The 135216-nt window shown below is 33.4% G+C and overlaps 9 protein-coding genes and 1 long non-coding RNA gene across 18 annotated transcripts; 6 read left to right on the plus strand and 4 right to left on the minus strand.

The window, feature by feature from the left end:
- Positions 1-19696: 19696 nt before the first annotated feature.
- LOC126707675 (bZIP transcription factor 44-like) lies at positions 19697-21215 on the plus strand. Its single transcript, XM_050407501.1, has one exon. It carries the CDS (start codon positions 20420-20422, stop codon positions 20903-20905), a length of 486 nt encoding a protein of 161 aa, XP_050263458.1. The 5' UTR covers positions 19697-20419; the 3' UTR covers positions 20906-21215.
- A 19147-nt stretch (positions 21216-40362) lies between these two features.
- LOC126704579 (chaperone protein dnaJ 10) lies at positions 40363-46649 on the plus strand. Of its 3 annotated transcripts, none has more exons than XM_050403586.1 (10): positions 40363-40515; positions 40618-40737; positions 42140-42199; positions 42839-42921; positions 43420-43585; positions 43658-43787; positions 45145-45303; positions 45417-45589; positions 46099-46183; positions 46288-46649. In XM_050403586.1, exons 2-10 carry the CDS (start codon positions 40651-40653, stop codon positions 46308-46310), a joined length of 966 nt encoding a protein of 321 aa, XP_050259543.1. In that variant the 5' UTR covers positions 40363-40515; positions 40618-40650; the 3' UTR covers positions 46311-46649. The 3 variants fall into 3 exon arrangements, with proteins under 3 accessions (XP_050259543.1, XP_050259541.1, XP_050259542.1); XM_050403584.1 differs by having other exon boundaries at positions 40364-40515; positions 46099-46179; XM_050403585.1 differs by having other exon boundaries at positions 40417-40520; positions 46099-46179.
- Positions 46650-51597: 4948 nt separating this feature from the next.
- LOC126704580 (protein CASPARIAN STRIP INTEGRITY FACTOR 2-like) lies at positions 51598-53069 on the plus strand. Of its 2 annotated transcripts, none has more exons than XM_050403588.1 (3): positions 51598-51817; positions 52201-52256; positions 52674-53069. In XM_050403588.1, the coding sequence occupies exons 1-3, from the start codon at positions 51736-51738 to the stop codon at positions 52800-52802; spliced, it is 267 nt and encodes an 88-aa protein (XP_050259545.1). In that variant the 5' UTR covers positions 51598-51735; the 3' UTR covers positions 52803-53069. The 2 variants fall into 2 exon arrangements, with proteins under 2 accessions (XP_050259545.1, XP_050259544.1); XM_050403587.1 differs by having other exon boundaries at positions 51608-51817; positions 52662-53069.
- A 3492-nt stretch (positions 53070-56561) lies between these two features.
- On the minus strand, positions 56562-61672 carry LOC126706313 (bifunctional phosphatase IMPL2, chloroplastic). Its single transcript, XM_050405729.1, has 9 exons — positions 61223-61672; positions 60094-60172; positions 58967-59061; positions 58825-58874; positions 58255-58379; positions 58012-58078; positions 57491-57580; positions 56943-57054; positions 56562-56789 (listed from the first exon to the last, which is right to left on the minus strand). Exons 1-9 carry the CDS (start codon positions 61572-61574, stop codon positions 56719-56721), a joined length of 1041 nt encoding a protein of 346 aa, XP_050261686.1. The 5' UTR covers positions 61575-61672; the 3' UTR covers positions 56562-56718.
- A 3338-nt stretch (positions 61673-65010) lies between these two features.
- On the minus strand, positions 65011-66218 carry LOC126705109 (late embryogenesis abundant protein). The gene is made up of 2 exons (XM_050404058.1): positions 65940-66218; positions 65011-65274 (listed from the first exon to the last, which is right to left on the minus strand). Exons 1-2 carry the CDS (start codon positions 66216-66218, stop codon positions 65011-65013), a joined length of 543 nt encoding a protein of 180 aa, XP_050260015.1.
- On the minus strand, positions 65126-72232 carry LOC126707614 (uncharacterized). Of its 4 annotated transcripts, none has more exons than XM_050407369.1 (5): positions 72070-72232; positions 70901-71318; positions 69147-69193; positions 68071-69034; positions 65126-65274 (listed from the first exon to the last, which is right to left on the minus strand). In XM_050407369.1, the coding sequence occupies exons 2-4, from the start codon at positions 71211-71213 to the stop codon at positions 68093-68095; spliced, it is 1302 nt and encodes a 433-aa protein (XP_050263326.1). In that variant the 5' UTR covers positions 71214-71318; positions 72070-72232; the 3' UTR covers positions 65126-65274; positions 68071-68092. The 4 variants fall into 4 exon arrangements, with proteins under 4 accessions (XP_050263326.1, XP_050263328.1, XP_050263327.1 ...); XM_050407371.1 differs by lacking the exon at positions 65126-65274 and adding an exon at positions 66073-66248; XM_050407370.1 differs by lacking the exon at positions 65126-65274 and adding an exon at positions 67426-67961.
- A 22498-nt stretch (positions 72233-94730) lies between these two features.
- Positions 94731-97828, plus strand: LOC126707213 (probable receptor-like protein kinase At2g21480). Its single transcript, XM_050406802.1, has one exon. It carries the CDS (start codon positions 94808-94810, stop codon positions 97451-97453), a length of 2646 nt encoding a protein of 881 aa, XP_050262759.1. The 5' UTR covers positions 94731-94807; the 3' UTR covers positions 97454-97828.
- Positions 97829-101975: 4147 nt separating this feature from the next.
- Positions 101976-103085, plus strand: LOC126707177 (uncharacterized). Of its 2 annotated transcripts, none has more exons than XR_007648853.1 (2): positions 101976-102351; positions 102673-103085. It is a non-coding gene; the product is annotated as an uncharacterized LOC126707177 (long non-coding RNA). The 2 variants fall into 2 exon arrangements; XR_007648852.1 differs by having other exon boundaries at positions 102676-103085.
- A 1436-nt stretch (positions 103086-104521) lies between these two features.
- On the minus strand, positions 104522-113032 carry LOC126707176 (SUMO-activating enzyme subunit 2). Its single transcript, XM_050406773.1, has 11 exons — positions 112703-113032; positions 112523-112612; positions 110220-110303; positions 109931-110149; positions 109372-109473; positions 108182-108640; positions 107810-108039; positions 107032-107125; positions 106736-106918; positions 106562-106659; positions 104522-105160 (listed from the first exon to the last, which is right to left on the minus strand). Exons 1-11 carry the CDS (start codon positions 112733-112735, stop codon positions 104827-104829), a joined length of 1926 nt encoding a protein of 641 aa, XP_050262730.1. The 5' UTR covers positions 112736-113032; the 3' UTR covers positions 104522-104826.
- Positions 113033-126164: 13132 nt separating this feature from the next.
- Positions 126165-133609, plus strand: LOC126707441 (protein CHROMATIN REMODELING 35-like). Of its 2 annotated transcripts, none has more exons than XM_050407076.1 (7): positions 126165-126509; positions 126604-126679; positions 127805-128382; positions 129490-129747; positions 130679-130837; positions 131219-132972; positions 133069-133609. In XM_050407076.1, exons 2-7 carry the CDS (start codon positions 126631-126633, stop codon positions 133070-133072), a joined length of 2802 nt encoding a protein of 933 aa, XP_050263033.1. In that variant the 5' UTR covers positions 126165-126509; positions 126604-126630; the 3' UTR covers positions 133073-133609. The 2 variants fall into 2 exon arrangements, with proteins under 2 accessions (XP_050263033.1, XP_050263034.1); XM_050407077.1 differs by having other exon boundaries at positions 126165-126485.
- The last annotated feature ends 1607 nt before the right edge of the window (positions 133610-135216 follow it).

The following is a 135216-nucleotide window of genomic DNA, read 5'->3' on the forward strand; positions in this document are numbered from 1 at the left end:
CTTGTCTTGTCAAATGAGATGCGGAAAAACAGTATTAGAGTATGTGTGTTAATCTCTAATAGCCCTTGCTCTCCTGTTTTATCCACTCTCATTTTGGATCGTAGAAACTACTAAACAATAAACATGCGTAAAAGTGAATCATTTTGTGAACTTTTTGGCAATCAATAGAAGAACCCAAATAATCTAGATTATAAATATTCACAATATTCGTCTTTTTTGTTTAAAATATTCGGAACATGTGCTTAAACAAACTATGTATCTTATAAGATCGTAAATATAAATAACTTTGAACTGTTTTCAATTTAAATACTTCACTTTTAACTCTGTACCTTAAAGAGCATGAGGAGCAGAAGACTCAACTTTAGTGATTTCTATGTTAATCTCTAACAGTCAGGACCCAATTGAACGATACAATGTATCTTTGCTTACCTTGGTCAAACCTGTTCTAATTGAAGATGAGAAGATGTTTGTGGCAATCTTAAACAAAATCAAGAGGTATTTATCTTGTGTGTTTAATTTTTCTTGACGTCATGTTGTAGATGTAGTCAAAAATTCAAAATGTATAAATCCAAAACCTTTAGTTTCGTAATATTTTGAGCCTCAATGATCAACCAATATAAATTTTTCAAGCTTTTGTTGAACATTATCTATTTTTTAATTGATGATACTAAGCATCTTGACTTTTATGTATTAAACCTGTTCAACATATATAAATTATAACAAAACAAACATGTAAATGTAAAACTCAGAATGATTAGCATCCACCATCATATTTAAGCTTAAAAAAAATACCCTAAACATGTGCACATATGCCATTGAATTCAAAGCCATCTTTCAATTTTCTAAATGACAACCCCCACTATCTCTTGTATAGCAAAGAGGGTTTCAAAACTTTAGAAAAAGAAATACATAATATATAACACGTGCTTCTACTTTGCTAAAACCATAGTGTAAAGTTTCAAAAATTTTATAACCACATAAAACGCCGTAACTTGTGCCACAATGGTTAATCATGACAAAAATTATGACGTTATGGTAAAATTTAATTGGTTAAGGGATATTGGACCCTACACCTGTGGGGCACCACTTGTTTTTACGGGATCTAGACAGGTAATCCTGCTCTGAAAGGAATCTTAATGTCCACAAGTTAAAAGACAAAGAAACCCTTTACAATAATTTAAGGGTATATACAAAAGAGATGGTTAATTTGGAGAATGTATAGCCCAAATGATATATAAATAGGGCACACCTACATCCCAGAGAGTTTTCAATGTACAAAAATAAATAGGGCGCACATAGATCCCAAGGCACACCCTTTTTCCAAAGTGACTCGTGTCAGAACATCAACAGTAGAAGTAATGTAAGCAAAAGTATCAAAGTGCAAAAAGATCCATCTGGTACTGGGGGACGGTGAAAATTATGCAAACATTTTTTTTTTGGGGGGGGGGGGGGGGGTGGGGGGTGAGTGTATTTTTTCGTTACACATTTCAAAAAGCCAATCTATAAAAGCAGATATTTCTTTATGCTTACCCTTTTCTTTTTTGAATCTGAAACTGAATTTTCAATAAACTGAAATTGGATAACAACAGAGCACAGCAACAGGAAAGAAAGAGCTAAAAACAAAATAAAGTTAACACTTAGCTCGATCTAACAGTAACACATGCTGAATGACAGGCGGCTCATCAATATGTGTGTATATATATATATATATATATATATAAAAAGGAATTGCATATTTTACTGCGTATTTTTAATTTCTTTTAAATAGATCTTCAATGACACACATTTTGTTACCTACTTTGACATGACTTTTGTATTTTTTTAATGCATTTTTTTTAAAATATGTGATTGGATTGCATATCACACACATCAATGTGTCTTTTGTTTTTGTTTTTTAAGTGATTAAAATAGACTTTTATAATTTAATAGGTTATACTCTATTGAAAATCAACAAAGGCAACTAAACAAATACATCATCAACTAATTTATGTTTGACTTTAAAAAAGTTGACGATAAAAATAAAAAGTTAATTAATGCTTTAAAGTATAAATTAACCAAACCTAATAAAATAGTTTCTGTAGTACCAAAAAGGTTCACTTAACATCCTTCTCAAAAAGAAAAGGTTCACTTAAAATCAAAAATTTTATATTACATAATCAAAATAGAAAATTATATTGAGATATTATAGTAAAGAAAAAACTATAGTGAGATATTGAAAAAAAGAAAAGAAAATCAACAACATGAGATTTAAAAATATTTCTTCATAGGAAAGCTAAATATTATGATTATATTAATACAATATAAAGAGATTTTATCATTCAAATTTGTGAAGTTGCACTGAATTTTTTATGGAATTAAGCAAAAAGTGTTTTTTTAAAAGTGTTTATATATAAATATATTGATAAATTTCAAAACATAAAAATAGATATTTCCACATTTTGCTATTTAAAAGTTTTTTAAAACTTAAATATGGGGTTTCAACCTAAAACTTAGAGATCTTATAATAAATTGTAAAGGTTAATCAATATCTGTAATTTTTTTTTTTAGAGGGTTTCAACCTATAGCGTTCGCTCCTGATAATAACTCTTTATTATCAGACCAAGACACCAATTAGTTTTTGGTGTAGGTGGGGATTGAACTCCAGATCTCTTATACAACTATCAGAGACTTTACCAGTTAAGCTAACTGGAACCCACAATCAATATCTGTAATTTAAAAACAAGTCATTCTCATTACTTTCAAATTTTTAATATAAATAATCATATTTTTTAACGGTTTGGATTTTACCCCATTTAAACCCTCACATTCTCACAAATTTTTTTATTTTATTTAATGAAGACATATCACACATACAAAATCTCGGAGTTAAAAAAGTACCAAGTCAAATAGAGTAATATTTAGGTATTCTTAGAGCACGAAGAATGGTGCTTCCTCCTCTCACATTTATGGTGGAGTTCACTCATTAAATTCATGGTGAGATCCACCAAGAAAGACTTTTTTTTTTCTAACAGAAACCAAGGAGCATTATTTATCTATACTCCAAAAATACCTAAGAATTTTCCGGTTAAATACACAAGTATAGTTGCACTTAGAAAATATAAAACTAAAGAAAATAATTACATAAATCAAACAAGCTCAATAAATTTAATATAAACTATCGCCAACTGGCATTAAAATCACATGTTTATAAGAAAGCTAGATATTTTATTAAAATATTTTTAAGAGAATAGTAGAATACAATATAATATATATATTGTAAGGATTCAATTTGTAACGATCCCCAAACTCGTATTGGGTTCGAATGCTAAAAGCCCAAACAATAAATTTGTAGAGCATAGATATAAAAGAACTAGATTAACCTCAAAAGAAAAACGATTAAACTTAACGTTTCTTAGATGAATTAACACAAATATTACAATCAATTTCTCCTTTAATCAAGCTAAGTTCTTATTTCATAAGGTCTTCCATGTTGTATACTGCCATCTTGGTGTCATCTTCACCACACACGTGTAGGTTGGGTTCAGGGGATCCCTTCCTGTCTCATCCAACACCTTCTAGAACCTCTAACCAGCAGCTGTAAGGCTGCTTCAACACTGTTCAGGCATCACCTCCACATTAATACGGCCAAAGAGTTGGTTGAGAGGCAATTAATGCGAAGGCAGCAGTTGTTCAAGATATTTGTTTACCTTTTCTTTCTTACACTTGGTCCATGTCCCACCTTTAGTGGTAATGTAGCTCTGAAGTGTGTTTATAATAATATGGCGTCCAGGTCGTCCTTGGACACATATTGCCGAGAAGGATTTTGTCTTCGGACGAATACTGAACTCACCTCACGTGATATCTACTCTTCTTTTCATTTGGTTACCCTTATAACCTGATATGGGCCTCCTCGGACAGTTTTACGTCCTCGGATGGGCCACTGGCCCAGTTAACACGGTTTTAATAATTATTGATTAACCGGCCCCCACAAATAGCCCCTCAAAATCTTGCTTTTTGACTCCTTGGGAGAAAAGACCGATTTTGATGTCATAAGCCCATATCCTTTTATGTTTTGGGCATGCTCCTGACGCTTCAGCATCCCGAGCGTGGCAGCATTAAATTTTGGCGACGCCCCTGTCTCCCACGTTCAACGGTAAGATGTAAATCGAACGGTGGGGGTCTATCTCGTTTCGCGAGCGGGAACTTTCCTGCTCATAACTTCTACACGACTATAAAGGAATTCTCAAATCAATTCTCTCTCTTACCTTCAGCAATCACACAATTCTAGAGCTCATACACTGAACCTGTCTTTCTTCTTTTTCGTCATTTTCCTGGGCATCTACAAATACTAAAATCTTGTCTGAGGACCCTCTTTCAAACCTGTAAGTTTTCTTAAAACCTTTACCACTTTCATCTTAAACTCGTTAATTTCTCTACTAAATCCTTTAGGAAAATGGGGAAAAAGAAGGGTAAGTTTCGATGTTTAGTTGAGTCCGAGGAAAGTATGAGAAATTTCCGCGCTAAGTATAGGATTCCCTCAACAGTGGGTATGAGGTACGTAGCCTAAGGGGAATGGGCTGATGCTAGAAAAACAGGGGAAGTGGTTATTCCCATGATTGCCTTCATAGAAGGCTGGATGACCATCCCCATGGGTAAGATTACTAGGAGCTACCTTAGGTTCTTTAAGTTATCCCCAACTCAGTGTGCCCCAAACATGTTTAGGGTCCTCGGAAGTATAGAAGCTTTGAACGAGAGAATGGACCTAAACTTGACCCATCATGACGTGAATTGGGTGTACAACCTCCACCGTTTGAAGGGGCAGGGGTATTATCTCAAGTCGAGATATCCCGAGGTGAGGCTAATTCAGTGCCTTCCCACTTCAAACAAGAACTTAAAGGAGGATTTCTTTATCTTTTCTGGGGAATGGCATGATAGTCTGTCATGCCCCACGGAGGAAGGAGCACCAGGTGGGAATGTAGTCATAGATTCATAATGTTCAGTTCATACATATTTTTCCTTTCCTTTTTTGTTTTTGTTTTTGTTTTGAGTCTTAGTATTCTTATCCCTAATGACGCTTCATTTCAATTCAATGATTTTGTAGATAGATGTTTCACCAAGCCCAAACTTAATTTAGTCAACAAAGTAAGTTTGGATAGGGTATTGAAAGCCGAGATATACATGAACGAAGCCGACGGCCAACTCCGGGCAGCCCATTTAATCCTCGGCTATACCCCCCTCTCGTTTGCTTTCCAAGCGCCGAAGTGCGTGATCAGAGCCCGCGATCCTCGGCTTCATCGTATTAGTGTTGCCTACAAGGGGTTTATCATTCCAGAAGGTATTCCACTTCCCAAGGATACATCCCGCACTGAGCCCCTTTTTGTGGCCGCCATCTCAACAGGAGCCTCTTCATCCCAACCTGTCCTCAGAGAAGAGGAAGTAGAAGAAAAAGAGGAAGACGAAGAAGAAGAGGAAGAAGAGGAAGAAGTTGTAAAACTCTCAGACTCCTTGGAAGATTTTGGGATTTTTGATCAACCTATACGCTCCAAGGAAGATCTTGACGAGATGGGAATACAAAGGAAGCCCCAAAGAAGTTTAATGGAGTTGATTGAGAATCTGCCTGGGAAGAATGCGCCGGGGAAATCAACGCAATCCCAAATGCCTTCTCTTCCCACCAAGTCTCCTCCTCCTGCTCCTCATCCACCTTCTCATCAACCTCCCCAGTCAGTCAGAGCTGATGCGGCCGAATTGAAAAGGCGTAGGGAACAGAAAGGGAAGGACGTGGTGAATGCCGGAAAGTCCCGTCCGACCCGTGAGGAAGATGACCAAAGAGCTGCAAAGTAGCAGAAGACTAGCCATCTTCCTCAGCGAGGCTAGGAGAGGTTTGACACTAAACCTCCTGAGCCTTAAGCTTGGTTGCCAACACCCATGCATGCTGGGGAGCCCCTACGAGATGATGCATCTATTAGGGATTTCAACGGTGGCATTGGGTGTCACAAAGCCTCGGCTATAGAGGAGGCTTTGTTACTCCCCAAGGACATGGCCGAAATAAAGAACGCAAGGAAAAATGAACTCATCCTTAATAATAAAAGATATTTGGGAATGGTATAGTGCTAACTCTCTTCTTTTTCCTTTTGTGATCATTACTCACTAATGTGTACTTTTTACTGACTATAGTGCTAATTTCTTCCTTTTAGGTCATCCAAAACACTTTTAAGCTGGATGAGATGCTTAATAACTACTACAGTCAGCTAGATGATGAAAGGAAGAAACGAGCGTCGGCTGTATAGACTTTGACAATTTCCGAGCAAGACTTGGTGGCTGTGAAGAAGAAAATACTTGCTGAGGAGCAAGCTCGCAAGAGCGCTGACTCGGCCTTGGAAGGCTTTTAAAAGCAAGCTGAGGACCAGGGAAAGCGCTTGCGTGAAGCAAATGCATAAGTAAAAGCTACCCGGGAGCAAGTTGCAGTCCTTAAGAAGCACTTGGAGGAAACCCAAAAGTTGAAGGAGCAAGCTGAAAAGTCCAGGGAGGAAGCTGAGAGGGCAAAAGCCGAGGCCAAATAGGCAACGAATGAGGCTGAACAGAAAGGCTATGAAATCGGTGTGGCTGAGACGGAGGAGACGCTAAGGGCAGAGGTGCCAATGGTGTGCCGCATCTACTGCGCCCAAACTTGGGATGAAGCCCTTAACCGAGCTGGGGTTGAGGCTTCATCCGAGTTAAGGAGGCTAGAGAACGTGTTCTACTCTGAAGCAATCCGCACCTCAGCTCCTCCATCCAGTCAAACTGAAGACACTCCCTCAACCATTAATCCTAATGAGGAGGTTTTGCCTTCAAGTCTTCCTCCTCTTGGCTAACCAGAACTAGCTAAAGAGAATAATGCCCCTCCAGAAGCCTCCTTGGACAAGACTGCAGCTGCTTCTGAGGCAGAGGTGGCCTCTCAGGGCTTTCAACAGGATTTGGCTTCCACAGTCATGCCAGTTAGGGGAGCTACTAAGGATAAAGAGGGAGTCACCACCTCGGAGGCAGATAAATCAGCCAACGAAGCTCCAAAGCTCCAAATTAAGTTGAAAAAATAGGACTTATTTTGTAATTTGATTAGGACTTTTGTAAGGATATTTATGTTTATTTGCTTATTGTTGTTGCCATTTTATCTTATTTTTGTACTTTTTCACTGTGTTATCTTAATTTGAATGGATTCATTTTGACTATCTTTCGTTTGCAAGAGAAAAAATAACTTATAAACATTAACAATTGGCGATTAAAAATGGATGATAAACATTAATACTATGAGGTCTCAGGGAGACGTTTTGGATACATACGTATTCTTTCTAATCAATCGAAACTTTAGGGAATGTTCAAAAGTTGGATAAAGTTAGGTCTACAGTACTTCAATTGTACATTAGATGATGTTCATAGGCTTCTGTTTAATACTTCAGTAGATGTTATAGGGCATTAACTTCCACTAAGTTTGTGGTCCGAGGACCTGACGTAACTTAGTTTCTGTTTAATACTTCAGTAAATATCAAAGGGTATTAATTTCCACTAAGTTTGTGGTCCGAGGACCTGACATAACTTAGTTTCTGTTTAATACTTCACAAGATGCCATAGGGTATTAATTTCCACTAAGTTTGTGATCCAAGGACCTGACATAACTTAGTTTCTGTTTAATACTTCAGTAAATATCATAGGGTATTAATTTCCACTAAGCTTGTGATCCGAGAACCTGACATAACTTAGTTTCTGTTTAATACTTCAGTAAATATCATAGGGTATTAATTTCCACTAAATTTGTGGTCCGAGGAACTGACATAACTTAGTTTCTGTTTAATACTTCAGTAAATATCATAGGGTATTAATTTCCACTAAATTTGTGGTCCAAGGAAATAACATAACTTAATTTCTGTTTAATACTTCACAAGATGCCATAGGGTATTAATTTCCACTAAATTTGTGGTCCAAGGACCTGACATAACTTAGTTTCTGTTTAATACTTCACAAGATGCCATAGGGTATTAATTTCCACTAAGTTTGTGGTCCGAGGACCTGACATAACTTAGTTTCTGTTTAATACTTCAATAGATGTCATTAGATGTGGAAACACAAGATGCATGATCAACATAAATTAAAAGAAAACCCAAACTCGATTACTTTCATTAATAATAATACCTCTTGAGATTATTTACATTTCAAGGATGGAGTACAGCTTTTTCATCTAGGTCTTCCAGATAATAGGCTCCTATTCCCGCTACTGAAGTAATCCGATAAGGCCCTTCCTAATTAGGCCCCAATTTTCCCTAAGCTGGATTCTTGGTGGTTCCCAGAACTTTCCTCAGCACCAAATCTCCTACGGCTAACAGTCTCAGCTTCATATTAATATCATAGCCTTGCTTGAGTTTATGCTGGTAGTAAGCCAATTGGACCATTGCATTCTCCCTTCGCTCTTCGATCAAGTCTAAACTTTTTTCCAACATCCCATCGTTACTGTCCGAGGAAAATGTACTAGTCCTTAACGTTGGGAATCCAGTTTCCAGAGGGATGACGACCTCGGCTCCATAGGTCATGGAAAAAGGAGTCTCTCCTATTGATCGTCGAGGCGTTGTTCGATAGATCCAAAGAAAATGTGGCAATTCCTTCACCCATTTTCCTTTTGCATCATCCAACCTCTTTTTAAGTCCATTGACTATTACTTTATTGACAGCTTCAGCTTGCCCATTCCCTTGAGGATAGGCCGGAGTGGAATATCTATTCTTTATACCTAAGTTTGAACAGTATTGCCTGAAGGCCTTACTATCAAATTGAAGGCCGTTATCCGAGACAAGAGTGCACGGAGTTCCAAATCGCGTGATAATATTCTTCCAAATAAACCTCTTAACATCTACGTCTTTGATGTTAGCCAAAGGTTCAGCTTCAACCCATTTAGTGAAATAATCTGTGCCGACTAGCAGATACTTTTTGTTTCCCAAGGCTTTAGGAAAATGGCCGACAATATCCAGTCCCCATTGAGCAAAAGGCCAAGGGCTGGACAGAAGGTTAAGAATTCCTCTAGGCTGGTGGATGTTTGGAGCGAACCTTTGACACTGGTCACATTTTCTAACATACTCCTACGCTTCCTTCTGCATATTTGGCCACCAATATCCTTGAGTAATGGCCCGATGTGATAGGGACCTTCCCCCTGTATGACTTCCACAAATGCCTTCATGTAGCTCCTCTAGAAGTGACTCTGACATCTCAGGATGTACACAAAGTAGGTACGGCCCAGAGAAGGACCGTTTGTATAACTTTTTGTCCTCAGATAACCAAAACCGAGGAGCTTTCCTCCGTATTTTCTTAGCTTCTATTTTCTCTTCGGGCAAGATGTCACTTTCGAAGAATTTCAATATGGGATCCATCCAGCTCGACGCTAGATTGACTTGATGAACCTGGCAAACGTCATTTTTTGGTGGGGTGGGGGTATACAAATCTTTGACGATTATCACTCGAGGAAAACTCCGTGTTGAAGAGGTGGCAAGGGTTGCCAGGGAGTCGACATGAGTATTTTCACCTCGGGAGATATGCGACAAGTCGAAAGATTCAAATTTCGTTTGCATACGCCTAACTTGAGTCAAATACCCCTGCATTCTTGGATCTCGGGCTTCCAGTTCTCCCTTCACTTGGCCGACTACCAATCTTGAATCCGAGAATAATTCTGCTACCTTTCCACCCATTTTCTGGACCATACTCATTCCCATCAATAAAGTTTCGTATTCTACTTCGTTGTTAGTAGCTGAGAATCCCAACCTCAAGGACTTCTCAATGATGATATCTTCAGGGGATATCAAAACTAGCCCCAATCTTGCCCCCCGTTGGTTTGTTGCTCCGTCCACATATACTCTCCAGGAAAGACCGCCATGTGTGGAGATCAGACCAACCAATTTTTCATCCATGTCATTTTGCTTCATGTTGGTTTCTTCTAGGCACTCGACGAACTCAGCTACCAGATCGGCAAGGACTTGGCCTTTCACAGAGGTGCGAGGCATATACTTGATGTCGAAAGCACCTAAGATTGTACCCCACTTAGCAATTCTCCTAGTGTAATCTGCACTTCTAAGTATGGACTTGAGAGGTAACTGAGTCAAGACAACCACAGTATGGGCTTGAAAGTAATGTGGAAGTTTGCGTGTTGCATGGACCACCGCCAAGATAGCCTTTTCCAATGATAAGTATCTCACCTCGGCTTCATGAAGGGACTTACTTACGTAATAAATTGGTCTTTGGACGCCGCTGTCCTCTCATATTAAGACAAAACTAACTACATAAGAGGAAACTGCTAGATAAGCAAACAGCACCTCATCCACCTCAGGACTAGACATGATAGGCGACTTGGACAGGTACTCCTTCAACTGCTGAAATGCCACAGCACACTCCTCGGTCCATTCAAATCCTTTCCACTTATGCAGTAGAAGGAAAAAAGGACAACACCTCTCGGCCGATTTGGAGATAAATTGGTTCAAAGCAGCAGTCATTCCAGTCAGTTTCTGCACCTCTTTTGGATTCCGAGGAGCTTGTAAATCGTTGATGGCCTTAATCTGATCTGGGTTCACTTCAATTCCTCTATGAGTCACCATGTATCCCAAGAACCTTCTGGAGTCTACACTAAAGGAACACTTTAAAGCATTCAGACGTAGTTTATGCTTTCTCAGTATTCCAAAGATGTTCATAAGATCTTCCACATGTTCGGACACCACTTTACTCTTCACTACCATATCATCGATATAGACTTCAATGCTTCTACCCAGTTGTGATTCGAACATTTTAGTCATCATCCATTGGTAGGTAGATCCTGCATTTTTCAAACCAAATGGCATCACTTTGTAATGATAGTTTCCAATAGGGGTGACAAAAACAGTCTTCTCTTGATCGTCCAATGCTAGCGGTATTTGGTGATATCCTTGGAAGGCATCCAAGAAACTCATCCTAGGATGACCAACGGTTGCATCCACCAACTGGTCTATCTTCGACATGGGAAATGGATCCTTAGGACAGGTCTTATTGAGGTCCGTGAAGTCCACGCACACACGCCACTTTCCTGTCTTATTCTTTACCACCACCATATTGGCCAACCATTGAGGATAAAAAATTTCTTTGATAGCCTCAGCTTGCTTGAGCTTGGCCACCTCACTTCTGACAGCTTTAGCATGCTTTTTTGATGGTCGCCGAGGTGGCTGTCTTTTGGGAATAACGGAAGGATTCACATTGAGTCGATGACAAATGAAATTCGAATCTACACCTGGGGCTTCATATGGGCTCCATGCGAACACATCTACATTTGCTCTGAGGAATTCCAGCAATCTCTCCCTCTCTTACAAAGGCAGTTTAGCCCTAACCTGGAAGAATCTTTCCGGATCATCAGCAACAATTACCCTCTCCAAATCTTCACACTTTACCTCGTCGGCTGGTCCATCTAAGGGTAATGCTGGGTGTTTTAATTGCTATAATCCATTATTGGTGGTAGCCGAGGTCATTGCCTCTGGCCGATGTTGTATAGCCGCTACCAGGCATTGCCGAGTTGCAACCTGGCTTCCTACTATCTCCAATACTTGGCCCCCAGATGGGTACTTCACTTTCTGATGTAGAGTAGATGAGACTGCTCCCAGGGTATGAAGCCAAGGTCTGCCCATAATAGCCGTGTATGGAGAGAAAACATCTACAACAATGAAGTTCACATCCACCACATCCATATTGGTTTGCACAGGTAGTCTGACCTGTCCTTTTGGAACGACCATTCTTCCCTCAAAGCTCACCAGAGGGGAACTGTAGGCTGCTAAGTCCTCAGGTTTCAAATCTAACCTCTTATACAAATCTGGGTACATTATATCGACAGCGCTACCTTGATCAATTATAACCCTTTTTACATCGTACCCACCAATTTTTAGTGTGACTACTAGAGCATCATCATGGGGCTGTATGGTTCCAACCTTATCCTCATCCGAAAAGCCCAAAATCAGGGTGACGTCCACCCTGGCTCTCTTTGATGCTTGGCAATGATCATCGGTCGGAGGTCGGAACACCGACAGTACCCTGGAAGGACAAGATCTAGTCCTCCCTGGGGCGGCAAAGATAACGTTTATTGTGCCAAGGGGGAGTTTTGAAGAAGCGTCCCCACACATCTCTGAGCCTGCCTGGCCTCCCCTACCACTGGAATGATGCAAGAGTTGCTTCAATTTCCCCTCTCGGACCAGCTGCTCCAAATGGTCCCATAAATTCCTGCAATCTTCCGTCGTGTGTCCATGATCCTGATGATAGTGGCAATATAGGTTCGGGTTGCGTCTCTTAGGCTCTCCTGCCATCTTGTTTGGCCATTTAAAAAGGGGCTCATTCTTTATCTTCTCCAATACCTGTTGTACTGGCTCCTGAAACACTGCATTAACCACCTGGGTGTCAGCAGAACCTGATTGCCCAACGAAGTCTTTCCGAGGTCGGTTACTATTATAACGGTCCGACCTGATATCCCTCCTTTCCTGAGGGATTACCTTAGCCTTTCCTTTTCCCTGAAGTTGGTCTTCTTCTACTCTTCTGTACTTATCAATCCTATCCATCAATTGGTGTACACTGGTAACAGGTTTACCAGTTAAAGATTTCCTTAAATCATGCTCGGCTGGAAGGCCAGCCTTGAAAGTACTTATGGCCACATCATCATGCTCTCCCTTTATTTCATTAAACATTTCCCAGTATCTATCTGAATAAGTTTTGAGAGTCTTGCCCTCTCGCATGGACATAGACAGCAAGGATCCCAAAGGCCGAGGAGCCCTACTACAAGTGATAAATCGAGTGCCAAAAGCCCAGGTAAGCTTTTTGAAGGACTCAATAGAGTTGGCCCTTAAACCGTTAAACCATCTCATCGTCACTGGACCCAAACTTGATGGAAAGATCTTGCACATCAGGGCCTCATCCCTGGAGTAGATAGCCATCTTTTGGCTAAATTGGCTAACGTGTTCTACTGGATCTAACCGACCATCATACAGGGTGAATGTAGGCTGGTGGAATCACCGAGGAAGAATCGCATCTCCTATATTCCTTGTGAAGGGTGATTTAGAGACTTGGCTTAACGCTTTGTTCATGGTGTTGTTCCCCAAGCCCTTGCTAGGCGGGTTTTTGTACCTATGTCGATGGCTGTGCTCCTCTTCATAGGAGAAAGTCTCACTAGGCGGAGTTCTGGATCTCCGTCTATAACTAGCTCCATCCGTCTCCTCGGATGATGGTTCGGAGTAAGGTGGGGAACATTCCCGCCGGGCATGGCGCAACTCTCTTTTCAACTCGTCAATCTCACGTTGCAGGTTCCTGTCATTTTTTGCATGGGAAACATGACTCTTCCCACGAGAGCGACTTTTGGTGGTATGAGTTGTGCGCACACTCCCCTCACGGCCTTCTCTCCGTCCGGGACTCCGGTGCGAATTACTATGCTGGGAGCCTCTTGACTCTGCTTGGTGTAAGTTGGCATCTACCTGATGTGGTCCTGTTGCGTAGTGATGTGGACCTGCTTCCTCCATCATGAACGTTGAACCAGATTCCTTTTAATCTAAATCAAGCTCTTCCCACAGACGGCGCCAATTGTAAGGACTCGATTTGTAACGATCCCCAAACTCGTATTGGGTTCGAACACTAAAGGCCCAAACAATAAATTTGTAGAGCGTGGATATAAAAGAACTAGATTAACCTCAAAAGAAAAACGATTAAACTTAACGTTTCTTAGATGGATTAACACAAATATTACAATCAATTTCTCCTTTAATCAAGCTAAGTTCTTATTTCATAAGGTTTTCCTCTAAGCGTCACTTGTTTAGAAGTTCCGATATTTTTTTCTCAATGCATTCTTCCATGTTATATACTGCCCTCTTGGTGTTATCTTCACCACACATGTGTAGGTTGGGTTCGGGGAATCCCTTCCTGTCCCATCCAACACCTTTTGGAACCTCTAACCAGCAGCTGTAAGGCTGCTTCATCACTGTTCAAGCATCACCTCCACATTAATGCGGTCAGAGAGTTGGTTGAGAGACAATTAATGCGGAGGCAGTAGTTGTTCAAGATATTTGTTTACCTTTTCTTTCTTACCCTTGGTCCCATGTCCCACCTTTAGTGGTAATGTAGCTCTGAAGTGTATTTGTAACAATATGGCGTTCAGGTCGTCCTCGGACACATATTGCCGAGAAGGATTTTGTCCTCGGACGAATACTGAACTCACCTCACGTGATATCTACTCTTCTTTTTATTTGGTTACCCTTATAACCTGATATGGGCTTCCTCGGACAGTTTTATGTCCTCGGATGGGCCACAGGCCCAGTTAACACAGTTTTAATAATTATTGATTAACCGGCCCCCACATATATATATCAAGACATGGGAATAGATCTAAATTTCCATTAGAAGTTTTTTAAAACTTCAATTTGGGTTTTGAAACTGAAATTTAGAGATCTTATAATAAAATGTAAAGGTTAATCATTATCTATCATTTAAAAAAAAAAAAAAATCATTCTCATATCCTTGAAAAATGTCAACTTTTAATATAAAATAATAATATTTTTAAGGAATTTGGCTTAGCTCTTGTTTAACTCCTTACATTACTATATAATAAAAGTTGGGTCTTAAAAGCCATGATAACGCTAAGCGATTATTTTCTTTATGCAATCAATAAGTGACTGCACTTTAATTAATTATTTGCCTAGCTTATCTTAAATGAATCTCTATAATAAAATATCAAGTTATTTATTAATTGTTTAGATAGTTTATTTAAGTAAAACTCTATTATCTAACTTTCAAGAAATTTAAAATTATACTCCAACTAAAATTTTATTACCAAAAATCTCAAGAAATTTGAGATAAACTGTAATACTTATTTTTAATTATTTTGATAATTTATTATAATTTCATGTTCCAAACATAATGAAACTTGCATATTACATATTGTGTTTGTACCAAATGACTCTATACATGTATATATTACATATAAAAATTTAATGTATTATTAATTATTAAAATAATATATTAAGATAATTTGATAATATTAATAAAATAGTTTCCTTCTTTTAAATGCAATTTTTAATTAATTACTAGTTTACTACTAGTTATCTTCTATTTTGAGATATAAGACAAATAACATGTAATGAATCTAGAGGTTAATTGAGTTCTCAAATGTTGACTAAGAGTGTTGTAACTCAATGTTATAGTTCATTCATTCTTATTAGGAAAATAATGATTCAAATCGTTCGTTTTTTATTACACGAACTATCAAATTATTAAAGCATATATATGTGAAAAAATTACACTAACCTCTTCTAAGGTTTTCTGAGATAAATGAAAAAAGCAATGACAAACAAGAATTGTCAAGCTGAAAAACTATATGTGGTAAAGAAATCATCGGGCAGTTCATGCATTCTGCTACAAATTCTTGGCACGTTAGCTACCTTACATCATTTCCATCACCTAATTAATAGAGATGTGGTTGGTATTTTTGGAGCCATGTTTTCAATACCAGAATATATAGTGCCTATAATTAGAAGAAGAAGGAATCTTATTCAAACTATTGCCACAATTTTAGTTCTGCTACACAAAGATACAGGATGATTATTATGTTGAAATCAAACACAACACTTTTGTGATTTTAAAATCTGGTTAGTTTCTTTGGTCTTTGATTCTCATATTTTCTGAATTTTTTTTTTTTATATTTGGGTTTTGAAACTGAAATTTTGAGATTTTATAATAAAATGTAAAGGTTAATCATTATCTATCATTTTTTTTAATAAATCATTCTCATAGCTTTGAAAAATGTCAACTTTTAATATATAATAATAATGTTTTTAAGGAATTTGGCTTAACTCTTATTTAACTCCTTACATCATATCATATACTATGTAATAAAAGTTGGGTCTTAAAAGCCGTAATAACGCTAAGTGATTATTTTCTTTATGTGATCGATAAGTGACTACACTTTAATTAATTATTTGCCTAGCTTATCTTAAATGAATCTCTATAATAAAATATCAAGTTATTTATTAATTACTTAGATATTTTATTTAAGCAAAACTCTATTATCTAACTTTCAAGAAATTTAAAATTATAATCCAACTAAAATTCTATTACCAAATATCTCAAGAAATTTGAGATAAATTGTAATACTTATTTTTAATTATTTTGATAATTTATTATAATTTAATGTTCCAACATAGTGAAACTTGCACACTACATGTTATGTTTGTACCAAATGACTATACATGTATATATTACATATAAAAATTTAATGTATTATTAATTGTAGGGATAAAGGCCCAGGATAATATGTTGGGCCTTGGGCTTTTGTCTGAGGACGCTGAATGGTCCGAGGAGGGGCAAATAGTCATTTAGGGTTCCAATTTAAAGTCTCATGAGTAAGGAACGAATGAAAGGTAATCCGATGAGAAATTACTTCTTGGATGTGGCATGCGCAACTCAAATATGTATTCCAGCAAGTAGAATAACCCTCTAAGAAGCTGAAATGATAGAAACATGCTTCATGAACATAGAAGAAGGCAGGATGCCCAAAAATATCTAGGGGAAAGCTGTTGTCACTGCATTAAATGCATGACAACTACTTTTCTGATTGCATTTATGTGGAGAAGACCTCTGAACAATGTTACCTTAGCTACCACAGCTCACAGAAAACCAAAGAGGGTGTTTGATGGGACAGGTACTTAAGTGGAGGCTCAGATGATCAACAAGTGTAGAATCAAGATGTTCCAGAGGGAGCTATATAATGTGAGAGACCCTCTCTGAGAAAGGGAGGGAAAAAAGGAGAAAGAAGACTGTAGCAACCTAAATTGTCTTTGTATTCAATTGTGATCAATATATATACAAGTGTGATCTCCTCGAATTGAAAGTCTATTAATATCAGAATCTCTTATTTAGTGTTTGATTATCATTTAATTTAGTACTAGCCATTATTCAACTCATTAGAGCCTAGTTTTTCGACCCACTCTCTATAAATTTATTGTATTGGGCTCATTAGGCCAATATGCCATATGTTTTGGGCTTGGACTGTAAATCAAGACCCTACATTAATTATTAAAATAATATATTATGATAATTTGATAATATTAATAAAATAGTTTCCTTCTTTTACATGCAATTTTTAATTAATTACTAGTTTACTACTAGTTATCTTCTATTTTGAGATCTAAGACAAATGACATGTAATAAATCTAGAGGTTAATTGAGTTCTCAAACGTTGACTAAGAGCATTGTAACTCAATGGGACAAAATTGGTTTTTGCCATTTTCGGGCAAAATAAATAGCATTCTACCCCCTTTCCCAAACTAATTAGGGAAATGCCCATCTTTTGAAAATCGACTTTCTCAAAATCAAATTAAGTCCTGTAGTGACCTTTTTAAGGACTTATAGTGGTGTTTTTTAACTCAAGTTCCATGAAATCGAGTTATAGGTAAAAAAATTGCATGTAATTCAACTTCACGGAAATCGAGTTACAAAACGTCACTATAGGTCATTAAAACGTCACTATAGGCTCCTTAAAACATCGCTATAGGGTTCCATAATTTTTTTTTTTTTTAAACTCGATTTTAAGAAAGTCAAGTTTCAAAAAAGGGGCATTTCCCTAATTAGTTTAGGAAAAAGGGTAGAATGCTATTTATTTTGCCCGAAAAGGGCAGAGGTCAATTTTGTCCTAACTCAATGTCATAGATCATTTATTCTTATTAGGAAAATAATGATTCAAATTGTTCGTCTTTTATTATACGAACTATCAAATTATTAAAGCATATATATATATATATGTGAAAAAATTACACTAACCTCTTCTAAGGTTTTCCGTGATAAATGAAGAAATGACAAAAAAGAATTGCCAAGCCGAAAAACTATATGTGGTAAAGAAATCATAGGACTAAAGTTCATGCATTCTGCAACAAATTCTTGGCACGTTAGCTACACTACATTTCTATCACCTAATTAATAGAGATGTGGTTGGCATTTTTTGGAGCCATGTTTTCAATACCAGAATATACAGTACCTATAATTAGAAGAAGAAGGAATCTTATTCAAACTATTGCCACAATTTTAGTTCTGCTACACAAAGATACAGGATGAATATTATGTTGAAATCAAACACAACACTTTTGTGATTTCAAAATCTGGTTAGTTTCTTTGGTCTTTGATTCTCATATTTTCTGAAAATTTTATTTATTTGTTTTTCCATTGAGAGAGAGAGAGAGAGAGAGAGAGAGAGAGAGAGAGTTAGGTGAACTCTAATTGTCATTTTATTTGAAGTGGACGGTGTGAATTTTGTGTCAAATATGCCTGAAAGGTGGCACAATCTTAACCTACAGATCTCTTATCTTGCAAAGTGTCCTTTTTTCTAGTTAAAAATAGGCAAAATTTTAGAGGATTCGAAACCAAAATAGAATTTAATAATACAGTGCCATTTTATAGAGGGATTCAGAGACACTTTCAACATAAAGACAATTTTTTTTATTATTAAATTTTCTATATTTTTCAATGTAGGTGAAATCCCTTCAAAGCCTATTCAATGAGTTATTAAGAGTTAAGACACCTGTTAAAAAAAGTTTTTTTCTTAAATAAATTTTTATTATGTGTATAATCAACCATGTTAATTATCAAAAAAAAAAAATGTTAGGGACATTTTTTTTAATTTATTAAGGTAGTAAGTTCTTTTTATTTTTTTATTTTTTTGATAAATTATTAAGATAGTAAATTGTGATTGTAGCAACATCATTTTAACATGGACACACAATTAACACTATGGTTGCGTTAGACATTGGCTTAAAAAGCTAGATTTTTTTACTATTTAACTTATTTTTGCTACTATTTATGGGTCATATTACAATTTTTGATACTATTTATAAGTCTCACTATACTATTTTAGTTATCTTTTAGTTTTATTTATAGTATTTCTAATAAAAAAAATTTAGTTTCAACTAAATAAACTCCTATTTCCAAACAGACTCTATACTTATTATATACTAATCATAAAAGTTGCATTAATATGTCGAGGTATGAGGTATCCATTCTTTCATTGTCTACTTATCAATAATTATGAAATATATATCTCTCAATATATTGTTCGTGTAATATTCCTTTCGTGTGTGTTAGCTCATCACAGTCACTTCTATTATACACTAACAATTAGTAAAAAATTACAAAAAAAAAAAAATTGTATTTCTTACCACTTTGACAAAATAGAATTGTCAATGAACTTTGCCTCGATTAATTTAATATCTTCTTTCCTTGCAAGCGCTAAATGGATGATGATGTATTGGATTTAAAACTCATTAGATACGCGTGTAACTTGCTAATTATTAGTTATACAAAAATACTTCTACTTACCACAGAAAGTCAAAAACAAAAGCAATACACTTCTTCCTGTGGGTTTCCTCTGTTTTTTCTCTTTCTCCTCTAATCTTTATCTTATTGGTTTTACTTTCACAGGTTGCCTAGGCAGTATCAATAATGAAATTTAACCACCAATGAAGTAATCTTATATCGTTGGTTCACAGCTGGATATCTGGACAGTTGTGGAGTCTTCTCTTCCCAACCTCACATGTCCCATCAACTTTTTCAACTACTTTTTTTCAGAGGAGATTCCAGTGTCCTTTTTCTCCTTTATTTCTCATTTTCTCATTTTTACACTTCCTCTTTTTTTTTAATTGAAAATTAATTTATTTCATCAACTTGTTAGTCCATTTTGTTCTATAAATTCCACCCCCAATACTCTTACAGACCTCTTCCTCTTTGCTTTCTTCTCCTTGTCTTTCTTTAGCATCGCTCTTGCGCATATCCTGGTCTATTTCTCAAATCTCTGAAGAAGCTCTGTCTATCTTCCACTTTTTGAGATTGTGATTTTCTTAGTCCAAGATCAAGTACTTATTCTCAAGTTGGTTTTTTTTTGGGTTCAAAATCCACAACTCATCTTTGATCAAAAACCTGTTGATTTCTTTTACTGATCCTTTTGTTCCTCAAAAATCTCAGAAAAAATTTCAACTTTTTCATGCTGGGTAGGAGTTTTTGAGTCTATTGCAAAAACCCAAGTTCCAATTTTTATCAAATATTATTGGTTCTTAAACAAGATTATCTTCATGCTCAACTTGTTGTTCTTGATGTTTGAGATTCATGTCTCCAATTCTCAGTGAGATTCTCCTTTCTGGGTGTATGATAAATTCCACATTCAGGCGCAGGACACACTTAGTTCAATCCTTCTCAGTCGTGTTCCTTTACTGGTTGTACTACGTTTCATGATCTTTGCCAATCTCTGATAAATTAGGGTATATTATTATTATTATTATTATATTAGCTATATTACTATTATCTGCTATCTTAGTGTAATTTAGTATCTGGGTCCTGGTAAGTAATCTCTCTCTTAGACTACTCTTATTGTGAAAAAAGCTACAAACTTTGCTGTGGTTTCAACATGGCTTCCTCCAGTGGAACATCTTCAGGGTCATCTCAGCTTCAAAACTCAGGTTCTGAGGAAGACTTGCAAGCTTTGATGGATCAGAGGAAGAGGAAGAGAATGATATCAAATAGAGAATCAGCAAGGCGATCTCGAATGAGGAAGCAAAAGCATTTGGATGATCTGGTGGCTCAGGTGGCTCAGCTCAGGAAAGAGAACCAGCAGATCATTCAAAGTGTGACTAACACCACGCAGCATTACATGAATATTGAGACTGAAAACTCAATACTGAGAGCTCAAGCCAGTGAGCTTAGCCACAGACTACAGGCTCTGAATGATATTATCAATTTCCTGAATGCAAACACTGGTGTTTTTGGAGCTGCTGGTGTTGGGGACTCGAGCACCTTCAGTACTGAGCCTATTGATAGCTTTATGAACCCAATGAGTTTGTCATACTTGAACCAGCCTATTATGGCTACTTCAGACATTTTCAATCCGTACTAGTCTCAATGGGCTTCTTGGTTGTAAAATAGAGCAAAAGAGAGGGATTTTATGTTAGTTTTATTTAGTGCTTAAGCCTATTTGGTAAGAAATATCACTATGTGGGGGTGTGGTTAAGGAATAAACACTAGATTAATGTGTTAGTGCAGCTTGAAGCTATTATGGCCTTTTAGTACTTGGTCTGTAAATGGTGGCTGTTATTGTTGTGTTATTGTACTTGGGTTGTTCTTTTCTCTTTTTTTAAGTTGAGATTGTAGTAGTTGGTTGCTGTAAGCTTTATTTTATAATAATAGTGTGCAAGTTTTTGTCATAATCTGCTCAACTTTTGTGAATGCGTAAATACTCTTATCAATTTTTATTTTTCTTTTCCTTTTGTTTGACTAACTCCGTACAAATTAATAGGGGAAATTAAAAATTGTCTTTTTGTATATGTTGACAATTTGTACACAACAATGTGTGGTTCTCAAAAATATGAAAGTCTTCTTGCCAGCTAATTATGTATTATTCATTTTGCCTTGTTTTATCTTGTGGTTTGACAAAGTTAATGGAGAACTAAATACTACAATTTAAGCAGTGATCATGTTCTTAATGGAATCCTGGGCTGTCTTTAATTTAGTCCACTTCTCCTTAATTAACATCAATTAATTATCAGATTGACTCCTTAATCAGCATCAATGTCATCATGTGCAACATTCACAACCTCATGGAGTTATTAAGTATGTGTTAGTAAAGTGTTAATGTCATCTCTTTGTGGTGCAATATGGTTATTGTTCGAATTACAGCTTATTCTTGCCCACTATCTGACCCTCTATTTATCATTACAATAGATAAATAATAAATCACAATGTGAGATGGTCAATTCCACCTTATTTTCACTCATCATCTATCCATCTATCTATCATTAAAATAGATAAATAATAAATCACAATGATACGCAAAGGATTGGAAATTAGAGATATTCTAGAGCTTTTAGAGTTAGAGCATTTGCATAGAGAGTCATGTGCACAAGATTACACAAAAATAGCCACACATCTGGTTGTACATCACTATTCAAAAAATTCTAAAAGTCACAGTTCTCTTCTAAATACACATGAGAGTTGCAACTTTTGTAAATCTTTTGTCTTCTTTTTTATTTACCCGCTCTGCTCTCTAGCACCCTCTCTTCTCTAGCCCTCTCTTTTTATCATTTTATCTAGGAGTCAATTTTCTCTCAAAATAAAGTTGAACAAATACCATCATCTGCACCATTTACTAACATTGATTTGGAATTTATTTTATATTATTGATGATTGGTAAAATCAAATTCATTCATTTTACTATAAATTGATAGGATTTTAAGAATTCCGTGTTGTAGTTACTTAGAAATTCTAAATGATCTTAATCCATAGATGGATAATTGATTTTTTTTTTCTCTCTCTCTATGTTTTTTTTGGAGAAAAAAGTTAAGTAAACTTTATTAATTTAAATCTTTTTGAAATACAGTCTCCAAATTAGGTGGTAGCTCTTTTACTCAAACATCTAAACCTATAGATAACCGCTCTTCTAGCAAGGGCATGTGCTAAACAATTGCCCTCCCTTTAAATATGTCCAAATTTACTTGCCAGTTCTTTTCTCTCTCTACGTCACAAACTCGCATAACACATTTGCAAAATTACAAGTGAAGTTCTAAAAGCCATTGTATGACCTAGGTTCACATTATACTTTGAAGTTTGAATAGTTATTATTAATATTAACACTTCATAACTTTGTAATTAGTAATTCTTAAACAAATAAATCACCACTAGGTTGCATTGTATTGTTTTTTTTATATTTTTTCACAATATAGTTATTGATTAACAACTAACTTATCTCTAAACAATTTTTTTTTTTTTTTTTACTTTTAAATTTAAACCTAGAAAATAAATTTATAGACATTAAATTAAAATATTCGATTGACATAATATTTTTGGTATAATAGAACGTGTGAATTAGTTATGATATTGTAAAATACTTTTTTAGTAAAAAAATATTGAAATAATATGATATTTCAAAAAAGATGCGTGTAACTTGTATATATGGGATGGTTTTGTAACTTTAGTTTTACAGATCGAGTCTCATGGAAAGAAGGATAATTTTATTGAGTCGTTCATTTTTTTTTTTCCTTTAAATCAAATCTGAAAAGAAAAATCAATAATGAGATCAGTCAAAGTCAAAATGACTCTCTTAAATGCAAAAAAAAAAAAAAAAATAATAATAATAATAATAATAATAATAAATTATTTTTGGCACAAGGTAAGATGCAAAGAATTGGAGTAAATAAATCTAGAAGGCTGCGCTATTAATCATGGTGCTCACAAATAAAATTCTATTTAAAATAGGGAGAAGTCAAGTTAATCCAGGCTTTGTTTGGCATGTGGTTTGCAATTCTACTTGGGAACTGCCCATAGTTTTCTTTGTGGTTAAAGTTATCTATTTTATAGATAGAAATGAAAGCTTGATTAGAAATCTATAATTTAATTTAGCTTTTAGCTTTTTTTATTTTTATTTTATTTTTATTTTTTTTATTCTTCTTCGATCTTTCTTAATTAATAAATAGTTTCACAATTTTATTAAGAATGTTGTTAATTATGTAACTTGAATAGAAAAAAAATCTTAATATAATTGAGTCAACTCTGGCTCAAGATGTATTATTTTAATCTTCGTCTTAATAAAGTTACGCATTTTTTATAATAAAATAAATAATTTCACAATTTTTGGCTTTCCTGTCCTTCTCCATTTGTCTCTTTCTCTCTACATCAAACCAGTTCAATTGCCTCATGCAATTAATTATTTCCTTATTTACTTCCTCTTTCATTATTTTTTTTTCCCAACTATTAAACTTTTGGTTTTTCCGATTAATGGTAATTAATTGATGCTTTTTTTTTTTGGCTCCCCCCCCCCCCCCCCCCATCTTCATTCTCCTCCATTCTAATCTCCTTCCCTCCATCAAATCAAATCAATTCTTCTTGTATTTCTTCCCTTTTTGTTTCAACTCTTTCTCATTCCTTGCCCAAAAACACATATTTTTAGATTTGCATATGTTATCTCTTTATTCCTTTATAACCTCAGTATTTACCTGCTCTTTCATTATTTCATTTCAACTCTTTCTCATTTTTTTCTCATGTTCCATTTTTTTTTCTCATGTTCCATTTGAAACAAGTGAATTGGATTATTGTTACGTCATCATTTGTTAAATATAAATTGAGTGTTTTCTTTGCATATGTTATCCCTCTATTCCTTTATAACCTCATTGCTTACGTGCTCTTTCATTATTACATTTCAACTCTTTCTGGTTTCTTCTCGTGTTCCATTTGAAATAAGTGAACTGGATTTTGTTACGTCGTCATTAGTTAAATATAAATTGAGTGTTGTCATTTTGGTAATTATTGATGACATAGCAAAATTTAATCCATTTATTTCAAAGTAGATATAAATTATTTTAGAAACTAATGTTGGAATAATCCAAATAACTTTAGAGAATCTCAATCCTGTAATTAAACATTAAGACAACTAAAAATGAATAGAGAAGGGGAGATAGAGATGAAGAGCAAGAAATTAAAATAAAATAAAATAATTTCTAGTTAATGTGTGCTCTTATGACATTTGTTAATGAATCATTTTAAGAATGTTTTAATGTCACTTTCATGATAAATATAAAAAATTGTCGAAAAATCAATTACATTTTTACATTTGAATAAATTTAAAAAAAAAAAGGACAAAATTAGTTACAAAATTAGTTATAATTTTAAGTTACAACCTTATTCAATAAAATAAATATTACTACATATTTTGAAAATTTAACCGTTAAACTGCATGTTCTTTAAACTCTTAATAAACATGTCAAATTTTGTGTCGATCAGGTGTTATTTACTATATGATTTATAAGGTTATATTTTATACATAATTTTAAACTACAAAAACTTGCAATTTAAACAATTTATTGAAGAGATAACTATTGATCTTTAATTTCTAGAAATTTTACAAATATAGAGAATATAAGAAGAATATGCAATCTAATGATAGATTTATTAAAATTCATTTTCAATCAATAAAAAAATATTGAATAAAGTTATAACCTAAAACTACAATCAATTTTGCAATTTCACTTTATCCTAAAAATATTTGATGAACTGACAAATCTTTTTAAGCTATCAAAGATTACACAGTTAAAAAGTATTAGTAGTAACTAAAATGTCAGATCTAGGCCTCGTTGGTTTCTACAAAAAGAGTTGAAATGGGAGAGAGATCATGTTGTTAAGGAACAAGTCACACGTGCAGGGAACAATAGTTTCAGTGCGAGTACTCAAATTCACATGATTCGGTTCAAAAAAAAAATTAAAAAAAATTACTGATTGTTTATTTGAGTTTGTCAGATCTACCTGTACTATTATCAGACATAAATACTTTACTATAATTGGAGAGTGCGGCTGTGTCCAAATACTTTGGATGTCTAATTTTAGAACAAGCAAAAAAATTATTATAAAAAAAAAGTTCAAAAAATAATCACAATAATATGTTTACGTTTATTAAGTTGTAGTGATTTTTACTGTGTTAAGAAAAAAAATACAAAAATAATAACGGTACAATCTTTTCATTTTACCTTAATTCTGAAATATATATATAGAGAAGTGTTCATAATATTTTTATAACAAATCATAAGTAGTTAGTTGTTAATGATTCAAATTTGAACTTACCATTAAGATTACTTTTTTGTCACAACTGGTAACAACATGTCACTTAAGATTTGTTGTGAAAATATTGTGAACATAATATTTTTCTTATATATATATATATATCTTTTAAATATCTCATAAAATATCACATTTAAAACTGTCACTCTTCCAAATCGGGTCAGGTATTACAAACTGAATCAAACACAAAACAAGACTTTGTATAGCCCAAGATCAAGTATCTTTGATTTACTTTTTGTTACATGACATTTAGAGAAGTGGTTTAGTTAATTGGTGTCTTAGGAAATTCGTAAAATGCTAAATTTTATGATATAGTCGATTGGTTTTATTTTTTTATAAGAAGTTGACCCACTTTTAGTAAAAGGACATATGATTATTAATTTTGCTACTTTTCAAAAAAGATGGGATTCATTTGAAGCGTTCTTAACTAATGCACATAGACACTTGTTAACAAAAGCCTCACACAAAGGCTAAAATGTTCCACTAACACAAATTTACAAGAAAATTATTTGATGGAAGTTAAAAAAAAGAAGTAAAGAAACAGACTTGACTCAACCAGTCCATTTATGTTTCGATTAGTACATATTTACATAGTGAGTTGAGTTGTTTGGATGTGTTTGCCACTATTGCCGATCTTTACTACAGATGGATTACTTGCTAAATAGCATAAATTTGACAACCAGCCAAGTCCCTCCACTAAAAAAATCAATACTGACTCATACCAACGATTGGTAGAGATTGAGTTGGAGGATATTGGTAGATTTTTCTTTCTTCCTTAAAAACTTTTTGCGGTTGGTTTGAATTTAATTGTTGAAATTCAGAATAGTAGCTACTATTCTACAAGTGCCAAAGTTATCTTACACATCAATTACATGTAAAAGTAATCACATTTTCTGTGTGTGTGTTTTAACTTTTAATGGCTTTAATAGTTTCATCAGTTGAGCAAGAAAGTTTCATTGTAATTGTTCTTTCAAGAACACAAGTAGACAGGTGCTATTTGGCATGCGGTTAGAAAGTAGAAAACACATTGGATATCCAACAGGCCAACAAGCATATGCCATCATATTTACAGAAAAAAAAAATAAGCGTAGGGATATCATATGCCCTATTTCAAATCCATTCCAACTAATGTCTAAAGTTGTGATTGGTGTATAATCGAAATAGCATCTATAGTGGGTCAATATGTGACGTTTCTCCTATTATTTGTTGATAACTTAACAGGATGTGAACTAAAGTATGTCGTAAGAAAGTTTAGAGAATTGAATTTATGTGTAAGTGATAGTCCAACGCTTAAAATCATTATTGCTTTAATAAATTATAACAAATGACGTGATCCTAAGAGAACGGCTGTAGATTTTTTGTTATAAAAATGAAGTGGTAGGTGTAAAGGCTATAAGTTAAATCTTCTAGGTCATGATTGCCTAAGAAGATATAGACAAATAAGCAAATAATTGATGCAAGTAAACAGAAAATAACAGTAAATCAAATAGCAAAGCAACGAAGAATAAACATTTCCGAGTAGTTAGTGGGTAAAGGAGAAACAAGGAATTCGACAGTTAAATTTAATCACCACTATTTTGTATTATTTTGTTTTGTTTTTTTTGTTTTGCTTTTTTTGTTGAATAAAAAAAAGGGATCTCCGGTATTTATTTATTTTTCTTGGTAATATCACTTGAATTCAACATTAAAATTGTCAAATTCACATTTTGTTTTGTTTATTGTATTTTTTTAAAATCTCAATCATGCGTAAGGGAAGGTGACTTTGGCACTTTTAGGGCGTCTTCTCGAAGACAGGATTAAGAGTAAGAAATAGGAATCTCATGTAAATCTCATGGAAGAATTGTATAAATAGTGAAAGAATTCTTTGTACTTTTGAATAAAGACATAATTAAAAATTCATATAAAATGGCTTCAATTCAAATCAGTTTATTTTTTATTGTGATAAATTACCTACCAATTGTCCCAAAAATTTAAAAAGTAAGGAGAATATGAAATTAATTATTTTTAACTAATTAACCAGTTTTAATTAACTAGTATTTTAATAGCACCCCTCACTGGCATGCCTAAACTCCCTCATAATGAGGGCCTAACATATGGAAGTCTTTAATATTTTAAAGGGAGATACTATGTTCATAATATTTTAACGATATTTTTACAATAAATTACAGTTTTTTTTTTTTTTTTTTTTTTTGAGAATCCATCTTCAACATATTAAAAAAGAAATCAGCCAAAGTCGGCTAAAAGTACATCAGAAACTAGTGGTGGAACATCCTCCATTCACACTAAAAAACCATCAATAGTTTTTGCAAATTTGGCTAAAGAATGAGCAACTGAGTTCCCCGACCTCCGGATATGAGAAAAGGAAATGCAATTACAGTAAAATAAAAATTGCTTAACGGAAGAAATCAAATGGCCAAAAGAAGAGAAAGAGTCCTCTTTTTTCCTTAAGGCTGAAATAACCACCTCGGAGTCTCCCTCGACAATAAAAGAGGGTAGATTGAGGTCCATAGCAAGGGTGATAGCTCGAATAGCTGCAAGTGCTTCAACTTCGTCAGATGATGATGGCAGCTTGACCTTTTCTGCCAAGGAAGCGAGTACCTTTCCATGAGAATCATGTACAACAACTCCCAACCCAGCTTCCTCTGTATCTTTGAAGAGCGCATTGTCAAAGTTGATTTTGATGAGCAATGGAGGAGGAGGTTCCCATTTAGGTTGAGACCGTTGAGGAGGGAGAGACTGCAACGTTGCTGCTGGTTGTGCCTCTTTAAACTCGTGGAGCATCTGAAGGGACGACCTGGGCTAACAGAAAGGATTTGTTGCTGGTGCGAAGCTGGTTACAGCGAGACCAAATTGTCCATGTGATCGACGCAAACAGCTCAGGATTTCTGTCTTGTTCCAACACGAACCTGGCAAGCTCGAAAAGGTTTGAAAATTTTTTAGACCTGCAAAACAACCAAATCAAGTCAGTCTCCCAGATTGCCGAGAGTGCAGAACAGTTGATTAGTTGTTATTAGTTCTAATTTGAACCTACTGCTGAAATTATTTTTCAACTCCACTAATAACAACTTGTAACAACTTGCCATATAAAATTTGTTGTGAAAATATTGTGAACATATTATTTCTCTATTTTTAAATAGAATGTAGATTAGAAATAGGATACTAAGATGTATTACAAAGTACCCAAAAAAAAAAAAAAAACTTAAACGGTTAGTCTTAGAGAAATGATGTAATTTATCAACAGACCATTATTTTAATACATTGTATTATACTCTTAACATGATTATATACAGAGGGTAAAAGTGGCAAAACGTGAATGAACATATACAGCACCCAACTAGTGAACAAGAAAAAATATATATGGAGGAGGATGAAACTGTTTCCATTTCTAATTAGAAATCCATAAAAGCACCCAACAGGTGAAAAAAGATCAATGAACATGTAGCACTTTATGTGTGAAGAGAAAGCAAATTGAAACGGCAAGTGGGCTCCAAACTTGATTTTTTGTTGAGAGAGAGAGAGAGAGAGAGAGAGAGGGTGTAGCTTTCTTTAGATTCCAATACCAATTGCACTTCTCTTCTCAAATAAAGAAAATAAAAAGAAAGATAAAGATAAAGAAAAAAGCTTTTCTTTTAAAAAGAGAAATTAAAACCATTAAAATAAAGGGTCGTATTGTCACGCACACTGTTATGTGCCCATTTTTTGAGCTGAAATCGTAAGTATTTTTTTATTTTTTTTTATAATATATTGCTAACATCGCAGTTCGAATTATTTCCCTCCCTTCTAAAAAAATTCTTCAAGCACTATGTGTATGAAGAAGTGTTAATTAGACTACAAAAGTTCTTTGCGATTTCAAAAGTTAAACTGAAATGTGAATTGAACACAATTTTAAAATTAAAATTATGTTTTCATGCTTATGATTTCAGCCTAGAAAATGTGTGTAATAAGGTGTGTGTAACCGTATTTATCTTAAGCATTTTTTTTCTTTCAATGACCCATTTTTCTTCCATAAAAATACAAAACATTGCAAGGAGACGAGGGCTGTCATGAATATGATATGGTCAAAATCTAAATCATGGTTCCGTAAGCACTTTTGCAACTAATATACTTTCCTTAAATCTCTTTTTCTAAGTGAACCATGTTAATGTAAGGTAGTCAATAATCACAAAGGACAAAGCAAATTAGCACGCCTATTGAAATGGCCAAATTATTCTTGTACTCGTCAGCTGTGTCCAATATATAAATAATAATAGTTTGGGCTTTGCTGGGAAACATGTGGTGGGCACTAAGTATTATAATAAAATAAAATCAGATCAAAATTATATGATCAATTAACTTATATGAGATTAAACCAAAAAATAATAATAACTATACCTTGTGACTTGTGTGCCAACTGCCAAGGTACATATACAAATTCCAGCTATATGACCACAGCACACAGTCAAACAAAGAAGTGATTTGAATACACATATTGATTAATTAAGTTACAAATACTATAGATTTAACTATATTAGTTTTGCACATCGAGGTGTCATCTTATAAATACAAAATAAAAAACTATTTATTATATCATTGACATGACACTAATAATATACGTTGTCATATTGTTCACAAATTTATTTATTTATTGTAAAATTGCTAATAAATTTAATATATAAGTAACTTAATTTTGAGTGCGTATTTGATTATCACTTTTTATTTTTTTGCTTAAACCATCATGACAGTGATGCATGATGTAAAAAAAAAAAAAAAAAAAGGCAAACAGTCTGACTATATATATTATATCTAAAGTAGTTAGAAAGTACACTGTCATTATTCTCTTGGTGTTGTTTAGGGCTAGGAGATTTTTGAGTGGGAATAGATCCTTGTCATAATTGTATTTTTCATTACAAAAAATTGTAAAAAAATCAAAACTTTTTTTTTTGGGGTTCGAAAAGGTTAAAGAAAGCTTGCAATTATGAATAATGGACCCATGATAGGAATTGGTGGGTTGGCAACTTGGCATGTATGTTTTGAAGTTAACAGGAGATCGTATAAAGATTATTTAGAGACCAATTAATATTAAATTATTGGAAAAGAGCCAGAAATCATAATCAATTGCTTGGATTTACTTAGAAATGTCCCTTGGCAGATCTACAATTTATTTATTTTACTACTTATAGAATACATTATATTAGTGGCTACATTTGAAGTAGCTTCAATTTTTTATTTATTTATTTTTTGTGGTTTTGTGCTAAATATTCCTTCTTTCTAGATTAACTAAAAGTTTAAATGAAGAAACATTGGACAAACATTTTTTTTATTTTAAAAAAAGGGTCAAGTGTCTTTTATGATGATATAGATTATTTGATGAGAGCAAGTACAATGCAATGCATGAGTGTTATATATATAAGGAGATGGTTCCAGAAAAGCTCAGTGAGACTGTGACAAACAAAGCTCTTTTTTATTTTATTTTATTTTATTTTATTTTCTGATGAGAATAAAAATAGTGAAGTGACAAACAAAACTGACCATCACCATTATTACATTTTTATGTTTTGATGAAAAGGTTTTAGATTTTAAAATAAAAATGGAGGCACGCTTGCAAGTGGCAAGTAGCTCATCCATCTCATATCATGCAATTATCTTGGATGAAGACAAAATTCAAAACATAAAAAGTGTTTCTTTTCAACTACCCCATGATGAAATGCTTCTCTTTAATTTTTTTTTTCTTCTAAATTGTTAGGTTGAGTGGATAAATACTCGGTTAAGTACACCTTTTATTTATTTATTTATTTTTTATACAATATAGAATTTTTAGTCTAGTTTAATTTGAATGTATATGTATGAAACTTCATTTTGAAGACTTGAACTCCAATCCTTACTCCATAAACCCCACAAGCACTTATACCTATGGAGTGATTACCGCATCAAGGATGTGCGGTAGTTGCTGTTAAGTACACCTTAAAAAGAGTATTTTTGATCCTTCAACATTACTTGCCTTATATGCACACAAAAATTCAATAAAATCTACTTAAAAAAAAATTGAAATTTGATAAGAGAATGGAATTTTTAATAGGCCTTTATTATGATTGTGTTTGTTTATGGATTTATCTATTTAGTATTTATCATTTAAATAAAATATGGTGTGCAAAATTTTAATGGAAGGTTTGAATATATTTAAAAAATTAAATTAAAACAATGATTTATAAAATTGTGAGGCCCCAAAAACTTATATGGTATAATATGATGGGATCAACCAAAGTCAAATATTTTTAGTTTTAAATAATGTTTTAAATTCTGATTCGGAAATCATTTTGATTTAGCTACTAAAATAGAATATTTTGTAATCAACCTACACTAATATATCATTTTAGGATTATCACTTAACAATAACTTTAACAGGACTTCATAGTCATGTAATTCCGTTAACCAAAATAAATTCATAAAAATAAGTTCATAAATTCCAACACATAAAAGTATAACTCAGAAAAGAATTTCATTAGAATGGTTGAAATTTAGTTGGAATGGCCAGTACAATCCACCAAATCAGTTTGGAGAATTTTTTTTTAACTAATTACGTAACAGTTTATAACATTATCCATGTGTATTATTTAAACAACTCACATAGTTTATTAAAAATATTATATGATTAAAAATACATGTTTATGGTATTTTTAACTGACACGTAGCTTGTTAGAGGAAATTTCCTTCAAACAGATTTGGAGGTAAGATTTTCCTATGAATTGGATATGGTACACAATTCACAAGTTTGTCCTAAACTCCCAATTTTTTTCTTTATGGTTTATAGCCAATTGAAACATTAAAATAAAATGAGATTGTTGAGGTTGACTCTCTTATGATGACTTTTCAAAAAAAAAAAAAAAATTAAAGAAATCTACATTTTCTTTTAATACTTAGCTTGGGATGTTAAGACTTGAGAATTCCTCTTTTTTTTTTTTTTTTTTTTTTTTTTTTTTTTTTTTTTTTTTTTTTTTTTCCTTCTTCTTCTACGCTTTACTTTCAATTGTGCAAAGTGGCCTAGACCCTTCCACCTCCCATAGCTTTAAAAATAGAGGAGAAGAAAAGGGGTTCACTAGTAAAACCTAAAACGATACTAAACAAATAGATAGAGTGAAGAAAAGGAAGGTGAATTTAGGTTAGGTTAGTTCATTAAAATCTTAATATTAGGTCCTAAAGAAAAAAATCAATTATGACAGTGGCGGCTTCAGGAATTTTTCTTAGGGTGTTCCTTAGAAGCATAAATTATACAATCTAATAAAAAGAGAAATTCATATATAGACAACAACAACAATAAAAAAAAAAAAAAAAGCAAATACATAAAATTTACAATTATCTTATACGAGTTTTCATATTTTGAAATCCATGCATGATAATCTCATTATCAATGCTACAAGCCACATCTCTTTTCATGTACACAACCAAGTAATCATTTATCCATTGAATGTAGAAAAATTATGGAACAAAATTTAATTTTATTGGCATAAAAAAACTAAGGGTGTTCCCAATTTTTTTTTGAAGGGTAGACAAATAAAAAATTTTAAATTATTATATATAAAAAAAAAATTTAGGTCAGGGTAATCCTGGGACCACCCTGGCCTTAAGGTGGTGTTGCCCCTAAACTATGAGATCAACAATATAGTAGAGTGTAGTGTACACAATCAAGTAATCATTCATCCACTGAATGAGAACAAATTATGGAACAAAATTTAATTTTATTGGCATAAAAAAAACAAAGGGTGTTCCCAATTTTTTTTGAAGGGTAGAGAAATAAAATTTTTTAAATTATTATATAAAAAAAAAATTAGGTTAGGGTGATCCTGAGACCACCTTGACCTTAAGGTGGCGCTGCCCTAAATTATGAGATCAACAATATAGTAGAGTGTAGTGTAGACTCATCTCAATTTTTTATAAAAAGAAGGAACAACGTGTGATGAAAATCTCTTGTCATGTCTTTTTCTTTTTGGATTTGATTGCATGTTGGAAAGTCGTGTTAGGGACACATAATTATTTGAGACCAAAAGGAAGTTTAGTTTGTGAGTTGTGACTTGTAAGGGCATGCATGTGGTCGGCAGCCTTGCACTTGAAAGGCTCACGGGAATTCTGGAGTACCCTTTGTCATGAAATTCTAGATCTTGGTTTTGTGGGATATTATTATAGGTTCGGTTAACGAGTGTTTTAGGTTAATTGGTAATAAATTATTTTAAGAAAATTTTGACATAATTTTTATGAGAAATATAAAAAGAATTTCAAAAAAATTAATGACTTTTTTTAAAAAAATTTTCTAGATATATTTCTAAAACCAATGCACTTAAGTTATCAGTTAACTTTTTCCTATTTATATTACTAATATATTGTATAATTGAAATTTATCATAATAAAATTTTCACACTCATAATAGATTATGTAAATGTGATATTATACCAATCATAATAATTATCATATTACTAAATTATTTTTTGGTTTGCTAAAGGGTGCCACTCCAGGCTTTCGAGCAAAATATAGGCTCATTGGAGAAAAGTGTAATTTGCCATTCATCAAAATAGCTATGTTATCCATTCAATGACATTTCTTATTCAATTTATTTACACTATTTTTTTATTAAAAAAAAAAAAAATCTCAAATGTGTGGTGTTTGAGAAAGAATCTCTTACGTCCAATCTATGGAGTGGGGGTTATAAGATGTTTACTGGTGATGTGCATGTTTCCGACTGGTACCAATATTAAAAAATTGTGGTTCTTGTTTAATTTGTTCACTTCCTCAAATTTTATTTATTTATTTTATTTATTATTATTATTTTTAATCTTCAAATGCGTAACAGGTGTACTTAGGGAAAAGCATATCTGATATTAGTTTATTGCTAAGGAGTATCAATCAAATGCAATTTAAAATTAAAAAGGCATGGGAGAAAGAGAGTGATTTTTTTTTTCTTTTTTTTTTCTTTTTCTCTGAAGGGTAAGAGATAATTGCTGAACTATATAATATATATAGTTTCAGTCCCAAATTGAGACTTGGTATTTGGATCAATTTATGCCATGAAATTGAAATCTTGCCCAAATGGTGCTAAAAAAAAGCAATTAGCATTGACATATACAACCCAACAATAATATGAATGTAATCATTAGATTGTTTGGTAAAATTTTTTTAGTAATGTTGTTTAAGTATTGTGGAAATACGTGTGAGTAAAAAAAGTTACAAAAATACATATACTGTTATTTAAACAACGAAAACTATTATTTAAATATCAGTTGAAAACGTCACAAGAAAAAAGAGAAAGTGATAATATTGTTTTCTTCTTCCTTGGCTTGATGCTTGCTTACCCACCTACCCATTGATGTAAGCTTCACACTTTTCTCAGTACTTGGCAAAATGGCAATGGTAGTAGTAAAATTATATGCACATTACTTTACTTCTTTGCTGCTTTTTCTTGCTTTTTAACTTCATCCAATGGACAAGAAGATTAAAAATAAACAAAAGCCCTACTTTGTTTGATCATCATGACCTTTGGTGATGTAAGACAGTAAGAGGATCATTTCTTAATTAGTGTTGTTTATCATGAACTCATTAAACTAATACTTTAGACTTAAGAGTTTAGACTACACGTAATAAGAGAAAAATGAAATTATGAAGTACGTAATGTTAATGTTAACTTAGACGGATGTAAATGTAATGAAATAAAAGAATCAATTATTCTACAAACTCTTTCTCAAAAAAAAAAAAAAAAATAGTCTACAAATTTGATTAAAAGCAACTTTCTGATAATGATTGCTTTTTGGTGACGTTACGTTACCTGATCTTAAGAATATGGCCCCCATTGTTTAGTTTTAGGGTAGGTCCCCTCTCCACAAAACCTGATAAAGGGATAAGAACAGGTGGGACGGGTTCGATTCAATTGTGTTCCCATCTTCATTCGGCCTACTTTCTGTGACAATAAAATCTCCATGTATTGTAGCAAAGAGGGATCACGTCATTTTGTCATCTCTAATGAGATGATATTGATGAGATAGAGATGGAAAGAAAAAATGATGGATGACGGCAAGAACAGTGAGAGAGACCAATTTACAAGTATTATAAGATAATAATAATATATGTATAAAACATGGTTTTATAAATATGATATGTATAAAAATAATTAATACACTTTAAAAAAGAAAAAAAAATGGTGTCTTAATTTTATTTATTTATTTTTAAAAATATGTTAGAATTTCAATCTATGATGTCCACTTTATAATAATTACTTTTTATTATCAGTTTAAGACACCAATTAATTTTTGATATATACTGAATTAGAACTCCGAATCTCTTATTTGACAACAAAAGATTTTATCATTTTAGCTAATAAGAACTTATCTAACATTTGGTTAAACCATTCTACTTCTTATCCATAAAACACCCCCACAAATTTCTTGAATTGAAAGTGGGGTGGATATATGTCCTTCCAAGTTCATTGAATCCATCGTTCGGATGTACTTGAAGGGGCAAAAATTAATACACATACACAAATATATATATATATATATATATATATATATATTACACACACTGGAAAGAGTAGGGCATGGCAAACCTAGGACCTGACCCAATCAAATACGGCAGGACTCTATACAAAGCTTGAGCGAAACCCACTTATGAAATGATTGGACAAAATGAGCATGTCTATGTCCTACCCATATAGTTATGTGGGCTCATATAGAAATTCTTTAATACAAGTTGGATGAAGCCACTAAAACATTGTGCATATGGACTAGCTCGACCAATTGGCCTTTTACAGCCCTGAAAACGGCGAGGATCATGAATTTCATCTACTCTTGCCCAGCCCAATATTAAAAAGGCCTACTCTCATTGCATTGTCATCCAAGTACTAAGGTCATCTCCAATTGTTTCTTTAAATTTTTGTATTGTTTAAAGAATGAACAGTAACATTTAGCTTTTACTTATTCACTTTTTCAAATACATTTTCCAACAGATTCTCTATCTCGTTTAAATATTATTTCTTCATTCATTGTTTATTCTTTTTTTAACAACTATATTTTTCAATGAGAATTGTTATATTCACAACATTTTACGCAATACTTTCACAACAAAATTTATGTGAAAAGTTGTTACTAGTTCTAATTTGAACCCACCATTGAAATTATTTTTTTACTCGCCAATATTAACTAATAATAATTTGTTACTTAAAATTTATTGTGAAAATATTGTTGTAGTATTTTTCAATTATGATTTTTTATTTTTTATATTATTTTTCTTCTTTTCATTTCATTTTCATCCATTCACATTTCTTTTCTTTTTTTCTTTTTTCTTTTTCTCGTTTTTCTCCTCCACATAAGTGTCTAGTCCCCCTTCTTTTATTTTCTTTTTCACCTCAAGAACATTCCAGCAACTCATTTGCTTTACATCAGAGAGAGAGAGAGAGCTGCTCGTCCGCCGCCCCACCGCTGGTGGAGATCGGCGTTCACCACGCGATACTACCACGTCCGCCGCCCCATCGCCGCTCGTCCTCCTCCCCACCACTAGGTTGGGTTAGATTGGCGTTCTTTTTCTTCTTCTTCTTCTTCTTCTTCTTCTTCTTCTTCTTCTTCTTCTTCTTCTTCTTTTTTCATATTTGCTTGTTCTGATTCAACTTTATTTTAAGAATTGGATTTTGTTTTGTGTTTTGTGTTTGGATTATGTGAGAAACGGGGTTAGGTCGGCTTGTTCTTTTTTATTTTTTTAATTCAACTTTATTTTAAGAATTAGATTTTGTTTTGTGTTTTGTGTTTGGATTTAGATTATGTGAGAAACGGAGAGAATGAGAGAAAAAAAGAAATCCAGAGGAGAGAGAAATAATTGATATAATAGTAGCTGGGATAATTTTTTAAGTAAAAAAATTGATTTGAAGTTGCTACAGTATTCTCTAAATTTAGAGAAGTACTGTAGCAACTTCAAAATTTTTTTTGGAGAATTTGTGCATTTAGAGAATCCGCTAGAGCATAAACAGTAGCATTTGGTGTTCCAAAAATAGATATACAATGACTATTGGAGATGCTCTAACAATCTAGTTGGTTTAGTATTTTGTTTAGGTGGGCTCTATGACTCTATCTTTCTTTTTCTTTTTTAATTCCATGATAACAGTTTTGGAAACTTGAGTCCAACCAAAAGATGAGCCCTTTGGGGGCTCATAGTTTGGCCCATGAAATTAGTGGTATGGCCCAAACAAAACAAAGGGTGAATTAGTACCCAACTAATGCCGTGGTAGTGGTCATTTTGTAGGTCATGCCCATTGGACTGGCCCAAGCTACATCGAGATCTAAGCTACCATTTGTTGATTTTAATTCTTTGGAACCTACTCTAAAAAAAAAGGAATTATTATTATTTTAAAAATTTCCTATCTTTGTACTTTGAAGTGCTCTCGATGACTAAAAAGGAAAACGAATAAAGGCTTCTTTGGTTCTTAATAATAGAATGAAAAGCTTGTATCATTTGGTTAACAAAATGGGTTATGGGATAGCTTCTTCCTTTTAAAAGTTGAAGCTTCAAGCATTTATGAGGAAGTAGCAACAAGACCAACAAAAGAATAACAGAATGAAAAGATAAAGAATCATTTGGTTTACAAAATGGGTTTTGGGATAGCTTCAGCCTTTTAAAAGTTGAAGCATCAAGCATTTATCAAGAAGTAGCAACAAGCCCTACAAATGGCAGTAGGGCATTTGGTGGCATTAAGCCCTTGTGACTTCTGAGGCAAAAGGAGTTTCGTTAAAATCCATGCTAAGGGTCAAGTAGTTACTAGTTTGGTGAGAAAAGTGCTACATGTCGTTTAATTAAAAGAAATATCAACCCATTTGGTAGGAGAGATTTTCAGGATGGATAGAAAATGAATAAAAGGAAAGGAAAAAGAGAGTGAGGGTTTCTATTGTTTGATATGGGGCTTGTTTGTCACAGTTTATTCAAGTTATTTGGCATGTACAACTTCTTTTAAAATTTTACTTCTGCCTAGATAGAATTGCATTTTTGTTCCACTTATTTTTAAGTCAAATAAATTAATAAAAAGAAACTATCCAAACAAGCAAAATAATTGGTAAAAGGAAGTTTGAGGGTAAACTATCTTCCGCATGACCTATTAAACAATATCATTATTTGGACATTGGCAATGTTGGATACATTTGACGTACGTAAAATTATAATAGATGAGTATGTGGCATTTAGTGAAATGTGGGGAGTCTGACACCATAAAAAGCAAGTCTAATTACTCCACTAATAACCTTAGAATGATTATGAATTCCCCTTTCTTGCATGTCGGAAGGCAGAACCTAGATCATCTAGACATACTTAGCAAAGACGTGCATACAAGCTTGACTTTGGATAGGGATCATGACACATTTTCCTTATGGTTTGGTGTGACTTGTAAAGGGAATCACATGATAATAGTGGCTTGGAGAAATTTTAGAAACCATTATTGGGTGTAATGGGAGTTCCTTGGCACCATATGACAACTAGCCTTTTTAAGAACGATATGGTGACACTTGGCACCAAATCCTTGGAAGTGAATTCATGTAGCTAGACATCCATGCCTATTAATAGAAGTGTAAGTATTTCGTTTAAAGTAGAGGGGGAGGAAAGAAAGGTGGCAAGGGCACAAGGCATTATAGAGGAAATAGATAGTAGAAAGGAGAAGGAACAGAAGAAAAGAGAGTGATAAGAAGTCATTATGACCTTACGATAGATTGAGTTTCTCTCATGTAGCTAGGTAATGTTCTGTACGTTGTGGGGAAGACTGGTTAAGTTTGTTTGGGTCTTACCAAGTGAAACCGTTGTCATTGTCTAGTCCTCTTTCTCACCTTTGTAAAGAGAAGGGAATGAGTGAAAATGTATAATTTTTGTAACACAAACTAACCCAACCGATACGATAGCAATGAACACAACAACACTACGTGTTGCCATAAAAAAAAAAAGAAAAAAAAAAAGGAAACTTCGCAGAGAACTTACTTGGCAAAGGAGGTGAGCCTGTGCGCCCCCACATAAACAACCAACTCGGTGAACACATTTAAATCATCAAAAACAAAAAAAACAAAAAAACAAAAACAAAAACAAAGACACTAAGCAGCCAAATACTCCTTCGTACCACGTCATATTCTGATCTGATAAAAGAAGCAGCCAAGCACACTACTACAAATTTCATAATCGGTGACACTTGATGCTAGATTCTTGAGGGCATTTGATTTGCAGTGACGTTACATCATAATGTAATATTATATTATTGTAATCTTACATTAATATAATTTACATTGTTTACAAATGTGATATGATTAAGGTAATGTAATATATTTTGTTATTTTAGATTATAGTAATGCTAGAAAAAATAAAATAAATAAAAAATCTTAATATCACTTTATCGTAATATACATCGTATCAATAACACGTCACACCAAACTAAGTGGCCTAAAAGTAAATTCATGTATCTAGCTTAATTTATTATTTTTATTTTTTGAGAAGAGTGATGAATGAAGATAGAAATCCACAGATTTATCAAAATTTCAGTCCTTTCATGACGTTTTTTATAAATTTATTTTAAAAAGGGTAATTGGGTAAATTGGCACTAATATACAAATATATCAACTTTCCCATCTTTAAACGAAGGGACTGAGAAATGAGCACGTACACATTTTTTTTATTTTTTATTTTTGAAAACAAACCCAACCGACAGCAACACGAAGCAAGGTGGCGAAGCGTGTGCGCCCCACGTAATTATAAACAACCAACTCGGCCAAATACGCCGTCGTATCACGTGATTTTCTGATCTTGATAAAAGAAGAAGAAGAAGAAGCAAGTACACTATTATTTATACAGTTATATATATATATATATATATATGAGATTCTAAAAATTAGGTAGCTCTCTCTCAGCTAAGATTTGAAAATTGAATCTCAGGTCAGGTGATCGTTTCTTTCCAAATTCGCGTTTCGTTTCGTATTTTTCATCACATACTCTCTCTCTCACCATTAATTCTCACATCTTTCAAATCTAATGCAGTAGTGTTAAGTGTTAAAGTTTAAAGAAAGAGGCATGGTGAAGGAGACAGCGTATTATGATATATTGGGCGTTCACGTCGACGCATCTGCCGCCGAAATTAAAAAGGCCTACTATCTCAAGGTAATATTATTATTATTAATAATAATAATGCTACAATTTCTTTCCATATTTCTAATAAGAGCCCGTAAAGTATACTAGGTTTCCAATTCTGGATTTGGTAGTTTGTGAATGCACATATTTTTCATTTCAATTCCGGCTTCTCCTGTTGTGTATTGTGTATGTTTAGAGTAGCGGAAACCCGAGGGATTGGTTTAGTGGTTCCTAATGCCTCGTAATATCCACGAGGTCCCGAGTTCAAAATTACTACCTAGGCGTCCCTTCCTGTAAGTGTGGGGCCAAGTACGGAACCAGAGCTTCGAGTTAGGGGCGGCTTTGCTGCTAGCTGTGTGGGCAGTAAAATCACTAAGATCACTAAGGATTTTTGTTTAAAACTTTTTAAATGGCGAATTTGTTTGTTTCGGGTAAAATAGATTGATTTGGCGTAATTTTTTTTAGCTTTATTATTGGTAATTTTTGTTGTTGGGCTAATTTTTTTGGACTTGTATATTTTGTTTTAGATTTAATCTATTAATTTTTGTGGCCTTTAAAAGGTGGAAAATGCTTAAACTACAAAAGTTTTACAAATTGCTAATGTGGTGAGTGGTTATTGATAAGTAAAAAGTGATGCAAGTGTGTGAACCAATAAGAATTTGCTACCTCAATAGTTTGTAAAAATGTAGTAAAAAAGTGTGTGACTATAACATTACTCTTAAAAGAATTGATGACATTGTTAAGGGATTGAACAAAATTGCTAAAATTAATACCTATTAATATACTAATATTTTTTTTTTTTAAAAGTCAATATATAGATCCGTCCCTGTGTGGGATGGGGGGTGTGGATTGTCAGGTGCTCGAAGAGCTTTGGATATGGATAAAGAAAAAAGAAAAAAAGAAGAGTGTATCATAGATTTGGTGTGCATTTGGATCGCAAAAAGGCGTTATGCAGGCTTGTGCTAAGTCTTGTATTGTGTATGCGGACTAGAATTGTTTACAATATATAAACAATTACATACAGGAAGCCTAATTGTGATTTAGTCTATAGCAATTTAGCTTTTACATTGTGTTTGGATTGGAGTTGGGAAGGGAAAGGAACTAAGGAAAGGAAAGGAATTTTCATTTTTCTTGTTCACGCGTAGCGGTTTGGGTTTAGGAGCCTTATTAACATTTCAATGTGCCTTGAGCTGTGAATAAAAGCGATTTTGCTAAGTGAAGCCTTAAATTTTACTATTTACCCTAAGCATTTAGTGTGCGTTTGGGTTAGCTTTTTGCTGATTTGCTAAAAGTGGGTAACGGTATAATTCTACCTAGAAAAAGTGAGGCTTTAAAATATTTTAAGTTATTTCAGTTGTTTTATAGCTGTCCCATCTTGAATCTAGAAGAAAGAGACTAGTTGTAATGGTAATATTTTGTATTTTTCAACCAGGCAAGGGTAGTTCACCCTGACAAAAATCAGGGAGATCCAAAAGCTGCTGAAAATTTCCAGGTATGCTTCTAAATTTAAACATTCTAATGAATAGTAAATTGCTTCTGAGTTATTTAACTTCATAATTGTTCACTTTGTTATTAGTAGGTTCATCTTGATAAATAGAGAATAATGTGAAGACCAAATGCTCTTGTTTCTTCGTTGTGTTCTACTTAATTAATATGAAATCCCAAGTCTGCATTATCAAAAATAAAGATTAAAGAATGCAATTTTCCAAGTCTATTTAGAATCATTTGGATTTGGTAAATAGGTTATTATATGGAACAAGATCATCTCCATTTTAAGCTTGAAATGGAGAGAGTCTATTTCATGGTTAATATTTTATTTATTGGATCTAACAGTTTACAGAGTGCTACTTGATTTGAAATTTCAAATGAAGTGGCACTAGGTACTCTTTTAGATTTATAATATTTAGGTTGAACCATGAAATGGATCTATTTCAAATGGAGAGGATCCTAATACTTCTTATATAGTCTAGCTTCTCTTGTCATAAATGCACATAGCTTTTTCTTAAATCACCTTGATTCTTTATATCACTCTAGAAGCATTGTAACTGAAAAAAAAAACCTTCTATTTTCATTTTTTGGTGTTTTCTTTCTTTCTGCTGTACTTAATTTTCTGGTTATGGTTTATGTTAAGGCACTTGGTGAGGCTTATCAGGTCTTAAGTGATCCTGAGAAGCGTGAAGCATATGACAAGCATGGAAAGGAAGGACTATCATCGTAAGTTTATGCCAACTTTTTTTAATAAAGAATTGGGGTTGGAAGGGAGAGGTGGGGGGAGAGGGGGGGGGGGGGGGGTGGGAAGGGGGTTGGAGTTGTTTTGAGCATAGGTTTAGATTATTCACACTTCTACAAAAATGGCATGTGCTTTAGTTAGTTGCTAAGCAATGAAGTGATTATGAAAGAAAGCAACATGATCTATTGGTCGAAAGATCTTTTGATGCTTGCAAGAGAGCTGTTAATATCAAAATAAAAAATGACAACTTGACCATAATATTTAACACAAAAAAGGAACCTGAACTAGGCTATTGGCCTATTGATTATCAGTTGTGCTGATTAGGTATCAACAGAACTAGTTTAATGGCTGCAATAGTCATCCCATTTTGAACATTTTTTCAAATGCATACTCAGATATGCTTGGACATCAAGCTTTGCCTTCTCCTTGTCATGAGTATAGAGGAAACATGTGGAACCTAATGACTGGTTTTTCTTTGCCAGGGACTCCATGGTGGACCCTTCAGCTGTGTTTGGGATGGTTTTTGGTAGTGAGTTCTTTGATGAGTATGTTGGGCAACTTGCATTAGCTTCTTTGGCGTCGGTGGACATGGATGAATTCTCACAAGATCCTGAGGCCAATAAGCAAAGAATTCGGGAGAAATTTAAGGTATACCTCTTTAATTAGTGCTCTTAACTTGATTCAATTAACTAAAACTTATGTCCGTTTCTTTATGTGCAGGCATTGCAGAATGAAAGGGAAGTAAAGCTCATAACAATACTGAAAGATCGCCTTCAACCATTTGTACAAGGTAGCAGAGATGAGTTCATAAATTGGGCAAATTCAGAAGCACGACGTCTCTCAAAAGCTGGTAATTCTATGTTCTATTACTAAGGCAAGATCATCTTAGAAGGGCTTGATGAGAGTGAACTTGGAATTTTTGGCCTCTTTGTACATTGTCAAGCCATTTACAGATCATCCACATGTCTTTTGATTCTTCATTAATTAGCAGAATGGTATCAAGTTATATCAGAATGATATCAATAGTGTTCTTCTATTCTCTATAGTTATAGATTTTTGCACACAATAACATGGCATATAGCCTGAATTTTCTTCCTTGTCATTTCGTCCTCGATATTCTCCAATGCATTTTCAAATCTTTCTGAATCTCAGATTTTTTGCATGGACCTTTAATTTAATTCTCAGCATGACATTACAAGTAGATACCCTGGGGCTTATCCTGAAAAGAGATCATTTGGTATTTAAACATTTTCAATTTCCCCTCCTCTTCTTTCTCTACTCTTCTATTATTCTGGATGTTTCAGTCATGGTAAGCTGAAGCTCAAGGAATATTGACATTGTTCGGTTCCATTCTAGATTGCAATTTTATTGAACATTGAAAGCTCAAATGGTTTATTTGCGTAGTTTGTTAAAACAAGGTCAATGGATTTGGCAATAAGGCAATTGATGAGTACAAAATACGGATAAATTTTGCTGTGTGATCTCAGAAGTAGCTACCTTATTTTAGGAGTACCCATTGATACCCTAATTTAAGATTGTTTTGCTAAATAATAAAAAAATCAAATGAAACCAGAATGTTTCAAGACCAAGTGAAACATTAGAGGTTTATCAAATAACAAGGTCTAGTGTTATTTATTTCCCTCTCTTCACCAAGCACAAAATCCACAATGTTCACCAGGCCACCTGGATGACCATATTAGCAGACTGAATTACCACCTCTGTAACTTGAAAGACTTATGCTGGGGGCCTAGTGGTTTTTAAAACATTCATTTTTCAGTTTCTAGTCACTTTCCATGTGACTACAAGGGAGAAGTGTCCTTCAAAAATGCATGCAATTGTTACATGCATGGTTGATATTATCATCTGTTCTGTACTTACTGGGGAAAAAAAAAAAAAAAAACCTGTTCTGGCCTTGTTTGGTTAAATTTTAAAATTATTTTTCTTGCCTTTTAAAGCAAAAATTTCGCGATATTTGCATGTAGAAGCAACAAAGATATTCTCTAGATGTTAAGAAAACAGTACATTAAATTTCCCCATCATCAGCAAATGAGCTCTAGCTCATACCACTTCCTCCTCCCTTAATAATGGAACGAAGTGTAAGGTCTTGGTTCAAGACCCACAGGGTGCATGTGTAACTTACCAATAAAAACTTTTCCTGACTCCCCATCACATATTGCTATTTTCTTCTCATCTTTGCCACTCTTCAGCTTTCGGTGAGGCTATGCTACATACAATTGGCTATATCTACACAAGGAAAGCTGCAAAAGAAATTGGAAAAGACAAAAGGTACATGAAGGTACCCTTTTTAGCAGAATGGGTTCGAGATAAAGGACACCAGATAAAATCACAAGTGATGGCGGCTTCAGGTACTGTATATCTGCAATCAGGGTTTTCTATTTTGTAATAATATGCTCTATGTCCTGTTATTGGTGAAATTTTCTAATGAACACAACCAGCTTATGCTTTTCTGAATGTGTAGGTGCCGTGTCTTTAATTCAGATACAGGAGGACTTGAAGAAGATGAACCAATCAGAGAGCAATGAAGAGGACCTACTGAAAACCCTTGAACAAAAGAAGGATGCCATGCTTAATTCCCTTTGGCAGATTAATGTGGTTGATATTGAGTCAACTCTATCTCGTGTCTGCCATGCAGTGAGTTTAAAATTTTCCTTTCTTTAGCTTAAAATAGTAAATAAGTAATTATGGAAATAATTGACCTCATCCTCCCTTTGCCGTTCCCTTCTTTATTTACCACACAAAATTGCAATGTCACAAATCAATGTAGATAAGTTTTCCTAGCACCCCTTGGTACTAGGAAAACATCAGTTGTCTAGTCCTAAGGGGACTATTTAGGAACTATCTCAAATATTTTTGACCTGCTAGCTGTTAGAGACTCAAGTTCAACACTTAAAGCCTAAACTGATTTGTACTTGGGTGTTCTATTGTTAATGCCTGTGGGACTATAAGTCGTACATCTGGTCCCATGCTAAAGTTATTAATACCAGTAGATCAACAGGATGTAATAAACTGAAATTTAAGTGCTTACTGAACTAAAGGTCAAAGAAAACAGGGATGAGGGAACCAAAACAAAAAAAAAAAAAAAAAAAAACTCTAGTTGCAATTTTGAAGAAATGATTTGTTGACTTTGCATTATGGTTCAGGTTCTCAAAGACCCTACTGAATCCAAGGATGTTCTGAGGCTACGGGCCAAAGCATTGAAAAAGTTGGGAACAATCTTCCAAGTAGGTAGTCGTTTGGATAATATTGAAGTATCTTAGAATCAAATATTTCATTCCTTATTATTTGAAATCTAGTTCATTTATAATTAGTAAATTCTCCATTATTCTCAGGGAGCCAAGGCTCCTTACGGTAGAGAAAACAGCCTGCGACGTGAAAGTGACCCAGCAATAGCCGGTGCTTCATCATCATAGTAATCTTGTCACTTATCTGGGCACCTGTTTCATTTTATTGATGTGTTTGGCATATTGGATGTGGTGGGTTTCGTTTGTGCGTCTTCTTATTCATTTAGTGGATGTTGAGCAGTATTTTTTGCTGGTGATTCTATTATATTTGACCTCCCCACCCCCCCACCCAATGGATTACATCTTGTCCATTTGTAAGATAATGGATTCTTTAGCTAGCATTCTATAAATTCTCAAGGAGTACAGTAGTAGACAATTTAATGACTGAGGGTTCTTATTTTCATTACCAATATTATTTGTGTGCGCTGTGTATAGGTGAGGGGGATGTATCTCAATGTTAAATAATTTTTATTTATTTATAACTGGAGTAATGTTATTAACAAGGCTAGCAAAGTAAAAAATCATGCCAACCCTACTTTTTAATCCTATAAATTATTATATTGCTGTTATGGCACTGAATAATTTCATTTTCAGCAAATATTCTCTTTGTAACTGTGAAACATGGGACTCTAATATGTAAGATGGTAAGACCAAGAATTTTCCAATTTCAGAAACTATTGTTAATGGCAAGGCTGAGGAAAATGTGGTCGAAAACTGATAGCAATTTCTCATATGTTTGAGGTTCTCTAGATTTTTAGGATCATTGAAGTTCTTAAAATGGTTATTGTTAAATGAACTGTTCAATTTTTGTCACCTTTTCAACATTTAAACAAATATTGATTAGCAATATTTTAATTTTCATTCAAGATATTGATAATGTGATAAAATCTAATCGGACTACTGTTTTAAAGGATGTTAATCTAAGATCATGTTATTAGTCGGTTTTGATTTGACATTAAAGGAATGCAAACTCATCAAATCACACTTTAAAGCGATTTAAATTAGTTTTGACTTTATGGTTTTCTTCTTGGGTGGTTATATCATCATGAGCATCATTATACCTTCTGGAGCAAATTTATGATCTTAATCCATTCTAAAAACAATGAGTAAACCTTATCTTCTGCAACATGGGATTATCATCTTGAGAAAACGTGGAAGACTCATAATGCAAGCTGACTTAAATAAGACAAAGCAACAAGGCCATTTGTAATTGCATGATAAACTAGAAAATTACAATAGAGATTCACAGCAGCAATTTGCTTCTATATATTCTCTTGTCCTGTGGCTGTGGGTGAAAAATCTATGGCAACTAGCATCGACCGCCAGGGGATGTATAGAATTGACATTGACAATGACATAATTTTATCAACATGGAACTAAGGGATCTATGATTGACAATGAGATTAAGTTTGGTAACATGGAGGATGGAGCCCCACTGAGAGTTTCAACACAGAAAAAGCCCGGTCCCAACCCTTATCATTTTTTTCAAAGAAAGAGGGAAAAAGAATGGATCGCTTGCTTTGTTCGTTTGGGAGGATAAAAAAGTGAGAGAATAGAAAATATAGTGTTTTCTATAACGTGTGTTTGGTAGAAGATGGACAAGTGGAAGTATAAAGAATAAAATCACTATTATGCTTTTATTATTATTTTTTAATACAAGATAGAATTTCTACTCTAGCCTAATCTAAATATATATGTATGTGAAGCTTCTACCTAGAGACTTGAAACTGGTCCTTGCCCTTTGTGGAGTGTTCACCGCACCAAGGGTGCACGGTGGTTATTATGCTCTTATTATTGAAAGTAGATGGATGAAAAAGTTGGGTAATTTTGTACTTTTCTTTCTATTATCATTTTCTCTTATCTTTTCTCCCCAATTTGGAGAGAAATAAAAAGGGCTTGGGTGGAAAACTCTATCCAACTTATTTTCTTTACTCTCTTTTCACTCTAACCAAACAATGAAAAATCACATTTCTCTCTCTTTTTCTTCTCATTTTTCATCCTCTTCTGTTTCACCCCGACCAAACATAATGTAAAGGTCAAAGCCATGAGATAAACTTAGGATACATAAAAGATAAATTAAAATGAGACTAATTGTTTGCAAACTAACCGCAAACTTTTTAGGGTAAGTACACTAACCTTGACTTATTGGACCAATTTTGTTTTTTTGTTTTTTTAATTTTTAAAAGAAGCAAAAAAGCAGAGAAAAAGAAAGAAGATATCAGGTAACTAGGGCACCTCCCATTTCACACTGACTAATGATTGTTGGAGGGCACCTCCCATTTCATACACTGACTAATGATTGTTGGACATTTCTCATTCAGTAATTTTTTAACATTTAAATATTTTTGTTAAGCAATTGCATTCTATTTTTTCTTCTTCCATTCCCCAATGGATCTTCATATTATTTCTTAATATCAATCATTGTTGCCCTAAGAGCTCTCTAAGTTTCGCTTTGCAGGTTCTTTGTTCAAAGGAGTAAGATTTTTTTTTTTTTTTTCAAATTAATATATTTCTACTAATACGCACTTTTATTCTAGTAAATGGTTCTTTGTCTAAAATAAACGCCCATAGCAACTCATAAACTCTAAAACCCTTGTAATTTTTTTTTAAAGACAGTTTCAACTTATAGTGTCTGCTCCTGATGATAGCTCTTTATCATTAGAACAAGACATTGATCAGTTATTTAGTGTAGGCGGGAATTGAACCCCAGATCTCTTATTCAACTATCAAATACTTTTACCAATTGAGTTAACTGGAACACACAAACCCTTATAAATTCATTCATAATTTTTTTAATACAACACATTTGTACATTGTGTAACTCTTTGACAATGTTACACTATTCAATATATAACTTCTTAGTGGATCAATATTTAAAAAATTTCTACCATTAAATTACAAGCTCTTGTAATTCTTAACATATACACCAAAATTTTGGATTAATCCTATTAAGAACTATGAATCTAATGTTGTGAGAGAGAAGTTTCACGAAATTGTCTCATAAGATATTTCTTATTAAACCTATATATGTTATGAGAGACGTGTCTTAAAACCTTCTTATAAAATACTTTTTTTGTGGGGAGTCCCATCAAAGGCATAAACATATTCGGATAAAAGATATTAAAGGAGAAAACGTAAGATGACTATTATATTGGAAATTTAAGAATGATTTTATATTATACACACAAGAAGGAAAAAAAAAAAAAAAAACAAACAAACAATGATACGACCAAAAGTAAGAAAAAGAAGGGGAAAAAAGGTAACATAATTCACTTTATTGGATGCCAACCTTACAAAATCTAAAACTTATTCTTGAAGATGATTGTTAAAGTCATCACAAATTAATCAGGTTCCACATGGGATATTCTTTTCCAGGAAGAACTCAAAAAGAGGAACTTTTGCCAAAGTGCCATGTTTTCATCCTTTGGCATGCTTGTAATGACAAAACATCACAATGATCCCACAATTAGATTTCCATTATGAGTCTAAGAATGCATATAATTTATAGAATTACCAAGACTTGTTCAAGATAAAGGCATAGACCTTAACCATTTGATCACATAAACCTAGACTAGTCCAATTTGGCCTTCAACATTGATTGGTGTTTCAAAAATGAGCCTACCACTAGGGATTAGGATGACCAATTATTGAATGCAGATAAGAAGGGAAGGCTTACTTGAATAAGGGGGACTGTCCTAACCCCAATTTTTATCAGAAAAGAAAGCATGGATAAGAGTAATTTAAACCTCAAAGTGTTGCTCTTTATTCTCCACCATTGTCCATTTAGTGGCATTTGGTGCGTGGTCCTTGTCGTTGACGATAATTGACAGCACTAGTCATCCATAAAAGCTATTTTATGCCAACCTAATGTGTTTTTTTAAAGCATAGCATACTGTAATAATCCACTAATCACACCAAGCATGCTTTTCAAGTTTGCACTCCTTTCTAGGTTGTATAACTGAAACCCAAAATACAATTCTAGCCTCATGCATACAAGATTTTGCAAATTGAGAGCAGCACATAAAAATTTATGAAAATGATTGCCTTAGGTGCTTTAGTTATTTTGTGTTGGGATTTAGATTTTGTTTATGAGTTTCTGTCAAAATGGGTGTCAACAAGGGTTGTAATTGTTGCATATTAGTTTAACTGAAGTGTTGAATTAGGAGTTGCTTGAAGATCTAGAGTTGAAGAATATTAGGACAAGTGAATCAGTGATCATTAACTGGTTTTTCATCCTTTTTAGTGAGTTCATTGATGTACCAAAGTTTTGGATTGGTGCAGACTAGTTTGTTCATGGTGGAGATTCTATAGAAGAGAACAGACTTCTGAAGTTGCTACAGTGGGAGGCAAACGAATTGCTTGCTTAGTTACATGTTGTGTGTGTGTCAGCATATTTTTTGGTTAAGAAAAATGGTATTATATATTGCTACTTGCTAGAATAATTGTTAAAAGTACGCTGGAGAGACCAAACTCCCAGAGAACAAAACCAATCAATAATAAATGAGCACTATATTCAAACCACTGAGGAAAAGTATCAATACAAATTGAAAAAAAAAAAAAAAAAAAAAAAAAAAAAAAAAACTTCAAGAATGCACCTTAAAAACACTGGATCACTCAGGGGAATCACTAGATCCAAGAGAGAATTTTAAGTATAAACTGTTGCCTTGAAGATTTGTTCAAGAGATCCTCCATTCCGTCACTGAGTCCTTTCATTGATTTTTTACCATATGTTACTGCTTTTGTATTGTAGTGATACTCTTGTGATTGCTTCATCATTATGTTTGGTAAACTTTTACTACTTAAATTGGTTCAAGTGATAATTAATCAGGTTATTAGGTCATTGGATCATAATTAGATTTTCATCATGTGCACCTTATCGTTATCCGCCTCTACAGAATTAGCTGAAATTATATAATAACACAACCCCCATTAAAATCTATCTTGAATAAGCTTATTTGGAAATGGAAAATCATGACTCTCACCTTGGTCTCTTTGGCATCAGCAAAAGTCGTTTCACTTGGATGCTACAGATTGCAATACGCATGGGTTTTCCACTGAAATCAAGAAAAAAAGTTGTGAATATCAGCAAACTTTGTTTATTTTTATTTTTTATTTTATTATTATTATTATTATTATTATTATTTTATTTTTTATTATTATAAAATTGAGGGGTATTGTGATAATTTAGACTAGAGGTCTTCTTAATTTAACATATCAATAATGAATCCACTAACTACCTAGACTTATTGGTGCCCAACAAAAGAAAAGTGGTCTCCTTTCCCTTTTCTGTTTGAATTTTTAACAAAAAGAGCGTAAAACTTACATTCTTTATAATTAACTGTCAATTTTCATTTTTCTCTCTGACCTAGACTCCCTAGCTAAGTAAATTTCAAGCTCCTTATAATGAAGAAAGGAAAGCATCATTTGGTCTATACACTTGCATGAGAAAACCAAAAAAAGCTTAACTATCAGAAAACACAAAGTTGCCTAGCTAATATGGGTCTCATGCTACTCAAGAAAGTCAGTCTTCTCTTCCTCCTCATTATTTCAGCATCACTCTTATCAACTTGTCTTGCAGGTGGGTCTTTTTAACTCGCTGCAGCCTTTGGTGCAAATTGTACTCATTGATAGAGCTTTTATAAAAGAAAGTGTTCAACATTTATAAACAGCTAAAGTTTGCTTATTAGATATATAAAATTGAAGACCAAAAATCTAAATAGATTATGTTTCTATCTCTGACACCCACCATGTTAGGGTGTTAAGTTGTTCATGAAAAGTTTCATGGGCTTGATGCTAATCTTCTTTACTTGATATGGTTATTATTAGTGCAAAGCATGTGAACAAAATAAGCTGTTCTTGCTGCATATCTACTATACATTAAAGCATGTCAATTTCTTTTTATAAATATGCATGGCCAGAGAAGAAGTTGACACCATTTATATGCTTGACTTGCCTTTGCAGGCAGAGATTCCAAGTGGGTCAGTAAGTTAGCTGAAGAAGCCGATGCAATTAATGAGGTTTGTAAAATGATTATAATTAAAATTACTTACTCTTCATCTCTTATTTCCATTTTTTGGGGTTATTGTTTCTTTCTGTTAGCCATTTCAAATGGAGAGCATCTTTTTCCTTTCAAATGATGATCCATGCACGATCACCAAGTAAGGATGTAGTACTGTCATAATCAAACTTGAAAAGTTTTGCCTTTCTCTGAAAATTTGCTTACTAAACTTTTTGGTAGCAATCATGTAAAATTACTTTGATAAATAGGGTCCTCTCTCTCTCTCTCTCTCTCTCTCTCTCTTTTGTAAAAAGCACAACACACATGTCCACAGTTGAAACCTAAAGATCAGTATTACTTGCACAATAGCTTCCCTTATTAATTTCCATATTTGCTAATTCATTGTCTGATTTTTACTGGCTAGGGAATACCACAGAAACTATCACACCACGATGAAGAGGAGAGTATCCATGAAAGGCTTCTTAAGGTTAACACCAAAGACTATGGAAGATATGATCCAACACCAGCCCTTGTTAAGCCTCCTTTCAAACTCATACCCAACTGATGCATGGTTTAGCGAAACAGATTGGCAGAATCTGAGTGTTAGTACCTAAATAAATGAAGTAAATGATATCCACTACGTAGTAGTATTATGTATGTATTTTTCTATATTATATTATATGGCATATAAAAACATACGTACTAAGTTTTGAACCTTTATAATGTGTTATATATACAGCTTCTTTATCTTTAGAAGAGTGGATGTGTCAGATTTAGTTAAAGTGGCATGTTTAATACTAATAGTGAACTACATGTACTGGATTTTATGAAATGTGTTATGTCCACTAATTCCTTTTATTTGATCAAAAGCATCCTATAGACCAAAAAAAAATCCCCAAAGTTATGGAGTGGAGTATGAATCTTCGCAAAACATGTAAATTTATACTTAACTTCTTTTATGGGAGAGCTTAAATTAAGATAATCCACTAGGGATAGTAACAAGGTAGGGCAAGGTTTGATTAGGGATGCCACCTCTCTTCAAGGAAGGGAAAACTCACATGGGAGAAGAGTGGGACGGTTTTGAGATAGTTTGCTATCTATAATGAAGTGGCTTCGATATTAATAAAGTTGGGATAAAAGAGAAAAAGAAAAGTAGTAGTGAGGGTGCTAAAAGCAAAAAAAATTAAATATTTTGAGAGATTGTAATAATATGTACAAAAAAAAATAAATTACAGATATGATTTGTATAAGAAAATAGGATAAAATTTAGGTGTAATACCTAAGTGCAATACATTAGATTTCCCCGGTAAATTTAAACACCTAATTGCATGTATTGACCAATAAACTTTGACACACACATATATATATATATATATATATATTTGTGTGTGTTTGTCTAGATGCTAATAGTATGATAAAAATTTTAACCACTTGTTTAACAATAAATGGCTAATACACAGTAGAGTTATCCTAAAAAGTTAAAAGAATCATAAACCAAGGAGCTTAATATCATACAGTTTCATTGTCTGTAATTAAGGTTGATATATAACCAAAAAAGACAGTACTTAAGGTTGATATATAACCATCCTGGACACCATTCTAGAGAAGGCTAGCTCAAATTTACCCCTATTGCTTAACAAGCAAGATGTTAAGCAAAACTGAACTTGGCATAAATGATCAGGCTTTCGGATTGGCATTAAGTACGTAAAAAAAAAAAAAAATGGCGTACATGTTGAAACACAAATCATGGAATTATTTTCCATTAGTTTAGAACTTTTTGGGGTAACCATGTAATGACATAAACACAAATAAACATATATACATGATGATAAGGTATTGCTCCTGATGGGAGTTAAAACACATAATAAAAATTATACACTTTTCATTATCAACAGTCAACGTAGCTTAAATATGTAAACAACCATGCATCTCCGGAGTTTGGATTTAGTTTGTTGCATGAGCGAGAAACTATGATTAGTTTTGTTGAAATAATAGGAAAAAAGAAAAGAAAAAGGAAATAGGTAGAAAGAGAGAAGGAGAGAGCGGAAGCAAGAGATTATTATACATTCCCATCAGTAAGTTCTTAGTATTTACATTTTTAGTTTTTCTGAATAATATATTACAAGAACCCAGTATATATAGGGTGAAGTTCATAGAATAATGCTATAGTACTTACCACAACAAAACTCTCAATTTTTTTTTACAATTCTACTACTCATAACTCGCCATATAGGCAAGTTATGGTACCAGCATTATTTGTCTATATAATGCTCATTCAGAGAGAGAGAGAGACAGCGAGAGAGATAATTGGTGTGTGTTAAAGAAGGGGGAATCAAATTTGTGTTGGGATCAGAATGTGAAGACTATTGAAATGTTGTCTGTTTTTGAGCGAAAAAGAATGATAAAGATAGTGTACCTACAACTTTTAAAAGAAAGAACAATCGTGTGCAGTGGTTCCTACCATATATTCTCATCACATTATGCCTTGCCATGCAATATATGCAGGGATTAATTAGGAGCACCTTTTTTCCCTCAAGAATGTGGGGTCTTCACTAATTTCAGTTGTGTGACTTGTGTTGTGTCTGCTACTTTTGCAAGGAAACTCCCTGAACTTTTATTTTATTTGGGCAGTGGTTCCTCCATCCTTGCTCCAACGCCCAATGGTCATAGGGCAAAAATTTCACCCTTTCCCCTACCCTAATCCATTACCTCTTAAGGGTAGGGAAAACTCGTGAGGCATGGCAAGTCAAGGTGAAATATAATTGCCATTTCTCCTTCCTATAATATCTTCCTATAATATGTGTGTGCACTGTGCTCAACTAGATAATTAATTAGATGCCCTAAGAGTCTTGGAGACTCGGGCAAAAAAAAGAGAGGAAAAAAGTATAGATGGAAATGACCATACGGGCCATTTTGATGGTAAATTCAATGTAAAAAAATCAGTCATACATGGGTGCTTTCAAAAATTTTACTACGGAAAATTCATTTCTTTACTCTCGATCATGCATGACCTTTATGGATGGCCTTTTGCTGGGTGACAACTTGTGAGGGCAGAAGACCAAAATGCTGCTTGCAGGCCTTTTGCTTGGTTGGACTTCTGAGAGAGATTGTGGTTGAGAGATGGAAATTGAGGTTTCCTCTTGCAAAGGCAGTGCAACTTTTGCTACAGTTGACTACATATGAAAGAGATTGTTTTGAGTTAGTAGTTTTTCATAGGGTCTGGTTAACATGTATTTTTAAAACATTTGTTAATAGATCATTTTAGAAAAAATTTGATATTACTTTTATGAGAAATATAAAAGTTGTAAAAGAAAATTAGTTTTTATTTTTTTTATTTATTTATTTTTTTCATAAGAAAGTTTCTAAAACTATTTTTTAAATCAATGCCCTTATGACTTCGGTTAACATTTCTCTTTTTCATATACATTTAGAGAAAGTCTAAGTACACTGAATTTGACAACAAATTTCACACCTATTATTGTAACAATCTGTAATTAGTGTATCATAAAGTGATGATAGTGGTGGTAAGTGATCTCATATGACAATGTTGTTGCCACCAATTATATTCTGCCAACTCAACAAGGTGTGAAAAAAAATTGTAAAATTTGTTGTCTATAGCATTGCTCATACATTTAAGGCTAGCTTTTTGGTGGTTTCAATAAAGAGTAGTGCTACATCCACAACATTTTCACAACAAATTATAAGTAGTAAGTTATTAATTCTAATTTGAATTTACAACTTAAATTACTTTTTTGCCCACTTATAACAACTAATAACAACTCATTACTTAAAATTTGTTGTAAAAATATTGTAGATATAACATTTCTCTTCGATAAACTCCTGTTTTTAAGTTCATGTTGAATCAACTCGTGCTCTAGCCACAAGGAATTATTGATCACAAACGTATAACCATAATATATTAAGAACTACTTTGTTTCTCTGGATCAACCGTTTGACATCAAGCCAATGTCCAAGGAAGAAATACATGAGCCAAATACCAATCCACCATAGTACTGGTGGATCTATCGAAAAAGCATTGCTTTTAAGTTGTTTCACACCTCTACTATTGTAGCCATATACACAGCCACTCATCCGTTAAAAAAAAAAAAAAGCATTTTTTTTTTTAGGGTTTGAATCTTGTCTAGAAGTGTTTACGACAAAAAAATGAAAATGAAAATGCAGACATAATAATTAAGAGTTGTCAACAAAGTAAATTAGGGTGGAAGGTGCAAGAACCTTGTAACTCAACTAACACTTGTTTAAATACCTCCTCCTCTCATTGTATATATCGCATTATCAAAAAAAAAAAATTGAGGAAGGAGAATATGGCTAATGAAATTTATGACATAAGCTAAATTGAAAAGTAGCCTGTATTTGTTTTCAATATGCACAGATTTAAAAAAGAAAAAGACAAGCAGTTCCTCCCAACTGATTTTTGCTGTCAATTATTTCAATTCTAGCGGTCCAGATCAATACAAATTTCATTGCCATTGTAACAAATCTACAGCTTGTTGATGAACTTGTTTGTCCGCGGCTGCCACTACATTAAATTCTGGAAAATAAAGCAAAAACAAGAAAGCATTTTATGACTAAATTCATCAATTTGATTTGACCATGTAAAATAAGTAATAAATTCTGGCAAACTATAATGAAACAACTTGTACTGTCACAGCATATAAGAAAGCTTTGCAGTTAATTAGCATACTTGTTATTCCTGAATCTGGAGAAGCCTCCCAGTGAAGCTGATTTCCTTTCCAATCAGTTATGACTCCCCCAGCACCTTCTATCACAGGTATCAGTGAAAGGAAATCGTATGGCTGAGATAAAATTACAATGTCGATTAGGTGGGGGCATAATAGCTCTATGTTCCACATAATATGATTGACAAAGCAACAAGGTTTTAACATTGTCGCATTATGTTATCCATTCCCGATTGAGTCAAGAGCACCACAAATCAGAATGGAAAAACCCTGGGGTCAATATTAAAGAAAATAAGATTGAGGTAGTTTCCCCAATAACCATCACAAAATGACCAGAAAATTCCCTCCAGCCTATGTGTTTTCTTGGACAAAAACCCAGACAGGAATATCTACTTGAAAGATGTTACTCATGCCATGTTCACTAGTTGCCTTTGTTTGAATACCTAGGAACATTTATTTGTCCATGATGAGAACAGAGATATAACCATTGCCAAATATGTTGAGAGTGTCTTAGGAATATCAACAGTGTCAAATGAAAATGAAAGCAGCTTACCTTTAGACCAGACTCAATAACAAGATCCACAAAGCCAGAAGCCAAAAGAGCATAAGCATAGCAGTCACAACCATATAATGGCACTTTTACCTGTAGATTATAGAAACAATAAAAAGAATATTGGGTATCAATAAGCCATATTTCAATTTGTTTGGCAGAGTAAGAGATGTTATGTTGAATTGTTTACTGAGGAAACTATGTAACTTGGTCAAAAGTCTAATTTTTTCTCAAAATATTAACACATTTTATACTTCAAGTTATCCAATAACATGACTCAAACTTGGTCAAAGTATTTTGTCAGAAATGCTGGCATATAGCACAATCTTAAAATGAAGTAAAAAAGGAAAAAGATGAGTAACAAAAAAACTACAAAAACAGTCAATATATCCAAGTTATCATGATTCTCTTTTTTAATAAATCACATTATAGGAACATCCAGCAATACCAGATATTATTGGGTAGTATTTTTAATACCACAAAAACCTCTTTTTCAAAATTAATTTTAAGCAGATAACACTGACCTTGTTTCTAACACGAGCAAATGCTTCTTCTGCTTCTCCGCTAAACAGATGTGGACTTGTAGTATACCTAAATAGCAAAAATACAACAATGAAACAGGATATAGATCACTACTCACAGAACTAATGCACAAATATCTGTCCACCTAAAATGCTGATGCAAGGAAAATATATCACATTTTTTACTTCCCATCCAACATTTTTTTTTCCTTTTTTTTTTTGCTTCAGAAGAATATCTAATCATACAAGTAGGCTTGTGACAGCTTTGGACAAGAGCGAGTAGACACTTCTTGTCCATTTAGAATTGTTCTCCTTCCACTTATCCCAATCCATCTTTCTCTCAGAACAGGCTGATCGATTATGCCAAGAATCTGAAAAAAAAAAATGCTTATAATTTCAAGAAGTTTTTGATTAATTTCACAAATCGAATTGACCATGCAATTAACTAAAATCCATTTGCATATTTCCACTCATGAGAAGAAGGGTGACAATTAAATGATTGAAATCTAGCACAAGGACAAGCATGATAAACAGTTCTACACACATACATATATTAATGGGTAAAGTCAACTCACATGCCCTAGAGATTACAAACTGCCACTTGAATAGAGACAAAACCCTTATCAATTGGTAGCAATATATATACTGAAGTGATCAAGACAACTTTCTTCCCTCCATTCTTCCTTTCTTACTTTTTAACATTCTCTAAAAAGAGTATTTAAAACTCCAAAAAAAAAAAAAAAAAACTTGCTTTCTTAAGCCAAAAATTTGTGATTTCAAACTTTAGACTAAACATGTAGCTTAAGGAATTCTTACTGGTGTACCCCTGTAGAGCAATGCAATGAGGGTACCAAATACGGGTTTTCCTGGAACAAAGAGAAGTACAGAATTAGTTGTGTATGGCTTGAAAAGCTTAAGCTCAATGACGATAATATTTAAAGAACAGAAGTAAATATACCAGTGATGAAACTCTTTGTCCCATCTATTGGATCTAAAACCCAAACATAGTCTGAAAACTTCTCTTTACACCTCCATCCATTCTCCTCTCCATAACTGCAATTACAAATCTTGTGATAAGTTAGAGGTAAGAAACAAAAAATGAAACATCATCTCTCATAATAATACAAACTCTGACTTTCTTTTCATTTTCGATTAGTAATTTACAAATGCATACAATGGGTCTTGAATGCATAACCTCACCCCACACCACTGCTATCAGTACTTCCATTTGATTGCTAAGGTCCTTAAGGAAAACATAGGGAAGGAAAAGAAATAATAATATCTTTAACTTTAGATTATCATAATGTGGGACTTGAGAGAAGGAAATCTAGACTTAACAAGCTTAATACAAGAACTTGGCATAGGTTAGGTGACCTTTTCAACCATTTAAGGAAAGGAAAAAAGAAGTAGGCTGTTCAACTCTCTGACCAAATCGCCCAGCACTGACAAAACTGTGTTCAGGCCACTGGCAACAACAGTTTATGACGATGTCCACAGCAGGGGTCGGAAGGGATTTTTGAAAAAAACCAATTAGTTGCAGTCTTCAGCTAGAGGTTTTGAAGAACAATGAATACCACACCAACTTGCTCCCCTTTTGTTCCCCCTCTATCCCTCTGCCCCTCTGCTGCCTCCCATCCTTTTTCCTCATCCAGCCGCATTGTCTGCCCCTCTACCAATTTAGATTGGCTGCCAAAAAACCGTCACTGTCTGAGCTTGCTGCCAATCTGTCAAGAAACCCACCAGGAATCAGATTTGGTTTCTTCAAGGCAGGCATTTTACAAAAATGTCCCTTTTCCTTTTGCCCACCAGCAACACAAACCAACTGCACTGACAGAAAACCGCAGACCAGAGCTCAACTTTCCAACATGAAAAATCAATCAGGTCGGTATGGCCAAACCCCCTTCCCAACCCCCACAAAAAAAAAAAGCTACACACCGACTAATGAACAGCTCTAAAAAATAAGTACAAGGATTCAGCATATTTTCTTTCTGCTTATTTTAAGTAGGATTTTTTTTTTTTTGGGGGGGGGGGGGGGGGGGGGGTGGGTTGCGTTCTGTAAATAGTAATCACATTTGCATAACTTACATTGCATGTGAAGGGAAATTCTCCAAAATAATTGAAACCATCGATTCCTCTGCTTCTTTATCAGCAATTGTTACAGGACCTGCAGCAAATCAAGTGAGACATGACTAAAGCAACAAGTAAAAAGAAATAATGTGACAACTATGATCATATAAACCTTTTTTTTACAAGTAAAATTTTATAGAACACGAAAAGAATGAAAAGGAAACAACACCTAGCATACAGGTAGTGTACTAGCAGTGCATTGCAACAAGATCATTTAAACCTACCACCATTATTCTTTGCCTGGGTGTTCAAAAAAGTACAAAAAGAAAAGAACTTTAACTTGTGATTCTCTAAAATCTGGGTCAAAACTATGCAGTAGTCTCTCTTCCACTAAGCCTTTTATAATGTAAGCACTTCAGTTCAAGGAAGTCAAATCAGCATAAGGCATGAAAGTTCAGAAAGTTGAGATTTTATCCTCCTCAGTTTTCTCAGAACCCCGATAATGAGATTAACTGAACCACATTAAATGTTATATTTCTTATTCAGCAATTTACTCAATACATAATTATTTTGGAACATCAAAACAGCATAAGCTACAGACATTTAAGCTTCTTCTTTTTTTCCCTATAAATTCTTCTTAATTTTCTCATTTTTCAAAATTTAACACTCAACCCAGCTCACCAAGTATTGTGACTGGTTGGAACGAGATTGCAGCAAAGCACACACACACATAAAAACAGACATAACCCAGAAATTCCATTCCTTTTCTTTTCCTCCATTCTGTCATCGACCATTTGAAGCACATCACACAGTTCCAAAGTCAACCCACTCTTTAAAAAACATATATATAAAAAATTCTTCAACTTACTGAAATTTTCCCAAGTTAAATTCCCAACTTCTATGCCAATCACTTTGTTTATCAAAGACATAAAGTTTGATTTCCTTTCCAATTTCTTAACAATGCAAAACAGCCAACAACACAAAAATGCAATCACTTCGTTTTCCCCCCCAACCTTTTCTCACAAACCAAACAACCCAAAACTGTAAACTTTTTACCACAATTATAACCAAAACAACCCAAAAACCTAAAATCTCCCCAAAGAAAAACAACAATCCAACAAAATTTTCAAATCAAAGAAAGGTTTACTCTGGTCTTCCTTGTCGAGAATCTCGAACTTGTTCCGGAAGTACTTGCGAATGACTTCTCCGGCAGCGTCGGCGACCGTGTTGGCGACCTGGGCAATACGATCAAGCTCGGATTGTTGCGGGAGGTCTAGTTGAAGGGTGTCGATTCCATTGGAGAGCTTGGAGTTGGTGGACATTGGAGTCGGTGAGCGAGAATGAGAGAGAGAAAGAGAGAGTGTTTGTGGGAAGCGAAGATTTGAGAGGTTTGTGTTGAGAGTGAGGGAAGAAGAAGAAGAAGAAGAAGAAGTGGTTGGAGAGAAGGAGAGGAGTGGTGGGGTTTGGGAGAGAAGGTGGGTTTGGGAGTGTGAGATCATTTGTAGAGACTCTGAGAGAGAGAGAGAGAGAGAGAGAGAGGGAAGAGAGGTTTTAAATAATAGCAGAGTGAGAGAGAGAGAGAGAGAGAGAGAGAGAGAGAGAAGTAAGGGAGGTGAATGATGTAATGTACTATATCAACTGGGATCAAAATCTTGTCATATAACACAGTCCCTAAAACAATGGTGCAAACAAAAATAAATAAATAATTGAAAATTTTACTAATAAATATTAAATATAGCTAACACTTTTAAGATTTGGATTAACGCTAACTAGGTCTAAGATTTTTCAAAATTGACTAATTTAGTCTCTAAACCCAACTTGAATCCTAAATTGTTACTCATTTTTTTCATCTCTCTCCTAGTGATTATGATTTAAGTTTGTTATTTTGAAAAGTCTTAAATCTGGTTGTATGTATTTTACTATTTTTTCACTATTATTTTAGGAATTGTATTAATGAAATTATGAATGGCATAATTTGAACCATTTATTTTATATTAAATGATTAAGATTAAAAGAACTTTACTAAGTAGAGAACTCTCCAAGTCTTAATCCTTATCTTCTTTTTTTTTTTTTTTTTCTTTTTTCTTTAATAGGTGAATTCAACTTTACCTATTTGAGGTTTATGAAATGATGCCCCAAAACGGTTTATGAAATATCACTCACCCCTTGAAATTAAGATTTGTATATATTTTCTGTTAAATTAGAGACAAACCATTTTTAGAGAAGTTTCAAGACAGTAACTGTAACTATTCTAATCAAGAGTTGACAGAAGAAATGAGTGAATGAACAAAGATGCAATAAAAAGACCAAAATATCAAAATCTTTTACCCTAGATTTTCTAACTTATATATGTTACAAGATGAACCTTGATACTTCAAATAAGCAATGTCCACACTTGAAGTGTCTTCTTGGAAAGAGACTGTCAATAGTGAAATTGAATTCATCTAACAAAATCTTTATCTGAATTGATGGATCCTCTACCTAGTTGTAAATTTTTTGAAATACATCAGTTGTTCATAGCCAAATATAAGAACAAAAACTATATCTGAAAGTGAATATGAATTCTATAATCCTAGTTTACCCAAAAAATTGAATAGTTTAACATCATGTTCACTAAAGAGCCTATAAATTTATTCAGCAAAAAAAAAAGAAAAAAAAAAGAGCCTATAAATTTGATACTCTTTCACAAATAAAGGTCGAAAGCCACAAGCTACCTCTCGTATAGTTACTGTTCATTTACTCTTTTTTTTTTTTTGAGAAAGTACTCTCTCTTTGTTGGCATTATCATTTGCATTGTATTTAGTCAATTTCATTCATGTAAGGATTGTTAAAAAAAAAAAAAAGAGTTTTGAGAAGCGGGTGGTTACCAACTTTGAGCCAAAATAAAAGATAGATTCATAGTCTTTTAAAGTAGGTCCATATTAGATTGCGTTCTTTTCTATGAGGAGAATAACGTCATATAATCATTCTCTCAAACAATTAAAAATAAAAAAAAGTGGATATATTAGATTGCGTTCTTTTTTATGAGGAGAATAACTTCATATAATCACTTGCTCACAACAATTATGGATAAAAAATTGACTCCAAAGTACTTGTTTGAAATATGGATGAAAATATATTATCCCACATCATAAAGATTATAAACATTTGTAGTTTATACCATAGTATTGGTAGGGGCGGCGCTATTCTATATTCAGGGGGTTCAAATGAACCCCCTGACTTCAACGAAAAAAAAAAAATTATATATATAAAATTTGTTTTTGCTAGTTTAATACTTTAATTTATTTTTAAAAATATTTTTGCACACCTTGACTTAAATTTTGCACACCCTTATTACAAGTATTTCTAACTTTAAGAGTAAAGAGTCAGTGTTTGTGAATCGTAAGTATCACTCTTTTTTATAAATTTATATTATATGTGTGAGTATGTCTAATATTGATAGTATGTATTACTTTTTGTTATAATGCTATTTTTGTGAATTATGATGTGTGTGGACATTTGTGTGTACAATATAACTATAATATAAATTTATATAATTTAATAATTAGGAAATAGAGATGGTTTGTTACATGTGTGTGTATTGTTATCATGTTATAATTTTTTTTTTTTTATAAAGTTAGTAAAATTTAAGAAAAAAATTGTAAAATTAGTGATTGTCCAAGCATTTGACTAGTTAGACCAAAGTGTATAAGTTTATGTATGAATGAGTGTGGTTGTGTGCCTCAATAATTAATAAGAAGCTAATGAGTTTAGTTTAGTCATTTAGTTTAAAATATTTTATAAAAACAATAACAAATAGATAATAACAACTGCATAAAAATAAAAATGTTAGATAGACTTAACGAAATAAAATAGTCATAGCCTCATAGTCATAGCTACTCACATTGGGCATGGATACTCATAATGAACTATCATATAACAATTTACAATTTGAAAACTTGTAGAAGAAAATTGTAAAACTTCATGTATTAATTTTATTTTGTCGATAATTCGATATATTCAAATTCTTTTTTTATTAAAATTTTTTAATGACCCCCTAAACAAAATTCCTGGAACTGCCACTGAGTATTGGATATTGGATTGGACCCTAGGGGCATCCCATTTTTGTGGAAAGTGGATACGAAAGGATCTCTCTCTCTCTCTCATTTGGGTGATGCCATACACCAAACTGAAACTGGGATAGGTTGATGTTGATCGTGGGGGCGAGCAAGATGGGCCTGTCCAAGTCCAATATTTTAATGTTTTTATTTCTTTACGAGAGAGCATATGTTCCTATATGTTTACTTTGTCTACAATAATGTGACTATTTACCTTGCGTTTGTGATTTGTTATGAACTATTTCGAGTTTGCTTATAAATACATCATGCCTCATTCATTCTAATTACTTTTTAAATTTCATATTTTCTTGAATAAGAGTCTTTTAGAGATAGAAACACAATTTCTGTTCACTTGGCACCCAGACTATAATGCTTTTTCTGTGTTATAAATCACACAAAATCATCATATCTTAGAAAACAAACGTTCTAGAAATTCAAAACACCACTATTAATTAGATAGTATAAAACACTATCCTTGATAAGAGACGATCCTTTCATTTTTTTTCTTCTAGTATGTATTAAGTTTTATTTGTTCTTTTTATTTATTCAATCGTTAAGATAGTTTATAATTTGTGTGTTATTTTTTACAAAATCACAAGAACACAACATTTTATGCATTAAAACTGCTTAAACCAGCAAATCAAAGATTTAAAGTGAACTTACAACAAATTTATTACATGTCAATACCTGGAAGTAAAAACTTAATAAATTTATTAATACAACCCAAAGGCTCACATTACCTGCATAACAAATCTAGACCTACATGCACACCTCGGCAAAAGAAACAAAGTTTATAGACAGCAAATTGCATGCACATGCACATTTACACACAACTTTTTTAATGGCTATGGTGGCCTGGCAATTTTTCTTTGATTTTCTCTATCACACTTTTCTTCTCATGCTCAGGTTGAGCACCGGGGCTGGTTGCACCAGTGGATATAGTGGTTGTGGCTGTGCTTGTAAAACTCTCTGTCTGTGACTGCTCCTCCTTGCTCTTCCCACATGTTAACTTCTCCTTTATTTTCTCCTTTAAACCCTTCTTCTTCCTTCTCCTAACTTCCCCACCTTGTCCTTCAATTTCACCTTGCCCATCATCCTCAGACTGCAAATGAAGCCAAACATATATATAAAGAGAATGAAAAATTAAAATTTCAGCATAAACATATTAAAATCACTTATTACCTTTGACTTGTGAATCATCTCTGCCATATACTTAGTTATTTACTGAGGCTAATCTAAAACAAAGATACAGAAACTATAAATCTTAAGAAAAACATTTTCCTTTAACCTTTGACTACTATTAATTAAGTTATTAAGTTATATGATTGGTACATTAAGAAAAAAAAGTATTATGATTGATACATAGTAAAAATGATGTCAATAATAATCCATAGTGTAGTGTTAAGTGATGAATCTCATGTGAAAGTAAAGTTGCTCCAGTAACAACTGCCACCTACCTACTTAGGCTAATCTAAAACAAAGATATGGAAACTATATATCTAGACATTAATTTTCTTTAACCTTTAGACGACTATTAAGTTATATAATTAGTACATAATAAAAATAGAGTTTTTTTTTTTGATAAGTACATAATAAAAATAGTGTTATGATCGATAGATGGTAAAAATGATGTCAAAAGTAATCTATAATGTTAGTAATGATCCCATGTAAAAGTAAAGTTACTTCAATCACAACGTGTCACGTTAACATATGTAGACCATGTTAATTAGTCAATTTTTTCTTCACTATTTTTAGACTAAAGCTCACCGAGCCAGAGCTGGAGCTACTGGTCCGAGAAACCTCGAGCTCATGTTGCTGCTTCTGTTGATCCAGCTGCTGATCATGCTCTTTTGCACCACCAACACCAACAGCAGTACTAGCTAAAGTTCCCTCAGTGGTATCTCTATCTGGTTCATCATGGATTTTTGTGGTGGCCACACCAGTAAGGTGCATGGGATGACCATGTTCATCGGTCAATTGTTCTGGGTTGCCATGTTCGTCGGTGAGCTGAATTGGGTTCCCATACTGATCTCGTATTTCAGCCATTCTTTGCTAATAACTCGAGAAATTCTAGCTCTACCAAATAGTAATAACAAGTTATTTCATTGAAGCCAAGGGTGGAGCTTATTTTTAAAAGGGAAAATGATATATAAGACGGTGGTGTTTTTGCATGTAACTTGGGTATTCACAAGTGTCATTAAGAGTGCAAAAAAGACATGAACAACAGTGCCACGTTAGCTAAGGGAGGGTATGTGTTGCTCTATTGAATGACAAATGTTCATGGCTCTGGCTTTTGGGTAGAGATGAATCCTAAATATTTTATAGTTATCTCCAATCCAAAATAAGTTTGAGATTTGCTTCTAATTTTCTGACATATGTTTGTTACTTTGTACACATTCCGAGTCTAGATCATTTTTGCCTATACTTAAAATAACTCGTAGAATAAGTGCAATGGGTAAACTCTATCCAAAATGTTTGCTCACACGCTAGGTTCAGACTATTACACAAAGTTTCTTAAAGAGATATGGGAGCATAAACAACACAACACAATGACTTGAAAGACATTATGGCTCTTGTTGATTTGAAAAAATGGGGCTATGCTCTTGGAAGTATGATTTAAAATGGAGAACTTCTTGGTCAAATAGAAGAGGCAAATAGTATAAACTGATACCCAAGAATTTCCCTGTTGGTTCTTTTAGAGGAATGCATTGACTTCCTCGTTCCTCATAATCAAAGTTTTTCTATTTCTACTTTCTAGTTTTGCTTTTTGGGTTGTTGGGTCATCTTCAAGTTCAATACCAAATACTTGTTGCTTAATTAGGTTAACCAAAAAAGAAATGAGAAATAAAAATGACACCAAATTTCAAACTTCTACTGTTAAAAGGTCTCCGTAGCAATTATTTTCGTCCACCGACCTCACCAAAACTCAATGCAATTGCAATTAGTCAAAACTCAAACGCATCCACAAGTAATAGTCTTTTTGGTCGACATAAAAGACGTTCACATCAAAACTTAATTGTCTAGAAAATACTTCCAGTCATGAAAGCATCACAACTTTATGCTTTAAGACAAAGTATATGTTATTCCTTTCTACTGCTCATCGAGAATTTAATTAAATACAAAAACAAAAATAAAATGGGGATGACAAAGAAAAAGGCACTTCTGAAAATTTAGTCTAATCAAGCTATCGTCTGATGACAAAGAAAAATGCACTTCTGAAAATTAAGTAGTCTAATCAAAGCTATTGTCTATGTTCATCAGCAACCACAATTCTTTCATTACTCTGCAAGGATTAATAATTCATCATCAAGTATGTAAACAGTGATGTAATTCATCAACAGAAAATCACATTGTAAACCTATTGCCTAGCAAATACCACCCCTTCCACCAATGCACACAATGGTAAGTGGGCATAATATTGCCCTCTTGGCACCTCCACGGTCCCTTAACCATACAGATTACAGAATCTCATTAGGATCAATTCATTTATGTCCATGTAAAAAACAAATTGATCTGTACAAAATAAGAATATGACCACCAGTCTAATGATATGCATTTTCATTCTAATATATTTTTCCTTTTTATATTGAACTGTTCCTTCTATAGATTCTCTTTTCTCTTCTTTACAGTCCTTAACTCCACAAACTCTATTGAAGTTTAGAGTGTGTGTGCAGAAGAAGATTTTTTCATAACAAAATCTTGATGACTGACATCTTGCAATCTTCATAATTCTTTTGTCCAAACTGAGATTGTAGATATCAACACTGGAATCTGTATGTATAAACAACACTGAGTCCAACAAGAATCCCAAAATTTTCAATTATGAATTGTGTGTTGGGTATTTGGAGGTTCAAAAATAAACATAAGCAAACATATATAAGAGACAGAAAATGCTCACCTCCTAACAGCGTAGAGTTTGCTCACTCCTTACTTGATTTCACCCAGAAGAACCCCTTCTTTCTCGTAGAGTGGTTCTCTGATAAGGTTTTAGATCCTTTTGAGCCAAAGGAAAAGTGCCGCCTCAAGAAAGGCTTTCCCAAGGAGCTTCTCATGCTGGAACTGGAGGCCATCTTGGGTCCTTTCCCTTGACTACTTTTCAAACGTTCAAGCACAAAAGAATCACCATCAAGATCACTATCCACCACCCGATTCCTTGATCTCTTATTTCTAGCCTTAAAATCCATTTCTGCTTTCAATGCTTTTTCAGATAATTTCAGGGTCTGTTTCTCCCCAAAAGTACAAACTGGGCAAGCTGGATCATACTTGTTAATTTCAGATGTCAGAGTCTCCAAACACTCAGCATGATAAACATGCCCACAAGCAAGCACGGCAACTACAGAAAGGTCATTATTAGCAATAATCTTTTGGCCGCTCCATGAGGATTTCTCAGTCAAAAGTTTTGAGCAAACCCCACATGTTTGTAGATCAACAGAGGGGGAAGTTGATATTCGGCTACTGGATCTGGTTAACTTCTCGCGATTAAAGCCAAAGGACTCACTATCAAAAGACCACCTGTCTCTATTAGAAGAGGCCATAAGCCCAGAAAAGGCATGCATAGACCAACCATCTGAAGACCCCCCACGTGAGCCCCTAGCTGATTCATTGCTCCAAGAAGGGAGCACTGGCCTTTCTTCGGAAACTGAGTAGCTGTCTGGTGACTTGAATCCGGGGATTTGACTATCAGATACTTGTCTTAAAAGCTGGTGTCCTGGAGTACGGCGGGGCCACCTTGATGGAGTTGTGCTAGCTGGAGGCAATTGACCTTGGGATGACAAGGGGGATGCAAATAATGAAGAAGTAGAAGGCAACGACAGTGATGGTTTAATAGGAGATGGAAATGAAACTGTTGGAGATTCCTTAACCTACAATATGATCCGGAAATGTTGTGGGAAAAGTCATATTTGGAACAAAGAGTATAAAAGAGAGAGAATCATAAAGCAGATGAATAAATTCCCTTCATTGGATAAGCTATACCTGATCCAAACTCACATCCATAGAAACATTCCTTGAAATAGATTGATCTGATACATACACACAGAAAAAACAATCAGATACCTCAAATCACAGTTACTGAAGGTTACAATCAGCCAAAGACAAGACGAGAGGTTGGGGGGGGGGGGGGGGGGGGGATGTACTTGAGAGGTCATCGTTTTGATAGGTAATAGATCTCATTATCCTAATTGCTGAGCACACTTTTTTCAATAAAATGTAGAATCGAAACTTATGCATGTGTATATATATATATATATGTATGTATGAACGCATTTCTTTTCATAAAATATGTATGTATGCATGCATCCTTAAGATGTTATAGGCGGCCAGCCTAAATGAAAATCCAAAATCCATAGGACATCCCTGATCCATCAGATTGGTGTTATAGCTCCACGAAAACCAGTTTCTGGCAGAAACAGAAAAAGAAAATTTTTTTTTTTTTACCTATAAAGCTGAAAAGTTCAATTTTATTTTTACAATCAATATTGAGTTGACCATATTTATATAAAATGACAAAAAATAAATTTAAAGATTAAAAGAACTATGGAATGACAAACAAGCCTGCCTAGTGGACAACGACTTTTGGGCATCACCAAGACTGGATCTCACCCCATTGTCTTCAATGAGTTTATCTTTTTTTTTTTTAATAAATGTCTTCAATGAGACTATCTATCAACAACTTAGGAAAAAAACTACCTAAGAGTGATGATGATATAGCCATGAACAGTTAACAAATATCAACACAGTACTAAAATTGTATACCGTCTCATGTCCCAAACTACTTGTGAAAACTACATATATGCACAAGGCATAATATGAATTTCAGCAATATATGGAAAACTAAAGGGAATGTAGCCTTTTACGTAATACTCGTAATATTTTTTGGGGTGTGCGTGTGTTCTTTTGGGGGGGGGGGGGGGGGAGTAAGAGAAGAAATAAATGCAACATCCAATTTCCAAATATTCATTTCACAATGTCTCTATCAAAAAAAAAAAAAAAACCCCTCAAGCAGTCGACCATTCATTTCCCAGTGTCCTTTGCTTTATTCATCATGTAACTCTTCAGCAAGATTATCATTACTAACAGTCAATTCTGTTCAGCTCTGGCATCATTTCGAAAAGAACCATGTAGAGGAAAATGAAAACACTCGCCTCTCCTTTCCCCTTGATCACTCAAAATTTTAGGTACTACACCCCGACTATAACCTAAAGCCTTCCACTTGTCTAATTTTCTTCCATATAGCTATTGGCCTATAATGATATCCTATATAACAATTGACTGAAGGGCCTTTGTCTTTATTTTCAACTTAAGACCCCTATAAACATGTCATCCTAAAATCAAAAACAATGCATGAGAAACTAAATTTTTATATGTAATTGATAAGGAACTAAAGAACATATCTAAGCAAACAACGAAAGATCTTACACTTTCCAATTATGCAAGAAATTAGTTTAAGAAATTAAATCATAGGCATTACTCTCTTGTATGATTCGTGCAAAGTAGGCTTACACTTGTTTTGTGCTTTTCAATACATTACTTACTTATCATATACAACATTCCAAAAAAAGAAAGGTATATGAATAGGAATTACTCTACCCAGTGCAGCATGTGGGAAAAAAACTAGGCATTTTATCGCAGATTTTATTAACTTAGATTTCATATCTAACAAATTCACTCCAACATCATAGGAAACACCATATAGTTTAAAATTAAGAGCTTCCCCTTTCGAAAAGTACCTGAAGCAGGAGTCCTCACATGCCCAGCAGTTCCTTCAGAAATCAGGGACTTCTGCCATGTACATCTTCGAAAATGTTCCAAAGGACTTCCCTCCTCAGCAAATGACGGTTCGTATTTATTTTCAGACCCATCATTCCGGCTTATCCCATCTGATAACCAACCAATAGAAGTCTCCTCACCAGCTACCCGCCCTCGGTTATCCCACCGAAAGCTCCACGTTGGCGAATACCGAATGTTCCTATGCAAAATCTCACCACTCGATCCATTCGGTATAGTCTTGTCTCTAGCAGCAACACAACAAACAGACCCCATACTCAAACACACTTTTACACACCACCACAACTTCAAATTCTAACAGCAAACCATCAACTCTCACTCATAACACTTATGGCACCACTTCCCAATACTCTGTTCACTCTACAAAGCAATCACCATAACAACAATCAAATTAATCAAATTCCACAATAGCACTAACTATAGCATTAATTTCAAGAGTAAAATTCAATTCTTACACAAATCCCTAACAACACAATCAATTTCAATTGTTAATTACACTTCGATTCGATTCAAATTGAATTAGTCCTTCTAGGGTTTCACTTTGTTCAGAGCAGTACCCATTTCCATTTTAATCAAAAGCAAACCAATTTCTATATCTACAAAGTCAATTAAAAAAAAAAACTTTGACTTTGTGAACCAAAAAAAAAAAAAAAAACCCACAAAATGTTTTCTCTGATTTTCACAAAATTGGATAAAACAGTTATATTATATCTGCTTTCAACAACAAACTCAGTATCCACACCAAACCAAAAAATACTAAAAATAAAAAAAGTGGAAACACGAAAAACAAAAACAAACGAAAATAGAAGCAGAAAAAAAGGGGGTTTTTGAAAATCGAATCAATCTGCTAATCTTAAGGGAGAGTTTTAGAGGGAGTCCAAATCAAAAAGCCCTAAAAAAAAATAGAAAGTAAAATTAAAATTAAAAATCGAAAGTCATAGAGAGAGATCCGAAATTAATGCTAGAAAAGCGGGAATTCTTAGTCAACACTGAAAAAATGCTTTTGGATAACACAGAAAACAAATTTGGAAATATTAAAACTAAAAAAATAAATATAAGAGTTTAATTTATATGAAGAAAAAGAAGGAACCGGAGGTAATTCGAACCGTACCTGTTTTTTTTTTTTTGGTGAGAGCTGAGAAAATGATAGAGAGAAAGAGAGAGTTTTAGAGAGAGAAAATTTTAGAGAGAGAGAGTGAGGGTGCTGTGAAGCTGAGAGTGCTCCTTTTTCTTTGATGTTGCAGAGAAGAAAGGAGGAAGAGAGAGAGAAAGGGGTTGGGTTGGGTTAAGGTCGTTTTTGACGGTTTTTAAGGGGGTAACGGCGTTAGAGGTTGTGTTAGACTGTTAGGGTTGGACTGTGACGTTTGAACGGCGTTAAGTATTGCACCGTGAAGGAATTTATGCCACGTAATATTTTTGAGTACTTTGTATGTCGGGTAAATGTCCAAAATATATATAAAAAAAAATAGTAGTAATAAAATAAAACATTTTTTGGTCGGAAAAATGTAAACTTGTCACATGAAGAAAAACTCACTCTTGTCACGTCGGCTCATACAGATTTTTTTTTTTTAGAAGACATACAGATATTTTTTTGTCTATTACATACAGATATATATATATTTTTGAGAAGACATACAGATATTTTTTTTTGTCAATATATTATTATATTAAAAGTTAGGACAGAAGTTATGTATAATTTTTTTTTGATTAAATTCAATCATATGACCATACAAAATATAACACAAATATGTTATCTATACTTAAATTCAATCATGTGACTTAACTATATTGGATTCAAAAAATAAAAAAAGGAAAAGAAAAAAGAACTATATTTAAATCTTGCCCTAAAAAAATATAATTCAACCAAAAAAAGATTAAAAAAAAAGTATAATATGGTATATTTTATACAATTACCAAAAAAAAAAAAAAAGATCCTTCTATGGTACCTTCAATGTTTTGGGGAGAATGATATTCATCGTCATGAAGTTATTGCGTAATGTGACATAAGTTACTAATAAATGTAACAAAGTTATTATCATGTATGACATGTTATTGTTGGTATAAAATGATAAAACTTTAATTTTAAAAAAAAATTGGTTATCATGTGACATTTTGGAACATATATACCCTTAGACACTATCTTTGTTTCTTTTTTCTTTTCTTTTCTTTTTTTCAATAAGAAACGCATTAACTTTATTAAGTTGAAACTAAAAAAGAAAAGAAAAAAAAAGTCGATCATGAGATAACACGTGCTTTAAATAGCACAAATTCTCTACAATCCAAATAACAAAGTTGTCAATGTGTTATGCAAGTCAATAAGTTGGTGCATGACATCTTGAATACCATAAATTATAGAAATTAAGGATGTTGGTGAAAACGAGCATACCAAGAAATTCACCACAATCAGAGGACCACTCTCAATGATAATTTATTTGATGCCCATATCCCTTGCAAAGAGATATGCTCATATGCCCATGCCTCTCCTTGACAGCCTTTGCTTCAATTTCAATTGCACCTATAGACACTATCTTATTTGACTGAATTAACATTAAGGATTAAAAAAAAATTACTAGTAAAATTATGGAATTATTGGTCCATGTAATATAAGTGACAAAATTACAATAATGTATAGGTATCATGTGAGTATTATTGAAATTTTCTAAAAACTCATATCAATTTATAACATAATTAAAATTTGTTACATCCCACATAAGCCAAACAGTAATTGGAACAATAATGTGTGTGATGAACAAGTTAATACCTTGAGTTTTGGAGAATTCATCTATCTTTTAAATTCCAAGTTTTCAACCATGAAAGAGTGTAAAAAAAGAGAAGTTTTTAAATCTTTTTTTTTTTTTTTTTTTTTTTAATTTTTAACTGCTGGGTTTGTGGGGGTGACTTGTTCATTAAGCGGAGTGCGCAGTACGCATTCCAATGCTTTTCACGATGCACCAAAGTATATTATGAAGTTTTTTATTTAATTTCAGAAATTATAAATAAAATAAATAATAATAATAATAAATAAATAAAGATTCTCGAAAAGTCTTTGTTGTTCCCTAGTTTTTTATTTCTCAAAAATTAGATTCCCTTGCGCCACTTTTTATTATTATAATCTTTTTTAAAGTCTCTTTACGTTTTGCATATTTTTTGGAGTACATGGTTTGATAATAGCCACTTTTCTCAACTTGCATTCCCAATTGAGATTCGTTTTATCCAATGATATTTGTTATATTTTTAAATGGGTTTAAAAAATAATAGTGGGATTAGATTAACATATTTAACAGTTTTTGGTATCAATTAACAAGTAAAAAAAATTTGAATTAAAAGGAGAAATTCAAAGTCCCTACGTGGTTGCATGTTTATCTTCTTTTCTTTTCTTTTTTAACCCCTTTCTTTTTATATGGAACTTTTCATGTCTTTATCAAAATTAGTGGGAAATAAAATAACTTGTCATTTTGTCAAAAAAAGTACTCTCTTTTAAATTTCTCACACTAAGGGCTCGTTTAATAATGTTGTTCTAATAACGTTATTTAAATTTTTTGATAATACGTGTGGGTGAAAAAGTGTATAAAAATATGTGTAATATTGTTTAAAACACTAACTACTGTTGTTCAAAATACACTACCAAATAGCTCCTAAATGTGTGTTTGGCTCTAAATTAAAAAGTTAGTTTATTTTATTATTTAGCTTATTTTTACTACTATTTATGAGTCCCACTTAGGGATGGCAATTTTTCCCCACCCCTCCTCGCTTCGCCCCGCGCAAGTTTTCCCCACCTCACAAAGGTGGTGGGGTAGAGATGAGACAAGATTTTAGACCCACCCTGCCCCGCCCTACTCCACCCCGTGTTGCTAAAGGTTATAATTGTAAATTTTTCGTACCCTAAAACCCTACTATTTAAACAAACATATTAATATTAGCTTATTTTATTCTACCCAATATGGTTCTTTGCCTTAATTTTGCCATGTGTTATACTATGAATTTTTTTTTTTAATGATTGTCTTGTTAAACACTTAAATATATTATTCAATTTTTTTCTAAAAATTGATTTGATTTGATGAGATAAATTTAGTCGTAATTTCAAGTATATTTTTATTAATGAAATAGGTTTCATTAAAAAAATTGTACTAGTTGTAGGGCAAATTAACAAAAAGTAAATTTTTATAATGTGGGTCGGGGTTTCACGGGGCCTTAAGGGGCGGGGATGGGGCAAGAAATTTTCCCCGTCATGCGGGGCTGGGTGGGGATGGAGCAAGGAAAAATCTTGTGGGGCAGGGGTGAAGATCCCATCATTCGGACCTACCCCACCCCATTGCCATCCCCGTCTCACTGCACTTTTTGATACTATTCATGAGTCTCACTATACTATTTCAGCTAATTTTTACCTTTATCTACAGTACTTTCAATAAAAAAATTTCAGTTTTAATAAAATAAGCGAATCTCGAACAAACCCTAAATGTAGGGCTGTCCACAGGTTGGTCCGGGTCGGGTTTATGCCCAACCTGGAACCGACCCGTCGGAATTGGGTGGGAAAAAAAGGCACCCGTTGTCGATCCGTTGGAGTAATTAGGTCGGGCGGTTCATAACATCAACGGGTGGCGGGCGGGTCGGTCGGATTCAAGACGGCGAGAAAACGTTGGCAAAAACATAAATCCGACGAAAATCTCACCAGATTCGATGAGATTTCGTCAGATCCGGTGAAAATCTCACTGGATTCGATGAGATTTCACCAGATCCAGTAAAAATCTCATCGGATCTAAGGGAAATAGCGCCGAAATCTAGGTTTTTCACCGGATTCTAGAAAATTTTGGTCGGGATCTGGAAATTTTGGCCAAAATCTAGAATTCTTTTGGTCGGTTCTAGTTTTTCGGGTTTTAAGGGAGGAAAACCGAAACCCAACCCGTCGAAATCGGTTTCTGGCGGTGAAGACCCGCTAGAGCAGTCGAGTCGGCCGGTTTCAGGTCAGATTCGGTCAGTTCTTCGGGTGGGTCGAGTACTCAAATGAATTTGGACAACCCTACCTAAATGTAATAGTATTTGTGATCAAATTGTTTTTTTTATTTGTAAGTGTGATCAAGATGTAATAAATCAAATTAATTTTAGCTAACTTATTTCTTTCATGATACTTTTAACATCTATTATACGTTTTGTTTGTCAATGTTTAAAAATGAAAATAAGTTGGTGGTACAATTTCTTAAACTTCATTTTTTTTAAGTACAATTTTTATATAATAGACAAAAATTGGATTCAATGATCTTATGTACTAGACTCGTTGAAATTTGGATACATGACAAATACTTGACACATGTCCGCAGACTCTGCACCCACAGGCTAGTTCTTTTTTATTTTTGTTTTTGATGAAACCCAAGCCAATTCATTACTACATAAACACTTCAAACAAAATAGCTAATAAAGATAAAACATCCCAATCAAACACTAAATATGATCTTACTTATAATGTGCAACGTGTATCTTGTAGGGTGATTCATTAGCATAAACAAATGCCAAATGATTAGGGGGTGAGTGAGAGTTGGAGGGAAGAAGTGTCCGACACAACAAGTATAGAGAATGAGTGGTGTACGTAACTGGAATTCCTGTGGTTAAACTAATGTGGTTTTGATGCTGTAGTAGTTGAACTTACTGTGTGCAAAACATCATATTGTGCAGTGTGATGATAGAGTCAAAAAAGGCTGTGGTTTTGTCAAAGACTCAAAAGACATCGTTCATACTTCGTACCCTTATTTTAACACTTGTCCTAAAACTAGTTCCTATTGTCTTGGTGACAAATTTAAAGCCAAAGATGGATGTCTCTTATCTTTGTTCCTTTAAAGCCTGCTAAAAAAGTGAATTCAGTCACTGTCAAAGCAGTGGCGTGTAAATGTTAACAGACGCCAAGTCATGGTATAAACAATAAAAACATCTTCATCAATGGGCATTTGGTAAATCAAATGACCAACCATCGAAGGCTTACTTACAAGAAAGCCCCTCAATTTTTTAACTCCATGGTTTAGAATATTGCTTTGAGCCCAAGAGAGTGAGATCCAATTTGTGACTCTGGACCCCAAAAAAAAAAAAAATCTTGTATACATTCGGTATGCGAGACCACATGTCAACCTCACAAAAATCATTGCCTCACAAAAATCATAACGCTGGACGTATAAGATACTTTCTCCTGAACAAATAGGAAACGAACTTTGTAATTGTACAGTCATAAATTGTTGTATTGATGAAATGGTATAAGTATATGTGACAATACTCAATAGCCTATGTTTGGTATTTCAAAACATGTGCCTCAACATATTGGAAATCTTTTTTTTTTTTTTTGGTAGGAACATATTGGAAATCTTTGACATAAGCATATATTACTTATAAGAATAACAAGGCCTAATCTGTAGTGAAATGATAATCATTTTGATTTCAATGATACGTATGTTTACTTGAACTAATGAACCAATGGTGGGAGTCACATTCATATAATGACAATTCGAATACCCATTAATTGACTCCATTGTCCATTTTGGTAAGACTTTCGTTTAACTAGATTGCTTAAATTTCTTGAAAAGTCTTAACCAATAATAACATTCCATGGCCAACACCACCGACACATGCAAAAGCCAACTTTGTCCATTGTTTCCTAGCTGCAATGTGCTTTGACTTTCAATGTATAAGCTGCTTGATTTTGAAAAGTCTAATTTGATACTATTCTATGCTCTACACAATGTCAAATAGCAGCACAAATGAACTGCATGTATCTTGAATAGCACCTGGCCTAGCAAGAAGGGCGACCCAGTATTCCTTGACCCCTTGGCATCAGTCTTCTTCCTCTATTCCATGTAAGAGTGTTTCGAAGGAAGATTTCGAATTCAACCAGACAAAGCAAAGAATTGCATTGTAGTGAGCACTAGCTAGCTTCAAGTTTCTTTGCTTCATGTTCAGTTTCCGGACAGTCAATATCACACAAGTTCAAAAGAAATTTAGCGCGCACACACAAGGTAGAGAAAATACTATTCAGCACTTAAACCATTACAATCCAGATGTGAAAATGCAGTAGAGAGAACCCAAAAAAAAAATTGAGGGCTATAAAAAGTGCAGGCACACATGCACATGCACAAAGGACATGGAGAGACTAACCAGCGCTTAAGTTATGTCCTTCCGGTGAATGTTTGGAACTCCTTTGCATTCGGACACGAGTAATTCTAGTATCGCACAAAATATTACAACTATTTTATGTGTCAAATTGTGAGTGACTGGCTATTATTTTTACATAAATCCACCACTTTTTCTTCATGACTAATGGTCTATCACGTGGACAATTATGACACAAGTTGTGGAGTAATTCTAGTATCATACAAAATACCACAACTATCTTATATGTCAAACTGTGATTGTCTGTTTGTCACTTTTATATAAACACACCATTTTTTCTTCACAACTTACAATCTACCACGTGCAAAGTTATGACACAAGTTGTAGAGTAATTCTAGTATCACACAAAATACTACAACTATCTTATGCGTCAAACTGTGATTGACTGCCTATCATTTTCACATAAACCCACCACTTTTTCTTCACGACTTACAGTTTGTAATGTGAACAGTTATAATATAAGTTGTGATATTTTACGTGGACTCAGAATTTTTGTTCGGACACAAGTTCCTACAAAATTTTCCATACCACCGCTAGGATGGGAGTATCTATCTCTATTCATTGTCTAAAGAGTGCCGTAATTCCTATTTGGATTAGGCCAATAAAGGCTCAATTAGATCCAGCCCAATATGCTCACTGCTCACATACTTGAATAAAAATAAGCACATCCTATATGTGTCTACACCAGCTCTTTATGGTCTGTTTGGATGGTGGGGGAGTGAAGGGGAGTGAAGTAAAGTTGGCTAAAAATAAGCTAAATTTGTGCTAAATTTACTCTACTCTACTCTACTCCCCCTCTCCCCTCAATCCAAACGGACCATTAAAGTTTAGACCTCACCTATCCCAACTCAGCCCATATCTAGAACCTTAACATTCATTTTTGCAAGAAGCCCAATCCGAAACTAGTCCAAACAGCCTGATTCCCCAATACTTCACAAAATTATGTTTTTGGGCAGAAACTTCCTAAAATTACATACTGACCCTTAAAACTTCCAAAAATTGCACAAAGGTCCTTGAGGTCAACAAAACAAAGAATTTTCAACCCTTGTTTTGCAAAACAAAATGTTTTCCTTCAAATATAATAAAATTGTCATATGACATTATTATTAGACTTATTAAGAATTTAACATTTTGTTCTTGTTATTATTAGACTTTTCTACATGTATTGCATTCACATGTCACTTTAGTGTAGATTTATACATGTCATGCATTTACATATCATTTTTGGATAGATTACTTGAAAATGAAAAAAGATAAGTTTAGATTGAGAGTGCATATTCTAAATTCAAATTTATTAAAAAATATAGATCTCAAACTCATTCCAAACTCCAATGAATTTTAGTAATTTAATCTCAAATTTGTTCCATATATATTTATTAATGAATCCAAACCTCTCTATTTATTTATTTTATTTTGCTTAATTAAAAAGAACTAACTTAACATTACTTATTGTTATAAGTTCTAAAACGCAATTAGATCACATTCAAACCTTAAAGCCATTGCATTTAGTCATAATGCATAGCTTATATTGAGTAATATTAATCTATAAATATTTATTAAACATTATGTGATTAGGCCTACAAATTACTATTTGTAAATTTAAACCATCTAATAATAATAAAAAAAAGGAAAAAAAAGCAGGGTGGTGATTATTTAAACGATCTAATATTTATACCATCTATTAAATATTTTCATTATGTTTCACATTATCTAATTTATGAATAGCTTTTTGAAAACTTTAGATGGGAATTATAGATTGTAGTTGCTAAAAGATGCCAGGTAGTGTATATTGAGAAATCTATATTAATTGGCTTTATTCGATGACAAATTTGTATGTATTTTATTCTCATTTTAATGTATCTTTTTGGACTTAATTGTATTTGGGGTAGATATACTTGAGCCTTGTTTGCTATTTGGAAAGTTGCATTCAGAGTCTACTTGCAACCTCAGGCGACCTACTCTGCTGTGAGTAACATGTGGCAAAAAATGTCATATCAGAGTACTAACTAGACAAGTTACGACCATTTCGCAACTAGCCAAGTCGTGACAAAATCGCGAGTTGCATGATCAATATACTCTATTTTTTAACCATTTTCTGGCCATTGTGATGATGCAAACACACACCCTCATAGTTGTTGTGCGTGGCACCTAATATTGAATTTTTGTTTATGATTATAACATTTGACTTTCACTTGTATGGAAAGTATTATTACTACTTATCCCTTCTTTGTAAAATCAAATCTCTTATATCATGATTTTGTTTTTTACTTGTATGAAAAGTACTAATGCATGATGTCATTAATATAATTATTTCCCATAAAATGCTAGATTGACATACATATTTAAAAAGTTTAAACTAGTTTGTTTGACACTTTGATTATAATGGTTGCTTATAGCTTAGCAATTTATATTTATATATATATATATATATATATATTAAACATGTATTTGACTCTTTAATTATCAGAACGAAAAAAAGGAGCATAAGTGTTTTGTTTGAAAAGATGTGAGGTTTAAGACTTTTATAGATCTTTTTTTCAATTCCTAAATGAATGGGAAGACAAGGATTATCAAGAAAATTTGTGGTGGAAATACAAAAAAAAAAAACAATTGAGATACCAGCTTTAAGCCAAAGGGTAGGAAATTCTTCTTAAGACTGGTAGAAATTGTCATTTTTTTTCATGACAATTTTCTTGAAATTTAGTTTTTAGAATTCGTATTCTACCCGATTTGAATGTGACCCATGAATCCTCCCCTAAAGAAGATGAACAAGCATTTGAAAATGGTACTTTGGCCACCATCTTCAAATGCTTGTTCATCTTCTTCAAAGAAGGATCATGGATCTCATTCAAATCGGATATAACACGAATTCTACGAACTAAATTACAAGAAAATTTTCATGAAAAGAAATAAAAATTTCTGCCAATCTTAAAAAGAGTTTCCTACCCTTTGACTCGAATCTGGTATCTCAATTATTTTTGTCGTATTTTCACCACAAATTTTCTTGACAATTGTTGTCTTCTCATTCATTTAGGAATTGAAAAAAGATCTATAAATAAAATTTAATTATTCGATTTTCACAACAAAGTTGGAAAACAAGCATTTAAAAGAATAAAAATTTGCATTCTAGGAGATACAAGTATCAACAAGAATTAAAAATTTGGAAATGGCGGTTAAAAGAGTGACATCATACATTGTGGTCATGGTAGTTAGGAAATGTTTCCTACCATACTATGTTATCATCTCATTTTAGCCTATTTCTTTTTCCAAAATTTTCACTGTTCTTGAAAGTGTTCAATACTATTTTGAATGTCATATTTTGAAGGTTAGTTTTACCACCTCATATTCTCCAATTTTTCATATATGCAATTCCATTCTCTTGATCATAGATTTGTATAATCTACACTTTCAAAAGCGAATTTATACTTTCAAAATAGGCTTTCCCCCTTTTTTTTTTCCCCTATTTTGAGGTGTAAATTGTCTTTTGAATATCATTGAGTTTAGATCATACAAATCCCTAATCAAGTAACGAGATTCCACATATTTAGAATTGAAGAAGATAGATCAGTATAATTGGCATATAAAATAGTCTCAAACACGTTCAAAAACAGTGAAAATTTTGAAAAAAAGAAGGGAAAGTGAGATAAAAATAGGATACGGTAAATGATGGTCACTCCTTTGACCATCATTTACAAATTTTTCTTCTTTGGTTAGAGACAAGGAATGACTATATCGTGAATTCCGTAAACTAAATCACCAACCTCAAGATGACCACTGACAATTTCTGCTATTCCTAAAAACAGTTTTCTCCCTTCTATTCCAAAGCTTATAACTCGACCATTTGAGTCTTATTGTCACAATTCGTCAAAGTCTACTGGAAATTGATTTAGGAATTCAAAAAATGTCTATAAATTAAATGTTTATGACTACAAGTTGGAAATAAGCACCAAAAGGAAAAAACAAACTTTCGTGAGCTATATCAACGTTTTACCTATATCTCCGCACCAATACATTATGTGGACACCATCACGTGACACCCCTCCGAAAGGGTTTTTTAGAGAGGAAAAAAAAAAAAAAAGAAGAAGAAGAAGAAGAAGAAGAAGAAGAAGAAGAAGGTTTTGTGGGTTTTGATTTAGAAATCATAAGTTTTGAAAATGAAGAAGTCACCACTTATTTTATATTTTTTAAAAGGAAAAATAAAGCAAAAAAAAAAAATCATTTTTATTTGATTGACTCAATAGATAAGAAAAATAGTTTGTATTCCATCAAGGTTGGGTTCGTGGTCAAATTACATTGTGGGGACGTGTGAGGCACCCACACATATCCGATATGTCTACCAGCCTTCGCTAATGTTTAATTAAGTATTTAATGGCCATAATAATATTATTAACCGAATTTGTTATATCAACTCAACCAAGTACTCTTGTTCCAAAAAAAAAAAAAAAAAAAAAAAAACCTCAACCAAATGGTTAATTTTAAATTTTATGGCATAATGACCTAAAACTAAATCATGTGACAGATAAACAATAATAATAAAAACAACATGGTAATAAGGGAAACAATGTGATAATAGTGAAATTAATAAGTGTAAGCAATAGAAATAACAATTATATTATGTAAAGCATGTCTAAAGTCAACTTTTTTTATTTATTTATTTATTTGGATGACAAAGAGTTGAATTTTATTTTGTCCAAAGAGTAGTCATTATTCATTTGACATGTTTCAAAAGAGATTGGGCTTCTTTTATTTAATTTATTTAGTCTTTTAGTCTGGTGAGAAAAGGTAGGTTGGATTTATCCTGTTTGCTTATTAAACTTGGGCTCTTTTTTTATTTTTATTTTTTTGAGAAACAGAATATTTTTACAAACAAAAAAGAGAAACAGATCAAGAACCAGCTGAAAAAAAAAAAAAAAACAGAGTAGAGAGCAGACTATAGAATGTCATGACCAACAATCTCGAAAATAAAAGGAATTTCTTCTAACCATATCATTTTGGATTCACTAAACTGGGCATGGGCTTATTTAAAGTCAGGAACAACATTATATACAAGTCATATAAGGAAAGTTTATGTTCCATCAATTACAGCTTCTAAGCTGTTTATTTTTTTCATTTTAAACTTTGATTATTTAATTTATTTTATAAGGAAAGTGAAAGAAATATATGGCAAATTGTAATTGATAGAATATAAAGTGAAATACAAAAAATGGTATAAAAAATTTGTATTCATAATCTAGAATGTTTTAGTGATCTCCTAATGTCTCTGTTTACTCTTTTTTATTCACCTATCCTCCTCTGTTTTCATACTACCACCATATCTAAAAGGAAATGGACAATCTCAAACAGAGTTTAAGGATTAGAGATATACCCAACTGTTTCCTCGAAATGTGTCTCCGCGGAGGTGAAGCTGCAATGAAGGCGTGACCGTCAATGCTGCTTCTGCCGCTGGCGGCGGCGGCGGCTCTCGGTGGTGTTTGCAGAGTTAGAGCTTGCTTGTTGAGGTGTGAGTTTGGTCTTGATTAGGATTTTATATTCTTTGGGTCTTTTTCTGGAATGAGGTTATGAAAACAATGGTTTTTGCTCTCTAAATGTTTTCAATCTCTCTCTTTCAAAAAAAAAAAAAAAATTGGTAATGAAAAGAAATTGAAAAAGAAGAAGAAGATGAACTCAAGAAACTTTGAAGATTTTTTGTAGAGTAACAGATTTTTGAAAATGCTATTTTTCCTACAGATCTTGTTTTGTAAACCCTCTCCTCTTTGAAACTCAAAGATTTTCAATTTACACCCACTAGAAAGGCCCCTCTCTGCTTTTTTATTCCGCAATTGCTAGCCGTTGGCTTTGTCTCTTCCACACTGATCCCAACAGTTCAATGCAAAGACAGAGCATGCAAATGTTGTGTTTCTTGTTTGATTCTGTTTCTTGTTTGATTCCACAAGTTGAGTACACTGTGTATTGCACAGTGCACGGTACAGTTCAGTTCACCTTTCCTCTTTAATTTTTTTTTTTTTTAAATAATTTCTCACACTAAAAATGTTTAGTATAAGGAAAATATTAATGAAATTCATGGATATGTAATAGCATTTGTGATCAAAATGTTTTTTATTTATTTATAAGTGTGATCAAAATATAGTAAATCAAATTAATTTTAGCTAACTTATTTCTTTCATGAGACTTTTTACATCTATTATACGTTTTGTTTGTCGAAGTTTAAAAATGGAAATAAGTTGGAGGTAAAATTTCTTAAACTTCAATTTTTTTGAAGTACAATTTTTATATAATAGACAAAAATTGGATTTAATATTCCTATATACTAGACTCGTTGAAATTTAAACACTGACAAATATTTGACATGTGTGTGCAGACTCTGCAGCCCAAGCCAGTTCTTTTTTTTTTTTTTGTGTGTGTTTTTGTTTTGATGAAACTCCAAGCCAATTCATAACTAAATAAACACTTCAAACAAAATAGCTAATAAAGATAAATCATCCCAATCAAACACTAAATATGATCTCACTTAAAATGTGCAACGTGTATCTTACAGGGTGATTAATTAGCAAAAGCAAATACCAAATGATTAGGTGGTGAGTGAGAATTGGAGGGAAGAAGTGTCCAACACAAGTGTAGAGAATGAGTGGTGTACGTAAATGGAATTCCTGTGGTTAAACAAATGTGGTTTTGATGCTGCAGTAGTTGAACTTACCGTGTGCAAAACATCACATTGTCTGATGAGAGTGAGAGAGAGTCAAAAAGGGCTCTGGTTTTGTCAAAGACTGACACATCGTTCATACTTCGTACCCTTATTTTAACACTTGTCCTAAAACTAGTTCCTATTGTCTTGGTGACAAATTTAAAGCCAAAGATGGATGTCTCTTATCTTTGTTCCTTTAAAGTCTGCTAAAAAAGTGAGTTCAGTCACTGTCAAAGCAGTGGCGTGTAAATGTAAACCGACGCCAAGTCATGGTATAAACAATAAAAACATCTTCGTCAATGGGCATTAGGTAAATCAAATGACCCAAAATCAAAGGCTTACTTACAAGAAAGCCCCTCCATTTTTTAAACACCATGGTTTAAAATATTGCTTTGAGCCCAAGAGTTAGATCAAATTCGTGATTAATAATTTGTGATGAAGAGGAATGTCTGGACAAATGAAAGAAAATCTTGTATACATCCAGTATATATAACTTATCTGTGACTACATGTCAGTCTCACATAAGTTTTATATGCCACACGTATAAGATACTTTCTCTTAAACAAACAAAAAATAAATTTTGTGATTGTATAATCATAAATTGATGTATCAATGAAATGGTTCAAGTATATGTGACAATCCTCAATGGCCCAAGTTTTGTACTTCAAAACGTGTGCATAGAAATATTGGAAATCTTTGACATAAGCATATATTACTTTATAAAAATAACAAGGCCTAATCTGTAAATGAAATGATAATATTTTGATTTCAATGATACGTATGTTACTTGAACTAATGGTGAGAGCTACATGCATATAATGACAATTCGAATACCCATTAATTGACTCCATTGTCCATTTTGGTAAGACTTTCGTTTAACTAGATTGCTTAATTTCTTTGAAAGTCTTAACCAATAATAATAACATTCCATGGCCAACGCCACCGACACATGCACACATTCAAAAGCCAACTTTGGCCATTGTTTGATTTGTTTCCTAGCTCCAGTGTGCTTTGACCTTCAATGTAATAAGTTGCTTGATTTTGAAAAGCCTAATTTGATACTATTCTGTGCTCTACACATAGCATCACAAATGAAATGTATCTTGAATAGCACCTGGCCTAGCAAGAGGGGTGAGTCTGGTGACCCAGTATTCCTTGACCCCTTGGCATCATCAGTCTTCCTCTATTCCATGTAAGGGGATTCCAAAGGAAGAGTTCGAATTCAACCAAACAAAGCACAGGATTGCATTGTATTGAGCACTTGCTCCAAGTTTCTTTGCTTCATTCAGTTTCCGGACAGTCAATATCACACAAGTTCAAAAGAAATTAACCGCACACACACAAAGGTAGAGAAAATACCATTCAGGCTCTTAAACCATTACAATCCAGATGTGAAAGTGCAGTAGAGAGAACCCCAAAAAAATTGAGGGCCATAAAAAGTGCAGCTGTGCAGGCACACATGCACATTCACAAAGGACATGGAGAGACACAAACCAGCACTTAAGTTATGTACTTCTAGCGAACGTTTGAAATTCCTTTGCATTCAGACTAGAATAATTCTATTACTACACAAAATGCCATAACTTTTACCACAACTATCTTATGTGTCAAGACTGTAACTAACTGTCTATCACTTTCACATGAATCCATTACTTTTTTTCAACCACTCATAGTCTACCACGATCACTGTTGTAGCACAAATTGTGATATTTTATGTGATCTTAGAATTTTTGTTCCGACACAAGTTCATATACAATTTTCCATACCAGTGCTAGGATGGGAGTATCCATTCATTGTCTAAAGATTGCCGTAATTCCTGTTTGGATTAGGCCAATAAAGGCTCAATTAGATCCAGCCCAATATGCTCACACACTTAGCAAGAAGCCCAATCCGAAACTAGCCCAAACAGCCCACTTCCCATTTTAAAAACAAAACCCATCAATCATCAGCCCACCATCACATGAAATTTTCAAAATTATAATTTGACCCCACAATTTTTCCAAAATTACATTTTCAACCCTGAACTTTTCAAACATTAAACCTTGACCCCTTTAAATTGTAGTTTTGACCCCAAAATTTTCCAAATTGCAAATTTGTCCCGAAATTTTCCCAAATGACGTTTTCAACCTCAAAACTTCACAAAACTATGTTTTTGGCCTAAAGTTCCTAAAATTACATACTGACCCTTAAAACTTCCAAAAATTGCACAAAGGTCCTTTAGGTCACCCCAAAATAATATTATATATATATATATATATATATATTATCACCAAGAATTGCCAATTCAAAGTTTCAGTAACTATGTGCCAGTACTCCAAGCTAAGCAGATGAAACATTGGGAATTTATTCAGCTCTTCCTATCCAAGCAAAGCCATAAAGTCCTACAGAAATAACAAACTAAACTTTTTCAATGTATTTTTGTAGATTCCCAGAAGGAGTCAACAAGGTCTGAGCAAACTACGAAACTTCTATGTAGAGACGGAACTACCTTGGCGCTGAGGGGGGGCATCCCCACTCGAGCCTCTGAAAAAAAAAATCTCTAGTATATATATTAGCATAAAAAATTTACTTTTGGCTCTAAAATTAATATATTTGCCCCCCCCTAAACAATTTACAAGCTGACCTATCAAACCAAAAATGAAAAAAAATTATCAAATCATCCCTTTGTCTAGTTGTCCCAAGAATATCAAGAAAAACATTAGGCAAACATTTGGACAATTTACAAATCTGGATAACAAGAAAAGTCTACAAAACAATTCACGTATTCAAATAATAAAAAAAATCTTTGGACACGGTCTAATTAAAAAAAATTTATAATAAAACAATTATAAATCCTAACAAAACAAATCACAAAACCCAATAATCTTTACCCAATTTCAAACCCTCATTTGAGAGCTCTCTGTCTCTCTCAAATGACTCCACCCCATAGTCACAGAGACAACTCCTATATTGCTAATCACTCCATCCACACACCAATTAGTGTCACCAGCAACTTGGATTAGTTGGTGTCTTTAACTCAACCCATGAAAATTTTTATTTTTTTAAAGAGCCATTGCTCTTTAACACAACCTGTGGAAAATTTTTATTTATTTTTGAATGATAGAATTCTATTAATTTTTAATGTTTTATTAACTTTGGGACATACTTGACATGCATGCATAAATGTAATACACGTGTGAAATAACAACAATCTACTATTTTGTGTCTTACCTAAACTGTCACTAGAGCATGTGTATGGTTAGTCTATTGGTAATAAACTTTGTGCCTCAGCTAAGTTAATGTAGTGATTGGAAAACTTTATTATTTACATAGTTAAAGACTCAAAGTTACCGTTCATTATTATGTAATAGTTTAATAGATCTCTTTTTCTTTTCTTTTTTTACTATTTTTTCAAAATGGCAATTTTTTAAAGGAAAAGATCTCACATCTTTATGCTACCTCAACCTTAACCAAGTAATTATTATAAAATAAAAAATAAAAAAAGATCCTTAACCAAGATACCAATAATTGTCTCACCATTTTTTTCACTGAATATTAGTGCATGATGTTAATTAACCATTATTTTAGTTATTTTATTAATGTAATACTAGACATGGATTTGAACTTTTAACTATAGTTTTTGTATTTTTTTTTTTAAGAATATTTTATATATAGCATTATGAAGTTATTAGGTATAGAATTATGTGAAAAGAATAAATAGATTTTTATAAAAAAAATTTATAATGTAGATAGAATAAAGAATTAGTTTAAATCTCAGTCAAACCTTGAAAATATCAAGATATGCCAATTGACTAACAAAACTCTTAATTATAAATATCTATTATTGATTTAAAAAAAATTAAAAAATTAAAAAATTAATGCTAATAATGCATCATTGTCAACCTCTAGTATTAATATTCCAACTTTTTAAAATTCTTAAACAAAGAACTTTGGCCCCCCTAAGTTTGAATCCTGGTTCCGTTACTGAGTTCTATACCGGCAAGGAAACAATAATTTATAAATTCACTCTCTTGTAAAAATGGTTGCTACCCTGCATTCCATTTTCCACGTTACTCATAATAGGGTGGTACTCTTCCTAATCATGGCAAATGTTTTCCTTCAAAAATAATAAAATTGTCAAATGAAATTATTATTAGACTTTTTAGGAATTCAACATTTTTGTTCTTGTTTTCTCACATGTCATGCATTCATATGTCACTTTAGTGTAGATTTATACATGTCATGCATTCACATATGGGTTTATTTGAGAATAACTTATTTAGCTGAAACTGAATTTTTTTGTACTGAAAGTGTAGAAAATAAGGTTAAAAGCTAGTTAAATAGTACAATGGGACCCAAAAATAGTATAAAAAAGTGCAATGAAATTCATGAATAGTACTAAAAAAAGGCTAAAAACTCAAATAAGCTAAAACTTAGCTCATCCCAAACGGGCTCGATCATCTTAAGGTAGATTACATGTAATCTATCCTAAGATGATATGTGAGAAATGACATGTATTTTTTTTTTCATTAAAAAAAAAATACATTTCATTTCTCACATGTCATCTTATGATAGATTACATATCATTTCTATATATTTCATACTAGGATAGATCACAGGCCATCCTAAGATAAGTTTTATCTATACTTTATTTCATATGTACATGCATACTTCTTTTTTTACCAATGTCAAATATGTTAGTTGTTATTTAAAATTGTGAAATTTAAGTTTATATTTGAAACAAGGTACTATCCTTTTGGATAGACGTTGTGGGCTACCTAATACCTTCCGCACACTTAACTGAATTTAGGAATCTATAATTTTGAATATAATTGTCTAGCTGAAAACTTTTGTATGGCATGCTCGTTCTTCCACTTTGTTTTGGATCCTAGATTTACATAGTGGTTTTTTCAGTTGTATCTTTCCCTGTGTCATCCATTCAGTTATATAATTTGTCACATGAGTTTACCCAGTATATGTTTGATGGTTGATCCTGTTATCTGGTTGATTGCCAATGCTTAATTACTGATATTTTTGTTTTTCATTGATCAAGGAGTATTGTGGTTTCAAAAAATTCTCTTTTATCATTGAAAGATTAATTGTGGATGAACTGTCTCTAAGTAGTGGGAGAAAAAATGAAGCCATAAGCTCTAATTTAACTGGCAGCTCTTCCTTATAAGTTCTAGGGGAGGGTGACGATGAGGGCGTAGCTTTAAAATCCATTAGATACGTGTGCAACTTACCAATAATAAAATTAAAATAAAAAGCCCCAAGGAAAATTAAAGAAAGAGGTATACAACTTTTGTATTTGGATGCAAAAATGAATTTGTTTTTCATATTAGGTTAGCATTAAAACCTGATTGGCATTTTTTGAAGTAACAGGTGGTACATACACAATTTTACAGAATTCACTAATTTCATTGACATGCACATATTTTACTGAATTTACTATGATGTTTTGTCTGGATATGATAGTAAGCAGCTAAATTATGCACCTTATTTCTCTCCTTGTCTGTCTTTCTCAAGTTATTGATGTATTTCATATTGTGTCTCCACAATTAGGTGCTAAATGCTACCAGAAAGAGGCAAGATATGCTTGTACAAGTTGGTTTGGAGTACAAATGAATGCCACTTGTTACTAGACATTGGATAGGGATATTTGGGAGTAGCAATGAATAGAGTCACCACTGCAAGAACAAAAATAAAATGACAATATACATAGAAAGGCAAAAATATGGAAGAAGAAATTGTGCTAAAGCTTCGAATTAAATAATACTGTAGTACTTAGATAAGGTCAGAATCAAATGTGCACTTTGCTAAACCTGAGGCCTATATTATAATTTTATTTTTTGATATGTTATATTTTATTTTTTAATTGTTTTTTTTTTTTGTGGTAAGTTATTATTGATAGTATTGGTTATTTGGCAATGCTATAGAAGCTAGGATAAAGTATAGAAAAACAAACACAGGTGCTCTATGTTCTTATACATTATGGACACTATTTTTCACAACTACTAAGTACTAATATGACTTCTGTGCTTGGAGCAACATCTTTTTCAATTGAGCTCACTACTGATACTACTTTTATTATATACTAGTCAGGGATCCACGTGTTACACGTGATTATTTTTTAAGGTAGTCTCATTATTATTATTATTTTGTAATTTGAACTAATTTAATGAAAAGTAATGCATTTCATAATCATATTTATCATAAGATAATTTTTTAATATTGTAGAATTGTTTTATTTAAAATTTGAAACTTTAATTCTACCATAGTCGATTGACTAATTTTTACATCTCTAAGTCAATTAAACACATTGTCCATACTACATGTAAACCTTCTTTTCCATAAGAGTTGAAATAATGTGGGTAATATTTTTTTCTATGGAAGTTAAAAAAAATTAAAATTCACCCTGTCTTGATGTTTTCTAAAAATTAAATTAGGCAATTTTCTTTCAATAATTGCGAAAATTCCAAGCATTAATTCAATAGGTAATTCACGTTACATGTTCAGGCTTTGATTGTGTAATTTTATGATTGATTTGGGTTGTAATTTATAAGTTGAATATGGTAGTGTATATTTAAAATGGTCTAACTCTGTAGTTTATGTAATTAAATATAAAGTTGTGTGTGATTTATAGAGTAGCAACGGTTGTAGTAATTAAAAATTGGTTTTTCATTGTCTTTTAAGTTAATAAAAACTTTACATATACTTTTTTTTATTCAAAAAAAACCTTTAAATATTTTTTTAACGTGAATCTTTACATATACCTTAATAAGTAAACTCTATACATTTCATTTTCTTAGATACATAAAAAAAAAAAAAAAAAGACTTTATTCCATAATAATAGTGACTAATTAGTCTTTTCATGATCTCATTTATAATATTTCTTACTATTATCATATTTTACTGGCTAGTGATTTTCATAATAGAGGCATTAAATGAGATTTAAATTCTTAGAACCTTTCATTAGATTTTAAATGAAATGTCTTCCTTATGTTAAATGAAATGTCAAAAAAAGGATTTCAAAAATTTTTATCTTTATTTCTTATATATTTCTATTATTGCTGAAGAACGTCTTCCTTTTAGTTTTGATAATAAAATGATTTTCTAGATTAGAGTTTGATTAGTTTCAAGTTTAAATTTTTTACAATTGTAATTAATTGTTGATTATATGATTTAATTAAATGAATTTAACAATTTATTTATTTGCATTGTAAAGTTTTTAATAACATCCGTAAGTTCATCATTAATTAATTTTTTACTCCTTTAGCCGTTAGCCTCTTTGTTTTCCAATTAATGGTTACTAATTAATTTATTTAATTGACATTTGATTTCTCTCTCTCTCTCTCTCTCTCTCTCTCTCTCTCTCTCTCTCTCTCTCTCTCTCTCTCTCTCTCTCTCTCTCTCTCTCTCTCTCTCTCTCTCTCGTCAACATCCTATTGTTTCCCAAATTTAATGATAATTTTAATGTAGTAAATACGCATATTGTAATATTTATTTTTATTTTTATTTTATTCCATTTTGCTGCCATGAAGTTAGTATATCCATAACTATTAGTTTATTTTATGATATGTTTGGTTGTTTATTATTATTATTATTATTATTATAAATTTAGTGTTTCTAAAATAGCATGTGTTTTGTATTCTCTTTTCTATTGATGCATTGTAACGTTTTATGGGACTACTTTATAAGAAATTTTTTTATTCTTTTTTTTTTTTTTTTATTGAGTGTTTCTAAATTGATATTTGTTTTGTATTTCATTTTTCCATTGATGCATTGTAATGTTTCATGGGAAGACTTTATAATAAAAAAAAAATTATTTATTGAATTTAAAAAAAATATTATATGTTTAATTTTTTTTTTAAATGAGACAGAATATAAATAATTATGATATGGAGGATGTTGCTAAAGTTAAATGTTGAATAAAATAAGATGAGAAGAAAAATAGTAAAAATGAAATGTATAGCAATAAACACCATATTATTTTGGTTATGCTATGTAATAAAATAATATTATATTTTTATATACTATCTTTATAATGTAATAATATAACATTAAAAAACCAATGAGAGTAAAAAAAATAACAACATAAAATAAAAAACTAAATCGTAAAAAGCTGGATTACCAGTCAATTCCAATTTTAGCAAACTGACTGACTTCTAGTAATCTAAAATTGATTTCTGTGATGCATTTGGTGGAGCTTTCAATATTGCATCAGTATGTTTTGATGGTCAATCTGTTACACTAAAATAAAAAATATATATACCAAAAACTGAAGAAAAAAAAAATATATATATATATATATAGAGAGAGAGAGAGAGAGAGAGAGAGAGGGAGGCTTTTTGTGTGTGGAAAAATAAAAATTATGCATGGAATAAGAGAGGGAATGACAATTTTATAGTATGAGGATAAGAATAAGAAGAGTAAAAAATAAAGGAAGATAAAAAGATAGAATAGTAGTAATATTGAGAGTAGTGGGGATATGAAAAGTTAAAATAGAATTGAAAATTTAATAATAAATAAGAATAGTTAATAATAAAATAAATTAAATATGATATTTTGACTGTAATATAATAGAGTTTTTAATTCACTTTAAATGTTAAAAAATTGTATAAAAAATTAGAAAAAAAAATTTGATAATGACATGACTGCTGACGTGGCTTAACATGAGCGTAACAACATTAAATGTTACGCTTTAACTTTTAGTAATATATAAATATAGATGTTTTTGGCTGAGTAATACAGAATTTTATCAATGAGTAGGTTCATTACAACATCTATGAACAAAAGAGAAGGACCAATCCTCCCCTCCTTTTAACAATAGATGAGGCTTCTTCAACAATTGGGAAAATGAAAATATCCCACACATTTACTGCACTGCCCATGTCATCTCTGCAGACAATTCCTTCTGCAACTTGCTTGTCCCTTGCCACAGCATCCACATTGCACTTGATCCAACCCAAGGGAGGAGAGCTCCATTTCACCATTTAAATAAAAATCTCACAAATGAATAACAGCAAAAATGAGTTTGAAGATAAGGAAATAATACAAGAGAATATTAGCAATGAAAATTATTGTAATGATATTCAAATATGTAATTTAACAATTCTTGATTATATAATAAAAAGACTAAATTATTTTTTGAATGCATATATCGCCTACAAAATTTTATTAGCAATACTTGTTATTGTATTTTTGCATTAAAAAATTGTTTTTCAAAATTAAGTTAACAATATCCTACTTTAAATTAATTGGATTAATCATATTATCAATTAAAAATGATATATTAGCAAAACTGCTTAAATACAAAAAATTTAATTGATAAATTTGCATCTCAACTCTCAAGAAGCAAAAAAATATTGTATTGAGATGTAAAATTACTAACCAAATATTTAAAAAAAAAAAAAAAAAATTGCATCAATTAAACTTATCGTCTTAAGCTCAAACTGTATTGAGCAAGCCTTGAAGCTGGCACTATGGAGTCAGCCATGTTTAAAACTTGAGCTGAGTTGGAAGGCACCCGAAAGCCTAACAAACCCTCTCTATTGTGTCCTCGAATTTTTAAACACCTCCCATTGATGCTCTCTTTTAATTTGTTCTGTTTCTTGAAGCTCACAGGAAGGACCTGAACTATGTTACCAACTTACCAATAAATCTGTCACACATAGGAAAGAGAGACAGACAATCTCCCACACACACATACATGGGACGAAGAGGAAGGTGTTAGACCATTTCAAACTATTGGAAACATTAATGTCCATTGATATTTGGTACTTGCTAAAATGGGCACTAAAGATAAAACAGTATTTTCCACAGTAAGAAACCAACTTTGTCCACAAAAATAGCCACTATTGTTGGGAAAACTCCAACCCATTTCGGCTGTCACCTCTTTTCCTCCACTTATATTCGAGAAAATTGTAACAAATTACCAAAATGAAACAAAAACCAATGCCAATTTATCATAGAGATACAAAAGAGAACCTATTTTTTCATTCGTAGTCTCTTGTAATTCTAACCTCCTCCTCACCCAGGAGGGATGGAGATAGAAAAGAGACCAAGAAAAAACTCGTCCAAAAGAACCAAACTTTTTCTATCTTCCTTATTGCCATCATCACATTCTTCATCATCATCATCGATGGCTTTCCTCCTGGTCCTTCTCTACACCTTGATTTCTGCTTCCACCATTGCCTATTCAGCCTTTGCTCCCTTTGTCCCTCCAGACAACTTCCTCATTGATTGTGGTGCTGACAAATCAAGCATTCTCAATGATGGAAGAACCTTCAAAACTGAAGATCAATCCAAGCAATTCTTACAAGCCAAGGAAGAAATCAAAGTGTCAGTTGAAAAGGGTGATGTTCCTTCATCTATTTACTTGTCAGCAAGGATTTTTGTCACGGATGCAATTTACTCATTTCACTTGACAAAACCCGGTTGGCATTGGGTTCGTCTCCATTTCTATCCATTCAAAAATGATCAATTTGACTTGAGCAAAGCTACTTTCTCTGTCAACACCAATAAGTACGTGCTTCTACATAGCTTCAACATGGATAACAACACCAATTATGTCCTCAAGGAGTACCTTTTGAACGTGACCGATCCACAATTCTCAATCAAGTTCATGCCGATGAAGAATTCCGCTGCTTTCATCAATGCCATTGAGGTTGTTTCAGCTCCTGATGACTTGATCACCGATGATGCTAATGACCTTAACCCTGTAGGCAAGTTTTCTGGGCTATCCACATTGTCCTATCAAACCATGTACCGGCTTAATGTGGGAGGACCTCTTGTTAACTCTGCAAACGACACATTGGGAAGGACTTGGACACCAGATGGGTCTTACCTTAAGTCGAAAGCCTTGGCAAAAAGCGTCACCGTTGCGACCACCGTTGTCAAGTACCCCGATGGATTGACACCTCTGATTGCACCACAGTCAGTGTATGCCTCTGCTGTTGAAATGGCTGAGTCAAATGTGAACAATCCTAATTTCAATGTGACGTGGAACTTTGAAGCGGACCCTGCTTTTGGGTACCTAATTAGGTTTCATTTTTGTGACATTGTGAGCAAAGCGCTCAATGACCTCTACTTCAATGTCTACATTAATGGGAAAATGGCAATAGCTGATCTGGATTTGTCGCATGAGTTGGAAAATCAATTGGCAGCTGCATACTATAAGGATATTGTGGTTAATGCTTCTTTGATGTCTAATGGAGTAAGTGTCGAAATTGGTCCATCTAAATTGGATTCTGGTGATTTGAACGCCATTTTGAACGGTCTAGAGATATTGAAAATAAGCAATTCTGTGAATAGTCTTGATGGAGAGTTCGGGGTAGATGGAAGCAAGGCCGTTGGTGGCATTGGCACACGTAAAACAGTGGCTGTAGTCGGGTTTGCCATGATGTTTGGAGCCTTTGTGGGTCTTGGTGCAATGGTGATCAAATGGCACAAGAGGCCTCAAGATTGGCAGAAGAGGAATAGCTTCTCTTCATGGTTGCTTCCTCTTCATGCTGGTGACAATAGCTTCATGTCAAGCAAGAACTCAATCGGGTCTCACAAGAACAACTTTTACTCTTCAACTTTGGGATTGGGCCGGTACTTCTCATTCGCAGAGTTGCAGGAGGCAACAAAGAACTTTGATGCCAATGAAGTGATTGGTGTTGGTGGATTTGGCAATGTGTATCTTGGTGTAATTGATGATGGTACTAAAGTTGCAGTCAAAAGAGGAAACGCACAATCCGAACAAGGCCTCACAGAGTTCCAGACAGAGATTCAGATGCTGTCAAAGCTAAGGCACAGGCATTTGGTGTCCTTGATTGGATATTGTGATGAGAACTCAGAAATGATCTTAGTTTATGAGTACATGGCCAATGGACCTCTCAGGGATCATTTGTATGGAAAGAACTTGCCACCATTGTCATGGAAGCAAAGGCTAGAGATATGTATAGGCGCAGCTCGTGGACTTCACTACCTTCACACTGGCACTGCACAAGGTATCATTCATCGTGATGTTAAGACCACCAACATTTTGCTTGATGAAAACCTCACTGCCAAGGTATCTGATTTTGGGCTATCAAAGGATGCACCTATGGGGCAGGGGCATGTGAGTACTGCAGTGAAGGGAAGCTTTGGTTACTTAGACCCTGAGTATTTCAGGAGGCAGCAATTGACTGATAAGTCAGATGTGTACTCCTTTGGGGTGGTTTTGCTTGAGGCAATATGTGCAAGGCCTGCTATTAACCCTGCACTCCCAAGGGAGCAAGTGAACTTGGCTGACTGGGCAATGCAATGGAAGAGAAAGGGCTTGCTTGACAAGATCATTGACCCTTTACTTGTTGGTTCTATGAATCCTGAATCATTGAAGAAGTTTGCTGAGGCTGCAGAAAAGTGCTTGGCTGAACATGGGGTGGATAGGCCTACAATGGGAGATGTGCTGTGGAACTTGGAGTATACTTTGCAGCTTCAAGAGGCTTTCTCACAAGGAAAGGATGATCAGGATGATGGCAACTCCATTGCCACTGTTGCTGCCTCTCCTGCTATTGTGCCTGCAACCCCAAATGCTTCCACCCCTGATACGCGTCCAGTCTCTCATCCGGAAGAGACTAACAGTCCAGCTAAATCTCAGGCCACTGATGAGCATTCAGGAACCGCAATGTTTGCCCAGTTTACTAATCTCAGTGGTAGGTAAAAATTCTAAATTGTGGTGGTGGTGTTCGTGTTCTAGATCAGTATGAGTTTAAGCATCTGGTGGAGATTCCATTTAACCATTTGTAGCAGTGGTGATGGTTTTACTGCTTCATCAGGAATGGGATATTTTAGCAATTTCAAGCTATATGCCTATATGGGCATACATTTCTCTTATAATGATGTGCAAGGATATTTGAAACGATTCTATACCTACACTAGCTCTCTTCTCTGTCTTTCTCCTCTCTTACCAAAGGTATTTCGTTCCATGGTCACGGAGATATTCTGTATTTGTCTACATGGTATGGCGAATGTACTGGTATGGAAGGATGTATACATGTAGTACTAATCATTCTATACATTGTTACTATTATATTTTTGAGATTTTTGTTATTGTACTTGTATTTAGGGTAGACTATGCAACTTAGAAGTGATTTGTCAGCAACTTGAAAGGAGAATGATTTTTTATTGAAATCATATCAGTTTCTTATTTTCTATGTTACAGGAATGGATATCAACTAGAAATTGCAATGACAACCAAAAACCTTGTAACTCAATTAGCACTTCCCCGTATTTCCAACCAGAGTTCAGATCCCCTCTCTCCCAACTAGTGAATTATCAAATAAAATAAGAAATTGCTATGACAACCCTAATTAGCTTCTTCTATATGGTCATCACACTTGTCTTCTCTAAGAGGTTGAGGGCACCTAAACGTTTGAATTTAACTTGAACTAGTCCGAAGCCTTGTTGTTTAGTGGCATTGCCCTGTTCTTCCCAGTGAAGAAGAGGCAGAATCTAATGGTTTGAAGAAATATAGACTATGCCAGCAAGATTCATAATTTTTCTTGCTACAAACCAAAAGACATCAGTGCAAAGAAATACACAGCACCTGCCAACTTTGAAAATTTATTTTTCTACCAATCCTCCAAATAAGCAACATCATTGTTGTGACTCAAACATTTCCAGAAACTAATTAAATCACTTTGAACCCAATTAGGCATTTAAAATTGAGTCTTAAATCTATTGCAATCTACCAAATCATCCCTATATGATTATATGAAACTTAGCAAACATAGACACAATAAGTGATCATATTACATTTATATAAACATATAAAAAATAAATAAACTCGTTATGCGTTCTTTTTTTTACTTACATTAAGCGAGGCAGGGTGACTTAAGTATTAATTAGATAGTATTTTTTACATAGCATAAATGATTCGATTTAAAATCCATTCTTGTCATTTTTTATTTAAAAAGCTCAACCTTTTATACAACTAGTTCTCAAAATCTCTTTAAAGAAAATCAACTTTTCACACAAGTATTAAGAAAAAAAAACACTTAATCCATTATGAGTTCAAGGGGAAAAAGGTCAAACTATACACTAATTTTCAAAAAAAAAAACCTACATTTGCAGGCACACAATCTATCCGGGGATCCTACTAACAGATATATATTTTTTCTTTCTAGAAATCATGCATTAAAATCATTAATAGAATACTAAATTGTTCCTTAATTATGTCCTTAGAACATGACCTTATTTAAAAATAAATAAATGAACTATAAATTAAAATGCCTTAGAAGCAACATCAATTGCCGCTCCCAAGTCCCAAAGGTCCTTTTTTTTTTTTATATGCCTTTTTTTAATTTAATTTTCTGTATGAGGCTATGAACCATCCCAATATATTTACACTTGCTTTTTGCTTAAGCAATATTAACTATTGATGTAACGCCCCAAAATCATAAGTAATAAAAGTCTATTTAATCTGAATAATCCATAAAAAAAATATTAAATGAAAGAAACTAACAATCTAAAATCTCATCACAAATGTTAGAACTCTAATTACCAAATACAAAACATCCTCAAAATAATTATTCAATACAATGTTTAATGCCATAAAATAATAATAAAATCCTCAGTTCCACAAAATAGTTCATAACTGCTGTCTCTCAAGAATCTCTATTCCAATAATCCTTCTAATGTATTTGTAATAGGAAATAAAGGAGGGTGAGATAACTCAATAAGTGGAATTCACTAATATTGGGGTGTGGGAACAAATCTTCAAATAAATAATTCTTACAGCAATTTCATACCTTGTAACTCATCAATATTTATCATTAAATATTTCATGTAAAAGAAAAATATCTTTATATTGTGAGCCATCATAATATATATATCAATACCATCACATACACAATTTCCTAGGTTTTGCTCGTGGTCAACGTTTACGCCCCGTTGACAGGATTGTGCTATCTCCTTTTCTGGGACTAGAACCTCCTTTTCATCCCCTTTCTTAAGGATGGCTCCTTTGGAACCTAAAGGTGCACTCCTTTGCTAAGGAGCTTCCTTTTTGGATCCTCAATAGTATACTTCCTTACTAAAGAGCTATCAAATGTGCACTATCCCCTTTTCTAGGATCGTCCCTTGCTAAGGACTAGCTACAGTATGATTGTCCCTTGCTAAAGACTAAATACCATACTGAGCTTCTAATCACGACTTGCCATAGGTTTTCAAAACGTATTCAATATGCTCACAAAATAATCCATTTATAATTCTCAAAAATATAAAGTTATATTCACACATACAAGTTTAAATAAATTTAGGTTGTCCCATAGGTTTTTCATAAAACGAATAAACAATGTGCACATTAAACATTTATAAAATATCAATTTATATATAGAATATCAACATATTTCTTTAATATAAAATAGTTTAATAAATCAACATTATTTTGGGAAAACCCCTAAAATTAGTAAACACCACTTACCTCTTAGTTGCAAAAATAAAAGAAATCAACCTCCCTTGAATCACAACAATTCAGTAGAATTAGAACCTAGCAACACCAAAAGTAGGTTCATCAATACACAATTTCCCACTTAAAAATCTATTTTCACACTTAAACGGTTTTATCCTAGACAATATTGATATATCCAAAATTCTTCATTTATTCACCTAACTATCCAATTTACTTTCAACTTTGATCAGATTTCTGGACTTAAAAATATTGCTGCCTAATCAGATTTTTCCATTAACATAATCATAGATATTCATGAAACTTCAATATAGCTAAAAGATAGATTTTTGATCAATCTAATACATAGTTGAAGCTCATATTACATCTTAATTCTATCAATCCCATAGCTAGCCCTTTATTCCTCTTATGCCGCCAGACTTAACAATAAAGCTAGACAAGTTTTTGAACCTTGGCAGGTGCGTGAATGATAGATTGGGAACTTAGAAAGATAGTGCAATAATATAGTTTTGCCAAATCAATCTTAAAGCCAATAGAGGACCATATGACTATACATACTATTCATACATAATCAATTTCAAAGCCTGGACCATACGGCTATATAAACAATTCCTATTATAATATTGTAATCATCAACCCAAAGACCCAAAATCCAGTACACGGCTGAACTAGTGTGAATGCATATTAACGGGTCAACAATTGAGGCTTTGCATGAATGCATATTAACCACAAGCATTTTTTTTTTCCCTTTAGCATGGTGAAAAAGTCCAAGTCTATTACTCTATTTGGTTCAATTTCAAAGTCTTCCTAGCGCACAGCCATATTTACCATTCTTAATCAAATATAATAACAATTCTAAAAGCCCTTTTTCTATTAATATAATCATAGAAACCATACCTATAATCTCTACTCACAACCACAGTGAAGAGAAGCGAAGTTCAGTAGTGTGATGCGGCTGAAGCAAAAGGAAGCCTCATAAGTATATGCACGTGTAGCTTAAGAAGTAAAAGACTAGGGTTTTTAAGGCACATATAATTACTTATGTTACCTCACTTGGGCTTCATATCTCATAGTATTTTTTTTTTTTTAATATCTTAGGCCCAAATCAATTTAATCCATTTAATTATATGCCTCCTTTATAATTTACATATAATAATTTAATTGGTATCAAAATAATGGGGTGTTACAATTGAAGATGGTTTTTCCTGACAAAAAAAAGAATATTGAAGGAGGGCTTTCTCTATGCATAGATACCATTTATGAAATGTTCTTATCTTCACAATTGTGGAAACAGAAATCATAATTGCAAAAATATGGTAATATCTTCATGTTATGTACGGTCATTTTTACCTACAAGTGATTAGATGAGCCAATTTCCTTACCCAAATTTGTGCAATTTAAACCGTTAGATATAGTAAATACCGAAAAAAATTAGATATAATAAGATTTGAACAAGAAAACCCACTACAAAAATCATTACTTTAATTCCAATGGAAGACAGGATTTAGCAAATTAGAAGGACCATGAAGACAAATTTCCTATGAACCTAGATGGGTCATGGGTCAGCCTATGTACTATAAATTTGTGTAGTCATATTAGACATGCTCATCCAAGTGGGTGTACTAAATTGAATACGCTTTTAATCCATTACCCAAGTGGGAAGACAAAGTGAATGGCCTAAATCATCTTAATTCTCCACCACATTTAAAATGTTCAAAGTTGCTATGCATTATTAAGAGTGATATATGGGAGGCATAAAGTGAGATGCCTTAAAAAAAGGTAGGTTGTTTGAATGAAGCAGAGATAGTGTTGTAGATAAGGATATTGTAATGTCTCCATCTGTAAGCAAAACCAAAACCTGTGGGTGGCTCCAAACTATCCCACATTTATCGAACCTCAAATATAACTCCTATCCATTACGTGTGAGCTCTTATCCCCTATAACATATTTGTGAACGTTACATCAACCAAACTCTTTTCTCATGAAAATAATTTATATATAAAGCCCCCTCATAATCAACATCTTCTTCCTCATCAACTCTCTCTCTCTCTCTCTCTCTCTCTCTTCAAAATTAAGCCAAATATGGAGAAAGAAACCGACAACATGAGCTCTTTTGACATGGATTCACTTAGGACAAATCTTCCACAGAAGTAAGCACTCATTTATGCACTCATTTATTCTTGTTTTTTTTGTTTTACTATAGTTTGAGTTTTCTTCTCTAGCTTTGATAAATACAATAGAATTTGAATATATGACAACCACTATATGATAATCGCTGTGTTCTTTACCATCTAGTCAATACTCCAATATTCTTTTAGTGTAAGTAGGTTTAGATCTCATCCATAAACATTTTACCAGTTGCTCAACTATAACGTACCCATGATTAAGTTTTTTATCTTGCAAAGTTTGGAAGTTATTTCAAATCCTATGGCTCAAAATACTTAAATGCTTTTTTTTTCTTTTTTCTTTAGCAGGAGAGGACTGTCAAGGTTTTATTCAGGTAAATCAAGGTCATTTACATGCATGGAAGATGTTCGTTGCTTAGAGGATTTGAAGAAACAAGAACACCAAGATGCTAAGAAAAGGAAGAAATATTCGGATAGGAATAAAGGCACCCCCCACATTCCACCAAGTCCATGTAGAAGAATATCCAGTAGCACACAATGTGCTCCACCTTATATTGGAGTGTAAATATTATGTATCAAGCGGAATCAAAGGCATATCTTCGGTTCTTGTGTTAATTATTGAGATTTTGTAAATCCATATTGTGGATATTATAGGAGTTTCAAAAATTTTATTATAATTGTAACGTGTTTCATTCTATAACATAATTATATTGTAAATATTCCATCTTTATTGATAAACTATGATATTTTTTTTTTAACTTGAAAAGGGTTTTTTTTTTTTAATTAAAAAGTTAAATTTACATTTTTCATTTTGTTACCTCTTCTATAAAAGAACCCTTACTCTATATCCTAAATTGATACCCCCATCTAGATCGTTAGGACACCATCTTATCAATGTTTCTCCCCTTTTTTTTTTATTCAGATTTGATTTCAACTGTTCATTTCATGTAATTTCATAGGTGCGTAAATGATAACAGTGAGTTCAATCTTCTAAGTAAAAGACTAGTTGTATTGATGCTAAGATCTTCCTATATCAGACATTGTGTTGTTCATAATGTCACACTCAAAATTATGTATCCAATGGTGGTACTCCTCAAGTTTGAGTTTTTATGTCATGGATGTCCATGATCTTCTCCCATTGTAATATGAATTAGATTTTTTATTTGGATACTGCAAACCTCATCCAACGTACGCATCTTCCTCTTAAAGACAGCATTATTTGGGTCCATAACCACAGTGAGATATTTTTGGTTAAACCAGCCTACCTTACTGATCAATCTATCTATCAGATTTGAGCACTCAGGTCCTCTTCTTACTAGTGAAACGTGAATATAAAACGCTTTGGAGTCTCAGAATAATGGAAGGATTGAATTTTACAGAAAATTGATTGGGAGCTGCTGCCCATCACCCATATTAACCATCTCTTTTTTCCTAAATCTCTTTGCCTCTATAGTTTGGATGAACTCATAATGGCCTTTTAATTTTGCAAATCTGCCATTAAAGTGCACTTAAATGGGTAAAGATTGATCTTATCCCCTTCATCCTTTCTAACCATTTCCAAAACCCAAAAAAAAGAAAGCCTTCCAGTGTCTGGACTGTTTTAGATGTCTCTGTCTCAGGCTCTCATGCTTGGTCAAGAGGCAAAAGCATCCCAGTTAGGCTTAGCCGTCTCAAAAGCTTCAAAACTAGGGCTCAAGTATGTTCAATTTGAAAGTGATGCAAGAGTCATGATGGATGCTATTAAAAAAAACTCCAACAGTTTAACTGCCCACCCAACGGAAGTTTGAAGCCATCAGAAAAGATATTCCTGACTTGTTCCTTCTGTTGCTTTGGAATTTTAATTTTGCCCAGGATCTTGTAATACTTAGCGCCACAATGTTGCACTTAGGGCCTCCTTTTGTAAGACTTGGGACCCCATCTCATTAATCGAGGAGCATGACTAGCCAATCCCCCCTATTCTTCCTTTTGTTTCTCATTAGATCTCATTATTATTCACCAGAAACAAAAACAAGAATAGCTTTTTGGGACTCCTAGTAAAAAAATGTAGCATGTAACTTACAGTGCCTACTACACCTCTGGATGCTCCAATCGGTTTCTTTGATCCGCGTCTTATGAACGATGGTGCTTTCAAAAACAGAAATAACAATGAAAGATTACACCATCTGAAACCACGGTTTCAAATAGCACATGAGTCTGGCTTGCAACATCATGGTCATTAAATCAATCACTGAATTCATGTCAGGTCAATCCCATCAATGCTACAGTCCCACTAAAGTCTAAACTCTGTTAATTTAGCTAGGAAGAATACACATTGTCCCTACACTGTAAAACATACAAGGGAATGGAGAGGCCAATTAACCATATCTAACTCAGAGCACAAAAACTAAATATTTAGGCCTAAAGCAACCATTGTGAGTACCAAAGAATCGCCATATCTCCCTATTTTGATACAAAATTATGATGTAAGTTGCACCCTCCATAATTAAGTCCAAGCAAGGACTATTGCATCCTCTTCCTCTTGTTGAGGCCTGGATCTCCGTCAAGCATCATAAGATCATCATCATCATCAACCACTTCCAATTTCTCATGATTTTTAGTTTCATCAGTAACACTCAAAAGGTCTTGATCAGAAATCTCAGATAGTCTTCTTTTCTTCCCAGAAGGAACATCCATCTCAACATTATCTTCAGCCTCCACCGGCAGCGCCTGTGAAGCATTTGATGTGCTCCCACCATTGCCATTAGACTTATTATCATCCTTTTCAACTGAAGAAGCTTGAGTCCATCCAGAGAGAAGCATTCCATCAGGTTCCTTTTCTTCATCAAATTCCTCTCTGTCAGAAAGAAATGTACACTGAATTTACTAAGTAGCTCAGATACAAAAACCAAAGACAAACCCCAACCCAACACTTTCGCCCAAAGGGAAGGGGGGAGGGGGGAACATTTCTCAAAAAAATTATTGGAAGGTTACACACGTAGGATCTTGAATCCACGACTTCACTCTCCAGCTAGCACTTATAAGGGGAGCAAGTGCCAATTGAGCTAGAACTCATTGGCAAATTGACCATCAAAATTTAAAAGCAAGGGGATGATTACACATTCCACACACACACATATCTTATTCACATGACATTACAGACGGCATATTTTAAAGCAGTTATACATGTATTATCACATAAGCAGGTTGGACAGATCCTGTAAAATCAAACATCAGAAGGGAATCCGTAGTAGTTTATTCATCACCTGGCATTTGCTAGTTTAAAGGCACAATTTCAAGCATAAAAAAAGTGACTTCTAACAACCATGTAAAATCATTTGAGATATCGCTACAACAATGAGACTGATTTCAGCCACTAAACCCATTCTCAGAAAATGACTCACTAATAAAACACCCTTTCACAAAATTCTTCTACCCACAAATGAAAAGAGTGCAAACACCAAGAAATCTTACTGGAAAGCATTTATCCTAAAACAATTCTAAACCAAAGGATCTGCTACACAGCCAATGTTAGTCCAAAAACCAAGTGGAAATACTTTTTTTTTACATGTAATAAAAATTTTATTTGAAGGGCAAGTCCAAATACAATATGATAATATCATCCCATATACAAGCTATAAGCCTATAAAATAAAAAAAAATTAAGGGTTGTGGAATGTAGGAAGATAAAGAACATATCCAGATGCAACTCTGAAGAAATAGGTTGGCATCTGTTTAGGATGTTATTTTGCAGTTTATTACGTGCAACATATGGCGAGAACGAAACAACAGTATTTTCAAAGGGGAGGAGTGTTCTATCATCGAATTGAAGCACATTTTCCTTCTGGCTTTGTTTGAATGGAGGACTACTTTGAGTGGTCTTGACAACCCTCTGCTTTAGATTTTGTAGATTTATGTAATTTTGGGCAGTCTTTTGCTTTCCTTGTACATGTCCTGTGTACCCAGGAATTTGCTTCTTTTCTTGTTTTTTCTCATTTTTTCAATGAAGTTTTTATTTACCGATCAAAAAAAAACCTGAAGACATGTCACTTCCTTTTCTTTACTTTTCTTTTTCTCTTTTTATTTTGATGAGCCTCAGGACATCTCACAATTGTGTTAAAACAGAAAAGCTAGCCATCCAAACAGTTGTGAAACTTGGAAATCTAAGGGACTTTCACAAATTAGATAGAAAGTTTATAATTTTTTTCTTTAAGCATGAAGCTCATACTAGAGGATATATATATAGGGTAAAGAAAAACCTGTGCTTGATATTGATATTGCAAGTAAGTTCTTGTTTTAGATCCTCAACTGTAACCGTAGTCCCACTAGTAACTGGAGAAGGAAGCTCAGACAATACCTGAGATTTAAAGAGGAAAAACCTGCATTGAGAATGCAATGGCAAGAAAGACAAAACACAAAGAAAGAAAACATACCTTCTCAAGGTTTGCTGCATAATTCGCAACCATTGCTTCATCAAGATCATCACCAACTTCATATAGAAGCGCTGCCCCATACATAATAAGTGGAAAGTACATCCCAAGCTTGGCCTTAACAATCTTTTCAACGAAGTCTCGCAATTTTGCACGGTGAGTATTGATCTCAAGCGTCAGTGGACTCTATTTTGGGTCAAATCATATGTGAGCATATTGCAATTGTTAGTAAAATGTAATAAAAATAAATACCATTAAAATTTACAAGAGGGTGAAGGGGAAGGGAAGATCTAACATGCCTCAGAACAAACGTAGCAAGATTTGTTAGCTTCAAATGGTTCCACTGGCATCAGTAGCATCTTCCTTGTCGGATGCTCTAGACAATATGTCATCCTATAAACATCCCAATCAGATTAGAGCAAGCCAGCCCCAAAATAGATTTAAACAAAAAGAAAAGGAAAAAAACTACTCAGTTCATGCTATAACATTATCATCAAAAATGGTGCCTTGCCAACTTCAAACAGGTAAAAATTTCTGAACAAAAAAATGATTAATATCCTTCATAAGTTGCAAATCTAAAAAATTCTTCCCCAATAGCAGTTGGGCCTCAATGTTCACTTATGATGGAATTGACACCATTCACTCACTCTAGAGAAAAATTGAAAATGACTGCAAGTTGGACCCTGCCCTTTAACTCTAATAAGCCAGCCATAGCAAAATAATTCAAATGGAAAACCATGAACTTACCCACTACAGAATATATATATATATACACACACACAGCATCTTTTATCTTTTTATTAGTTGGGGGTTGTCAAAAGTTAAAGCATCTTTTCTTCTTTAAGCAACCATAGATGACAATGAATTCAGCTGCAAAATGCTCATTGACAAATAAGGTAAAGAACTTGTCATATGCAAATAACTACAAGTCAATAAACATGAATTAAAACAAACCAAAAACTGTAAAACCATTGCTTCCACTATCACAACATGAGAACAAGCATTTACAAAATCAAAGGCTAACTGTACTTCAAAAGGAATACATATCCAATGGAAAAGAATATACACCGAGCACACCTATAATTGTTGGTATCATTTTGCAGCACCTTGATTGCCTCTATCACAATCAACCCAGCAATTATAGCATTTGTTGTTGCAACAGCATGGACAATATTACCAGCAATACCTTTGGCTTCAAAAAGGCTATGCAAAGGGATTCCAAAAGAAGAAGCCCTTATATTTGCAGCAGCAGTAACAAACTCCACAGCCAACTGATCATCTTTGTCAAAAGTCAGGTTTCCAATATCCTGCTTACCAGCAAATTAAAAAATAAATGAATAAAAACAAAAACAAAAAAACCCTTCAAAGTATGGTGTTGACTGTTGACATCGAAAATAAATCAAATGGTCGATGGCTTTGTCCAAAATACAGCAATAGTTCAAACCAAACCTTCTCCCTTTTCATGAAAAATAATTTGAAAGCCTCCATAAAGATTCTACTGTTTTCCTTAAGGCACCATATATCCTGAGGATTCTTCATGCCCAGAGATGCCATGGCAGATACTGAAGATGGATCACCTGCTGCACAGTCTTTATCCACATTTCCATTCTGTTGAGCAATTTCATCATGCAAGAAATCCCTACTATATATAGGCTTTGGTCTATTACGGTTTTTCCATGTCTCTTCATTAGATAAAGCTTCTTCAATGTTATAACCAAACACATGATCATATATTCTCCTTCCATACTGTTCAATGTCTTCATCTTTTCTACGTTCAAATACATCTTCTACATGTTCTGATGAGCTCGTAGCATCAGTAGAACGCACATTTAAATCATTTTCCTGATTTTTGTCTCCAAATAACTTTGTGAAAAGTAAGTCCTTTGCCCATACAATACAGTGAACAAACTGCAAAAGTTAAACAAATATGTCATAGCCTAGGACTTACAGAGCGTGAGTTTATCTTGAAAATGATCAAAGCAAGAAGCCTAAATCATTAACCCTTGTGACAAATGATCATTCACACATGATTATAAATGTAATTCCTGTAAGCTGTTAGAAACCATATGACATTCTGCATTTTTTAACTGTTCGATCAGAAAACAAATTACAGTTGCAGTTGCAGATAATTATCTACCGAAATCTAAAAAAATGGCAGTCACAATAACTAGGGAGCCGCAAGTTAAAGTTTTTCTGTCCTTTGTAAATGGGTGTAATTTTTCTTGTTCTTTTCTTCTTCCTTTTTTTTTTTTTTTTTTTTGCCACCTCCTAGGTTTCCAAGGTAATTTTTCATTTTTAGAGGTGAACCTCTCACAATATTGCGCTTGGTACCTTCAATGCCTCTTCACTGCAGCTTGTTTTCCTCAACATCATCTTACTACATATCTTCTATTTTCGCATTATTGAAATTGTTATTTAAATACTTACAAGCCTAACCAACATAAGACCTCGACTATTTTATTAAAAACAATTGTCTAGTTAAAAGTATTAAGTAATAATTCATGGCAGACAAACTAATCATCCAAAAAAAAAAAATGATTCATGGCAGACAACTGCCAACTAAAGGCTCATGTTTTCCAACTCAAACAAGTAGTTGATTAAAAAAGAAACAATAAAAAACCAATAAGCATTTGAAATACCTTTGATGGTGTACTAGTAATAGTGCAAACAGGATAAGTTTTGGGGGCAGGTTTTGGCTGACACTCATAGCACTCTGTTCTTCCCTTCACATGTACAGTTACCTGCTTCCACAAATTAGTAAAAATAAGGAAAAAGATGCCATCATCAATGAAGGAGCCACAATCTAGTACTCTAAAAATCAACTGTTCAGAATAATTATCCTATAACTGTTATAGTGAGCACCATCCTTATCAAAATAACAAATGCCATATATAATTTTTTTGATAAGTTACAAATGCCATATATATGGACAAAAAGTGCAACCACTTTCTTATCAAATCATCTTTGGAAAAACAAACAAGAGTTATGATTTGCAATTATTTTATGAATTAATAAACCTACTTTGTGTGTGAGTGTGTGTGTAGAAATACACAAAATACAATGATCAAGGGAAGGGGAAATGACAAACACACATGCGCACAAACAAAGCATAATTGAATAAAGTCCGTATTACAGACCTGTTTTAGTATAAGATAAATGATTTCTTTCAAATACATATAGATAGTAAATGTAAATAACCTGCCCAAGGAAGCCAGTAGTCCCACTTTCAACCAAAGGAACTTCAGCAGCCAAGCATAGGCGATTCACATGTCGTCTTGCATCTAAGTTGTCAAGGCCGTTCAGAACAACATTAAATTGCTTGAAGAAGTCCACATTAAAGTCAGGACCCTTGACATTGGCATGGTATGGCGTTATGCTTATGTGAGGTCTAAATTTTAAGACAGCATCCCGAGCAACCTGGTTGAAAATTCTATGAGAAGATCATAAAAAAGAAGGTGCCTGTGCAAGATATTGGAAATGTACTAACTTTGGCCTTGGATTGCCCAACATGTGATTTTCGGAATAGAAATTGTCTGTTAAGGTTGCTGACTTCAATAGTGTCCATGTCAATCTGCAAATTAGAAGTAACAAATGCATGAGAAAATTGTTACGAAAACAACAATGTATACCGACAAATCTCCTGCTTAAAACCACAAAAGCTTTGAAAAGATCATCAGAAAATACAGTATCAAAACGGCCACAAAATTGTAGACAGAAAAGAGTTTATCAAACAAGAATGACTAATCACTAAATTATCCAGAAAGAATCAAATATCAAGTGGAGACTGGAGAGAGGAGATGGGGTATGGAACACATGGACTTCTTTATCTTATCATTATACAAATATGATATACATGGTTAGTTTCAAATTATACTTGGTGTAAATATAGGTTAATGTCAGTTATACCACCCAATATCTTTTTATTGGCCAAGCATTTTGTCAAATTACCCACCAGATTATATGTTTTCCATACCCATCATGCTCATCAAATATCAAGATGAATGGGGATTAAGAGCCATCTCCATCTTTAAGAGTGCTAAAGATTTTTAATTTTTTTAATATTTTAAAATACACTAAATGCATAATTTTATGGATTGGGTGGTAAAGGACACCTGATTGATTTAAAATTTAACATCGATGATTATTGAGCAGTTTAAATTTATAAAGAGTTACTACAATTTGAACCTAACCCAATACGTACACACACGTTTGAGCACATGCACAAAGACAAATAATTGTCAATATAGATATAGTAGCTAATGTTGCAAATAGTAGCCATATTTCCCACATTAACTGCAAGAATATTACAAAAACTCACACAATCACACAAGGCAATTACATGCTAAGGTTGACATTAGGTTCAACAAAATCATATTTGCACCTTATAGATCACCCAAGAGAGGGTTAGCACAACCAAAACCATAGCTGCTCAACTGCAACCACCAGAATCTCTTAACTCCAAGACCATGCATATGCTATCACCATGACTACCTATCCTACAACCACCACTAGCCAACACATCAGAGTCTTTGACCACACCTCATCATGACCTTCAAAAGCACCACCACCAACACAAACATTTTAACTGAGCTCATTACACTACCATTTTAGGCTACTAATCATGATTAATGCAGTACAGCCACCTCAGGCCCATTTCTAGGAACACCACCACATCCAACAATATTTAAGATTCAATCAGCACATATGCCATTGCTAGGTGCTATTGCTGAACAAATAAAACAGCAAGACCATTCTCATGATCTCCAACAACCCTTCATAAACAGAAACCAACTTTGCCTCCATTACTAAAACCTTCCACGATGACCCAGTAATTATTAACACTTTTGCATTCCAAAACTAGTTAACCTTCACCACCAATACACCCAACACTGACCACCCAAACCCATAGAAACAATTTCCCTTACAGACCTCTAGCATCCATCAGTGCTGTGACCAACAAATGCACCACAGCAGCATGTGTTCCATAACATTTTGATGAATAGTAGCATGTTCCCTATAACAGGACAACATCAGTCGATAGCACAAAAATTTCAACATGTTATCACCACAACTGACCTTACAACACTGCCAATGAGCTATAGCACAACTGGCACCTCCTTCCTTATAAGTTACCCGCCGGGGGGGTCCCACCACGTCTCTACCAAACCGTTAAAATCTTGAAATGGAAGAATCTCAAAATCCTAGCCCGAACTGAAGTACCAGTAGCACTCGCTAACTAGCTGGCCTCAAGATATAACTGACACTTTAATTACATATCAGTCAGTCCAACTGCAACTGAAGTTTAAACCCTCGACGACACTCAGATTTAACCTTATTGATCTATCACTACACGTGCCGGAACCATCCACGTAGCACAACTCACACAATACAAACAAAATCGGAAACTCCAAGCTTATAAATTCTTAAACATACACGATACAGCACAATAAGGGAAAAGATTTATAACCATTTGAAGTAAAACTCCTCTCACTTGTTACGTTATGCAATGCACAGCAACATTAAATTAATCAACGTTTTTGGTAAGTACTAAATCGAATTTCATAAATCCTAGTACCTTACAAAAATCCCCCAACAAGACAAACCCTAAGCAATCACTAAAACCCTCTGAGAACCAAACACATAAAAAAAACTTCAATCAACTAGTGAACACAAGCAAAAATTACTAAAACCCTAGAACAATAAACAGTGGTCAAAGTAGAAGAAACCAAAAACCAAAAACCAAAAAAAAGAAAGCAAAAACCCAGTAATAAGAATTAAAAGAAAACTGACAATATGAATGTCTTGGAAGCCAGAGAGAGCGAGAGTCTTGAGAAGCTCGCAACCGATACCGCCAGCACCAACCATAAGGACTTTCTTGCCCTACAAAAAAAAAAATCCAAAACCCCCAAATATTAGAGAGAGAGAGAGAGAGAGAGAGAGATTAGGGTTTTTGAGGGGGAAAGGGAGTACCTTAATGTAAGATAACTGGTTTTGAGAAGCCATTAGAGAGAGGGATAGAGAAAGAAGAGAGTATTGAAGGTTTAATAAGAAGAGTAGAATTATTATTATTTTTATTATATACCATCCATAGAGAGAGAGAGAGAGAGAGAGGGTGTGAGGAATCGAAGATGGGACTAGGAGAGAGAAAAGGTGAAGAATCTAAGAGAGAGAGAGAGAGAGAGGGAGTGGGAAAAGGGCATGAGTGACCGTAGGCTTCGCGGAAAGGTCATACACACGAGACACGACTAAATAGTTGTTTGCTTCTGCTGCTTCTGCTGCTGCTGCTGCTGCAAAGAGTGTGTTAAAGTAGGGGGATTGGGATCTGAGGGGGGGCGCCAAATTATTATTAAGATTTATTACCTAATCAAAAAGTGAAGTGATAATATATTCAATCTCATCTCTCTCTCTCTCTCTCTATGGAAAATTGAGGATTGGAATTGTTTACCTTTGCAAACCTATAAAAATAAATAATGGTTACTATTACTAGTCCTGCAAAAATAAAATAAATTACTATATATTTGTAACCCATTATTGTCCTTGTTATGTCAGCTCATTTGAGAAATTACTCTTTTCTTTTTTAATAGAGTTTTGAGTCTTTTGAGTTTGATGACAGAATATGATACTAGTATAATAAAAGTATTTTATACTTAAATAAATAAATAAGTATTTTATAATTTCATTCAATTAATTCACTTAATGACTAGTGTTTATGCTTGTAATAATTTTTTTTTGTTTTTTTTAATGTTATAATGTTTAAAAGTGATATATAAATAACTGTTTGTATTTAAAAAAAAAAAAAAGTAAAGTAATGTGGAATAATGTTTAAAAATGAAATAGAAAAATAGTGCCTTAAGTTTTAAGGTGAATGGAGAAGATAAAGGAAAAAGCCCAAAATTTATAAACAATAAATTACTCTTTTAACCAGTTTGTATTTTTTAATTTAAAATTATTTAACTAAAAAATAGGGGTATTTTAGAGAGTGTAAGAATTTGTGTAAGGGTATTTTAGTACGCAAAATGTTGAAACTCAAACAAAGAATTATCTTATTAATAATATAGATAATAGTATAGATATAGATTATTATTATTATCATTATTGTTGTTGTTGTTGCATAGATTATCTACAGTTTGGAGGATTCAAATTATCTATAGTTTTTCAATAAATTTCATTATGAAGTTCCTAAAATCCTATCTATTCATTTTGAAATTAGTATATTATAATTTATCACATCATCAACTTTTTAAATAGTATTTATTATCATAGTTATTGTATTTATTTAGATTTTAAATGATGTGGTCAAATTCATTCCCTTACCATGATAAGTATGAAATAGTGGAACTTTTGAGAAACAAACACACACACACACAAGGAAGAGGAAACTGGAAAGGGTTCTAATACAAAAACACACTACAACTCCACTCAAAAACTGAAAATAGTGGAATTGATAGGACAAAACACTAATTTCTCTTATTATCAAAAAAAACACTAATTCCTCTTCTTCTTCTTTTCCTCAAAAAGCCAATTTTTCGTTCACTCATAATTGGAAAAAATTAGAGGGAATGAAATATAGTTTAATGAATTTGGAACGAAATTCTTATAATGCCATTTATATTTTACAAATTTACTATGATTCGTCTTTACTATTGTTTGCCTCACTTTACTCATTTCACATTTTGAGATGAAAGATTTGAATCATAAATATCTCAATTGAAAAAACTAAAGAGCCTTAAACAAGACTCTTGGCATAATTTTTTTTTCATATTCATTATTGAAATTAGAGTTTGGAATATTGTCCCAAGTTCCAACAGTAGCGTATATGCCTACATGGGTGATAATGTGATATGCCTAGGCCTACGACAACAATACAGCCCCCCTTTCCACCTTTCTAGTCAATGCTTATCAAGCCACATCATTTATTCCCACGGTGATTATGATCTCATAGTTGCGATACTATGATAGCTACATAATATATATATCCGGACAAAATAAAAGTCAATAATACTATCTTTTTTAGGTGTATGGAATCCACAAAATTACATGTTAGATTTTCATGTAAATCAATAGTCGTAGAACAGAAGTATGAAATTAGGAACGCTATTGATAATGAATATATAGGTGATATTGCTAATAGTATACCAACTTTCATGAGGAATAATGAATATATTCTACAATGCGTGTACTTGGTGGGTGAGCCATCATATTCTAATATGGGACAGGAAAGACAAAGGGACATTGGTGCATTTGTGTTTTTGGCAAACATGGGGTTAATCAGTCAAGTTGCTATCCTATGTCTAGAAATATGCACATTAGAAATGCTTTCTAAAGTGCCAATACCATATCTTTAATATTGATTCGGATTTAATATCCACATCTATTGGGACCAAACATGTTAATCGAGATATTTATAAGGCATCATGCTATTACTAAAGATACTACAAATGTTAATCGAGATATTTATATGCACATTAGAAATGCTTTCTAAAGTGCCAATACCATATTTTTCATATTGATTTGGATTTAATATCCACCCCTTTCAATCTGTTAGGACCAAACATGTTAATCGAGATATTTATAAGGTGTTATGCTATTACTAAAGATACTACAAATTTTATCATATAATATTTACATTGTTAGATTATGTTGTAAAACTTGTGGTAGTTTTAATATTTTTAATGTAAATGTTATATCATAAAATTTTGAGTATTGAAACTTTTGAGTAGGGGTGTCAAGCCCACCCACCTGAACCTGACCCGTAACCACTTGATTCAACTACTCCAATGGTCAAACTCAAGTCCCAACCTTCAAAAACCCAATGTTTGTGAGTCGGTTTCGGATCTTGTCCTCCAAAACCCATGAAACTCAACCAACCCAATGATTATCAATTCACAATTTTTCAAGATTTCCAACCACATTTTCAACTAAATACGATGGATATACATCGGATCTAGCTAAATCCAACAAATTCTTTGCACAATTTGGCAGAAATCTCGCTGGATCCGACAAGATCTCACTTGATCTAGCAAGATCTCGCCATGTTTTGGTGGATTTTGACGGTTTTCAATTTCACCCAAAACCAACCACCACCCGATAGCAACTCGAACTAATGAACCTGATACTAATATGGGTTGGTTGCGAGTTGAGCACAAACTTAACCCAAACCGACCCGTAAACAGCCCTACTTTTAAGGTTTTTTCTTTATTTATTTTTATTATTTTAAAACTTAATTTTTAGTTAAATTCATAAATTAAGTATTAAATTATAAATCATTTCTTTATAAATAGGGGTGGCCCTTTGACATTTTAAAAACTTTATTCTTCTCTTGTATTTTACTAATAAAAAGTATCAATTATTTGTAAATTTTATTCAATTTTCCATTGGAATAAGATTCACTACCATTCAAGGGTGTGTGTATATGTTGGGTTGGGAATTTTTCAACCTACCCTGAGCTTGTTGAGTTAAGAAATTCTCAACCTAATCCATTTGGATCAGTTTGGGTTGGATCCTTGGATTATGCTTACGCGCTTCATGCCTTGGTAAAAATTTGAACTTTCATTAATTAATTATTAAATTATACTTTTTTACTAAATTGTTATAATTCACATAAAAAGCCTTAACCATGTTGCAAATTTCCAAATTCATCAAGCTAATTTTTTAAATACCTAAATGAATCAAAAATAAATAAATAAATAGGGGAATAAATCTCTCAATCCTCTAACCCACTAAAACCAACTAGGGGCATTGGGTGGGACTAGGTCGGTTTTGTCAGGTTAGTGGGTTAAATGCACACCCTTTCTTTAATTTTTATTTGTATGTAAGACACGTGGTGTTCAAAGATCAAATAAATATCATATGTCTCGAATCCAGCTAAAAATAAGAGGAAATTTAATGATTTAATTGAAGGAGATAATTTCCTGCTATATATAAACTCATTAACTTTACGAGTGTCTAAAACATGTGTATTCATAATATATAAATATCGTAAAATCTCTTTTTCTTTCCCAACAACAAACTCTTACTCTTTTTCGTTTCATATATATAAGGTATGCAAAAATGCACAGATCTTTTTCCTTTCCAATCAAAAGAAAAGATGCAATAATTTTATGGTTAAAGTTTGGGCTATGTTATACTCTTTCATTCATAAACAACATAAAAGCTTTTCTTTCAGTATTGTTATTGTTATATTTCTCTTATGTATGCATTTGGCATGACTTAAAAAGCCAACTTTTTTTACTCTTCAACTTTTTTTTGCTATTATTCATGAGTCTCATTGCCCTTTTTGGTACTATTTATGGATCTCACTATCCTATTTCAGCTACCTTTTAGTTTTATCTACAGTACTTTCAGCAAAAAGTTTTCAATTTCAACTAAATAAGCTATTTCCAAATAGACACTATATTACATTGAACATGTTAAGATATAAAAATGATATATATCAACAGTCTTCTAGCTCAATGGTATAACATGCTCTCATCTATTAGGAGATTCAAGGTTTGAATCTCTCTTCCCCATGGTTATAAGTTATAACTATCATTTTTTTTTTTTTAAATGATCTATCATTGGGACAATTGCACTAACCTCCCATAAGGTTTTTAGTTGTTGCACTCCCTTCTCTCTAGTTTTGAATAAGACACTAATCTCCTCCAAAATGCAAACTATTTACACTTACCTCTTATGAATGACTTAAAAAAAGGCATTAAAATACTCCAAAAAAAAAAAGTTTTAATAAATCCCAAATTTCTTATTAAAGGGTGACGTATGACAGAATCTACAATTTAATTATTGTAATTTATTAATTTTTGGTATTTTTATGTCATTTTCATTATTTTAGGTTTAGGGCATTTATTTCCTTGTTTTTAATACTTTTTAGGTCAAATTTGGTTCTTGTTATGGTTAGGTATCAATTAGGAGTTATTTTAGAATATATTTTTTTGTCTGTCAAGTTTTTCGGAGCCTTTAAATAGGCCTCTAAGTCTGTACACTTTTTTTTAAACAATTGTTCAATCAATAAAATTCAGACTTTTGTCTTTCTATTTTCTGATGGATTCCAGACCCTTTCTCCTTGTGGATTCAAGGACCCTTATGGATTCAAGGAACCCTCATGAATTCGAGATTATTTTCAGAAGCAAACGTGATTTGTTTCTTGTTTTCTAGAGGTAGGCGTGCTCTGCTTCTTAATGCTTCTGCGTCTCGCATCAGTTGGTATTAGAGCCTTGACTTATCATGGTCTGGTGGCTAATGTATGAGACAGTAGCAATTTCGGTGATAAAAAACTTAGTAAGTGCCTGTTTGTTTTAGCTTTTCCAACCCAAAAAGCCCATTTTGAAACTACAAATACAAAAAGCCCATTTGGTTAGGTATAAAAAGCAACTTTTTGGAAAAAAGTTGCATTTTGGGTTTGTGAAGAGAACGCACATTCGCAGTATGGAGCTCTGAGGAGCATTTTACAAAAGCTCCTACGCGTTACTTTTACTTAAAACTCTAACTTTGCCCTTTTCTCTTCTCCCTCATATTCTTGCTCCTCTGTTACAGACCAACACTAGTCAAGAAAGTATCAACAAGGCCAGCTTAAGGTATTTTGGGGCCTAAAACAACAATTCTAAGTGGGGCCTTTTTTTTAATTTAAATATTAAAATTTTTTATCGGTTGATTTTTTTTTTTCTCGCAAAAATAGTTTTATTTGTTAACAGAATAACAACTAGTAGTGTTAATGTGGACCCATACAAGAGTATACAAGTAAATTTTTTTTATAACGAATCAACGAAATTCTCAACAAAAAATGGAAGGTAAAATTTATTTAAAAAATTAAAACCCTAAAAGATAAGTATAGACGTAGTTCCATGATTACTAAAATAATAAAATAAAATAAATTTATGGTCCTATGCTACCCCACGTCCCAACCAATATGTTAAATGAATGAACGAATGAAAATGAGTTTACCTATGTGCTGTGTTAGAACTTAAAGTAATTACCAAGAATAAAATAAAGAGAAAGTAAAACAAGATAGCTCGAATTATGAGAAATTTCAGGAAAAAAGCAAAGGTTTTAGAGAAGTAACAAACCTAAGGATCAGACTCAAATGAGGAGAAGAAGGTCTGAAGCACAGCGGCTACAGCTTCAAAATAATTTCTTTTTTATGCTTTAAATAGAGAGTGGGGCAAAATTTCCAGCAATTCGTACAAGAGAAATTGAGGTCTGAGATTGAATATGTATATAATTTTTGTCTTAAAATTTTAGTTGTTTGGTTGAGAGAGAGAGTGTGTGTTTTTTTAGCTTCTCTATGTGGGAGTTAATGAATTCTACACTGAAAAACACCCATGGAGAATGTGAAAGGTAACGAAAATTTTATTTGTTCTAGTTTTTTCTTTGAGAAAAAAATTATTTTTTATTTATTGGTTAGAATTTTGGGCTTAATTAATACTTTCAAGAATTAGATCCTATTAGGTAGAAGTAATGTTACGATATATATTACATTTTTCACAACAATTGAGTTAGCAAATTTTGGTTTTTATTTGAGTCACCATTAACATTATTTTATCATTTAATATTTTGGGACTTAAAAATTTTTGATTGGTTAAAATTTGGGGGTCTTTTTTTGCTTGGGGGCCTTAGGTGATCGCCTCACTTGCTTAGTATGTTGAGCCGACAGTGAGTATCAATCAAATACAAACACAACACCACCCAACTACCACCGGTCTACCACCACAAACCATTTCAACATTTAATAATCCAAACACAAAATCAACAAAATCAAACCAAAAATAATTCAAAATCAACACAAAACAATTTAAAATCAACCCAAACCCCATTGGAAAACCCATCCCAAACCCAACTCAAAATCAACTCAAAATCAAACCCAAAATCCATAGAAAATCAACTCAAAATTAAACCATTAACTGAAAACCCATAACCAAAACATAAAATCAAAATCAAATACAAACCCAATAGTGGCAGAGACTTAGGGGATCTGAGAATTAAGGAGAGATGAGGGATTTCCTTATGTTTCAATCATCTTCATCTTCATCATCATCATCATCTTCTCTCTACCTTGTAGCTTTCGAACTGTCCAAAAAAAAAAAAAAAAGATGCAGAGACTTTGAGGGATGAAAGAGGGGCGGAGACTTTATGGGTTAGGGGAAAGTGAGAGGCAGATACTTTATGGGTTAGGTGGGGTAGGTGGCAAATAATAAAAAAAGTGAGAAAAAAATATTATTTTAATAAAAAAGTGTGTATAATAGATAAACTGACGTGAGTATTTTGTAAAAGTGATAGTGTAAAATAGAAAAAGTAAGTTTTCGTGTAAAATAGACAAAATCTTTTAGATATACTGATGTGATTGCTCTTATATCTCTAAACTTTTTAAATTAGTACTATTTTTTTTTCTAAAAAAAAATAGTGCTATTGACATAATATTTTTATAACAATTACATAATAAGTTGTTATGGTTCTCATCTAGACCTACTAGTGACATTATTTTTTTTTTCCTACTATTAACAACTTATCATATAAACTTTATTGTGAAATTTTTGTGAAAATATTGTGTCCATAAATTGCATTAAGTGAGGTAATTAAAACAAATAATTCTCTTTATATATATCTTGTCATTTTTTATAATTTATAACTCAAATTGCCACTTTTATAAGTATTAGCCAAACATTCAACATTTTCAAAAAGTACTTTTTAACAGCTTTTACCAAACACTCAGTTTTTTGAAAAAATACTTTTTCATACTACACTTTTTGAAAACTCTACTTTTTCAAAAAACCCAGTTTCAAAAAGTTAAACCAAACTCACCCTAAGTATTACGTGATGTACAGCTAGCACTCACAAATATTTTTGCTAGGATGCTGTCGTTGGAGCATGAAAACAATAGGGATAACTGTCACGGAGACATAACTCACGAGCAACCTATTGGTAAGCAAATTTCATATAAACCTTATAGAAGAATTGCAAGTTTTAATGGTTATTTTTATAAAGAAGATTTTCTTGATTGGCTACTTGATCTAGAGGATTTATTTGACTTTGAGAATATTTATTATGAGGGAAAAGTTGGACTTGCTTTGTATAAACTTAGTGAGTATGCCTTACGTTGGTGGGAACGAGTACAATTTGATAGAATCCGACAAGGCAAAGACAAAATTTGTTCATGGCCAATGATGAAAAAGATGCTTGCTATCAAATTTTATCCTTTGGATTGTGAAGAAATCTTATCGTATACAATACAAGATTATCATTAGCCAAGAAGTTCACACTTGAATTATTTTAAAGAGCCATATATTCCACCACTAAGAGAAGAATTACATGTTGAAGAAAATACTTTTCTTGAAGAATATGTAGAAGTCAAAGAAGAAAATATAGAAATTTTTGAGGAAATTAATGGAGGCTTTGTTATAGAAGAAGAACCTAAAATCACGATTGTGGAGGAGATTAATGAAGACCCTATTATAGAGAAAAATCTTGAGGTCGAGATAGTAGGAACTATTAAAGAAGAAATTATAGAGGAAGTTGTCAACGATCTTGATGAAGTCAAGTTAGATAATTGCAACGTTCAAGCTCCTATTATTTTGGTGGGAGACACCGAAATAAAGTTTATTGATTTTATTGGGGTGGAAAGATTTGATGTGATTATTGACTCTTATTTGGTGAATATTGTTAATTGCATGAAGATCAAGGGATAAGAAGTTCCAGTTGCTCAATTGATGACTTTCAAGTTTGGCAAGAAGACAAGGAAGATGAAGTATTCAAAGTATTTGTTCTCTTGGCATGGAAGATTTCAGATTTCAAAGATGAACTCGAGGACAAGTTTGTTTCAAGTGAAAGGGTCTGATGTAGGACAGAATCTACAATTTAATTATTGTAATTTATTAATTTTTGGTATTTTTATGTAATTTTCATTATTTTAGGTTTAGGGCATTTATTTCCTTGTTTTAGGTGCTTTTAATGTTTTTTAGGTCAAATTTGGTTCTTGTTTTGGTTAGGTATCAATTAGAAGTTATTTTAAAATATATTTTATTGCTTGTCAAGTTTTACAGAGCCTTTAAATAGGCCCCTAAGTCTGTACACGTTTTTTTTTTTAACAATTTTTCAATCATAAAATTCAGACTTTTGTCTTTCTATTTTTTGGTAGATTCCAGACCATTTCTCCTTGTGAATTCAAGGACCTTTGTGGATTCAAGAAACCCTCGTGGATTCAAAGAACCCTCGTGGATTCAATGAACCTTCGTGGATTCGAGGTTATTTTCAAAAACAAACGTGTTTTGTTTCTTGTTTTCTAGAGATAGACGTGTTCTACTTCTTGACGCTTCGACATCTTGCATCATAGGGGGTGTAGATGACATTTTTAAGTGGAGGGTAAAATAGAATGTTCGAATTTTTTAAAAGTTTTCTTTAAGTTATAAATGAGAAGTCAACCTAGATAGTTTGCATTTTTGCGGAGGTGAGTGTCTTATTTCAAACTAAATGAATGAGTGCAAAAACGAAAAAACTCATGGAAGGTCAACACAATTTACCCATATATTATTCAGGCTAATTACACTAACATCATTGAGCTATAGCAAAGACTAAACTAAGAGTCTGTTTGAATATTGCTTATTTTGCTGAAATTTAAAACTTATTGTTGAAAGTATTGTAGATAAAGGTAAAAGTTAACTAAAATAGTATAGTGGGACCCATGAATAGTATAAAAAATAAGCTGAATTATTGAAATAATTTTCATTTTTCATTGGTATCCAAACGGAGGCTAAAAATACTCGATTTTCTATAATGACATTACACCCTTAAATTCTAAGAATAAATTGAAACCCTTCCCCCCTTAACCTTTTTTTTCTTTCAATAATTCGATGATCAGTATAACAGGGGAGGGACAATATGAACCCTTAATACTTTCTTTAAAAATATTAGTAAATGTTTTTTTTTTTAAGAATACTAAGTATTTTTAATATACACATACAAGGAAAAAGAAAAAAGTTTTAAAGAAACTGACAGTAGTGTATATCGGTAAATGTTAATTGAGTTACAAGACTTCATGCCCTCTTAATTTTATTCCAAGCTAAATTATTTTAAAACTTGACATGAAGTACCCGTTTGGGTACTGATGAAAAGCCAGCTTATTGTGTCTGCGTTCCTTTTTTCTTTTTTCTTTTTTAGCCGCGCGTTTCTGTGGCTGTTGGCTTTTCCAGTGGATCCGTGCACTATTTACGGGACTCACAAACCTTTTTTTTAACAAAACTTTTATTAAAAATGAGTTCCACGGTAGTATTCACATATTTAGAAATTATTTTTACTACTGTGTTTTCAGTTTTCAGTAAAATAAGTGATATCCAAACACACTGGAAATATTCATTTGAAAAGGTATATTCCCAATAAATCAAAAGTCAAACGTCCAAACAACCTCTTTAATGTAACCAAACACTCCACCAGCTTATTTCATGTGACCAAACATTCCTTTTTCACACTTTTATTTATTTTCCAGTTCTTTATTTACTATTTACGGTCAATGCCTAGGATATTTATTATTAACTTCCACAGGAAACTACATAAAAATCTTACATTCTTTTTAAAAATAAGCAATTTTCAAGCTATTGATCATTTTCGTAAACTATTTTATTTTCAGTTTTATAATCTTGCTAAAAATAACCAAATGATGATGATAGGATTTTTATGTTAAACAGATTCTTCAGGTAACGGATCCAAGATTTTGTCATTGATTTTCAATAAATTTTATCATTTTAATTTTTTATTTGAATTTCAAAGTATTTCTTTTTACATTAATTCACCTTGTCACTCTTTCTTTTTTTTTTTCCAATATTTTTTTATGTGGATTAGTTGCTAATAAATTTCAAACGTATTGGTTAGAGCATTCACATCATATTTTGCAAAAATTTATATCTATTTTAGAATAAAAATTTACTTTTTTCTATTTTACATGTTCACTTTTCAAAACACTCTATATCAAATTATCTATTTTACACTACATTTTATTAAAATATTATTTTCTTATCAAATTTTTTATTATTACCCAAAATCATCTTTCTCTTCCTCTTTTAATATTCAAACCAAAACAAGTAAATAATTATTAAAATATTAATTTGTAAAGCTACAATAACTATATAAATTTACACAATTAATATAGCATAAATGTATTTTTTTGACAATAATACTTACACTGATGACTGATGTGGAAGGCTTTGGGTGTTGGTTGGGTAAAATTTGAGGTTCGTTATATTTTACAAGACTAACATTTTTTTTTTTTTTTGAGAAGGATTACAAGACTAACATAAATGCTCTAATAAGAATAGCAAAGAAGCAAAACGTAGCAAAACGTAGAGGAGACTGCTTGTTTGGTTTTCATAAATAGGATGATCCGAGTGTTTGATTACGTCAAAGAAGGTGTATGAGAAGTTTGACTTTTCTTTTATCAAGAATATTCCTTTAAAAAGTAACATTATTCTTCAATATTTAACACCGTTTTACCAAAAAAGGTGTTAAGGGGTGGAGTGTTTATTAAATTTGCTAATTTTGGGAGTATAGTGTCATTTTTGAAAAGTTGGCATGCTGAGTCAAGGTTTATTACCTCGGGAGTGCCAATATAATTTACCATATATAAGTAGAAAAATGTTAGGACCACATAATTTTGGCCACAACTCATTATGGGGTGAGTTGTAAGTGGTGGAGGTATGGTCTCACATGGACCCACCACCACACATCTACCACTCACAACTCGTCACGTGACAAGTTGTGACTAAAATTGTGTGAAATGATATAGTCCTAGCATTGCTCATATAAGTATAGTGATGCAAAAAATTTACACATTTTTTAACAATTGTCAGGATAATATGTTATAGTTGGTACAATGTAAAAAAAAATCATATCTTTGAATAGGGGTGAGCAAAACGTTACCGAAGCCGAAGCAACTGACCAGTGCCAACGTAGTGCACCGTTGGTGGGGCAGACCAACTGAGCCGAGGTTGGCGAGTGTAGGGCGAGAAGCGTTCTGATGCCGGTGTGGTGCAAGCAATGGAAGAGATGCCCAAATCCGATACACCCACCAAACCGACTGATATGATATAATCTTGATATATATATATATATATATATATAAATTTAACTGAAGCTATAAAACATCATCATTTTCACTTGGTTGTGAAAAAAAAAAAAAGCACTAAAATGTCGTCGTTTTGTGCTAGGTTACTGCCTTATTGATACTATAAATTCATTCTTTTTTCTCTCCTCTCACCTTAACTCTCTCTCTCTCTCTCTCACCTCTCGGCTCTCAACTCTCACCAAGTGCCGCCGACCAATCCACTCAGCCCAATCGCGGCAAACTGCTGGTAAGTCTTTCTTTCACCTCTCGCCCTTAAGTTCTTAAGATTCTCTCTCTCTCACTAAGATTCTAATTGTCTAGTAATTGCAATTGAAAGAAAGAAAGAAATAATTTTTTTTTTAATAATGATTGTTCTATAATGATTTTTCTATAATTGTTCTATAATTGATCTAATTGTCCTATAATGATTTTTTTAAAACTATTTGACCACGAAACCATCTGAATTTAGTATAAGCAATATTGGAACCAGGTCTCTTACTGGACAATGAGAGTGGTTGTTTTCTTTTGTAGGAAAAAATAAGACCAAAAAATGGTTTTATGGGGGAAACTCCATAAGAACATAGGCTTTTGTTTATAAGCTCACTAAGAAGTTAGGTCTACCCTCAGAAAAACAATGTCCTCCAAAACTTGTAGACTCTAATTGTGCTACTTTAACTAGTCAACCTCTGAGATTTTGTGTGTGTACCTCTACCTTTCATATTTCCGTCATCACCTCCCTTCCACAACCACTTCGCCCCATTTATTCCCTGTCATATACTATAGAAGTCTTGTGTGATAGAGATAGAATTTAAAATTAAGTCCAATTCAACTGTTAGAGTTGAACTGATTAGTAATGATTTTTTAAATCGATTAAACTAACCACATAAAATTGCAACCGACCCTTGGCGGTGTGGATCGGTTCCGGTTCTGGGAAAACCAATCCTTATCAATTTGGTTACAAATTTTTTAAATAATAAAAAAAAACTAATTTAACCAAACTGCACACACCCCTAAGTCAATGTAAAATAATATGCCACAAATCACAACTTACCATCTTAATAAATTATAAAAATAAAATTGCTATTGCTCTATCCATATATTTTTCCACCATTTTACTACACTTTCTATCACACTTAGGATTTGTTGTGTCATTTTTTTATTTTTATTTTTTCTTCATAGAATGCCAAATATTAATTTCATTTGGAATGGATAACTCTTTTACTCCGAGACCAGAGCACACTTCTCTGGAGACCCAAACAAACGGGGGAAGAGACGTGGTTCCCCAACAAACACACACCTAATTCCTCGCGTTTTACACGATTATCCAGGTACCGTACACACTACAATACCAAAAGAGACTTTTCCATCTCAATCCCCATTGGTCACATCCCAAACTCCACCAATAAAATCCCGCCGCGCAACTCACTCGCACCCTTAACCCGTCCGAGCAAATCACACCCAATACCCTCTCTCTGCGCGATGCTTTCCACGTCGAGACACTGAGAGAGTACTAGCCAGAGTTGAGAGAGAGTTCACTGCCTACACAACACCAAAGAGACGAGTAACCATAGCCTATAGCTTCTCTCTCTCTTTCTCTCTCATCTGACTGTGTTTTAGAGAGAGAAAGAGAGACTTCTAGCGCTGTGTGTGTGTGTGTGTGTATGTGAAGCAAATGTGAGTCAAATATTCGCTCCAATCGTAATCTCTCTTTCTCTCTCTCGACGCCTCAATTTCAATTTGATTTTTTTTTTTTTTCAAAGTAATAACACTGCTTTTTTTTTTCTCTGCACAGAGAGTTTCTCGTGAATTTTGGTGAGTCATGGAGCCAGCAATTGATATCTTGCCGAGTAATCACGCTACTCCGATTGGTACTTTCTCTCTATCTATTTGCATGTTTCATTTTCTTTGAATTTTAGATAAATTTGGACCTGTTTGTTTACTTTGTATTTCTGTTTGGTTATTAAAGATTATTTTTTTTCTATTTTTAGTGTGTTTTTATTTTTTATTTTTTGGGGTTTTTGGTTGGTTATTAGAGTAATTATAGGAAGGTGGGGGTCTAGTATAGGAAATGTAAATTTTGAACCCATGACTATAATTGAAATGCAGGAGAGCCATTTTTGGATTAAGGTATTTCTATATTTTGGAATTAATTTTTTGAACCACAAAATGTGTACTTGTATTTTGAAGAAAAGTAAAGTGTGTGATAGAATTATGATATAGGAAACAAGGACTCTTCATTTGGGGTGTCGTACCTGTCTTGTCACGATATAAAATTTTTTTTTCCCCAGAAACTGCCCGTGTTGTACCTGTACAAGTACCAATGCCCATACCTGTGTCCGTGCTTCTTAGATTATGGTTAAATTATAGTTTAAGCTTTTGGGATCAAGGGGTGGTTTAAATTCTACGTGTTGGGGAAATATGTGCCCACACGTGAGGGAAAGTGTTGGAATTATGGTTAAATGATTAAATTCACCATTTCATAACAGCTTGAGCTTCTAAAACAATCTGTGATTTATAAGTGTGATTATTTTGTTTTGTATAGAGATCTTCCACTTATCTAATGAGTTATAGCTGAAATTCAAGAGACCCTTTTTTGGGTTAAATGTACTATGAAATTAATTTTGTGAACTATAAAGTGCATACAGATTTTCGAAGAAAAAGTGTGATTATTTTGTTGTGTATAGAGTAATCTTTGATGTTGCTAATGAGCTCTAGTAGAAATGGCGCTTCTTCCTCCCTTAAATGGGATGGAGGGTAAGGTCACGGGTTCAAGACTCACAGGGTGTGTGCGTAACTTACTTATATGCAGTGACATTTATTGAACTATTGATTTTTTTTGACAACTAAGTTTATAGTATATACTTGTTTAGAAAAGAAGCGCTTGTGGTGTTTCCCATATCATAATTTCCCTTCCCTACCCTTTCCATTGATGCTTAACTTTATGATAGCAATAGTTCATTGATTATGGTTTGTTATGTTTGTACAAATGATAGTTCAACCTGTATCAAAAACTGGGTTTTACACAATTGAATATAAAAGACGGAAGTTGTCCAGTAATGGAAAGGATTATGGTAGAACAGTCTTCTCTACAAGCAAGCATGATGATAGTGAACAGAAGAAACCAAAGGTCTCTCCACAAGTTATTGATTACAGCGATCCATTTGCTATCCCTAACTTGCTGGAAAGTATAGACTGTGGTAAATATGGAAGTGTTACGAAAGATATAAAAGCCCTCATTGCTAGAAAGATGCAGACGCTGAACCCGTATTTTGCGAAGTATCCTGCACTTTCAAATACATTCTTGGAAGCGGAAAAGAACCAGAGTAAAGAGGCTTCGAAAGAAGCTACTCGTTTGCCTGATAACCATGTCATTGATTTGGAGGATGACTGTACTGTAAATGATGCTAAAGCAATATCACTACAACATGTAAATGATGCTAAAGCATTATCACATCCTGTTGTGGTCATTGACTCAGATGAGGAAGACAATGGATGTCAGAATCATTTTGTTCCTTTCCAGGAGGTTGTCTTGCCAAAACCAGCTGGTCAGTTTCTCATGAAGGACTTTTTGGTAAGTCTACCCTGCATTTGTATTAATGGAGTTTCATTTTAAGGACACACACATGAATATAATGATCAAAACATGCATGATATACACATAATCAGACAATGGTGAGTTACAAGCAGTGGTTTCAAATTTGGACTACTCTGAGTTGAATGAAATGATTTTAAAGCTTTTTTTAATAAAATTTTTTGAATTTTTTGAAATTTCAAATTTTGTTACTTCTGAAGTTTTGTAAATGAAGCTATTATTATTTAAAATATAATAATTTATTCTTCTGAATTTTTTTTTTTTTTAAAGGGGGAAATCATTGGAGTAAGGACATTACAACTAAGCCTTAGGCTAACATGTATGTGAACACTTTAGCACTATGATTCCTCATGTTTCCACTAAAGATACTATAGATCTTTATGTCTAAAAAATGCTTCATTTAAATTTTCTAAAATTTTTTGGTGTTTGGTAGGGAGGAAACAGCAAGTCAATGGAAAAAAGCCTGAAAATTTTTTGTGTTATTCTTTCTTCGCTTTTTGAGAGCAGAAAACATTTTCCACATCACATACTTGGCATATTTTACCACATAAAAACACTTTATAAAAGAAAAAAAAAATACCAGATATTTTCCAATATATATTCTCCTGAAGCCTTACCGGTCAATCTGTATTCTGTTTCTTTGTTTAAGTCAATGCAACCTGCAGTTCTTGCCTTCTTGGCTTTCAGGCTGATTGATCATCCCAAACAAAGAATATTTTAATTCTTAACCTGTGTTGTAACTTTAATTTGGTGTGTTTTAATGATTTAGTTCTGCTTTCAATTTCTGTTCTCTTTTTTTTTCCTGGGAAGTCTTTTTATGTATGTTTTCTTTTCCTAGTTTATATCAACCATGTGAATTATAATATATAAGTTACTCTTCTTTCCATCTGTTGTATTTTGTAATTTATTGCATAAATTTCATTTCATCTCATCTTTAATATGCTGAGTGTTATTTCCACTTCAGTTTAGGTGTTGTTTCCATTTGTAAATTTAATAGACAAAATCATCAAAAGGACACCATGTTTTAGTTCCTAGAATTTCATAATTTAGTGTAATTTATTTATCTCATTCTTCCATTACTGGCAGGACTTCCGTGCTCCACCTAGTCATTCTGCAAGAGGTGGAGGTCAATCACATAGTTACCCTGCAAAAGGTGGAGCTCAAGCACGTAGTTACACCGCAAAAGGTGGAGCTCAACAAGAAGAACCAAGAGGCGAACTTGAAATTAAGAAAGAAAAAGGTGAGTATGTTGGCATAGAAGATGAAGACAATCATCCTGACGCTGAAGATGATGGGCTAGAAGATATTTGGAAGGAGATGTCAATGGCATTAGAATGTTCAAAGGTATGATAATGTATAATCATTCTCAATAAGAATGACTTGGATTTTTGTTATCATTTTACCATTAGTTTTATTTTTCTCCAAAATAAGATAGATGTAGCTTGTTTATCCACTCTTTTTTGTGAATAATGCCAAAACTCTTTGCCGCAATGCCTTTGGTTTATAGCTTCACAAAGATTCCAGAACGTAAGTTTAGGATTGTTGACTTACATGAATTGGTAGCTAAGAAATATAATGGTGGGTTTTGGATTTACTATTGAAGTTTGTTAAGGATTCTTAAATGGTTTTGCATATGACTTTCTATTTGTTTCACATAAACCTCCTAGAAATTTAAAGGAAAAATGGTGGGTTAGACATTAAAGATGAGTTGTCAGCTTCAGTTTAGTTAAAAGTCAATAGTGACTCTCATAGATATTGATTATAGACTAAAGAAAATGATTTGGTCAATGTAGCTTGAAAGACTTTTCTGCAAAGAAGTCAATACCAGGTAATTCTGCTAGATGAAATGTGTGTTTATTGCTAATAAATCAAACATACATCGAAGTTGTTTTCTTTTATTAAGCCTTTCTTCCTGTACTTCTTTCTCAGCTATCTTTGCATTGCATAAGCTCTTTTATAGTTTGTCTATACATTTATATTTTGGTTTGAAAGTCAAAGTTTTTTTTAGGGGGAAATTTTGGAACAAGAACTTAACGACAAATTGTGCTTATTCATTATGAATGGAAATTTCCGAACAAGCTGCAGCAATATGACTCATAACCCTATCCTGAGAATTTAGGTTCTACTTTGAGGTGTATGCTTTACATTACCAAAAAAGAAAAAGAAAATGACCACATGGTTGTAAATGACTGGAGAAGTACTTTTTTGCCTATAAATGACTTTTCATTAAAGTTTCATTATTGACTAATATTAAATTAATCTTATGGTGCACTAGGATGTTGCTCCAGATCCTTCATCTGATGAAGAAGCAAGAGAAAGTGAGGAGGACTGTGAACATTCTTTTGTTTTAAAGGATGATCTTGGTTATGTTTGTCGCATTTGCGGGGTTATTGACAGAGGTATTGAGACGATATTTGAGTTCCAGTACAATAAGGTGAGATTTTCTTTTGATGTATATATTCTAATTTTTACACTACTTGACTCCTTTAGTCTGCCAATTTGGCTGCACCAGCACTCTGTGCATGGAATTAGAATTCAAATTGCAATTGGATGTTCCAACTTGTGGTCCCCCCCCCCCCCCCCCCTCTCCCTTGGTAATATCTAAATACTGGTGTTATAGTTGCAGTTATTTTTATGATAAAAATGATATGTTCATTGATGCTTAATATTATTGACTTCTGGTTTTGGAATTAAAGTTATCAGTAATAAATGGATATACTTGAATCCATATTGGGATATTTTGATGCCTTGTTAACTAATGTCCTCTTTTAGGAATCCAATAGCCTTTTTGATCATGGTTTCCATTTTATTTCAGGTCAAAAGAAGTACTCGAACATACAGTTCTGATTCTCGGAATGGTAAAGACAGAGACTCAACCGAGGTAGTTGGAGTTAAATTTTCGGAAGATGATCTGATTTTAGCTGAAATCTCTGCCCATCCAAGGCATACAAAGCAAATGAAACCTCATCAGATGGAGGGTTTCAATTTTCTTGTTAGCAATTTGGTGGGTGATAATCCTGGGGGCTGTATCTTGGCCCATGCTCCTGGATCCGGAAAGACATTTATGATAATCAGTTTTATGCAAAGTTTCCTGGGAAAGTATCCACATGCTAGACCACTGGTCGTGCTTCCGAAAGGAATCTTGGCAACATGGAAAAAGGAGTTCCAGACATGGCAAGTAGAGGATATTCCACTGTATGACTTTTACACTGTCAAAGCAGATAATCGATCTCAGCAACTGGAGGTGTTGAATAAGTGGGTAGAGAATAAGAGTATCCTATTTCTAGGGTACAAACAATTCTCAACTATTGTTTGTGACAATGGAACCAGCAATATCTCTGCTTCGTGTCAAGAAATACTTCTTAAGGCTCCTTCGATTCTTGTTCTGGACGAAGGACACACTCCAAGAAATGAGAACACTGATGTGTTGCAGTCCCTTGCAAAAGTTCAGACACCTAGAAAGGTTGTGCTTTCAGGAACCCTCTATCAAAATCATGTCAAAGAGGTGTTCAACATAGTCAATCTTGTTCGACCAAAGTTTTTGCGATTGGAAACCTCTCGTTCTGTTGTTAAGCGCATCATGAGTAGAGTTGATATACCAGGTGCAAGAAAGCAGTTCAAAGCAGGTGCTGATGCAGCATTTTATGACTCGGTTGAACACACTTTACAGAAGGACAAAGATTTTAGAAGGAAAGTGGCTGTTATACAAGATCTGCGCGAGATGACTGGCAAGATCCTTCACTACTATAAAGGGGACTTCCTAGATGAGCTTCCTGGTCTTGTTGACTTCACTGTAGTACTGAATCTAAGTTCAAGACAGAAGCATGAAGTTCAGAAATTAAAGAAGTTGGCGAGGAAGTTCAAGATAAGCTCTGTTGGAAGTGCTGTCTATCTTCACCCAAAGTTGAATACTCTCTCAGAGAATCATGCCACAGCTGATCATGTAGTGGATGAGATGATAGGGAAATTAGATGTCAGAGATGGAGTGAAAGCTAAATTCTTTCTTAATATACTTAGTTTATGTGAGTCAGCTGGAGAGAAGCTACTGGTTTTCAGTCAGTACCTCCTACCCTTAAAATTTCTGGAGAGATTAACAGTGCAAATGAAGGGTTGGATTCTCGGAAAAGAAATTTTTGTGATTTCAGGTGAATCAAGTTCTGATCATCGTGAATGGTCCATGGAGCGCTTTAACAATTCCCCTGATGCCAAAGTATTCTTTGGCTCGATCAAGGCATGTGGTGAGGGTATATCTTTGGTTGGGGCATCCCGCATAATAATACTGGATGTTCATCTTAATCCGTCTGTGACCCGCCAAGCAATAGGTCGTGCATTTCGCCCAGGTCAAAAGAAGAAAGTGTTTGCATATAGATTGGTAGCTGCTGATTCACCTGAGGAGGAAGATCACAGCACTTGCTTTAAGAAGGAATTAATTTCAAAGATGTGGTTCGAATGGAATGAGTATTGTGGTTATCGGGATTTTGAAGTGGAGACTGTTGGTGTGAATGAGTGCGGTGATGACTTCTTGGAAAGTCCACAGTTAGGGGAAGATGTAAGGGTTCTGTACAAAAGGTTCGTATGCATGTTCATCTTTTGTCCACTGTCACGATCCATATTTGAATGCTAAATAGTTATGCCCTAACTTTTTTTTCTATTTATTTTTTTCAGGTAGATCCTAGCATCATTCTAGGTCTGAGCACTGGAGTAGGCTGAAGTATTTCTCACTTTCTGTCTGCCTTAGTGAGAATCTTCATCTGTTCATACTTAGTTTGTGTATCTTCAGGAACTTAAAAGTAGTGTAAGTATGATGCTTGCTCGAAAGCAACAACAGGTTTTTATGCTTTTTTCAGTAATCCATTTTGGACTGCGTTTGCTAACTTCTCTTCCTGTGTGAAGGAAGCACCTGTATAGCATACCTTAATGGAGTCTGGCTATGTCGGATTAGATGCATAACGGCATGTGACAATTTTCTGATTGCTCTTAGAATCACCGAAGTTTATGTAACATGTCTTTGTACAGGCAGTTTTTCATTACTGTTACTAGAATCAGCCTTGTCTGTGATAAATGTCTGTGTACAAGGAACAATGGGTTTTAGATAGAAAAGAAAAAGTAGCTTTGTGGTTTTGGAAATGCACTGTTGTTTGGTTAAAAATCATGTGAATTGCTGTTTAATGTTAATTGTCTTATGCCTTGAAGTGGTGTTGTGGTACTTTCAGCTGTTGAATTAGGTGACTCTTGCAACTTGGCAAAGGGCCAATTTTATTCATGGAAGAAGAATATGCATGCTGTTCTGTTTTTCTTGCTTTGTGTAGTGTGACATTGTTGCAAGTTACAGCTGAACTGTTTGATTTTGTTTTACATTAAACTGGTTTTCCTAATGCCTTTAACAGGAATGGCAACTATGTTAGTGGCTGTCACAATACCCCAATGATAAAAAGAATGGAGAGCATTTTCTATATTTTTCTGAAGCATATTAGATATTTTTATGTTGAGCCTTCATGACTGTGGCCAGCATTTTCTGTCTAAAGTGGTATCCATCCCCTTTCATGTTTTTAATTAATAACTTGGGTTTTTCATCGTTGCCAGCACCAACTGTCGGTTGCAAAAACCACCACTTGGCCACCACCACTACCACATATTGCAGCCTAAACTGCCATTCTGCCTAAGATGAATGATTTTAATATCATCTTTGAATATGAGCTTATAAATTCAAGATACAGAGGGCACAATCATTTTATCAATTTGTGAGACATTTTCAATAGCGGTCATCCTCATGGGCCTTAGCTTTTATGACATTTGTATCCTGTATAATATAGTCTTGACCAGGGACGGACCTATGTTGAGGCTTTGTGGTGGGGGGCGGGGTGGCCGGGGGTGCGTCGGGTGGGCAAATGGCCTCTGGCCCTAACACGTCCTCACCACTAAATTTAATTGATTTTTACATATAATATCTAGTATGTAGTAGTTATATAGTAGTTTTTTTTTTTTTTTTTTTTTTTTTTTTTTTTTTTTTTTTAAATACATCTAATACTACCAAGAACTCCATTGGTCTAAGAGGCTATAAAAAATGAGATGGCCAATTGGCACAGGGCATGTGGCCTTCCTCCCAAAACCAACAAAAAAAAATTTAACATTAAATATTGTTTTAAAAATTATTTTTACATTTTTTGGTATTTTACACAAATATAATCTTACAATAAACAAATATATTTTCTTAATTTATAGAAATTTAAGGGTAAACTGAGAGTAAAAAGTTAAGGGCTCTTAAGTAAGGTGATAATTTTTACTCTAATGTGGTTCCATGCGCTTGGACATGCATATGTGTGCTTTCTTTACATTAATATATTTCATATTCTCCAAAAATTTGACGGAAATGGTAGTGTATACACTATACACACGAGCATACACACACATATATATATATATATATATAATTTTTTTTTTAAACTCTGCCAATGTTTGGTAGGAAAAGAAAATCAACATCCTATCAATTTGCTTATAGAGTAGTTACAATTATGCTTACTCTTACTATTGTTATTGCAACTACAAAACAAGAATTTTCAGCTATGGAAGATAGTGGATATTGTCAAAACTAAATTTTGTAACAAAAAGTAAAGATGGTTTTCTAAAGAACTCTTTGATTTTATATATTGAAAGGGATGCATAATTTAGTTTAGAATCACTGATATATGACTTTTGAGATTAAAAAACAAAAACTGTTAGAAAAGTTTGATAGATGATGGATTTGAAATGAATTGACATACAATTATTTTGTTTTATTTTATTAATATATAGTAGTTTTAATTTTCATGTATT

The sequence above is a fragment of the Quercus robur genome, chromosome 11, assembly GCF_932294415.1.
Source record: "Quercus robur chromosome 11, dhQueRobu3.1, whole genome shotgun sequence".
NCBI classification, from domain to species: Eukaryota; Viridiplantae; Streptophyta; class Magnoliopsida; order Fagales; family Fagaceae; genus Quercus; species Quercus robur.

What these genes read in the sequence shown, in the direction of transcription:
- LOC126707675 (XM_050407501.1), top strand. Translation starts at nt 20,420, where the DNA reads ATGGCTTCCTCCAGTGGAACATCTTCAGGGTCATCTCAGCTTCAAAAC.
- LOC126704579 (XM_050403584.1), top strand. Translation starts at nt 40,651, where the DNA reads ATGGTGAAGGAGACAGCGTATTATGATATATTGGGCGTTCACGTCGAC. An exon ending in AAAAGGCCTACTATCTCAAG is followed by an intron (nt 40,738 to 42,139) that starts GTAATATTATTA and finishes TTTTTCAACCAG; the next exon opens with GCAAGGGTAGTTCACCCTGA. An exon ending in GAATTCGGGAGAAATTTAAG is followed by an intron (nt 43,586 to 43,657) that starts GTATACCTCTTT and finishes CTTTATGTGCAG; the next exon opens with GCATTGCAGAATGAAAGGGA.
- LOC126704580 (XM_050403587.1), top strand. Translation starts at nt 51,736, where the DNA reads ATGGGTCTCATGCTACTCAAGAAAGTCAGTCTTCTCTTCCTCCTCATT. An exon ending in CTTATCAACTTGTCTTGCAG is followed by an intron (nt 51,818 to 52,200) that starts GTGGGTCTTTTT and finishes TTGCCTTTGCAG; the next exon opens with GCAGAGATTCCAAGTGGGTC. An exon ending in AAGCCGATGCAATTAATGAG is followed by an intron (nt 52,257 to 52,661) that starts GTTTGTAAAATG and finishes TTTACTGGCTAG; the next exon opens with GGAATACCACAGAAACTATC.
- LOC126706313 (XM_050405729.1), bottom strand. Translation starts at nt 61,574, where the DNA reads ATGATCTCACACTCCCAAACCCACCTTCTCTCCCAAACCCCACCACTC. An exon ending in TCTCGACAAGGAAGACCAGA is followed by an intron (nt 60,173 to 61,222) that starts GTAAACCTTTCT and finishes GATTTGCTGCAG; the next exon opens with GTCCTGTAACAATTGCTGAT. An exon ending in TTGCTCGTGTTAGAAACAAG is followed by an intron (nt 57,581 to 58,011) that starts GTCAGTGTTATC and finishes TATAATCTACAG; the next exon opens with GTAAAAGTGCCATTATATGG.
- LOC126705109 (XM_050404058.1), bottom strand. Translation starts at nt 66,218, where the DNA reads ATGGCTGAAATACGAGATCAGTATGGGAACCCAATTCAGCTCACCGAC. An exon ending in GTAGCTCCAGCTCTGGCTCG is followed by an intron (nt 65,275 to 65,939) that starts GTGAGCTTTAGT and finishes CTTCATTTGCAG; the next exon opens with TCTGAGGATGATGGGCAAGG.
- LOC126707614 (XM_050407369.1), bottom strand. Translation starts at nt 71,213, where the DNA reads ATGGGGTCTGTTTGTTGTGTTGCTGCTAGAGACAAGACTATACCGAAT. An exon ending in TGTGAGGACTCCTGCTTCAG is followed by an intron (nt 69,194 to 70,900) that starts GTACTTTTCGAA and finishes TGTATGTATCAG; the next exon opens with ATCAATCTATTTCAAGGAAT. An exon ending in TGGATGTGAGTTTGGATCAG is followed by an intron (nt 69,035 to 69,146) that starts GTATAGCTTATC and finishes ATCATATTGTAG; the next exon opens with GTTAAGGAATCTCCAACAGT.
- LOC126707213 (XM_050406802.1), top strand. Translation starts at nt 94,808, where the DNA reads ATGGAGATAGAAAAGAGACCAAGAAAAAACTCGTCCAAAAGAACCAAA.
- LOC126707176 (XM_050406773.1), bottom strand. Translation starts at nt 112,735, where the DNA reads ATGGCTTCTCAAAACCAGTTATCTTACATTAAG. An exon ending in TTACTAGTACACCATCAAAG is followed by an intron (nt 108,641 to 109,371) that starts GTATTTCAAATG and finishes TAACTTTTGCAG; the next exon opens with TTTGTTCACTGTATTGTATG. An exon ending in CTTGCTACGTTTGTTCTGAG is followed by an intron (nt 106,919 to 107,031) that starts GCATGTTAGATC and finishes GACCCAAAATAG; the next exon opens with AGTCCACTGACGCTTGAGAT.
- LOC126707441 (XM_050407076.1), top strand. Translation starts at nt 126,631, where the DNA reads ATGGAGCCAGCAATTGATATCTTGCCGAGTAATCACGCTACTCCGATT. An exon ending in TAATCACGCTACTCCGATTG is followed by an intron (nt 126,680 to 127,804) that starts GTACTTTCTCTC and finishes TACAAATGATAG; the next exon opens with TTCAACCTGTATCAAAAACT. An exon ending in TGGCATTAGAATGTTCAAAG is followed by an intron (nt 129,748 to 130,678) that starts GTATGATAATGT and finishes ATGGTGCACTAG; the next exon opens with GATGTTGCTCCAGATCCTTC.